At 39.7% G+C, this 144,179-nt stretch overlaps 5 protein-coding genes and 2 pseudogenes across 11 annotated transcripts; 2 read left to right on the top strand and 5 right to left on the bottom strand.

Moving 5' to 3' along the window:
* Positions 1–17,939: 17,939 nt before the first annotated feature.
* Positions 17,940–25,107, bottom strand: LOC147267776 (rac GTPase-activating protein 1-like). Of its 2 annotated transcripts, none has more exons than XM_086198825.1 (17): positions 24,879–25,107; positions 24,336–24,435; positions 23,428–23,630; positions 23,108–23,262; positions 22,804–22,873; positions 22,607–22,660; positions 22,376–22,453; positions 22,129–22,246; positions 21,818–21,963; positions 21,550–21,714; positions 21,010–21,105; positions 20,714–20,912; positions 20,536–20,641; positions 20,232–20,364; positions 19,961–20,057; positions 19,686–19,794; positions 17,940–19,553 (listed from the first exon to the last, which is right to left on the bottom strand). In XM_086198825.1, the coding sequence occupies exons 2-17, from the start codon at positions 24,418–24,420 to the stop codon at positions 19,478–19,480; spliced, it is 1,890 nt and encodes a 629-aa protein (XP_086054951.1). In that variant the 5' UTR covers positions 24,421–24,435; positions 24,879–25,107; the 3' UTR covers positions 17,940–19,477. The 2 variants fall into 2 exon arrangements, with proteins under 2 accessions (XP_086054951.1, XP_086054950.1); XM_086198824.1 differs by having other exon boundaries at positions 21,818–21,966; positions 24,879–25,101.
* Positions 25,108–32,888: 7,781 nt separating this feature from the next.
* LOC147267775 (TRAF3-interacting protein 1 pseudogene) lies at positions 32,889–38,532 on the bottom strand (annotated as a pseudogene).
* A 9,372-nt stretch (positions 38,533–47,904) lies between these two features.
* LOC147267774 (TRAF3-interacting protein 1 pseudogene) lies at positions 47,905–51,352 on the bottom strand (annotated as a pseudogene).
* A 3,397-nt stretch (positions 51,353–54,749) lies between these two features.
* Positions 54,750–60,485, bottom strand: LOC147267773 (major intrinsically disordered Notch2-binding receptor 1-like). The gene is made up of 4 exons (XM_086200660.1): positions 59,792–60,485; positions 56,918–58,940; positions 56,285–56,503; positions 54,750–56,056 (listed from the first exon to the last, which is right to left on the bottom strand). The coding sequence occupies exons 2-4, from the start codon at positions 58,928–58,930 to the stop codon at positions 55,859–55,861; spliced, it is 2,430 nt and encodes an 809-aa protein (XP_086056786.1). The 5' UTR covers positions 58,931–58,940; positions 59,792–60,485; the 3' UTR covers positions 54,750–55,858.
* A 182-nt stretch (positions 60,486–60,667) lies between these two features.
* evc (EvC ciliary complex subunit 1) lies at positions 60,668–71,299 on the bottom strand. Of its 4 annotated transcripts, none has more exons than XM_086198819.1 (20): positions 70,917–71,299; positions 70,697–70,810; positions 70,374–70,460; positions 68,831–69,054; positions 68,644–68,728; positions 67,229–67,327; positions 66,939–67,067; positions 66,701–66,859; positions 66,392–66,608; positions 65,548–65,696; positions 63,659–63,757; positions 63,358–63,570; positions 63,172–63,281; positions 62,863–63,064; positions 62,509–62,733; positions 62,288–62,423; positions 61,971–62,073; positions 61,286–61,412; positions 61,028–61,124; positions 60,668–60,962 (listed from the first exon to the last, which is right to left on the bottom strand). In XM_086198819.1, exons 1-20 carry the CDS (start codon positions 71,094–71,096, stop codon positions 60,814–60,816), a joined length of 2,904 nt encoding a protein of 967 aa, XP_086054945.1. In that variant the 5' UTR covers positions 71,097–71,299; the 3' UTR covers positions 60,668–60,813. The 4 variants fall into 4 exon arrangements, with proteins under 4 accessions (XP_086054945.1, XP_086054946.1, XP_086054947.1 ...); XM_086198820.1 differs by having other exon boundaries at positions 60,668–60,959; XM_086198821.1 differs by having other exon boundaries at positions 70,703–70,810.
* A 251-nt stretch (positions 71,300–71,550) lies between these two features.
* LOC147267771 (limbin-like) lies at positions 71,551–83,987 on the top strand. Of its 3 annotated transcripts, none has more exons than XM_086198816.1 (24): positions 71,551–71,808; positions 71,892–72,022; positions 72,118–72,190; positions 72,275–72,456; positions 72,754–72,810; positions 72,938–73,124; positions 73,253–73,353; positions 73,449–73,514; positions 73,660–73,794; positions 74,490–74,629; positions 75,233–75,557; positions 75,928–76,167; positions 76,694–76,869; positions 76,968–77,127; positions 77,236–77,412; positions 78,186–78,478; positions 79,011–79,185; positions 79,591–79,734; positions 79,821–80,048; positions 80,146–80,378; positions 80,471–80,558; positions 80,732–80,907; positions 82,729–82,830; positions 83,034–83,983. In XM_086198816.1, the coding sequence occupies exons 4-24, from the start codon at positions 72,301–72,303 to the stop codon at positions 83,452–83,454; spliced, it is 3,780 nt and encodes a 1,259-aa protein (XP_086054942.1). In that variant the 5' UTR covers positions 71,551–71,808; positions 71,892–72,022; positions 72,118–72,190; positions 72,275–72,300; the 3' UTR covers positions 83,455–83,983. The 3 variants fall into 3 exon arrangements, with proteins under 3 accessions (XP_086054942.1, XP_086054941.1, XP_086054943.1); XM_086198817.1 differs by having other exon boundaries at positions 71,601–71,668; XM_086198815.1 differs by having other exon boundaries at positions 71,551–72,022; positions 83,034–83,987.
* A 92-nt stretch (positions 83,988–84,079) lies between these two features.
* Positions 84,080–86,380, top strand: cytl1 (cytokine like 1). Its single transcript, XM_086198823.1, has 4 exons — positions 84,080–84,483; positions 84,582–84,626; positions 85,314–85,460; positions 85,594–86,380. The coding sequence occupies exons 1-4, from the start codon at positions 84,337–84,339 to the stop codon at positions 85,693–85,695; spliced, it is 441 nt and encodes a 146-aa protein (XP_086054949.1). The 5' UTR covers positions 84,080–84,336; the 3' UTR covers positions 85,696–86,380.
* The last annotated feature ends 57,799 nt before the right edge of the window (positions 86,381–144,179 follow it).

Below are 144,179 nucleotides of genomic sequence, written 5' to 3'. Positions count from 1 at the left end.
CTGCTATAGGCTTAGACTGCTGGGGGATCTCCCATGGTGCACTGGGCTTCTCTCTCCTCCTCTCTTCCCTCTCTGTCTTCCTATATGTGTCATACGTAAATCTGACTCATACGTGTTACTAACTCGTCTTCTTCTCTGTGGAGCCTTTGTGCTTCCCCACATCCCAGATCCCGGGTGCTGCTGGAGGAGGCTGCAGACCTGAAGAGGCTCACCCGTAGCTCCACCTGCTCACGTCCCCGTCTGTCCATCAGTCTCTTCCCTTTCTCTCTCTCTTTATCTCTGTCCTTCTCTTTCCTTCTCTATGTCTGTCTTCCTCCATTATCTGTCTTTGTCTCTGCCCCTCTCTCCTGCTCTCTTTCCCCCCAACCGGTCAAAGCAGACGTCCGTCCCCAATGAGCCTGGATCTGCTCCACGTTCCTGCCTGGTAAAGGAAGGTTTTCGTGGCCGCTGTTGCAGGAAGTGCTTGTTGATGGAGGATTGTTGGGTGTAGATTCACTGAAGGGGTGTGGTTCTGCTCTACTTGTTAAGTGTCATGAGAGAACTTTTGTTGTGATTTGGCGCTATACAAGTAAAACTGACTTGACTAGACTTTACTTGACTTATTTCCACAAACCTATGGATAAATGTTCTCCTTTGTCAATATCTAACCTGTTTTGGTAGTGAAAATCTTAAATCATATCTGAAAAATGCTTGTCAACATGTTTCACTTACAAAGTTCACAAAGCTTGTATGGCTGAGAATTGTCCTACTTGTTTTTAATGCCCCTCTATTGAAATGAGGAGACCGCCTACTTCATATGTAAATTAACCAGTTATCACAGTAACACAATAACTGACGTGTGATCTGAATTTTTAAGAACAACCTCGTTGTGAATAACGACACCAGATGGAGTAAAACTATAATTTTTTTCTCTTTTATTGCCCGACTGTACTCAGCAAGACCAGCATTCATTTTGTAATTTTGAGGATTTTAGCTAATTAGTACGGACAAAACAAAAAGGTATTTTCCCCTTGTTACTGAGACCTTGTTCTTGACGTGGTTCTCACACTGATGTGTAAACAAGACCAGCAGAACCCTGGGAAGTCAAAGTGTCACTTACGCCAATAATAGCAGATGGAATGATATTACAAATAAAAATGATATATAAAAAAAGAAAGTCACTGCAGTGCTAATTGGTCAGGCAGATGCTACATGTGCGAATCATGACATCAGCATCTCCAAACACCATCTTCCCATTGTTCACCTGGCAACACAAGCACGCAGCTTCCATAACAAAACAACCAAATGAATATATAGAAAAAGAAATACAATTCAGCATCATTTTCATTATTGAGAATATATATAAATATATGCATATTTATGTATTTGTATTTGAAAGGACCCTAAATGGTTAAGCCAGTCATCCCAGTAGTTATTCTGATTCAATAGGAGGATCAAAGTAAACAGGACAGATTTACGTGTTTTAAATCTGGCCTGTGGGACGGTGGTTGCACCAGGTATGTAAAATGTCCCATCAAGTCACATAAGGATGAGCTGCATTGCACAGAGGAAGTTTTTTACTCGACTAAAAGCAGCTGTCATGCGAACAGGTGGCACAACTAACAACCCTCAAACCACACTGAGTCTCCCCCACTTCAGTTCTTCTAGCAAGTACTCAGAAACACTTCAAGCACAATAGAAACTGTCACAATGAATCGCTTTTTCTTAACTTGCAGTTAGAAAATTATAGCAAGGCTTATAGAAGGTGACAAGGTTACAATGCCCATGTGGACTTAATTGGCTTTATTGTGTTTTCCTGGTGTTCAGAGAGCGTTGGTACAGGTGTGTTTTATTTCTTACCACACTGATTTAAGGTGTTTTCTTCTTGTGTTCAAACTCGTAAATGTTTCGCTTGAGCTGTTTGGAGGAAAGTTGAAAGCTTCCCAACTGAATTTATGCTGGTTGCACTGAAATTGAAACAATGAGGACAGTATTGTGAATACATAACGACGCACATGAGCCTGAGGGCTATATTATTCAATTTCTGTATGGTGAAGTCATTATGCTACCATTGGTGACACGGGCCAGCCGCGGTTCAGTATTTAGACAACTTTGGAGTGATTGACAGGCAACAGCTGGGAAGGAGGATAACAAGCCTAGAATGCGGTGTCAAAGAGACACAGGTGTGGAAAACAGCAGCTAATTAAAACAAAGGCAGCGGTGTTAATGAGAGTGATGAGAGAATGTGCTGCAGGCCTGATGTCTGTCTGTTTGCCTTTGACAAACATGTCAGCAGACGGACTCTATGATTTCAACAATGTTACTAGACAATTAATTGACTCAGAAAAGTTGCAGGCTTGTACCTGATGGTCACGGAGTAATGATATTTCACCGTTTTTATCGCTGCTGTCTTTACCTTTGTAACGTGACACTCTGATTTTAATGTAACCTCATTTAAGTGAGTGGCAAAATGAACGTGCAAATGTAAGTGGATTAAATCAGTAATCCCGCTCAGTAATAACCTTAATTCTGTTCTAGGCTTTTTTGGGGAAATGGTGGGTCACGTTCTACAGTGGTACTACCTCACTTCATTGAGAAGGGATCAGAGGACATCTCTACACTGTATGTAGTGCAGCTAACAAAGGGACGAGTAAGTCAGCTGCCAGCAGTATTGCATGTACACTACTGAAGAGGACGTGAGTCCAGTCAAACCACAAAAATGAGCAAAAAAAAAATTCTTTTTTTTTTCTTTGTTTCTGTTTCTGTTCCTTCGCTTGTGGCAAAACAAATGTCAGGACATCTGCAATTGAAGAGGGTACCATTTCAGAGAAATCCAGAGGGGACTTTTTAAATTTCCAAACATTCACACATTTATGTCTTTTTTTTCTTTTTAGAAATGAGTTATTAGGCTGCTTAGGAGTGCAATAAACTCTTAACAATGCATTCTCACATTTTTGGTGAATTACGATGTTTGGCAAATGAAACTCATGTGTTAATGGTTAAATTCTTCTGATGATCGTTTATAGAGAAACAAACAAACATAAGCAACCAATAATATCTTGACATGCATTCATCAATCAAATTACAACTTCTAGCGCAGTGGTCAGCAAAGTCCGGCCTGCGGGCCACAAGTGGCCCTCCAGCCAAAAAAATGGCCCATCAGATGGTTAGACTAGTCAGGAGAATCCAAAAAATAAACTTGACATGAGGAAGACTGTTGCTGCTGTAGTTCCCGTGAGAGGGCGGAGCACCGGGCTTCATAAACTTAGCAGTGGCGGCGGCAGCGCGTTGGTCGAAGCGGCAGCAGATGCAGAGTCGAGCGTGCCTTAGATCCGCTAAAACTGCTTGTCCAATTACAAGCAAAAAAGTGAAAATCCACACATGAAGGCTGGTTAACTAACTTCAGCAACACAACAACGGATGTGAGCGCCACCGCTGTTCATGATGCCAACCTCAGACGACAGTCCACCATCTGCAAACAAGTTCCCACTCAGTGTGGCCAGAGCAATGCTGCTGCCTGGGGCTTTTGAGCTGGAACAGTTGTGGTTCTGGCTCTTATAATGAGCATTAAGAAATCCCTCAAGAAGTTAGAAGTTGCTAACAGACTTGGAGGCAGTGGAGCTCCGGAGGAGTGTGTGTGTGTGTGTGTGTGTGTGTGTGTGTGTGTGTGTGTGTGTGTGTGTGTGTGTGTGTGTGTGTGTGTGTGTGTGTGTGTGTGTGTGTGTTCAATAGCCATTAATTTGGTCGTGACCTGCTATGTAATGGCTTGGAAAAAGTCTGGCCCTAGGCCAACCTTAATTGCCGACCCCTGTTCTAGCAGCATGTAAGTACAGTATGTCTGCATGCTAAGATACATTTGTTAGCTAACAAACAAAATGGTCTACATCTGTGTGTATTTGGCTGTTCACCTCTTGAAACTCAGTTTTTTTTCTGTGACTCAAATGTATTCCCGCTGAGGAAAGTGTGAGGCGTGATGGTTCCAGAAAACACACTTGACTTCTCAGTGTTTACCAGCAGGGCCACACATATTATGCTGTGGATACGCCCGCTTTTCAGCATCCCAATCAAATTCCTCTGAATGTTATTTCCTAACGTTCTATTCTGTTTCACTCAGAGATACGTATGTCAGCATGGGCCAGCTATTGCGGTGTTCACCTGGGCTCTAAAGTTCTGTAGTTGCAGCTTACAAACACAACATTCATTCAGATTGGGCCCCTCCTCGCAGACTCAAGTGTTCATCCCCATCACTGACATTACAAACACCCTCACCCAGCCCTGTAACCACCTATCACCAATTGCTAGCATACGCAAACCACCAGCTAGCGCAAGGTAACCACCAGCTACTGCACTCCAAATGCTGGCTGGGACAAAATAAACGCAGGTTAGCACAAGCTAAATGCCTGCTAGGTCATCAAACCACCAGTGTTTGTAACTCTCCTGACCAGCAGAAAGCAGGCCAAGTCTGCATTGCACAGCCTCTCTATCAGTGCTCAAAGCAGGTGAAGTCAAACTGAGATTCACTCTCGTTCTGGAAAGAGCTTTATGGGCTTGCTGTTTCACCTCTGTGAGAGCTGTATTTCCTTTTCTTAACTATGCATCTGCCATTTTCTCAGGCTTATCTGCTGCGTTCGATCCACGCCCAACCTCACCTGTGATAACGGGGATGGATGCGCCCACTACCCTCCCCGAAACATCCTGAAAAAAACAAAAACATTCAAATCAACAAACACAAACAAACATGTTTAGTGGCTCCATAAGTGATGATTAAGCAGATTAATTTGGTGTAAATCTGTGTTTAGTTTTTGACAGAAAATGATACAGATGATGCTGTGGTGTCAAAGACTTTCTTCCCTTCTCATCACTTGAATATGCGATGAGACAAAACAAGCCACATTTTTATTTTCCTTTTTTTCAATTTTTATTGTGTAATTAGACAAATGTTTAACTCGCCTTAAAATGAAAAAAAAAAGTCTTTTCATCATTCAGCATATATTTAGACAGATATAGGTTACATTTAAGAAATGAATTTGAAAGAAGAAACACAAGAAACAACCAATTTGAGTTAATCCTTTCACGCTCTGAGAGATTTTAAACAGACAATCAAACCAACATTTTGGCAGCTTGAAATCCTGACGCACGGTTCTGCCACAAAGGCCCGAGCTGACAGGAAATGTATTAAGATCCATCAAATGCAGTGAATTGATCGTCATCATGTGGGATCGATAAAGGGCCAAGTCTTTTCATCTGAATGCAGTTTCACTTGAACTGGTTGATTCATTGTTAATATGAAATTATTGATGATAGCAGCTTTAAAACAAGGGTCTTAAACCAGAGGTCATTTAATCCCTTCATGGTACTGACAGCAGGAGGGTGCTGTTTTGTCACTTCAGTAAACCCCAAACTCCTCTTAGCTGTTGCTGTTATTCTCTTTCATTCCCTCTTTTAGTTCAAGGACCAAGTCATGTAAGTGATCTCTCTCAGCCTCTGAGGCAGTACATTCTAGCTGTAGATATCTGAGCAGGCGGTAGCAGCAGGAACATTCCATGGTTGAATTCTGGTCAATCTGGCCCAACTACTCCATATTAAAGATGTTGATCCTTTTCTTCCGCTTGACCTGTTAAGGGTTCCGGGGGGTGGGGGGGGGGGGGGGCCTCTCTGCGCATCTTTCAGGTGAGAGGCGGGGTTCACCCTGGACAGGTCACCAGTCCATCACAGGACCAACACATAGAGACAGACAACCATTCACACTCACAGTCACACCTACAGTCAATTTAGAGTATCAATCAGCCTCGTCCTCTCTTGATGTCTTTGGACTGTGGGAGGAAGCTGGAGTACCAGAGAGAACCCACACAGGAACAGGGAGAACATGGAGACTCACACAGAAAGACCCTGTGCTGGCTTGAACCCAGAACCTTCTTGCTGTGAGACGACAGTGCGAACCCACTGCACCACCGTGCCACCCTCAATCAATATCTCCATTCGAGTTAATTACAAGACAACAAAGGTTCATGACTGCGCAAAGTTCAACTGTGAAGATATAATGATGAGACAAAATGTTGGGCACAATTTACAGATGGGGCGAAGGGTGATATTGAGAGTGACCTGTAAGATACACAACATGGCCAAAATTAGAGTCCCAATTCTTAGAAGTCTTGTGTTTGTGGATGGTGCACACACACACACACATTCACACGCATGACACACACACACACACACACATTCACACGCATGCACAACACACACACGTGCATGCACAACACACACACATACACAAACGCACAACACAGGATGTCATTGTGCAATTCAGGATAATAACTGTGCTGTTATACCACCTCCATGCTGAATTGAGGTTCTTCGAGAATGATGATCTGAGCAACATTTCCACTCAAAATATCAAGTGATTGTTCAATGTTCAATCAAATAAAATATGATATTGACGTATAATATTTCAGGGGCATGTTGTCAAAACAAAAAGAAAACTGTATGAATTTACAACTTTACCTAGGTTCCATTAAGTTTCCCAGAACTTTCTAAACTACGTTCATTTTGCATGTTCTGACTTAATCTTTCGTTATTCTTTAGACAGTTTCAGGAAGCAATCATGTGATCTCACCTGTCCGTTGTGTGTGTCCACAGTGAGTCTGATCGGCTCTACGTCTGCTGTGGTTGTTGAGCTAGTCAGAGAAGGTTTGGGGGTGAAGTCTGCTCACGACCTTCTACTCTGACAGCACCACGTGTCTTTTAGAGGGAGGGAGCTTCTGAGTCAGACACTGTCATGAGTCATTCTCTAAGTCTTTATGCATGGTTGTGCCTAACATCAAATCTTGTGAACTGGTTGCTATCATGGATGTTCGTATATTTTTGGTGCTATCATCAAGATTTGACCACTACAATATTCCACCAGACCCTCAGTGGTTTAGTTTGGTTTGTTTGTAGTACAGATACCCACAAGTACATTTGTTTATGTCATCGCAAGCATCAAAAACAAGAAATCTACGCTAGCAAAAATAATGCTGTGCATAAAATCAGGTCATATTTTCATCAAATATCAGATTTATTTTCCATATTTCCATTCATAAATGCAATGTTATTTTCTTGGCGTCAGTTCTTTGCAGTACTTGTTTCAGGGTGCTTTTCACCAAAGGGGGCAGATTATTGGGCATTGACATTATCAAGCACGTGTGTTTGTTCATCCTAGAGAAAATTAGTGGTGTTCTTGCAGAGGGGATCAGCCTAAAACCAGCCCTCATCTATCTTGTGGTGTTCCCTTAGGTTCTGTTCTTGGCTCTTTTGCTTGTATTTTATTTATTTACTTTTTAGAGAAATCAGTAGTCATTTCACTGGTGTTTTGTATCAACATCGTGGTGAAGAGGGACCTGAGCCAAAAGCCAAAGCTCTCAATTTACCGGTCGATCTACGTTCCTACCCTCACCTACGGTCATGAGCTTTGGGTAATGACCGTAAGGATGAGATCGCGGGCACAAGCGGATCCATTTTAAAATACTGGTGCTAATGTTCAGAGCCCTACATGGTCATTCGAGCTCTCGGTTCTGACAAATATTCTTTACTGGTTGTCCCCCATACGAGCACGCTTTTAAATGTGTCACCGCCAGACTCTGGAATGCTCTTCCTGTGTCATTGCATTCCTTGGATTCCTGTGGCACATTTCCACAAAAGGCAGCACAGGCTCGAGAGGCAGCACAGCAGGGGCAAGTGAGTGAGGATGCTGCAAGGGTCCTGAAGAACAAGCTGCAGGAGGAAGTGAAGCCAGGGCAGCAGAGGAAGTTGGCGTCAGCCACTCTAATATGTATCATCGCTATTTCACATTTCATATCTGCCTGTCAGCATTCAGATCCTGGTGAAGACAAAGTACAAGAGTAAAGCAGCTGGATCACACTGGCAAACACTGGGAGAGATCCTGGAGGCCCAGCTTCTTTAGATTTCAGGTCTTCAGACTTTTTGTGTTCGGAGTGTAGTCAGGAAACTGTGAGCCATTTTCATATTTTACTGTTGTGTTGTGGTCAGTCAGTGAATTAAAAGTAACATAGTTGAGAATGTATTGCTGTTGTAAGAGACCCACAGTAGCAGTGACATCATTACACTATAGAAAAACTCCCATGATGCATTATTTATTAATAACAGGCGAAAAGACAGATCGAGCTCAAGTTGTTTATTTAGTTAGCGCAAGTGTTAATAGTTATAGTTTTCTTTATCAATGAGAAATAAAGGGGTTGTTTTTATTGGGAAAAGCTGTTTTTAATTGTAATTCAGATTTCCAGTCAGACGGTTGAATGTTCCGCTGTTAAAAGGACAACGGTAAAACTTTATTGTGAAAAAAAAAAAAATAATAATAATAATGAAAAACGTGAACTTCTGGGCAAACCCACTTCTGGTTTACTACTACTAATAATAATAATCATTTCATTGGCTTGAACAGGAACACATAGAGAAACAAATAATGATGTCCCAGAACACTCCTAAAACATAAAACATCAAGGAAGAAGTGATTGATGAGTTATCTGGATCAAATTTCGGCTGCTGGCAGGATACATCTGTTGGCGGTTCTTTTCTTGACATGTCATGGATGAATTTCAATACATTTTCTATGTGAAATATTCAAAAGAAAAACACACTTTGGCTTCTGGAAATCACCATTGTGTCATATTCTAACATTTTGTGAAGTGGCACAGAAATTCTAAAGTGAACCACATGCGAACATTTTGGTTACGAGTTTGCTTGAAGTACATACAATTATGGGAGCCATGACAGTTCATCAATGTTTGGATTTATTGGCTCACATATTGTTTCTGAAGTTTGATGGTTCCCAAAACACAGAGATCTCTGTAAACAACATTCTTTTAAAATCTGCGTTTTGCTGTGACATCATTTCCTTCCCAACCACTGCCCACTGGGGACTCCTACAGGCATGACACTCACTGACAGTGGATTGACATCACTCATGTGCCACCTGGTGACTACGTCCTCCAGGTAAAACATTTAGCTCCTGTTGATACAGCAGACACGATGCTGGGAGGCTGATCTCCAGCCAGCGCAGTCTTATTATCCACATGTCTGTGTATGACTTGACACAGTCAGCTGCCAAACATTGATCTCAATATGTCTCTGGTAGGATTGAAATCGACTTATTAATAGAGTGCAAATGTGGTGACATTTCAAATGTACAAGTAATGTTGTGTGCTCTTCCAGATTGTGATTAATCCTAACTATGAGTTTGCAGAATCAGATTAGACAAATAACGCTTGAAGTGTCGGTGTCGTGTCACAAAGTGATTCTTTGTCAAATAGTGATTTCCGCCTGCTTGAGCATGTACAGCCTGGTGAAGCCGTATCGCCCAGTCTCCTGCTGTTAGTAACGAGATCAAAAAGTCACATCACGTGCAATTGAACACAACTCCATGTCCGTGGTTGAAATTTTGTCTCTGTGAAACTGCAGTGTCTAACAAAATTATCACAATTGTGGCCAAATAATTACGGTTTATGGCATCATCAGGCATTATGTCTAAGTGATACAGGCAATATGGCATGGACGTTAATGCTGATTTAGCACGGCTAATGTCCTTGTCTGTGCATACATTTGAGAAGTAAACTGTAATTAAAAGGAGCAGTTTATATCTCTAAAATAGAGAAATCACGGGTATAATTTTGCCCACCTGCATGCTCTGTGCCAATCAGACATCCCCTTCAGGTGATTATTGGAAATACTGCTGCATTCATGTCAAAAGATTTTATATGTGTGGCCTATCTAATCCTTGTTTAGGTCTTATTTGGAAATTAGACTGTAATTAAAGGGTACCGGTAGTTGGTAGCTTTAGGAGGCTGCACTCGCCAAATAATCCCTTTTTGGTTTCAGGATTTAGAAAGCAGAAACCTTGATATCACTTTGTTGGTTTTTCATCTGCTGAAAGGCAGCAATGTTGATAAAGAGAAATAGGACCTAAAATTGCTGGACTTAAAGAACATTAATTTAACCTTTCAAGTTACTGTCTGGGGCTGCACGGTGGTGCAGTGGTCAGCACTGTGGCCTCACAGCAAGAAGGTTCTGGGTTCGAGTCCCGGCTCGGATGCGGGATCTTTCTGTGTGGAGTCTCCATGTTCTCCCTGTTCCTGTGTGGGTTCTCTCTGGTACTCCAGCTTCCTCCCACAGTCCAAAGACATCAAGAGGGGACGAGGCTGATTGATACTCTAAATTGACTGTAGGTGTGACTGTGAGTGTGAATGGTTGTCTGTCTCTATGTGTTGGCCCTGATATGGACTGGCCACCTGTCCAGGGTGAACCCCGCCTCTCGCCCGTAGATGCTGGGATAGGCTCCAGCCCCCCCCGCGACCCTTACTAGTAGGAATAAGCGGAAGATGACGATGGATGGAAGTTACTGTCTGCATTGGATGTTTATTTTAAATCATTGTGTGTACATTCTTCAATAAATGTCCACAGGTAATTAAAAAATAAATGTAAAAAGTTTGGGTGAACGAAAAGGCATCTAATAATGAATTCTGCTTCTCCTTTTAAGGGTGTGTGTGTGTGAGAGAGAGTGACCAGAGAGAATCCGTACAGGAACAGGGAGAACATGCAGACTCACACAGAAAGATCCTGTGCCCGAGCCAGGAATCGAACCCTGAACCTTGTTGCTGTGAGGTAACAGTGCTGACCACTGCACCACCGTGCTGCCACATTTAAGCACAAATGCATAACTTCCTAGAATACTACTCACTAAAATAATGCCTGCATAGAAGGGCCTATAATGCTATTCTTATGTGCTGTCTGTATTTAAAAAAATAAGAGGATATGTTTTCAGTTTGTTTAGTTTATTTAACTTGAACATAAACTGTTTAGCAAGATATACATGAGAGAGACAAGAGAGTTTTTTTTTACTTGTACAGAAAGTGTAAGTACCCCAAAATCCCAAAACCTCAGGAAGTTACTGGTTTGCATGATGATGCAAGCGGCCTCCCATGTGGTGGAAAAATGTGTTTACACAGTTAAAACTGTGGATTCGAGATTCTGACTATTACCTGGTACACAAGTGCATCCTTTTTAATAAGGTGAAATAAGAAATAAGAACCACTGTCAGCAGGAGGAGCTCATTTTGACAGCGATAACTGACTTTCACCCACAACTACTTTCCTCTCTGCCTCCTCGCTTGCTCGGTTGACAGGAGGATGTTTCCAGTTGAACCTGCAGCTGGAGACAATGCGGCGCTGCAAAGAGCCGAGGCAGCTGAGTGGAATGGTTTTTATCACCGAGACAGAACTCAGACACATTTGGGCTGGCATAACTGTTGGAAATAGTAAAACCTAACTTTTTTTTCCCCCTACGCTGTGGACCGCCTCCCTAGATGCTCACTACAAAAATACAACATACGTTTTTAATTCTACATTAATTTGAGAGTTAAAATTTTAAAAGTATATAGAAATCGAAGGTGCAAGGTTCAGGTGTGTCAACAGTATTTGGCAAAAACTAGACTGATTTTCATCAAACTTGTTGGAGAAGTGTAGAACAGACCAAAGAATTTAATTTGTGTGCGGATTAGTCGTTGTGCCACCGGGGGGGAAAGAGGATTACAGTTTGATTTACTCCTTCCAGTGGATCCAGCAGATACCTCTCAGATGTCGAACTGTGAGTTTTAGTCTCCATGGCCAGGTGGACAATGTTGATATTTTGCCACAAAAATCTTTCTCACTGGACTCATCATGCTCGATCTTTTCCCAGCGTCCGACGTTTGATGAGTCCTGAAGATGTCCGCAAGCTGAATTCAGGCAGGAAATCTGATGTGATAATCATTTGATTTATGAAAATTACATTGTGTTGTTTTCAAATGATGTACTGCAGCAAAATAGAGAGCAAACTCTGGAAGATGGACAAAGGAAGTGATATTTGTAGCTGAGTGCTGCTCAGTCCATCCGTCCGTCCATTTTCTATACCGCTTAACCGTTAAGCTTAACCGTTAATCTTGCTCAAGGAACTTTTGTCATGGTGACCGGAGGAAGTGAGGATTGAACCAGCGACCCTTCAGTTCCTAGACGTCCACGCTTCCTCCAAGCAATGCCGTCCCTTATTACTTTGCTCCTTCCAGCAAAATCTAAATATTATCAGGTTTCACCCCCGTCTCTGAACAGCCACACACTCCAGCGTGTGTGAGGATGCAAGCGTCTCCTCATCATCTTTTGTAGGATTTAATTAGGAGCACAAAAATTTCAAGGTCGTGGAAGTTCACCTGATACACACTCTTTACTTTCTATTTTTTGCATGTTTTAGGGGAGTTCTTTATGTTTATATCTTATAATTATTTCAAAGGGTTGCTACCCTGGTGTTTTGGGTTTGCCCATCTGATAGAAAAAGGTATCATTCCATGAAACCTGATATGTACTGTAGGTCCAGGGTTCAGAACAACTGTCAAGGTGAAAATATGCCTATATACACGTAAGAAATATTGAAAATATAATAGGGTTATTATGTTATTGTATTTACTGAGCCTAATTCATGCTCCCTAGATGATGTTCCACTGAAACTCAGACTTATTATGGTGAGTTACAGTCATATTTAGGTGTGATTTAGTATCTAGAGAGAGAGAGAGAGAGAGAGAGAGAGAGAGAGAGGAAAACAGACAACGGTGTGGCAGACTCACACATGCAGGGTGTGATAAAGGATAATACATACGAATGCAAACAGCTGTCGAACTTCCAGCCAAGATGGAACTGTGAACATGTGAATTACATGTGTGACAAGGCTCATATACATCCTGGTGCCTGCTCAGTTTACATTTATGTATGAACTCTGATCCACTCATTTTAATATTTTTCCCTGGAGGGGAAATCCAGGGAAGGAAGATGTTGATATCTGTCACCTGTGCAGCCTGTCAAAGCATGATTTTATCGAATCAAATTAAAGCTTCAAGTGGGCAAACGATAAAAATGCTGACAATACCACCACTCCCATTCCTCAGCTACCACATGGGAACCATACATGATAGAGCTGTGGAAATGGGTGAAATTAATGGGTGTGTTTGGTGAGTGAGCGCAGCCAGGATGGGTTACAGGGTGCAACAGTGCCTCCTAGTGGCCAAAGGGTGAATCCCAGGAATATGGTGCGCTGGTCTCAGTGTTATGCAGGGCTTTACATTCCTCAGAAGAATGAGGTGAAGTATGAAACTGAATACATGCTGCACATGATTTTCATATTTAAAAAATGTGTAAGAGCAGCTGTTTACCTGCAATTTGAGAGATTACTAAACCAGATTATTTATTTATGTTACGTGTTAGGTGTGTGCGTTTTGTAGAAGATAACAGGACATTGAATACTACAGATGCGTCTGTGTATATATATATATATATATATATGTGTGTGTGTGTGTGTGTGTGTGTGTATGTATATATATATATGTGTGTATATATGTGTATATATATATATATATGTACACACATTTGTGGAAGTGTGTATATATATATATATATATATATATAAGTGTATATATATGTGTATATATATATATTTATATACACACACACACACATACACACATAATTTATAGCTGTGTTCATCCATGCAGAAAAACAATCCCAAACTCCGAGGCCAACACACACACACACACACACACACGCACACACACACACGCACACACACACATTCCCTGCACACATTCTCTTATTCACTTGCAAAGCCTCAGCTTCTCATGTACATAAATCCTAAAAGTACGGCAGCAGCCAGAGGTGTGCATGTATGTGGATTCACTCTGTATGGACTATATCTATGCAGCCAAACAGATCTGAGCCTTCATCAAAACATTTTTAAACACTAAATTTTAATTTTAGTCAGTTTTGTTTCCATGCAGGACATTCACAACCACCCTTGATCTTGGTTTCTGCGAAAAGCTGTGTGTGTGTGTGTGTGTGTGTGTGTGTGTGTGTGTGTGTGTGTGTGTGTGTGTGTGTGTGTGTGTGTTCTTGTTCTTGAACTTACTCTCTCCTCTTATTGAATATCAGTATGTGTATTTAACTAACAGAGAGAGAGCACATTTCTGGAAAGTATGGATATTTTGGCTGATCCTCACACCTTCAAAGGGCTGTTTGAAGGTCAAAACTTAGTTTTAGGAACAGGTATTCACTTGTGACGGTTATAGTTTGGGTAAATATAAGGGTGCCTGTGTGTGTGAAAGTTTGTCTATGAGGTTCATCTTTTGAGAACAAAATGAAGCAGAAGTTGCTTGGCATTCTCATCCAGCTCTCTCTCTCTCGTTAAATACTCTGCCTTGGTTGCATGCGTGCGTCTGTCGTCTGTGTGCGTGTGCGTGTGTGTGTCAGATTGAGATGAGAACTCAGTTAAGTGGAAGAAAATACAGAATATCAAAGCCCCTGCCATTGTTTCTGTGATGATTTGTCAAACTCTTGTCTAGTATGTCCAGGGAGCTATGAAACGAGGAGACAAGGATGTGTGATGAAGGGGGAACACAGAAAGTGAACGAGACAGAGAGAGAGTGTATGTGTGTTTGGACCAGCTGCACAGCAAATCTGTTTATTCTGCACAATTTGGCATCAAACACAACAGACTGCTGTATGCCTGCTACTGCTTGTGGTGCCCCATTAAAATAGAATTTATTGCTGCCTTAAGAGCAAGTTGGAGTCAGTCACACATTCTCTCTCTCTCTCCCATTTGCACTTTTTCTCCGGCTCTGGTGATGGTAGTGGTGTACTCTTTTCCACTTCTAGCAGCAGCTGTCAGACATGTCGTCAGACCACCTCATTAAAGACCCAAATAGACAGGTAAAGGACGCCGGCGTGCCATCCTTCCCATCAGCCATCCCTTGGCATCACTGCCATCTCCCCTGTCACCTGAGGAAGGGGCGCTCAGACATTAAATTCAAAAGCTTACTCTGCCCGTGAATGTGGGGGCATTTCATCTAACCGTCATCCAGCGTACAGCAACACACCCTAAAAGCACATGTTTGATTGTCCATTTCTATCTCAAAGGATGCTTATTTGCTTGAATGTTTTGTCATGTCAACAAGTAAGGAGACATTTTGTCACTTTGCATGTGGCGCAAACAGTGGTTGATAGTCGACTCCTATACTTGTCTAGAGGTTAGTGTGTTTTCTACATCTTGCACAAAAAAAAGACCAAGAGAAAGTTTTTTTTGGTCAGATATTACCTAAAATGTGAACAATGGTTATACAAAATGATCCATGAGGATCAACTTATAATTTTCAGTATGTTTTTGTTTTTTTAGTCACAGAATGTAAAGCACAACTCTGGTTCTACTACTGTTGGCAAAGACTCTTGGAGAAGTGTATTTTTTAACTTGCGGTATTGCTTTCTCTCCTGCCCCACTACTAACATTCATTGCGGCTAAGCTAACTAGCATTCAGACCTGAGGTGGGTGTCTGGAGCTCTTTAATGCAGAGAGAAGAGAGACGGGTATCTGCTTATCTGACACTAATAATGATAGAAAATTCCCCAGGCTGTGCATGTTCCTTTAAGATGACATTTGCATTTCTCGTCAGTTTTAGGGCCCTTATTGTAACCAACATGATAAGCTGTTTCCTACTTAGTTTACACTTGTGAAAAGATCTTCAACTTCCGCTGTAAAGAGGACATGAAGTGGCATCTTGCTCCATAAATCTCGTCAGCCAATGATAAATTCATATTTAATGACCATGGCCATCGTCTGGGAAGGAGGAGCATTCTTTCATTATTGCTCTTATGCCTGCTGCTTGGTCGAGATAATTGATTTCTCTGTGGTAACAAGGTATCGACCATGCATGGTAGCTGGCCAAGACGGCAGTTTGATTCAAAGGAAGAGGGGAGAGGAGGGAGAAGAAAAGATAGAGTGAGAGAGAAAACGCGCTGAAAGCCAACAAGCCTTACAATTATTTGTTGTTTAAAAAAAACTCAGGCTTTCGGTGGGTGTAAATTGGACAATGACTCTTGTCTTGTTTTTCAGGGCCTGCATAGGCCAAGTTTAGAGCACGGTTTTGTATTTCACCAGTGTTGTGTGTTTAATTCACCAAATGGAAAGCATATTGATCACACAATCTGGCACATAATTCACTGAAAACAGAAACAAATCTGGAGCACCACTTTTCAAGCACATGCTTAGCCTGCTAAGGAAGCAATATATATTCTGGTCCTCATGTTTACACATTTACAGCGTTACTGCTTTGTTCAGGACTAACTGGTGCTTCACACCAACCATTTCAAGTGATTTCAGAAGCAAATCTCCATGAGGCCTGGTGTCATTTATTGGTAAATATTCCAAACAAGTTTCACAGTAACAAAAGGAACACTGAAAAGCCCTCGAGCGATTGAAGAAATACAGTAAGTTAAACAGTATATTTTCGATATCAAATACAGGCTTCATATAGAAATCTTTACCAATATTCCTGATTTTAAGGTGCCTTTGAGGTGGGTTTTTAATGACCGTAGATCCACTGAAAGCCTGTTTCCAAATGAAAAACAAACAGAGAAATCTATCTCAAAATGTACAACTCAAATGGCAAAGGTGGTTTAACATTTTCCACAGTCGATCTCTAACATGCAGGTATTCCTGAAGCAAATTTCTATAACCTTTCCATTCCGCTTTGCCTGAATTAATTTTTTCCAGGGCTGGAGATTTACACATTCAATATTCGCAGGTTTTGATTTCTTAATGGACCCTGAATGTAAACCCAAATAATTGAAGAAAAGGTCCAGTGGTTAACATGGCTGTGTGCTCCAACAGACATGCATGATCAGATGGCTGAGTTTGACTGGCAGTTATTGAGTTGACATCTCTGACGTGATGACATTATTGGCCCGAAGCTCAAGCAGGCAGACACCCGCTTCACGCTACGAAGCTGCAGCTTGACACCTACAATGTCAATCTTAATCAATCAATATTGGCAATAGCTAAACTTCTTCAATCCAATATCGATTGTCACCAGCTTCCAGATATGTTAAAACTGTTGCTTCCTGTGGCATCGCTGCCTGCAGCTCTCTGTATAAACAGAGGAATTAAACAGTGCTGCTGTTGTTGCGTGTTTACTAGCTTATATTGTAATTTGTTTAAGAGCTCTTAATTGGACTCGTTACTCATTTGGCCCTTGTGGTCCCACAGCAGAGCGGAACTCTATCATTGCACGCTGGGGCATGCTGGAATATGGAGCTACAGAGAGACACTGTACACAGCCAGCTGTTTGATGTCTGCAGCCGCCGAGCGTATGCTGCACCGTGAACCATAAATAAACACACAATCCCCAGATGAGAGGACAGATCGAACACCAGAGACCTTATTTCAGGCTAATGAACTATTAATGCGGATTTGAAATTCAAATATTTTGGAGGTACTCATCTGCAGTCATTCATAGTGCTGTGTGCGTGATGAGAGAATACATTTGGAGGAACTCTGCTCACTATATTTTCATTCCTTTTCTCAAAACAGCTGGCGTTCGACCTCAAAAGGCTTGAAATTTCTTTACTGAATGAGGCCAACTAAAACGAGTGTCAATGGGTTCAACGTGGTTTAGCGCTGGACTCTTAATGGAATAACAGCAGGATGTATAAATGATCCCTTCTTTAATTCATAATAATGTCGACCTCATCGCCTGCCCACTCAGCCCGATAGATTATGGAAATAGCAGTAATGACTGTTGGAACAATGAGCCAAATTGCATGATCATTCATTGTCGAGTTGGCCTCGGAAGAACTGGCACTCTGCTTTCTACGGCGATGCTGAATCACAATGGTCAACACTCCATTTCCAGCAGGAAAATGAAAACATTGAATAAAGGTTGTTAGCTACTCCGAGGTAATAGCGCAACAATAATCATGTCCAGGTATGAGATGGGTTTTGAGAGGTTGAATCACAAGCAAACATCCTATACTTACGGCTGGCATGCGCTCATCTCTGCAGGGTTCCATCAGACCACAGCTCCCTTCTCATGCATGAACAAACCCCACACAGACAGAAGAACCAGCCCTTGGAGGTTTTATTTTTAGCTCAACCACAGACTTTTTGTATCATCTTATTCGAGTTCATTTTCAGTTCAAAAGATCTTTGGAGAAAGTAACCACATCGCGGCTGCTCTTCAGCTCTGGTCTGGTCCTGTGACCCGCTCAGTGTGACCAAGCGCGTTGGAGCATGTACACAAACACATGGAGGACCCCAGGTTGAGAAACACTGACATCACTTCATTAAAGAAAACAGAACTGAAACATGGAATAAAAGTACAGGAAGGTATAAAATACATATAAAAACTGCAGTAGTACAGGCGTATTAAAATAGAGCAACACTCATTAGTTTATGGCACACAAAACCTGGCTGGGTTCCAGTACTTGGAGGAAATACTGATGCTTAGAGGAACTTACATGCCAATACAACTAAACTTCACCATCAAGCAAAATTCTGGAGCTGATAGTGGCGACAGTGAGAGCAGCAGAGTGAGAGATGAGCTTCTTGTACACTAATGACTTAACAGTACCAAAAAAAACTAACTACCGTGGTTACAAATACTTCAAACAGTGAATGTGCACACAAATCAGTTTTCACATTTATAAGTTAGAAAGGCTCCAGATTTGATTTTGTGATGACCAGCTTTAGATCTTTGACTTGTAGAACTTACTGACTGTACTGCCCTCGGTTAGTAGAACCACTGGTATCAAGGTATTTCTGATAAAATCTTGATCTGTCAATAGAATGAGAGTCAGTAACACTGATGCATAAAAATACAATAGATCCACTTCATTGGTTGAGGCCTGCATATCAAACACAAGGCAATAGCAGCCTCTACTGGCAAGTGTTCCTGGGTCGGAATACTTTTACTCAGCTTGATGCAAAGATATGGTGCAAAACATAGCAGTATTCCCATTTAGTATGAATGCTAATTAGCAGTATTGCTGAAATATATATTTTGTCATGACTGGTATATGTGTTACTGCACGTCATGAATAGAAAACAAAGTGTTACTTCATCGAAACAAGACGTCAGTTTAAGGACGATGATCAAACCAACCACAGCTAAAACTGGCCGACAGTACAACTATTCCTTTTTTTTCCCCCACTTAAACCAGCGGTACAGCTGAACATGTGCTGATGCATCCCTGTTGCCGTGGTTACAACCACAGTTCCAAAGACAGACAAACACCAGTGATTGTTAAAGAAAAAAACAAAAAAAACAATGGAGGTCATGACACTGACTGACCGTGTGTGTGTGTGTGTGTGTTTGTGTGTTTTCTCTTGGTCATTAAAGCCTGAAAACATCTTACAATCACACCGTTTTGGTCAATAAGAATCATCAGTAATCAGAGATTAAAAAAAACATACACTGACCCAGTCTGGTTAGAAAAACACACTTAAAAACACCAAAAAAGAATCTGTTACTTGCTAAGATTGCACATGAGTTATCTCCACATGATTACGTGACAGTATATTCAGTTATTGCAGTAAGTAAGGCAGAAATATATCTTAAAGGTTAAGGCATTTTTTTGGGTTTGTTTTTTCTACCCCACATTGCATCACTTCAGCTGTGGAGAGGCGAAGAAGTTGCCCGGACGGTTCGCAGCAGCTGGTCCTTTGCTCTTGCTCCCGAATCTAAGCATGGCGGGAGGTCAGGGGAGAACATTTAAGCTCACTAATAGAAACTTTGACCAAAGTAATCTCATTAGCCCAGATAACACTAAGTAGTGTGTAAAATGTGTGGCCAGGGAGTGTGTGAGAGCTTACATGGTGGCGCTGGAGAGGGTTTGAATCATCCGCTTGGACAGAGAGCTGGAGGAGGGCGTTTTGCTCATCATCTGCTGCTCTGGAGTGGTCACTGGTCCCAATATGCTCACTGGAAATCCATGAGGTCAGTACTTAGTTTTCAGACACACGAATGCTTGGCGAAGAAATATTCAAATTGAAAGAATAATACTGATCTCATGCTCACGACCTACAAAGAGTCATTAAACACTGAGTAAACAGTTTTAATTTTGGAAGACCTTTTACATCTTTCTAACCTTTGTGATCAGTAGTGTCACTATCTGCCTCTAGATCATCTGGATGAGCATACTGGCGCCAGTAACTTGCAGGAATAGTCAGCATGCGCTCAATAACCTGGGAATATGGGTCGTTAAAAATGCATGATTACAGGAAAAGAAAAAAAAATCCCAGCTGTTGAAGTAAACACAATGTGTAGAGTTTATACAATGTACTTTTTAAAAAAATATTGTACCAAAACACTGAGCATATGGCATGGACAAAAAATAGAAACAAAGCCTTTCACCTTACCCGTGGCTGTCTGCTTGTGTCATGTAAGATGGTCATGGGGTCTGGGTCTGGAGCAGCGTGGCCCACTAGTGTGGGGCCAAACACCCTGGCCAGGTTGGTCACATCCATCTTGGTAGCCACACTCTCGGACACTCTGAGGAAAGATGGGAGTGGGACACTTGACAACTGAGCAGAGATGTAGCGGCCAACATGCTCGCTCACTATTAAACTACTTCCGGGTTCCCAACTAGTTCCCTTTACGCTCTAATAAGAGCAGAAGACAGTAACAATGGGACAAAACCAAAATGTCAGTCATGCCAGTTACCTCTTCAGGTGGATCATGAGGCAGGCCAGAGTGTCTCGGTTGGGCTGAGGCAGCTCACTGATGGTCTGGTACAACATGGCGAGACTGTTGCCATCGTCCTGGATTTCTACAAAACAATTTCATCAGTTATTACATCACCAGCAGCACAACAGACTGGAAGTTCATCGCAGAAACAAACCAGCTGCTTCCATGAAGGCTTTGTTGAGCTGGAAGGTGAGAAGCGGCTCTGGGAGGTTTCTGAGGAAGTCTTTAAGAACCCCAGTAATGACGTTGATGTCTTCTACTTTGTTAAGTGAGGGCTGTGTCTTTCCTCTAATCAGCTTCTCCTTCAGCTCCTTCACCTGACGCTCCTGGCCAGAGACTCTGTAGAGGCCAACCTGGAGCACAGGGAAACCAGCTCTGAGTGCTACCACGCGACAGAACAAGAATACTTGCTTGTGGGTTGTGGTGGTGGTGGGGCATCTTGTTCCTCACCTCATGGAGCCCCCTGTGTTCAATCTCCTTGATGCAGGAGATGATCAAAGCTGGGATCTTTGGGGAAGTGGCGGGAGCAAAGTCAGCAAGGGTGGTCTGCAGAGAGAGTGCATCAAGCTAAAGATAAAAGTGGAAGTAGTGCTGCATATTCAATTGAACCACTACTTTGATGTCAGCCAGTACACTTATATACAAATAGAGTAATAAGTATTTCAAGGAGTACTGCAAAAAAAAATTGGTAGAAATTTTATTTCTGTAAATGATATAATTAATCTTTTTTATTACGCAAAGCATTATTTTCAAAACAGGACAGTATTAAAGCTTTTTTATACTGGTTACAGTTGCATGGTTGAGTTGAGGAACACACGTTTAAAAATGATGGGGAATTTTTGTGCATTTTTCTTGCTAACCAAGCGAGTGCACTCATGATATCATTTGTTTATTATATTGCAAATCATAAGATTTTATGAAATAATCACAATATGACTTTCCACCAAATTATGCTGCGCTGAAAGTTAGCATGTAATGAGAAACCTGTACCTCTATGTTCCTCATAGGAGTGCTAATGGCCGACGGATCACACGGCAGAGGACAGCGATCCCGACACTCTGGATGGGTCACAACCCTGCAATCCTGACAGCGAAGGTAAATCTTGCCGAACTTTGTTCTTCTCCCACACGGTACACAGAACTCAGACTTGATGACCTTAGTGAGAGGGAGAAGAGACCAGGCTGTGACACTGAAGTGGTGATGCAGTGTTAAGTTGAATTGCTCCACTGTCTTGTCCTCAATAAGTATGGAGTCTCACCGTTTTGGGGATGAAATTGTGTTTCTTCCCTTGACCATTAGCTCTGGGGGTTCGGAGATGAGCTGGGAAATCTGAGACCGGTGTGCTGGGTGCCTCACTGGCCGTCTCAGATTGGTCAGTAGTGGTTGTATCACCCCAGGATGGAGCTACTGCAGACACAATCACATGCAGCTCAAACCCCCAAACCAGTGACATAGTGGGGAAAACGATTTATTTAAGATACTGTGCATTTTCTACGTCACTTCATGCCATAGTTTAATCTGCAATCCTATAAACCGAACCAAAAGTAGAAAAACCTCGAACATTCTCACCGCTCTTCTTTCTGCTGCGTGTCCAGTAGGGCACGGTCTCGATGGTGGAGATGGCCTCCACAGCTCCACCGTTCACAGGCACAGTGATGGTGGTTTTGGCCACTATAGACTCATTCAACTGATGACAGAAAGATGAACTTTTATGGAGGTTTTCTACTGCATATTTGAGGGGAGATCTTGGTTTCACAGACATGCACTGCTCATTAAGATGTCATTGAGCACAGTCAACTGCAGAGGTCAGCGTTACCCTATCTGATGAGCGCCCAGTGGAGCGAGGTTTCTTCATGGCCTGTGGAGGAATCTCGGAGAGCTTTCTGGAGGAACGCTGCCAATTATGACGTAAAGTTAAAGACACACGGAGTTAGCTTCTGAACGCAATGCAACATATAATAAAAGAAACTTGTGCTGATGTGTTAGAAACCATAAATACGATTTTTTTTACTCTTAACCTGAAAATGACATCATCAATGCAACTCACTCTTTTCTGACGTTTCCGCAGTCTCATAGTCTTAACTGCAGAGGAATCCCAGTCCTACAGGAAAAACAGACTATAGTCCTTAAAAGGTCGATTTAGTCCTCCTTACTGAAAACTGTTCTCCCACTCACTATTTGGCAAAAAATGAACGGATCTATTCCAACATAAACTGCAACGTTTGAGTAAATGGGTCAATATACCAGCGAGTCGTCTGTTTGATCATAGCTGATGTCTGACATCAAGGAGGCAGATTCATCGATGGTAGTTAGCCTGTAAGATAATCAGAGTCAGCATTTCATCTTCCTGTCTGGAGTACTTGGCGTCACTAGCTTGAAACAGTAAAGCAGCAGTACACAAGCTTTAATAGTGGAATGCATTTAAATTTCTGTGTGTGCTTATGGGAAAACAAAGGAGCGTTTAACTTCTCTGTGGTTTCTGTGCCAAAAGGTGAGCATTTTTTCAGAAGAACTGCAGCTAATGCCAACCCTAGCTGAGAGATCTGACCTTCGGCTGGAGTTGAGGTTGATTTTAACAGCCTGTGCTGCCTGGGAGTGGGCACTGAGGAAGGCCAAGGCGGAGCGTTGCTCATCACTCAAGTGGATGCTGCTACTGTTGTTCTCAGATATCAGCAGATCCCGGATCAGCTGAAGCTGCCGCTCCTTTCATATAAGCATAAATCAGCAGGTTTAGTCCACATGCAATAATTAAAATCACCTATACCATGAATGTGTGCAGGGGCCAAGAACACCAGATTAGCCTCCAGTTTCTTCCCCTTTTCTGGATTGCAATAATCAACCAAGTAAACATATGGGAATTGAACCAACCAGCTTCTCATAGATGGCTTCAGCCTTCTGCCGCCGGCGGATCTCCACATCCACCTGGTTGCGAGCGTGTTTCAGCTTGACCTCCAGAGCTCCCCTCTCGGCCTCAACTTTACCCAGCATCTCCTTATAAGAAACTGTCTCCTCAGTTGTACGAAGCCACTTCTTACGGCACTCCTCAAAGTTCAGAGCCATCTGGAGGAACTCTATGTAAGACAACAAAAGATGAGATTTTAGTTTTAGTGCCCTGCACAAACTACTATTTTTCTCATTGGTGATAACATCTTGCGTCATCAAAATTCCTGTTATTTTCATTGAATTAGCAATTGTGCACGATACCTGAAAATATGGAGGATAAAATCAAATCCATGTCAGATGAACAACTGAATGACAACAGTCTTGTTTGATAAAGTGAACTACTCTGCATTCTGCTACCAAACTTCAAGCCCTGGCCCAGTCAGCCTTGACATACAAGTCTGAGAAACAGTTATTTACCTTATCAATTAAATCTGCAGATTATTTTCTTTCATTTTGTCTAATCAGTGTGATAAAACTTGAGAAAAATTGTGCTTCAGTCATAAATCAAAGCTCTCATTTTGTCTAAGAGGCACTTGGACATTTTTGATTATAAAATGAAATTGATCAAAAATGGTGTCAGTTGATATTATTAAAATCATTGTAGCAGCTTTATATGAAAGAATGCTGTTTCCCCGTTCATATACTATGTTTATTTACTGCAACAACGAGTGCATCTTGGACAGAAAACCAAAGGAGCTGCAGAGTAGCACACCATCTTAACTAACGTTTCTCCACATTGACTGCACATGTACCTCAAATCTATTCTTTCTAATCTCTCTGGCATACTTCCTAGGAGGTGGGGAGTACCGAAACAAAGAGTGGAGATAACTTACCTGGTTCAATTCCCTCCTTCAGCCCATCCACCTGGGCCCGTAAACTGTGGAACTGGTTGTACAGGCTCACCACGGACGACTCCATCGTGTCTTAGTGCAGCTGGATTAGCAACAGTGATATCGGTTTGTTAGAAAAGTAGTTGACACGGAAGTCCGTTAAAATTTGTATTTAGCTGCGCCATGTTGTTGCAAGAGATGAATGAGCGGTAAGCCAACAGCACTTTATACCAAACCGTGGTTTTGTTGGTTTGGTAAAGTCCATACACTGCTAGTTACAGTAAATTACGTCAATAAACGTATTTGTCTTGTTAAATCGTTAAGTATCTTGCGATACGGCCTACACATAACATACAACTACTGTATTCAAACGAACGCGTATGCGTGTCTCGAACAGGCTTTGAGTGTCAGGCATACGAGCTAAAGCGTTTTTAAGCTAGGTTTACTGCACCAATGCCTCCGTCGGTATGTCTCCTGTACCAGTGTAAGCAAGTGTGTACAAGCTAACTAACTATCGTAGCGTCAATGAAAAGGCTACACACTTACCTGTGCAATATATCACCAGAAAAAGTGACATATAACGCATCTGTTAAAAGCAAATGTTTAATCCCACACCGGCGACCGCAGAGCCACACCTGCCTGATAAAGTTTTGCACATTCTTCCTCAAAGTTCAAAATCAGCGCCGTTTTTCTTCGTCGTGAGCTAAAGAGTCAGAAAACAAGTGCTCTCTATCGCCCCCACTGACCCAGCGCTGAAACTACAGGGGATCAAATTACGAGTTACAAGGAAGTGAGAGAAGTTTATGGCATTGCCATTCAATAAATGTCCTCGTAATTCCTTTGCTGCACTCTTCACTCACCAGTAATAGGAGTGTTAAACTGATGAGCAGCATATATCATTGAGTTACTTTAAAAAAACAAACAAACAAAGTATCTGTTAAAATGTTTTGTTTTGTAAATTGATAACCTGTTTCATGATACATTTTTATTTTGTAATTTGATAATTTAGAAATTAAAAGTTACATTTGTTGAAAGACAAATAGGTCTAACTGCTAGGTTCATAACCTTCAGGCTGAAATTAAAGAAAACATCTTTTTTGACAGGTTTGGTTGTTAATGATAACATTTGTGACTAAGTTTTATCTTTTTTAGATTTATTTATTCATTTAAATTCCCTTCATTTTTTGTTTAGCTTAATTTTGCTCAGGGGCCCTTCTTGGCCTGGGACAGTCCCATATATCACATTGAAAATATGACAAAATGTTGCTACTGGAATGAATTAAATATTGTTTAGTTGATAATATCTTTTGAAAGTGTGTGTGTGTGTGGGGGGGGGGGGGGGGGGCTGCCAGAAGGAAGTGACACACTAGCTGAGAGGAAACAGAACTTTGTTCATTGATTTTCAACCTCTTGTTTCTTCGTTTAGATACAAATATGATTTTTCATCATTTAAAAAACTGACAACCTGCCACAGTCTTGTAAAACTCATATTGATGCAATTTCCAGTCTGGATTACTAAAAGAAGGCTTATATCAATCTAGAAAACTTTGTTTGTAAAGCCAACTTAATGCAAGTTATTTCTGACTTTTTAGAACTTCTTTAGAAGCAACATAAGAATGGCCAGTTTGGGAATGGATATTTGATTCAAGAAAAGGTCACAAAATTATAAAACAGGATTGGGCTTGATGCCTGGTCAGAGACAAAATGTTGGCAGGACCCCCCTAAAGCCAGCTCTTCCTGTAGTCACTAAAGAGTGATGCAGGAAGGAATCAATGTTTTTGTGAGCTGAAGAGACCTATTAGTGAGTACTAAAGAGGCTCTATTATGATGCTGGTTTCAGGGGCTTTTAATACCGTGTTGGACCCCAGTGGGGCCCTATTGAAAGATTCAATCAATAAAAAAAACTCCGTAATTATCGCATATCACGGTCTGTGTCCTCCTCTATTCTGCACCTCTCCTACTTCCCTTTGAAATGCTCAGATTCAGCAGCACCCCCCCCACACACACACACACACACACACACACACACACCTTCTCCGCCCCTACCAACCCCAATCTGCTGAGATTGGTCATCGTATCGAGGGGCCTGTTTTCCCCGCTAACATGCTTCCTCTCACATGCTTGTCTCAACTTCAGCGATACAACCATACGTCTTCGACCCGGAATCTGACCCAGACAACGACAATACACAACCTGAACCTCCGCTAAATTCCACCACATCTCATATTATCCACTAACTATGCTACTCTGTTACTGTTTTTTAGTTGACATGGACTGACACAAAACTCAGCAAAGTCTCTAGCGCTGTACTGTGTGTACCCACTGCTTGTATTCATACTGAGAGCAATTCTTTCACGAAGCTAAAAACAGACAAGACACTGACAGAAGGGGACAGCCTGTGGCTCGGTGTCCTCCTCACGAACATGTAAAGATGGGACAGCAGTTGCCTTCAGGCTTAGCTTTTTCACAAATCCAGCACTGAATTAAGGTTTGTTTAGGAAACTCCTGTTCATGAAATGCCGAGAGCACAGGAGCGGCGAGGGCGAAAGAGTTACTTGCTCCCAGGACGCCGTCATCTATCCGCTCGACCGTGTGTATGCTCACCTGGACAAGCCTGCGAGCACTGAGAGGATCGTGTTTTTGGATTGCTCCAGTGCTTTCAACACCATCAGGCCGGCTCTACTGGGTGAGAAACTGACAGCGATGCAGATGGATACCACCCTCGTGTCCTGGATTATGGATTACCTGACAGGCAGACCACAGTATGAGCGCCTGCAGCACTGTAGGTCAGACAGGCTAATCTGCAACACTGGGACTCCCCAGGGGACCGTCCTCTCTCCCTAACTCTTCACCTTGCACACCATGGACTTCAGCTACTGCACCGACACCTGCCACCTTCAGAAATTTTCTGATGACTCTACAGTAGTTGGGTGTATCAACAAGGGTGGAGAGACTGAGTAAAGGGCTCTCGGTGGTGCAACGTGGGGGTATGAGTCTGGCTGAAAGTACTTTTACTGCTGGCCAGCATGTGATAGAGAGGGTGTGAAGTGTTGTCCAAAGCGATCCTAATCTTGGACAACATTCTCCTCTCTGTCAGTGCTGTCAGAGAGTCCAGCTCCCCTCCTACAGCATGGCTGACTTTGGCGATAAGTTTATTAAGTCTGTCAGTGTCCTTCAGTCTGCCGCCCCAGCATACAACAGCAGAGGATGGCGCTGGCCACCACAGACTCTACTTCAATAAATCTATTACTTTCTAAATAGGCGGTGCAGTGGTGCAGTGGTTAGCACTGTCGCTTCACAGTGGTTCCAGCACGGGATGTTTCTATGTGGAGTCTCCATGTTTTCCCTGTTCCTGTGTGGGCTCTCTCTGGTACTCCAGCTTCCTCTCACAGTCCAAAGACATCAAGAGAGGACGAGGCTGATTGATACTTTAAATTGACCGTAGGTGTGGCTGTGATAGTGAATAGTTGTCTGTCTCGATGTGTTGGCCCTGTGACGGACTGGTGACCTGTCCAGGGTGACGTCCTGTGCTTCTCCATGGCAGAAGATTAATGTTCAAGCTGGAGGTGGTGAAGAGAACCACTGTGGTCTAAAATCCTCATGTCTTCTTTGAAATCACTCAAGCTTGAGAGCTGGTTTGGTGTTGAGGTGCAGGGCTTTAGCAGGTGGGTTGAGCACCCTGATGGCCCCCTCTCTGAGGGTTTCGTGCACCTTCACCTCCAGGATAAACCTTTAGAGGGGTGTAATTCCGTTCTTCTTCCTCCTTTTCAAAGGCTTGCTGAAGACCTTGGCAAGGAAACTGAACAGCCTTGGGATCAAACCACCTTTGAAAGGTGGTGGTATCAGGTGCTCAATCATGGCGGTCAGAATGATCTGGTCTACCGCTGAGTCCTCCCAGGTCATGTGGACCAGCACAAGCTCAGGACAACCGAGCCTGTCTAGCAGGTGTCTGTAGACAGCCTTGGTGAGATCAGACAGAATTTCTGGTCTTATTGCATATCTGATCCCCTCAAACTCCTCCCACACACCCTCAAACAGGCGGTCAATGATGGACTGGACATTGCAAACAGAAGTCGACACGTTTGCCTTCTTGTATGCGAGGCTGACGAGCCTCAGAATAAAGGTTTCAATGACAACCTTCCTCCTGTCTGTTGTCTTTCTCACAGGAGTCTGGTTCATGTCTGGTGTGTTGTCCATGCAAACTCTCAGGTCTTGCAGTTGAACTGTTAGGTTAGTAAGTTGGTTAAATCTTGAGATGCACACAACACCTTATACACCAGAGGAGTCATTCCAGTCTGACACTGAGGAGTCAGTCAACCTCTGAGGTGATGACTGAATGCCGTCCATGACTGTAGGAGAGGAGATGAACCAGTCATGATGACTGAGTTGATATTCAGGATGACTGAGATTACCAAGAGGGAAGGTTTACACTTCCACAGAACCACAGAACACAGAACCAGCACTTCTCAGCTGAGGGACTGAGGGGGGAAATCATGTAGTCTAAACACTCATGTCCGCCGACAAATCTTATTGTGTGAACAGCAGCCCGATTGAGCGTCGGGTGGTGTGAACAGCAGGGCGTGTCACCGACAAAATTCCAAAAAGCGGTGTCAATCAAAAACATTTTTTCAAAGAAAAAAAATTCACTTTTAACTGGCCATTTTGATCACATATTAAACAATCTTACACAATTTAACTATATTATTATGAAATCAGCAGGAATGTTCATGGAGCCAAAACTAAAACTCAGGCGGGCGTGACCCTGGACACAAACGCAGCGGTGCCCCCACTCACGCTAGCCCAGCTAAACATGCTAGTACATTCGCTCTACAAATGTAATGTTTCATCAACCTCTTTCCATGTGTAACCAGCCTGTTTTCACCGTATCTACACCGTTATCTTGTAGTTGAGTGATTGTGTTTGTAGCCAGCAGGGGGCAGTGTGACACTTTCAGAGCCGTCTTTACAACAGTACGAATTGCTTTACGGCTCTCTTCCTCCCACAGAGTGAGACAACTGAAGATGAGAAGGATTTTGGTTTTTTTGTGGAAATGTCCAGATGTTTTTTTTGAAACTCTTTATTAACACAAACAACAACACATTAACAATGACAAACTCATGTCAAAAGGTACTAAACTTTCATATCAAAGTACATTCACACCTCCTTAGAGACTACAAACTGCAAGCTAACAGCTGACAATGCTGGTGTATATCACAGCACATTATCATAACATATCACAAGAGCAAACAGAGAATAATGAAATAAGAATGAGGGGATCATAAAGTGAATAATAAACCAGTTAAAAGAAAAATTGTGAGAAAAAAAAAATTAAATCCATGTTGAATTAAAATAAAAGAAAACAAGGGGTTAAGGATAGGTCAAATTCCACTAAGTATGTATGTAATTTATTTGCATGGGGGTTGTTTATTTGTTTTAAACATTTTGATAACAAGGCGATTTCATTCTTAAGATTAGGCCATGGGGGGGGGGGGTTTGGCATACCGACGCTTATGTATGAAAAAATTTGTAATAATAATAATATTTACAAGTAAGTCTGTTTTCTTATTTTTGAGGATAACTCCGATTTGAATATTTCTAAAAGAGCAAAAGTCAGTGTTACTGTAGCTGGATGATATTGAGTCGTGGAGAGATTTCCATATTTCTTGAACAGTCTCGCATTCATAAAACAGGTGCTGTGTCGTTTCCAGATTCGTTCTGCAAATACAGCTGAGTGATGTGTCTGCTTGCTTTATTCCACCGTGGGTTAATACTTTAAAATGAAACAGATTTTTCTAAAAATCTGATTAACAGATTATTATCTGAGTTACTGGTTGGATAATTAGTGTGATTTATGTTTTATGATTTTCACACTCATTCAGCCATTACAAAGGAAGGAGTAATGTGGAAGTGTTGAACATTTTGTTTGAACTTTGACATTAAGGAACTGGCTGAGCTCCGACGCTGTCTTTGTCTATTTCTCCTGAATCAGACCTAAACCAGGCTGAGTTTTCACTGATATAAACCAACATTACAATGTGAATGAAATGTTAGAACAGTACTTGTCACTTTCTACATCTCACAGCCGCCCAGTCCCTGCCATTCATTGTGCTAAGCTAACTAGCCATCAGGCAGTCTCTGCGGGTCTCAGGTTCCTGATGCAGCACAGAGGAGAGAAGGTTCTCGATCTGCTTGTCTGGTTATGGGGAGGACAGTAAATGAGTTTAATGGCATGAAGCAATGCACATCAATGAACTAAAAATTTTAAAAAGTTGAAGTGAGAAAAACAATAGCACAAACATGAGGCAACCGTTGGAACTGACCATAGGGATGATCTTGATCAAAGTGTCTGGGTGAAAAGTAGCTACTTTTGCCATGGGTAATTTACATACTTCTATTTATAGGAAGGACACGCACAAAAATCTTTACTCTTCTCGCATCTTTACTGAGGGACAGGTCGAGGACGTTCATTTCATTCTGATCATAATCAAGGGAGAGTTGCACATTATTTACACTATTCAAGTAGCGATGGAATAGCAACAGTTGGTCAAATTTTATTGTTTTAATTTATCATATATAAACCTACGCGCGCACGCACACACACACACACACTCAGAAATTGAATACTTTCTTTTAACAAGTACACACATTCCATTCCACATTGACACATTCCAGCTGGTGCCTTTTTTATATTATAAAAGTGATTTTTGGGGGGTCTCTCATACCCTGTCCTTGTTTCTTTATCCTGCAATTTGGATAAGAGCATTCGTTATGTTCAATGTTCAATCGTTGTATAGCGTAAAACAGGCACTGCCTTCATGGCCAGATGGAGATAATCCTGCAGCTTCTTGTTTTCTTCTGAAAAGGTTTTCTTTTTATTCTCTATCAGATCTGCGGGTCTCAGCTTCCTGATGCAGCACAGAGGAGAGAAGGTTCTCGATCTGCTTGTCTGGTTATGGGGAGGACAGTAAATGAGTTTAATGGCATGAAGCAATGCACATCAATGAACTAAAAATTTAAAAAAGTTGAAGTGAGAAAAACAATGGCACACACATGAGGCAACCGTTGGAACTGACCATCGGGATGATCTTGATCAAAGTGTCTGGGTGAAAAGTAGCTACTTTTGCCATGGGTAATTTACATACTTCTATTGAGGAACCTGAGAGGAACCTTCTCTCTGTGAGGTGACAGTGCTGACCACTGCACCACCGTGCAGCCTGTTTATGTCAAAATGATTCAGAGAAATAAACGAATTCAAAACTTTCTTCACTTAAAAAAAAAGGACATTTCCAATACAAAAAGTGTTGAAATGTTGTTTTTTAGGGGGCAATTTCATTTTTTGCATTTGAACAGATATTCTCTTTGATTGAAAATATGGTTTTTGATTAAAGCAGCTTTTTAGAATTGAATAATAAAGACACAAATGTCGTACCATAATCTGGCCAAAATACAAAAAAGGTTAATTCAATTAAAAGAAATATTTTCAATGACAAAATCTCCCTTCAATCAAAGACAAGATTTTCAATAAAAATGATTTCAAATGCAGTTTTTTGAGTCTCAAATTTTTTTTGTATTCAAACTCCGTTTTTCTTTGATTGAAGATTTTGTTTTGGATTAGAGTTTTTTTTGTTGAAAACATGTCTTTTCATTGAAGCAACCTTTTTTTTAACTGAATGATGAAGACACAAATCTACGTGACAGCCTGGCAGAAAATTTCCAAGTCCTTCCTTTAACAGTGAACACTCGAAAGGGGTGGATTGTTAATTCTATTTAAAACCAATTTGGGGGTACTTAGGGTGACGTATCTCCGTGTGCCGCGGGAGCACGAGCAACACAATGGAGTGCATGGGTGCGATGTACCACTCAGCCATAGTGAGCCCCCTAGTGGCTGGCTGTAGTAAGTACAGCATAAACAGTGTCCTGTGCCAAAGGAGAAGGGACATTGTAAACTCAGTGTCTTTCAAATGAAGTTTCTGCCAACACGTTTTTGTTATTTTAGTTAGTTATTATAGTGATAACGCCTCCCTAAGCCCCCCCACCCAAAAAATGGTTTTAATCCGTTTTTTTCGATCCTAGTATTAACAATCCAACCTTCTCGAGCTTTTATTTTGGTACTTCCGGTTTCCAGCAGTGTGAATTTGCATGTTAGCGAAATATTTAGATTCGCACAGAAGATTTAGATTTAACATTTAGATTTAGACTTAACATTTAGATTTAACATTTAAATTTATCACTGTAAGATTTTTCTAAGTTTACAAATGTTTTTGTAAATGTGGAAAAAACTGACTTCCAAAACTTCACATCACTTTTTAAAATGTTGTTGAGAGCTAAATGTGACCAAATCCTACTGTTGTTTTTTACAATGGGTTGCTTTACAAACAGCACTCCAATGATATATCAACCCAACTGAGATTTTTTTTTCTCATGGCCTCTTTTATTGTAAGATGCAGGTGACTGTGAAGAAACTTTTCTTAACATTTCGCGAACTTTAGGTTTTGTAAATTTGCGTCATTCGACTGGACAGTTCAGAACAAATATTAAAAAAAATGACAGTTACATATGTTTTATTCTTGTCATCAACAAATGATTTATTTTGTTTTATAACATGGCTTTCCAGGTGACAAATCTATAACGGCTCCACTCGAAGTTGGGTGCCAATCCACCATCGGTCTGTCCAACTTTCCTTGTCCTGTGCTTCTCCACAGCAGAAGATGAATGTTCAAGCTGGAGGTGGTGAAGAGAACCACTGTGGTCTAAATTCCTCATGTCTTCTTTGAAACCACTCAAGCTTGAGAGCTGGTTTGGTGTTGAGGTGCAGGGCTTTAGCAGGTGGGTTGAGCACACTGATGGCCCCCTCTCTGAGGGTTACGTGCACCTTCACCTCCAGGATAAACCTTTAGAGGGGTGAAACTCCGTTCTTCTTCCTCCTTTTCAAAGGCTTGCTGAAGACCTTGGCAAGGAAACTGAGCAGCCTTGTGATCAAACCACCTTTGAAAGGTGGTGGTTTCAGGTGCTCAATCATGGCGGTCAGGATGATCTGGTCTACCGCTGAGTCCTCCCAGGTCATGTGGATCAGCACAAGCTCAGGACAACCGAGCCTGTCTAGCAGGTGTCTGTAGACAGCCTTGGTGAGATCAGACAGAATTTCTGGTCTTATTGCATATCTGATCCCCTCAAACTCCTCCCACACGCCCTCAAACAGGCGGTCAATGATGGACTGGACATCGCAAACAGAAGTCGACACGTTTGCCTTCTTGTATGCGAGGCTGACGAGCCTCAGAATATCGGACGGTCAATGATGAACTGGACAGGGTTAGCTTAGCATGTACAGCAGATGGGTATTTCTAATCATTCGTCTATTTAGGTCAGTCACAGCTGCTGATACATCTAAATTCATCATCCGATTAAACCAGGATAGAACCAGACCTCCAAACCATCGTATGGAGTTATTTTATGTTCTGGTTTGGTTGTGTATGGATCAGTTAGGAATCCATCTCCTGTACAGACAAAACCCTTGAGAGAACCGCCTTGTTCCAGATATGTTGATGGTCTTCTTTCACTGACATCTTCAGTGCATTTCATCAGAGAAGTTTTTGTTTGCAGGGTTCATTTCTCACTTTCTCAGATTTCGATGGAGCAGTTCATTCCGGTCAGCATCTTATTGATCTTCTCGTCATTCTTCAATATGTTGCACTTTGTAACACAGATCTTGTCCTGCTGCTCTTTGATCAGCTGCTCCAGCTCAGCTAGTTCTGCCTGAAGAGGCTCCATTGCCTCATCAGTCACTCTTTGCTCCTGCTGAAGGGCCTCTGCATATTTCTTGTTCTCCCGCTGCCAGGTGTGCAGTTCTGCTTGCATGGCCTCCATATCCTCTTGGAGGTGGTCCATGATCTCGCGCAGAGGCAGGATGCTGCAGCACACCGTCTGGATGGATGAGAGGAGCTGCTCCATCTCCTGGATAAACAGGTCCTGCTCTTTCTTCTGGGCTTCCTCAGACACCAGGCTCTGGTCTTCAGATGTGGTGGAGGACTGTGATGACTGGTGGTCATTCTTGGTCTCAGGGACCTTCTTCTCAAAGCATCCATGTTTCTCTCCACTACTGAGCTTGTGAGCAGGTTCCAAGTGCTTCTCAGGAGCATCTGCAGGTGCTGGGTGAGCGCTACTGGGCCGAGGCATTCGCCTGGTGCTGGAGGCCCTGTCAGATGGCACTGTGGTCAACACAGGGTCTCCATTTTCCTGAGGAACAGGTCCCTTGGCCACCTGAGCCTCTCCGTCTCCCTTACTGTCAGGATCATCATGACCTGCAAACTTGGATCTCTTCTGTTGTCCTCTGGCCATTGAAGGCCGAGGTATACCAGCTGGAGTACCAGATGCTGGCACAGGTTTGGCTGGTTTCCTGGACATTTCAGGGTTGGCACTTTGCTGTGGCTTCTCTGATACTCTGGACTTTCGTCTGTCACTCTCCATTTGTCCGTTCCTTTCTTCTCCCTCCTTTGGGCGCTTGGACTCTTTTTCTCTTCTATCTTTGTCTCTCCTTTGGTCCTTTTCTGTCTCTCGATCCCTCTTTCTATCCTTCTCCCTGTCTCTGTCATTTACACGTCCCTTGTCTTTATCTTGCTCTTTCTCCCTGTCTCGACGTCGGCTTTCGAGCTTTTCAGGGTTGGCTTTTGGCTGTGGCTCCACTGACACTCTGGCCTTGCTTCTGCCACTCTCCATACGTCCATTCCTCCCTTCCCCCTCCTTTGGTCGCTTTGACTCTTCTTCTTTTGGCTTTTCCCTGTCTCTTTCACGGTCTTGTTGAGAATCTCTCTTTCTATTCTTTTCTCTGTCTTTGTCTCTCCTTTGGTCCTTTTCTGTCTCTCGATCCCTTTCTCGATCCTTCTCCCTGTCAGAGCACTTCCTTTCATGGCGGTTTTGCTTGTCAGTGCGCTCCCTTTCATGGCGGTGCTCTTTCTCCCTGTCTCTATGCCGGCTCTCGGGCTCTCTGGGCTGATGGAGGTCTTTGTGGTCTCCATTCCCAGTGCCCTCTGCCGACTTTTTCCTCTCCTGTCTATCCAGGTGACGTTCACGTCCTTCTCTGTTCTCCTTGTCCTTGGCCCTGGATGTGCTGGCCTTGGTCTTCATGTCCAACTTTTCCCCTGCAAGCACTTGCTTCACTGCCTCCTCGCTGGACAGCTTGTTGAGGCAGCACTTGGCAATAGCCTGCAGCATCTCATTTGTTCTCTCGGGCTGAAGGCCGGCCACGATGCGTGATGGCTTTGCAGTGAGGGGCTCCCCGCTAACCAGCATCACCACATCTATCGCTTTCTGAAGGAAGGCGATCTTTGTGTCTTTTTCCGTTACATTATCAGACTTCATTTCGTTCTCGTCATACAGTCCTTTCATGAAACCAGTGGTCTTGATGACCTCACTGAAGATATCATGTAGATATTGAAATGGAGGCCTGCTTAGTAATTTTTCCGTGAGAGGCGGTTTCTTAATCACTTCACCCAGCGTGTCCTGTGTCGTTTTAATTACTGCCTCATTCATGGTAACGGTTTAGGTAACATTCGGGTGTTGAAACATCCGTCTGAGTCTTCGCACCTACTAAAATACTAAACTAACGGTTCCCCAGTATCCATCCTTCATCTCAAGACTCAGCTGGCAACCAGGGTTCTTGATAACTTTGATGTTGTTTGACATCATCACGTAACCGTACGTATGTTGCCTTCCGTCACATAGATACTGTGCCGTGAAACGTATCAAATAGAAGGAATCAGTGTATTGTCTCGCGGTGGGTATCGAACTTCGGTACTTTAATAGCAACACGTCAAATTTGATGAAGCACCTAAATGTGCATGAGATAAAGATGAGAGCAGAACGTTGTACGGTGTTGGATGTTATGAGGGGCAGACCGCAGCCTTCCTCATCCCAGCCTTCAAGTCCGCCTGTCGTGGATATGTTTCTTTCAAAATCTTTACCACCAAAGAAATCCTCCTTAGCTGAGAAAACAGACGACTGGAACTGGCACCGAAATCAAGGTACCTGTACTGGCACCGACAATTTTTGAAAGGTACCCAGTCCCAGTATTGTCCCACTCTGCCAGTGAGTCTCACCCTCTGGCTGAGTGCTGGTCACAGTGGCTTCAGGTGATGAACCTCACCTGGTCGATACCTCAGTTGATACTTGACATGCCACCATTTAGTCTTGTCATTATTATTTACAAATTGCAAGCAGTATCATTGTTATTTAGTGATTAAATTATTCTTTATTTAATTAGTTATTTGTGTAAACATTCAGTATGTAATGACAGTATATGTCTATGGTCAAAACGAGGGCCTGACCAATTCATTCTAGGAAAAAACATTTCTGGTCAAAGTTATAACTTCATGGAGTGAAGAAAATGTGAAAGCAGGTTGAGAGGACATCTGAGAATCATGTTTTACCAGAGACTTTTATGATGCTTCTTATCCATCTGCCTCTTACCGACAGATATTAACTTACTGAGCTCTTAATTAAACACTGAGCAATGTAATGCACTCCAGCAACAGCCCTACCATAAATTCTATTTTTTAAATCTATTACTTTGTAAATAGGCAGCATGGTGGTGCACTGGTTAGCACTGTCGTTTCACAGTGGCTCAAACATGGGGTCTTTCTGTGTGGAGTCTCCATGTTCTCCCTGTTCCTGTGTGGGTTCTCTCTGGTACTCCAGCTTCCTCCCACAGTCCAAAGACATCAAGAGAGGACGAGGCTGATTGATACTCTAAATTGACCGTAGGTGTGACTGTGAGTGTGAATGGTTGTCTGTCTCTATGTGTTGGCCCTGAGATGGACTGGTGACCTGTCCAGGGTGAACCATGCCTTTCGCCTGTAGCTGCTGGGATAGGCTCCAGCCCCTTCCCACCCCACCCCCCTGCGACTCTCAACAGGAACAAGGATGACCGGCAGGAATGATTTCCTGTGGCACTCGGTGGTGCAACGTGGGGGTATGAGACTGGCTGAAAGTACTTTTAATGCTGGCCAGTATGTGATAGAGAGGGTGTGAAGTGTTGTCCAAAACGATCCTAATCTTGGACAACATTCTCCTCTCTGTCAGTGCTGTCAGAGAGTCCAGCTCCCCTCCTACAGCATGGCTGACTTTGGGGATAAGTTTATTAAGTCTGTCAGTGTCCTTCAGTCTGCCGCCCCAGCATACAACAGCAGAGGATGGCGCTGGCCACCACAGACTCTACTTCAATAAATCTATTACTTTCTAAATAGGCAGTGCAGTGGTGCAGTGGTTAGCACTGTCGCTTCACAGTGGTTCCAGCACAGGATCTTTCTGTGTGAGTCTCCATGATCTCCCTGTTCTTGCGTGGGTTCTCTCTGGTACTCCAGCTTCCTCCCTCAGTCCAAAGACATCAAGAGGGGACGAGGCTGATTGATACTCTAAATTGACTGTAGGTGGGGCTGTGATAGTGAATAGTTGTCTGTCTCGATGTGTTGGCCCTGTGATGGACTGGTGACCTGTCCAGGGTGACGTCCCGTGCTTCTCCACAGCAGAAGATGAATGTTCAAGCTGGAGGTGGTGAAGAGAACCACTGTGGTCTAAAATCCTCATGTCTTCTTTGAAACCACTCAAGCTCGAGAGCTGGTTTGGTGTTGAGGTGCAGGGCTTTAGCAGGTGGGTTGAGCACCCTGATGGCCCCCTCTCTGAGGGTTACATGCACCTACACCTCAAGGATAAACCTTTAGAGGGGTGTAATTCCGTTCTTCTTCCTCCTTTTCAAAGGCTTGCTGAAGACCTTGGCAAGGAAACTGAACAGCCTTGGGATCAAACCACCTTTGAAAGGTGGTGGTATCAGGTGCTCAATCATGGCGGTCAGGATGATCTGGTCTACCGCTGAGTCCTCCCAGGTCATGTGGATCAGCACAAGCTCAGGACAACCGAGCCTGTCTAGCAGGTGTCTGTAGACAGCCTTGGTGAGATCAGACAGAATTTCTGGTCTTATTGCATATCTGATCCCCTCAAACTCCTCCCACACGCCCTCAAACAGGCGGTCAATGATGGACTGGACATTGCAAACAGAAGTCGACACGTTTGCCTTCTTGTATGCGAGGCTGACGAGCCTCAGAATAAAGGTTTCAATGACAACCTTCCTCCTGTCTGTTGTCTTTCTCACAGGAGTCTGGTTCATGTCTGGTGTGTTGTCCATGCAAACTCTCAGGTGTTGCAGTTGAACTGTTAGGTTAGTAAGTTGGTTAAATCTTGAGATGCACACAACACCTTATACACCAGAGGAGTCATTCCAGTCTGACACTGAGGAGTCAGTCAACCTCTGAGGTGATGACTGAATGCCGTCCATGACTGTAGGAGAGGAGATGAACCAGTCATGATGACTGAGTTGATATTCAGGATGACTGAGATTACCAAGAGGGAAGGTTTACACTTCCACAGAACCACAGAACACAGAACCAGCACTTCTCAGCTGAGGGACTGAGGGGGGAAATCATGTAGTCTAAACACTCATGTCCGCCGACAAATCTTGTTGTGTGAACAGCAGCCCGATTGAGCGTCGGGTGGTGTGAACAGCAGGGCGTGTCACCGACAAAATTCCAAAAAGCGGTGTCAATCAAAAACATTTTTTCAAAGAAAAAAAATTCACTTTTAACTGGCCATTTTGATCACATATTAAACAATCTTACACAATTTAACCATATTATTATGAAATCAACAGGAATGTTGATGGAGCCTAAACTAAAACTCAGGCGGGCGTGACCCACTTTATTCATAAAGTGAATAATAAACCAGTTAAAAGAAAAATTGTGAGAAAAAAAAATTAAATCCATGTTGAATAAAATAAAAGAAAACAAGGGGTTAAGGATAGGTCAAATTCCACTAAGTATGTATGTAATTTATTTGCATGGGGGTTGTTTATTTGTTTTAAACATTTTGATAACAAGGAGATTTCATTCTTAAGATTAGGCCATGGGGGGGGGGGGATTTGGCATACCGACGCTTATGTATGAAAAAATTTGTAATAATAATAATATTTACAAGTAAGTCTGTTTTCTTATTTTTGAGGATAACTCCGATTTGAATATTTCTAAAAGAGCAAAAGTCAGTGTTACTGTAGCTGGATGATATTGAGTCGTGGAGAGATTTCCATATTTCTTGAACAGTCTCGCATTCATAAAACAGGTGCTGTGTCGTTTCCAGATTCGTTCTGCAAATACAGCTGAGTGATGTGTCTGCTTGCTTTATTCCACCGTGGGTTAATACTTTAAAACGAAACAGATTTTTCTAAAAATCTGATTAACAGATTATTATCTGAGTTACTGGTTGGATAATTAGTGTGATTTATGTTTTATGATTTTCACACTCATTCAGCCATTACAAAGGAAGGAGTAATGTGGAAGTGTTGAACATTTTGTTTGAACTTTGACATTAAGGAACTGGCTGAGCTCCGACGCTGTCTTTGTCTATTTCTCCTGAATCAGACCTAAACCAGGCTGAGTTTTCACTGATATAAACCAACATTACAATGTGAATGTAATGTTAGAACAGTACTTGTCACTTTCTACATCTCACAGCCGCCCAGTCCCTGCCATTCATTGTGCTAAGCTAACTAGCCATCAGGCAGTCTCTGCGGGTCTCAGCTTCCTGATGCAACACAGAGGAGAGAAGGTTCTCGATCTGCTTGTCTGGTTATGGGGAGGACAGTAAATGAGTTTAATGGCATGAAGCAATGCACATCAATGAACTAAAAATTTTAAAAAGTTGAAGTGAGAAAAACAATAGCACAAACATGAGGCAACCGTTGGAACTGACCATAGGGATGATCTTGATCAAAGTGTCTGGGTGAAAAGTAGCTACTTTTGCCATGGGTAATTTACATACTTCTATTTATAGGAAGGACACGCACAAAAATCTTTACTCTTCTCGCATCTTTACTGAGGGACAGGTCGAGGACGTTCATTTCATTATCAAGGGAGAGTTGCACATTATTTACACTATTCAAGTAGCGATGGAATAGCAACAGTTGGTCAAATTTTATTGTTTTAATTTATCATATATAAACCTACGCGCGCACGCACACACACACACACACTCAGAAATTGAATACTTTCTTTTAACAAGTACACACATTCCATTCCACATTGACACATTCCAGCTGGTGCCTTTTTTATATTATAAAAGTGATTTTTGGGGGGTCTCTCATACCCTGTCCTTGTTCCTTTATCCTGCAATTTGGATAAGAGCATTCGTTATGTTCAATGTTCAATCGTTGTGTAGCGTAAAACAGGCACTGCCTTCATGGCCAGATGGAGATAATCCTGCAGCTTCTTGTTTTCTTCTGAAAAGGTTTTCTTTTTATTCTCTATCAGATCCACAAGTGCAGTATTTTGTGTTTCCAGCTGATTGGCTACAGCTAATAAATACATCCACCAGAAACTTCTCCAGTTTCTGCTCTTCCTCATCTGCATCGATCCATGTGAGTGAAAGACAAATTTACATGTATATTTCAAATGTGTTGACAAATAGGTATACGTTAAAATACACTTGAATTTCAAAGTTATGTCTTTGCTCTTGTGAACTCTGAGTTTAAACACACATAACTTCTCTCATCAAGAAGGTGGTTTGAGCCCCGGCTCGAGCACAGGGCAAAAGGAAAAGTTGCTCATGGGGCCCCTTTTCAGCCACTGGCAGCCCTGTTTATCAAAGCAATATTGACCAATTGTAAGCAGTATCATTGTTATTTAGTGATTAAATTTTTTTTTAATTTAATTAGTTATTTGTGTAAACATTCAGTATGTAATGACAGTATATGTCTATGGTCAAAACGAGGGCCTGACCAATTCATTCTAGGAAAAAACATTTCTGGTCAAAGTTATAACTTCATGGAGTGAAGAAAATGTGAAAGCAGGTTGAGAGGACATCTGAGAATCATGTTTTACCAGAGACTTTTATGATGCTGCTTATCCATCTGCCTCTTACCGACAGATATTAACTTACTGAGCTCTTAATTCAACACTGAGCAATGTAATGCACTCCAGCAACAGCCCTACCATAAATTCTACTTGAATAAATCTATTACTTTGTAAATAGGCAGCACGGTGGTGCAGTGGTCAGCACTGTCGTTTCACAGCAAGAAGGTTCCTGGTTCCAGTCCCGGCTCCATCACAGGATCTTTCTGTGTGAGTCTCCATGTTCTCCCTGTTCCTGTGTGGGTTCTCTCTGGTACTCCAGCTTCCTCCCACAGCCCAAAGACATCAAGAGGGGACGAGGCTGATTGATACTCTAAATTGACCGTAGGTGTGACTGTGAGTGTGAATGGTTGTCTGTCTCTATGTGTTGGCCCTGAGATGGACTGGTGACCTGTCCAGGGTGAACCATGCCTTTCGCCTGTAGCTGTTGGGATAGACTCCAACCCCTTCCCACCCCACCCCCCTGCGACTCTCAACAGGAACAAGGATGACCGGCAGGAATGATTTCCTGTGGCACTCGGTGGTGCAACGTGGGGGTATGAGACTGGCTGAAAGTACTTTTAATGCTGGCCAGTATGTGATAGAGAGGGTGTGAAGTGTTGTCCAAAACGATCCTAATCTTGGACAACATTCTCCTCTCTGTCAGTGCTGTCAGAGAGTCCAGCTCCCCTCCTACAGCATGGCTGACTTTGGGGATAAGTTTATTAAGTCTGTCAGTGTCCTTCAGTCTGCCGCCCCAGCATACAACAGCAGAGGATGGCGCTGGCCACCACAGACTCTACTTCAATAAATCTATTACTTTCTAAATAGGCAGTGCAGTGGTGCAGTGGTTAGCACTGTCGCTTCACAGTGGTTCCAGCACGGGATCTTTCTGTGTGGAGTCTGCATGTTCTCCCTGTTCCTGTGTGGGTTCTCTCTGGTACTCCAGCTTCCTCCCACAGTCCAAAGACATCAAGAGAGGACGAGGCTGATTGATACTCTAAATTGACTGTAGGTGTGGCTCTGATAGTGAATAGTTGTCTGTCTCGATGTGTTGGCCCTGTGACGGACTGGTGACCTGTCCAGGGTGACGTCCTGTGCTTCTCCATGGCAGAAGATGAATGTTCAAGCTGGAGGTGGTGAAGAGAACCACTGTGGTCTAAAATCCTCATGTCTTCTTTGAAATCACTCAAGCTCGAGAGCTGGTTTGGTGTTGAGGTGCAGGGCTTTAGCAGGTGGGTTGAGCACCCTGATGGCCCCCTCTCTGAGGGTTACGTGCACCTTCACCTCCAGGATAAACCTTTAGAGGGGTGTAATTCCGTTCTTCTTCCTCCTTTTCAAAGGCTTGCTGAAGACCTTGGCAAGGAAACTGAACAGCCTTGGGATCAAACCACCTTTGAAAGGTGGTGGTATCAGGTGCTCAATCATGGCGGTCAGAATGATCTGGTCTACCGCTGAGTCCTCCCAGGTCATGTGGACCAGCACAAGCTCAGGACAACCGAGCCTGTCTAGCAGGTGTCTGTAGACAGCCTTGGTGAGATCAGACAGAATTTCTGGTCTTATTGCATATCTGATCCCCTCAAACTCCTCCCACACGCCCTCAAACAGGCGGTCAATGATGGACTGGACATTGCAAACAGAAGTCGACACGTTTGCCTTCTTGTATGCGAGGCTGACGAGCCTCAGAATAAAGGTTTCAATGACAACCTTCCTCCTGTCTGTTGTCTTTCTCACAGGAGTCTGGTTCATGTCTGGTGTGTTGTCCATGCAAACTCTCAGGTGTTGCAGTTGAACTGTTAGGTTAGTAAGTTGGTTAAATCTTGAGATGCACACAACACCTTATACACCAGAGGAGTCATTCCAGTCTGACACTGAGGAGTCAGTCAACCTCTGAGGTGATGACTGAATGCCGTCCATGACTGTAGGAGAGGAGATGAACCAGTCATGATGACTGAGTTGATATTCAGGATGACTGAGATTACCAAGAGGGAAGGTTTACACTTCCACAGAACCACAGAACACAGAACCAGCACTTCTCAGCTGAGGGACTGAGGGGGGAAATCATGTAGTCTAAACACTCATGTCCGCCGACAAATCTTATTGTGTGAACAGCAGCCCGATTGAGCGTCGGGTGGTGTGAACAGCAGGGCGTGTCACCGACAAAATTCCAAAAAGCGGTTTCAATCTCAAAACATTTTTCAAAGAAAAAAAATTCACTTTTAACTGGCCATTTTGATCACATATGAAACAATCTTACACAGTTTCACCATATTATTATGAAATCAACAGGAATGTTCATGGAGCCAAAACTAAAACTCAGGCGGGCGTGACCCTGGACACAAACGCAGCGGCGCCCCCACTCACGCTAGCCCAGCTAAACATGCTAGTACATTCGCTCTACAAATGCAATGTTTCATCAACCTCTTTCCATGTGTAACCAGCCTGTTTTCGCCGTATCTACACCGTTATCTTTTAGTTTCCATGTTAGGAGTGATTAATGTGTTTGTAGCCAGCAGGGGGCAGTGTGACACTTTCAGAGCCGTCTTTACAACAGTACGAATTGCTTTACGGCTTCTCTGTCCTTGTTTCCTTGTCTGATTTATTTCCCTGATTTCAGGTTGGAGAAACAGTAAACTAAACAAACTAATATTAAATATTAAATAACAACTTCACCAAAGCATCACAAATGTGATCAGACTTTAGTGGGCATCACACAATCATTTTAATACTGTTTTATCACAGACTGGTACTTAATTCCATGGACGTATACACGTATATGTCAATATGTCTGTCTCAGCCAGGGGTCGGCAACCTTTAACACTCAAAGAGCCATTTCGACCCGGTTCCAACGGAAAAGACAACACTGGAAGCCGCAAACACTTTTTATATTTAAAATAATACAATATATTAGTAATTTCTGGACTATAAGGTACACCTGACCATAGCCACACCAGCAAAATTTCGGTAAAAAAACAAATGTGTATATATACAAGCCGCACTGGACTGTAAGCCGCAGGTGTTTTAATGTTTAATTACAATATGCAAGGGTTCGTGCACAGAGGGGATGGTTAGGAAAGAAATGGCTGTTTGGGGAAGCTTCCCATTTGTTAACATTTCCTACAAACAACTAGTTGCATGCATGCATAACTCATAATAATAGTACGGAACATGTACCGTGCTGTGTAAACTGTACTGTGTCACATGACACATGGCGTTTCAGACACACAAACTTTCACAGCATTCAAAACGTCTTTACTGTGTAGAAATAAAGGGTGAGCTCTCAGCGCAGGACCATAAACGAAGCTCACAGCGCTCGGTGAGGCTATGCCTAATTAATAGGGCTGCAACTAACCACTATTTTAATAGTCGACTAGTCACCGACTATTGAAACGATTAGTCGAGTAATCGGATAATTATTAATTTTTTCTTAAATATAGCATGAAGTTGATTTTATTTTGTGGCAAATGATGATAAACACAAGAAAGATGGGTACAATGAAAAATACATCTTTTATTGAACATACTGCGGATTCGTACAAAAATTAAATAAAAATGACCTGTCCAAAACCAATTAGGCCCAGTGCTCGGTCAGTAGAGACATAAATCCATAAATAACTAAACCTCTGTCCATTTTTTAGGGACAGGCAAATTATGGCGTCATATAGCTGTCAAAATCATGAGGGCGCAAATACAAACTAAACAAGCACAGGATCAGGAATTGAGGGCCTAAGAAACATAAAATTGAAAGGTCAAAAATAATCTTGTGGCAATTAAAGTTTTTCTCCTGCGTGTAAATTGTGACAGAGAGCAGTTGTGGAGCGGTGGCGCTGCTCACTCTCTCTTCGAACTTCCACGTTCGCTCGCTTTGGATGTTTCCTGTCTATGGTTTCCTCGCTCTCGATATTTTTTCCCACCTGAAATACCACACGGGTGTAAGATCCATTTTTCTTAGGCGGTAGGTGGCGGTCATGCTCCGAACGTGCCATTAAACCACATAGAAGAAGAAGGTGTAGAAGAAGAAGTTCGCCGAAGTACATCTGTTCATGGGCAGCGGCGCCAAAACTAGCCAGCGCCATGATTGTATTCTATTAGTCGTATTAAATATTCTTGTGTGAAGTCCTATTTAGATCAGCAGTTGGTAGCAAACAGTCTTAAAACAGCAACTATCTTCGGAAGGTATGGAGTCACATAAGAAAATGGATCTAAACGGCTGACCATTAACAGGTGTATTCCGCAGACGAACTTCGATCGGCAATCGTCTTGTCGAGCCTTACCCCCGTGACGTATTTCAGGTAGGAAAATATGGAGAGCGAGGAAACATCCAAAGCGAGCGAGCGTGTCAAACGTCGAAAGCTGATCACCGAAATTGCACAGGGTCTGAAGAGAGAAGTTAAAAACTTTGACTTAATAAGAAGACATGATACACGTTTTTGAGACTAATAAAATACACTTCAATCGGACACTTATTTATTTTCCCAAGCCACGCAGAGCTGCAACACAAGGATGAAAGAGCCGCGGGTTGCCGACCCCTGGTCGAAGCTTAACTCCACCACCTGACTGCTCCCTGGTTTGCACTCGACATTCTTGTTATACAAAGATGTCATTGGTGTAGACACTTGTGACTGAAACGTGTCTGGCCAATGATGAAGCATCCGCCCACCTCGGTACGTTTGTGTCAAAATTTATTCATTGTCTTCCGCTTATTCCTTTCTGTTAAGAGGGGGGGGGGGGGGGGGGGGCTGGAGACTATCCCAGCATCTACGGGCGAGAGGCAGGGTTCACCCTGGACAGGTCACCAGTCCATCACAGGGCCAACACATAGAGACAGACAACCATTCACACTCACAGTCACACCTACAGTCAATTTAGAGTATCAATCAGCCTCGTCCTCTCTTGATGTCTTTGGACTGTGGGAGGAAGCTGGAGTACCAGAGAGAACCCACACAGGAACAGGGAGAACATGGAGACTCACACAGAAAGATCCCATACTGGAACCACTGTGAAGCGACAGTGCTAACCACTGCACCACTGCACCGCCTATTTAGAAAGTAGAAGATTTATTGAAGTAGAGTCTGTGGTGGCCAGCGCCATCCTCTGCTGTTGTATGCTGGGGCGGCAGACTGAAGGACACTGACAGACTTAATAAACTTATCCCCAAAGTCAGCCATGCTGTAGGAACCTGAGAGGAACCTTCTCTCTGTGAGGCGACAGTGCTGACCACTGCACCACCGTGCAGCCTGTTTATGTCAAAATGATTCAGAGAAATAAACAAATTCAAAACTTTCTTCACTTAAAAAAAAGGACATTTCCAATACAAAAAGTGTTGAAATGTTGTTTTTTAGGGGGCAATTTCATTTTTTGCATTTGAACAGATATTCTCTTTGATTGAAAATATGGTTTTTGATTAAAGCAGCTTTTTAGAATTGAATAATAAAGACACAAATGTCGTACCATAATCTGGCCAAAATACAAAAAAGGTTAATTCAATTAAAAGAAATATTTTCAATGACAAAATCTCCCTTCAATCAAAGACAAGATTTTCAATAAAAATGATTTCAAATGCAGTTTTTTGAGTCTCAAATTTTTTTTGTATTCAAACTCCGTTTTTGTTGGATTGAAGATGTTTTGGATTTGTTTAGTTTTTTTTTTGTTTAAAACATGTCTTTTCATTGAAGCAACCTTTTTTTTAACTGAATGATGAAGACACAAATCTACGTGACAACCTGGCAGAAAATTTCCAAGTCCTTCCTTTAACAGTGAACACTCGAAAGGGGTGGATTGTTAATTCTATTTAAAACCAATTTGGGGGTACTTAGGGTGACGTATCTCCGTGTGCCGCGGGAGCACGAGCAACACAATGGAGTGCATGGGTGCGATGTACCACTCAGCCATAGTGAGCCCCCTAGTGGCTGGCTGTAGTAAGTACAGCATAAACAGTGTCCTGTGCCACAGGAGAAGGGACATTGCAAACTCAGAGTCTTTCAAATGAAGTTTCTGCCAACACGTTTTTGTTATTTTAGTTAGTTATTATAGTGATAACGCCTCCCTAAGCCCCCCCACCCAAAAAATGGTTTTAATCGGTTTTTTTCGATCCTAGTATTAACAATCCAACCTTCTCGAGCTTTTATTCTGGTACTTCCGGTTTCCAGCAGTGTGAATTTGCATGTTAGCGAAATATTTAGATTCGCACAGAAGATTTAGATTTAACATTTAGATTTAGACTTAACATTTAGATTTAACATTTAGATTTAGACTTAACATTTAGATTTAACATTTAGATTTAGACTTAACATTTAGATTTAACATTTAGATTTAGACTTAACATTTAGATTGAACATTTAGATTTATCAATGTAAGATTTTTCTAAGTTTACAAATGTTTTTGTAAATGTGGAAAAAATGACTTCCAAAACTTCACATCACTTTTTAAAATGTTGTTGAGAGCTAAATGTAACCAAATCCTACTGTTGTTTTTTACAATGGGTAGCTTTACAAACAGCACTCCAATGATATATCAACCCAACTGAGATTTTTTTTTCTCATGGCCTCTTTTATTGTAAGATGCAGGTGACTGGGAAGAAACTTTTCTTAACATTTTGCGAACTTTAGGTTTTGTAAATTTGCGTTATTCCACTGGACAGTTCAGAACAAATATCAAAAAATTGACAGGTACATATGTTTTATTCTTGTCATCAACAAATGATTTATTTTGTTTTATAACATGGCTTTCCAGGTGACAAATCTATAACGGCTCCACTCGAAGTTGGGTGCCAATCCACCATCGGTCTGTCCAACTTTCCTTGTCCTGTGCTTCTCCACAGCAGAAGATGAATGTTCAAGCTGGAGGTGGTGAAGAGAACCACTGTGGTCTAAAATCCTCATGTCTTCTTTGAAACCACTCAAGCTTGAGAGCTGGTTTGGTGTTGAGGTGCAGGGCTTTAGCAGGTGGGTTGAGCACCCTGATGGCCCCCTCTCTGAGGGTTTCGTGCACCTTCACCTCCAGGATAAACCTTTAGAGGGGTGTAATTCTGTTCTTCTTCCTCCTTTTCAAAGGCTTGCTGAAGACCTTGGCAAGGAAACTGAACAGCCTTGGGATCAAACCACCTTTGAAAGGTGGTGGTATCAGGTGCTCAATCATGGCGGTCAGGATGATCTGGTCTACCGCTGAGTCCTCCCAGGTCATGTGGACCAGCACAAGCTCAGGACAACCGAGCCTGTCTAGCAGGTGTCTGTAGACAGCCTTGGTGAGATCAGACAGAATTTCTGGTCTTATTGCATATCTGATCCCCTCAAACTCCTCCCACACGCCCTCAAACAGGCGGTCAATGATGGACTGGACATTGCAAACAGAAGTCGACACGTTTGCCTTCTTGTATGCGAGGCTGACGAGCCTCAGAATATCGGACGGTCAATGATGAACTGGACAGGGTTAGCTTAGCATGTACAGCAGATGGGTATTTCTAATCATTCGTCTATTTAGGTCAGTCACAGCTGCTGATACATCTAACTTCATCATCCTATTAAACCAGGATAGAACCAGACCTCCAAACCATCGTATGGAGTTATTTTATGTTCTGGTTTGGTTGTGTATGGATCAGTTAGGAGTCCATCTCCTGTACAGACAAAACCCTTGAGAGAACCGCCTTGTTCCAGATATGTTGATGGTCTTCTTTCACTGACATCTTCAGTGCATTTCATCAGAGAAGTTTTTGTTTGCAGGGTTCATTTCTCACTTTCTCAGATTTCGATGGAGCAGTTCATTCCGGTCAGCATCTTATTGATCTTCTCGTCATTCTTCAATATGTTGCACTTTGTAACACAGATCTTGTCCTGCTGGTCTTTGATCAGCTGCTCCAGCTCAGCTAGTTCTGCCTGAAGAGGCTCCATTGCCTCATCAGTCACTCTTTGCTCCTGCTGAAGGGCCTCTGTATATTTCTTGTTCTCCCGCTGCCAGGTGTGCAGTTCTGCTTGCATGGCCTCCATATCCTCTTGGAGGTGGTCCATGATCTCGCGCAGAGGCAGGATGCTGCAGCACACCGTCTGGATGGATGAGAGGAGCTGCTCCATCTCCTGGATAAACAGGTCCTGCTCTTTCTTCTGGGCTTCCTCAGACACCAGGCTCTGGTCTTCAGATGTGGTGGAGGATTGTGATGACTGGTGGTCATTCTTGGTCTCAGGGACCTTCTTCTCAAAGCCACCATGTTTCTCTCCAATACTGAGCCTGTGAGCAGGTTCCAAGTGCTTCTCAGGAGCATCTGCAGGTGCTGGGTGAGCGCTACTGGGCCGAGGCATTCGCCTGGTGCTGGAGGCCCTGTCAGATGGCACTGTGGTCAACACAGTGTCTCCATTTTCCTGAGGAACAGGTCCCTTGGCCACCTGAGCCTCTCCGTCTCCCTTACTGTCAGGATCATCATGACCTGCAAACTTGGATCTCTTCTGTTGTCCTCTGGCCGATGAAGGCCGAGGTATACCAGCTGGAGTACCAGATGCTGGCACAGGTTTGGCTGGTTTCCTGGACATTTCAGGGTTGGCACTTTGCTGTGGCTTCTCTGATACTCTGGACTTTCGTCTGTCACTCTCCATTTGTCCGTTCCTTTCTTCTCCCTCCTTTGGGCGCTTGGACTCTTTTTCTCTTCTATCTTTGTCTCTCCTTTGGTCCTTTTCTGTCTCTCGATCCCTCTTTCTATCCTTCTCCCTGTCTCTGTCATTTACACGTCCCTTGTCTTTATCTTGCTCTTTCTCCCTGTCTCGACGTCGGCTTTCGAGCTTTTCAGGGTTGGCTTTTGGCTGTGGCTCCACTGACACTCTGGCCTTGCTTCTGCCACTCTCCATACGTCCATTCCTCCCTTCCCCCTCCTTTGGTCGCTTTGACTCTTCTTCTTTTGGCTTTTCCCTGTCTCTTTCACGGTCTTGTTGAGAATCTCTCTTTCTTGTCTTTTCTCTGTCTTTGTCTCTCCTTTGGTCCTTTTCTGTCTCTCGATCCCTTTCTCTATCCTTCTCCCTGTCAGAGCGCTCCCTTTCATGGCGGTTGTGCTTCTCAGAGCGCTCCCTTTCATGGCGGTGCTCTTTCTCCCTGTCTCTATGCCGGCTCTCGAGCTCTCTGGGCTGATGGAGGTCTTTGTGGTCTCCATTCCCAGTGCCCTCTGCCGACTTTTTCCTCTCCCGTCTATCCAGGTGACGTTCACGTCCTTCTCTGTTCTCCTTGTCCTTGGCCCTGGATGTGCTGGCCTTGGTCTTCATGTCCAACTTTTCCCCTGCAAGCACTCGCTTCACTGCCTCCTCGCTGGACAGCTTGTTGAGGCAGCACTTGGCAATAGCCTGCAGCATCTCATTTGTTCTCTCGGGCTGAAGGCCGGCCACGATGCGTGATGGTTTTGCAGTGAGGGGCTCCCCGCTAACCAGCATCACCACATCTATCGCTTTCTGAAGGAAGGCGATCTTTGTGTCTTTTTCCGTTACATTATCAGACTTCATTTCGTTCTCGTCATACAGTCCTTTCATGAAACCAGTGGTCTTGATGACCTCACTGAAGATATCATGTAGATATCGAAATGGAGGCCTGCTTAGTAATTTTTCCGTGAGAGGCGGTTTCTTAATCACTTCACCGAGCGTGTCCTGTGTCGTTTTAATTACTGTCTCATTCATGGTAACGGTTTAGGTAACGCTCAGTTGATAAAAGACAAAACTGGTGCAGACCAACAATAACTTGATGGACCTGTCAGCAGGTTGTTATGGAGATCTGTTGGTTAAATCTTGAGATGCACACAACACCTTATACACCAGAGGAGTCATTCCAGTCTGACACTGAGGAGTCAGTCAACCTCTGAGGTGATGACAGAATGCCGTCAGTGACTGTAGGAGAGGAGATGAACCAGTCATGATGACTGAGTTGATATTCAGGATGACTGAGATTACCAAGAGGGAAGGTTTACACTTCCACAGAACCACAGAACACAGAACCAGCGCTTCTCAGCTGAGGGACTGAGGGAACTTGAAATGAGGGATGAATTCCTGAGTTCACAGTGATTGTAGCTATTAAATTGGTGCAGTCCGGAGACATTCGGGTGTTGAAACATCCGTCTGAGTCTTCGCACCTACTAAAATACTAAACTAACGGTGCCCCAGTATCCATCCTTCATCTCAAGACTCAGCTGGCAACTAACTTTGATGTTGTTTGACATCATCACGTAACCGTACGTATGTTGCCTTCCGTCACATAGATACTGTGCCGTGAAACATATCAAATAGAAGGAACCATTGTATTGTCTAGGGGTGGGTACTGAATTTCGGTACTTTAATAGCACAGACCAAAATACCTTGGTTCTACCGGGTACCGAAAATGTCTGTGTTTTTTGGTGCCAATTTTTGGTACTTGTGAGGTAAAAAGCGAAGCTCTGCTAATTCTGCCAGTGGCGACTCTGAGGACGAGTGGTCTAGGATGGAAGAGGAAGGTGCCACCTTACTCTGTCTCTGATTGGCTTACCCTGATATCCTAACTGCTAATGAGAGGCAGAGTAGGGTGGTTCATGACTTCACCATCCAATGAACAGTACCTACCTGCATGTGTGTGAGAGAGACACAAGAGGAATCCTCCTTAGCTGAGAAAACAGACGACTGGAACCGGCACCGAAATCAAGGTACCTGTACTGGTACCGAAAATTTTTGAAAGGTACCCAGTCCTAGTATTGTCCCACTCTGCCAGTGAGTCTCACCCTCTGGCTGAGTGCTGGTCACAGTGGCTTGATATGCACTGAGATGTGAGCTCACATTCAGGTGATGAACCTCACCTGGTCGATACCTCAGTTTATACTTGACATGCCACCATTTAGTCTTGTCATTATTATTAACATAATTTTTGGACATTTTTTTCTTATATTAATGTTTTAAAGTACGTACTTCAAAAAAGGTATACAGTACTAACCACTGAGAAATGACACTTAATTGTAACTGTATTGTGAACTGCTTATAAACCATGTTTATGACCCAGTGCATCTCTCTGTATGGCAGATGGATGGAAAGATGACAAAAAAATTGAAAATGAGACCAGTGTCTCAAAATTCATGACAAAAAAGTCTGAGCCTTAACATTCTCACACCTGCTGTTCTTTGTGTGGATGACTGTATGAAGTATATTGCATACGGTAAAATCATGTGAAAAATCATGAAATCCTTTGAAACATCATGTGACTGTGCCCTGTTGTCATGGACACATGCAATGCACACAAGAGCCTCATTAATCAACCGGGGATGGCGTATCTGGGTGCAGCAGTAGCTTTGTTGTTCAGGGACGTGATTTTGTTACAAAAAAGGAGACCAGTCACCAAAATGAGTGCAAACAGCTTTATGGTTTAAACTCATGTATTCCAACTGCTCTCTACATGTGGTTTTGTTGTAGACCTAGCATGACCCATGGATATTGTGTTTATGCATGTGTCTTCTGAGCACAGGTCCATTAGAGGTGATTGGAGATAATCGGACCTGTCAGTCAATGTGTGCCCTTTGTCATGATCAATTATTCATCCCTGTAAGTTCATTTCCTCCAGTCATAGATCATTTACCTGACAGACTTTTCCTTTACACCAATCACTGTCTGCTCCTTTATGAGCAGACTCTCATCGTAATTGTAGAGGAGAAAAATTAACAGTGTCGTATCTGCTTTATAGGGATCCACTGTTATATTTAAAGTTACGACACAAGGCGAATAAATTAGATTAATTCTTTGTCATATCCCAAAAACGTGCTGTTAAGTGTCGATTCGCACAACAACAATTCAGTCAATATTCTAGTATCCGGACATCGTTTCTTTCATTTACCAAAAGTGTGTGTTTTACCTGAATAATCAGTTTGTAGCTCTCTCTGAAAGTGGCACATACCAATATTGCAACGACGTTATCCAAATTTCATAAGTGCATCTCGGGGTTGAAAAGGTATTAAGAGGCTTTAATGCACAAAACTTTGAGAGAAAGCACCTGCAGATTGTGCTGACTGCAGGGTTGGGCCTCCTCAGTGGCACTGTTGTTAATGGATCCACAAACAGCCTCACGGGAAACACTTGGCAGATATACATCTACTTAAAAGGATCCATTGAAGCAAAACACATCCTCTGTAAGCCCTTTGAATATCTATGTACACAAAGTGAAGTTTTATTGCCCGGGTACAGAAAAATAAAGCCTTTGGATTTTGCATGTCCGAGGTTTCCGTTCATGTGCACCAAGTGCTAACTTTTCGACAGTCATTCATACCTGGAAATGTAGAGGAAGTAGGTGCAATAACATTAACACCATTTTAATGTAATTTAATGTGATATACTAGGAGGCCCCTCTGTGGAGCACATATCTAGGCCAAGATCAGTATTAAGAACCAGTTTCAACTTTACAAAACCATTCTACCTCCAGACTCCTTCCTTGTTTCCTTCTACACCATTCGCTCAAGTTTCATGAACATTTGCCTCAAAAAGTTTTTTTTTTTCCATTGTCAATCTGGCGAACGAACATTACACAATTAAAAACATGTCCATCTGCAATAAGGTTCAAAGTCATTTTCATCATGCTGGTTTTCATTCATCATAAAGATGTCATAGAGCAATTTGGGGGTTTCCATTCTTGGATCGTGAGGATTTAAAGTGCAAACTTTTGTTAAAAAAAAATGAATCACACTCCACATAATGACAGCATCTCAGTTATAAGGCGACTTTCCAAGAGAAAATAATTGCAACTATATTGACGGATATTACAAATGTTATATGATTTGCCATATTATAGATAATTTCCCTAACGCCATTTTCGTCGAAAAGCCCATTCAATGTTTATGGTGTAATTTTGGTGGAGCTCTGTATGAAACAAAGATGTGTCCTTTGTTCAGTAGATTATGATGTTTAAGAAGGACATTTATAACCGCAATGTTGCTTTTGAGATGATATTCTGACACGCAATTAGCCTTTCACAATATTGTGCCCTCCTACGATTTGAAAATTGCAGTAGGTCATACATGGATTCATTTGCAGCCCTTCGTATAATTCAATACATCCAGGCGGATTCTCCACAAAAGCTCAACATGATGGTGCATGTTCCCCAAGGAAGCATTTATTGTGAAGGTACAGTAATTCACTCTGATAGATTGTACAGGTGTAGACCTATAGCATTTCTGTCCTGGCACCAGAAGTCACTTAAATGGTAAATGGATTTTATTTACATAGCACCCTTCTACTTTAGCGCTACTCAGAGCACGTTATAATGTATAAATCATGCCAACCTACTCATCAGGCGCAACTGGCGGTTCCGTATCTTCCTCAAGGACACTTCAGAGGGGTCATGGGGGAAGACAGGATCAAGCCAGTGACCCTTTGGTTGCCATTCTATCTCTGAACCGTTCCGCCCTCATTCATGGAATTATCTCACAGACAAATACATGCTTCTCCGTATGACCAGTTTTGTTAAACCCTCACTTTAGTCTTACAGGCAGGAAACAAACCCTTTTGATATTTGTATCTCCTCACTCCTGACGCCTACTGTGCACCTCCCCTGACTGGCAATCACCCAGGCTTGCAAAGACATACACAAATAGGTATGAGGTGTAAAGAGTTAAAAAATAGCCATCAGGCTTTGCTTCCTGTCTATAAGACTAAATCCAGGTTCTTAAGAACAAACGTGTGTGAAAGAAAATTTCATGAATGAGGCTCTGTGTTACCAGGAACATTCTGTAAAATGGAATACCCCACCCTGTCAAAAGTACTTCCATCATGTGTGAAGTGAAACAGATGAATCTGCTGAGTGAGTGTGCAGGTATGAGAAGAAAGCCCAGGCCAAGTGAGTACAGCGCGAAGATAATGCGCTAAGGTGCACTCCAAACCTCCATCAATTGAATTACAAGTGGCATCTCCCACTCAGAGAGTGTTTACTGGAAAACGTTTCCTCTTTACTGCTCAACAGCCAACAACGACTAGACTTTTATCGTCCATTTCTTGAAACCTGACACTTGGTAAACACTCCACACAAATTCATGAATAGGTTGAACATTTGGCATAGCTCAGGCTGAAGAATCAGAGGGGAACTCTATAAAAATATTATTTTTATTGATTTAAGCTTGAGCAGTGTATCTTGTTGCTTAAACAAAGTACAAGAATGTTCAAACTGAAAGAAAAATGCTCCAGTGGTCAGAAGATATTCGTATTTATAAATTTTTGATGTAAAACCCATACATACTGATAAAACAATTATCTTACATTTAAGAGAAGTAAGCCCTGTAGAGTTGTTATGGCAGGGAAACAGCAGATATTACAGAGAGTTTGTGCTAATGCATCTGTAATTTTGTTCTCAGGCAAAGTGGGAAAACACTGACACACTAGAATTGGCTCAGTATTTTTACTGTCAACAAATACTTGCAGTGTTACTCTTGTAGCTGACATGATAAGAAACATAAAGGACGATAAACGACCGTTTAAATCCTCTGAAGTCATACATGATGCTGCGTGCATACAAGTGTGAGGAGCTATTGAATCATTCCGGGTCACAGTTTCTCAACCAACAAAGTCCATGGGAATGGCGTGCAAGTAAATAGCGTCAGAAAATATGTGCCTTAAAATTTAACAAGCTCTGAGTGAGTGGCTTCATGAGCCCATGGTGCAGAGAGGAATGACAATGATCAGAATGATAGCCACCGCAGTGGCGATGAGTGCAAGCAACTTGCAGGCCTTGACCCGGCGGAGGTTGGCCTCCTTCCGCCTGAGTAGAGCATCATAGCCTGGAGTGTAGATATCGTCCATCCAGAACTCCATGTTGTTGGGGTTCAAAGACTCCTGGCCTTGCTGAAAAACATCACATTAAAAGTTATACCTTCACTAAATCTCCTACAGTGCTTGTCAGAAATGTGGTATTGTAGCCATACCACTTAGCTATAACACAGATGAACATAGTCATACAGTCATTTGGACATGAATCAGACCAAGATCCCAGAGTTACTGTCTGAGACATGAATTCCTTGATGCAGCTGAACACGAATTAACCAATACGCATCATTATTCGCCTGACCTTACCTGTAAATCAAAAGCTGAGATTCGTGCGTCTCTGTCATCTACAGTCCAGATAGGACGTCCTCTCCCCTCAGCCAGTCTGGGCTCAATAATCTTCCCGGAGGTTAGGCCCCCGGTCAGACTGCTGTCTTTGTGGCGGAACAGAGACGAGTTAAACACTTGTTCCACCAGGTTAGAGGACTTGTGGGAGAGCAGGTTTGTTGTACTGCTGGACTGATCTGCCTAGAGAGTGAATCAGGCAAACGTGATCAGAGGTCCAGAAGTATGCACCTGACTTTGGGATGAAATCACAAGTTAGAATGAACACCAATCACGCATCTCAGTTTGACTGGATACGTTTTTTTCTTTGAAAACTGTTTCATGTGAGAAGTTAAAATTAATATGTCAAAAAGAGGCTCCACAGCTTAAGTATTTCCACAGAAGAACATGAGGTTCTCACTGTTACCTCAGAGCAAGGACACACACACACAGTCCAAATACTATTGCCTTACTTACTAAACTCCCCTAAATTACTTTCTTAAGCAGTTAAAGAAAATTTACCAATTTGTTGATGCAAAAATGAACTTTCTTCCACACATAGACTTTTAAAGGATATATTATTCATTATACAATAAAGGTAGAAGAAATACTCTGTACCTGTCCACTTTTTCCTTGTGAAGATTTTCCACTTTTACTTTTTGAGAAAGACACCGACCAGTCTCTTGCACTTGCTGACACATTTGGTTGTTTGGAATCAGAGACTATTTTCTCTTCAGGTTCATTTTTTGAGGCATGAAGGGATGACATATCCTTCTTCCCCTCCCTCTCACCTTTAGAATCCGCCTGACCTTTGCTGCTTTCAGTTTGCTCCACAGGATTATTCCACCTGCTCCAGTCCAGACTACTAGAGCTGGTCGCTGGAAACAGATGTCCAGATACAGACAAAGGTTGAGGCTCTGACAGTTCAGAAGGGGTTACAGGGTGGCTCATGAAGGAGGAGACACCACTGAGAGGCTCCAGCCATCGGCCTCCAGTGTTTTGTCCACCACCACCACCAACAATAGGCTGCTGGATCTTCTCATCCAGCCGCTGCAGAGCAGAAAGCACCTGGGAAATCTCTGACTTTACGTCATTCAGCGACTCCAGTTGTCGTTCTATCTGGCTCATACGGAGCAGCAGCTTACAGACACTAGCCTTCAGCCCGTCATCGCTACTTTCCAGAGAGTGGAAAAGCCTTTGAAGTTGACCGAGGCGGCCACGTCTGGCCTCAGGTGTGTCCTGGTTAAGACCCGCTGAACCATCACTAGGGTGCAGGACTCCTGTGGAACCGCACATGCTTATGTCGTCTAAAAAGCGAAAGATGGCACTGATGTCATCCTCTCCAAATTCGGGGTCATCTAATGAGGTCATGAAGGACAGACGGTCTGCATGGACCAGACTACGGAGACGCCTAGGGTCCGGAGGATCAGTCTGGGTTCCCTGAGCCTTCATTCCGTCACCTCCACTTGGGAAGCCGCTGTCCCCACTCTCCCCTCCTGAAGACCCCCCAAGATTGCTTATTGCAGGGGTTGATCGTCTTGGGAGTTGTCCTGCTTGTGATTCCATTCCCATCCCGGTGGTGCTCTGCCCTATCCGATCCTCCAGACTGTGACTCTTATTGCTCCAGATGGGCCTCTGGCTTCTGGGAGGCTGGAGGTGCCGAGGGGACCTTTCTGGGATTGACCCTGGTCCGAAGTAAGTCGAGTCCTGTAGGTCGTCAAGACTTTCGTGTTTAGTCCGCTGCTCGGGCGATTGGTGGATCGTTGTGGGTGAAGGGTAAGGATTGGGAATCATTTCAAAGCTGTGATTGTCGAAGCCCTTCTGTCCTGCACTGGGACTGGGAGACTCGCTGTTGACCGTCACCTGGGGTATGAGTGGTGGCTGGTTGTGGAAGTCCTTCCTAAAGATGTTTCTCCTCTGGTCCACAGTTGATTCCTGTTCAGTTTCAAAGACCTCCATGGGAGCAGAATCTCCGCTTGACTCACTGTCTGTCTCCAAAGGAAGATAAAGATTCTTCATTACCTCGTTGGGGATTTGACCACTTGAATACAAAAGTGTGGTGTGAGGCAAGTCGAAGGACACCGCCCTCGCTCTAATTGGAGGGGAGGACACAAGAGAGATGGGATCAGGGGGAAGACTCGCTCGCTTACGGGCTGAGTAGTTCGATTTTGGAAACAGCAAGTGCTGGTCGATAAGCTTGCCACTGGAGTCGGAGTGGGCACGTGCTCGTTCCCTACCAGACACATTCAGCTGGTGGATTCCAGGCAGACTAGGGCCTGGAGACTGGTCGACGGGTAAGACTGTCTGGGCTCTCATTGGTTGGCTGTCATCAGGGGCCCCGCCTGTCATCTGGATAAGATTGAAGATAGTTACAATGTCTGCAGCAACGCCTATTGGTGATAGCCCCTGCCCTCTGGTGGAAACACGATCTCTGAAGAGAGTGGCTGGAAAACAGGGGTCCCGGCTAGCGGCAGCAAACAGCAGACTCCTGAGCTCCACCAGGTGCTCTAAGTCAAATCGGGTGCTGACCATACGACAAAGGTCCTGGAAGGTCAGCCACTGGCGCATATTGGCCAGCTCCTCAAGGATCCCCAACAGGACCCCAGGGTATTCCTGCTGCAGGTTAGCCATGGCTGCGCACCTGACAGGGAAAGAAAGGCAGATAATTTACAACAAAGAAAAGCAAATGACACAAAAAATATGTCCATATATAAAAAGCAACAAAATACACATTGCAGGGGCTTGTTAATCAATTCCAGGCTTGTAGAATATATTCATTCTATGAAGGATGTTGCCTTCTCTTTTATATAGTGATAAGGATAAGGGACCTTATAACCATCATGGGATAGTTATCTGAACAATAATATAGATCATTAAAATTATACACGTGAACACCAGTAATAATAGTATAGTTGTGGTAGCATTGTACATGAAGTATTTCAATATAATTCAAAGCAGCAGCTCCCTTCAGCACACAAAGTTTTACTGAAAAGTTTCTCAGATTTTACTTAAGTAGTCAGCATATAGGCTAACTGGTGCAAAATGAATTAACTGGAGTAGACTTCCTCAGCTCTGGTGGAAAAAGCCCTCCGAGTGAGAATTTGGATGGCGACCTTATTTTGGACCCTAAAATAACTGATCATCTGATGTGATGATGCCGTCACACTGCGCACATCGCTACCTCATTCACATCACATTAATGTCTTGCCATTTCTAGTAAAAGCTTCAGGCTATGTCCTAAAATATGTTAAACAAATGCAGGTACACCAATAATTAATCATAAGTCTATATTGACTCTATTCCTGTGAGTGCAGCAGTCTATTCAAACATGGTGATAGGATAGGAAATATCTCAATAATAGGCGTGCGTTGATCATGTGGCGTTTGGTGTCATCTGAGACAAAAAGGATATGCCAATATTGCAGTGAAGGTTGTAAACATCCTCTGAGGAGAAGCATTCAGTAAAGGGCAGTCAAGGATAACGTCCACTTACCTGAATTTATTGAAAAAGAAGGTCAGGCACTATTGCGTCCATCAAGAACGTTGAAGAATGAATAAAATCCATTTTATTGAGGCCAAGTAACAAATGTATCCCGGCCAGTTCATTCTCCTTTCATGTGCTTCTGTGCTGGTAGCAGCGACTAGTCCACAGCTCAGGCAGGAGAGAAAATTAGAAATCAGGTCATCTTCCCACAAGTCCCTGCAGTCCCCTACGGGACCTGAACATACATCCAGATGGTTTACCCACCACCACCACAGACCAGTGACATGACTTGTACACTCACATTTCTAATTGACCGATTAGAGGAGACACACACCAGCCCAGACAGGACACACCGGTGTGAAGGAGTGATCCTGGAGCGTATTTTCTCAGAGTGCCACAGAAAAAAATTGGTCATGTGTGCAAGCTGAGAATATAAATTAAAAATTGATGCAGGCTAATTGACACTCCTTAAACTCCATAAGGTCTGGGCTAAATTGCAGCCCACATGCACAATTGTCTGCCAGAATTCAGCCCTCCCAGACTTTACACCATTATTCTACATTATCATCCATAAAGGGCTGCGCTTAAAACTCCATTAGACAAGGGAGAAGCAAGGCTTTCATCAGAGTGGTAGCACTCTGCTACAATCAGAATGGACATCTCTAATTCACCTGACAACTCAAAGAGCAGCGCATCCATCATCTAATGTACTCAACCCAGGGAATCAATGCAGTGGATGAACTGCGGTATGAAGAGCAACGTGGTTGTGTCATAACAATCAGGCCTGCAGCACGGCAGCTCTATCAACCAGCTGAAAGAGGGAACAAACATTAATAATGTGGTCAAAAGATATTCTGCTGTGCTCAGTTTTCATTACATGACTTTATTTGAAGAGACGTGGCATAAAAAATAGGTCACTCTTCATTCAACATTGCTAGAAAAAGTCTTTAAAAGCAAAAAGTTCAAAACAAGAGTTTTCTTTCTCGTAAAAGACAACACTCTGCATGACTAAACACGACCGTGTGAACGTTTTAACTCAGATGAGAATCTCTCTTCTTTTTCTTCTTTGTTGGTTTTACAGTGGGAGTTACAACAGTCGGAGTAAGTGATGGATTCAAGGCTGGATCCAATGCCGGATTCCGGGCTATTAGGTCCAGAATGGTAGCACTGACATCACCTGCTGAATGGGACATGATGAAGGAGAGTGGACACTTGAGACACATACACGTAATTTCATACTCTTACCAGAATTTTCCTCCTCATCGCTGGGTTCTGCATCTGGACTGTGGAGAGAAACCCGGGCCAAGGCTGCCAGCTCAGTTATGAAGCTTTCTTCTGCCTCCTATTGGACATCACAACACAGTGCTAACAGAAAATGCATGTAAAAGCTCACAGGTGTTTACATTTGTACCGCTATTAAATAGTGCAGGCGGTTGGAATGACATGAATTAATAGGATGAGTAACAATATTATCTAAAGTCCAAATGGCTCAAGCATACTAACCAGCAGCTCTCCATTGACCCTTTCTATGGTTTTATCCTGTGCTACTTTCCTCTTCCTCAGGTCCTCACACATCATCTCCTGTTCTAGTTCACACTGCTCCAGCACCCTCCTTTTGTGGAGTTCCACCCTGAGGGACACAGAAACACAACACGAGCTTTTAACTCTATTTATCTAGTGTGTTTTACAGGGAACAAATGGAATCGGACTTATTCCAGAATCAGAAATGTCTTTGATACTGGCTGAACATGTGAGATGGGTGAGAGTGCAAGTCTATGCATCGGTCTGAAACCAGATCATCAGTTAGCCCCAGGATCCTGCCGCCCCCCCAGGTAGCTCTGGCTAATTACTCACATACATGAGACCGTTTCTTCACTGCACCAACAAATGAAGTTGTGTTAGAATCTATGATTCACTGCACAGTGAATTAGCCAATTTGTGCTGCTCTTGGAGTGTATGGTGAGTTATTCCACCCTATATTGTTAACTTACCCATAATGCCATGGGAAAGTGGAGTACAGCCCATAGTCACTAACGAAGCAATATATCCAATCATAAATTATGGTGGCCAACAGAAAAAAAGGCCAAGTGGACAGTTCCATGACTTCATTCTTTCGATGTATTTGTTCATGTTTTACACCAATTGTGATGTTATATTCACTGATACTCAAGTTCAGGTATCCGTGTACCTTTGCTGAAACTCAGCAGAAGTGGGTTTCCTTCCCCAGTTCACCAGCTCTCTCAGCAAGGCTTTGTTCAGCTGGCTGCAACTTTCTTGCTTGTCATTCGCATCTGCAGGGAAGGTTGTCAAGACTTAAGTGAACACATCCTTCTAATATAGATTAATAAAGGATACAAGTAATGGAATTACAAATCTTCAATGATGACTCATGACTAATACATGAAGCCTTCTATGAACACAAGCAGTTGCTTAGCGGGTTTTCCAACACACGAGTTTATAAAATATGTATGTGTGTTATAGTTAAGTGTGCTATGGTCATCTCACCAGCGTTCATATTTGACTGATTTTGCTGTAGTTTTTTGACAATGTCCTGTTGTTGGGAATAATAGCTCTGGACCAGCGCAGTGAGAGAATCTTTGGTCACATACACACTCTCAGATGCGGCCTCTGTCAGGTGGTGCTAGTGAGGAAACAAACATTTTAGTGCTGAAATACTTTGGAGTTTGGAAGACAACCACAATCCAGACACTGGATTCACTCCATACCTTCAAGCCATCATCCTGCTTTGAGCAGGTTTGTGACTCAGTGGATTGTACCTCCATCATCTGCTGGATGGCGTGGCTGAGGGCGTTACCTAGCACCAGCTGAGCATGACCCTGCAGAAGCTCTGTCCCTGTTTCCAGCTCCGACAGGAACTCCTGGTGGAAGCTGTGACCCACCAGCTGACTCTCAGGACCCAGATGCCTCTCTGCCAGACTGGTGCTGCTATTCTGTTATCATTATGACACAAGAACATCTTCAACGGTGCAGTATCCTCATCTTAATTAATGAGAAGGTGAATCACCAGAAGGAAAAACTCTGAATGGATTCTCAGATTCATCACTGTGCAGTCTGACCACCTTAAGAGTTGAGTCCACACTAGACTGGATGGTTGAGGGGTCCCTCAGTAGCAGGGCTCTGAAGTCAGTCTGAGACAGAACCTTCAGCTTGGACAGCCTCATCTCTTTCAGCATGTGCAGGCAGAAGTGTCTGACGATGAAGTGCCGCTGCACTGCCACCAACAGGCGCTCGTGTTTCCTCTCCATCAGCCTCACCACTTGGCTGAGAACAAAGACCAGTATGGAAGGAATGAGAATAGATCCTTCACTTTTGGACTTTTTAAACATGCCAAATGACTAATGTCATTAGAGTTGTAGGTGTTGTCGCACCTGTCGAGTGTGTAGCTCTGCCTGACCACCATGGCGTGAAGGATCTTCATCTGTTGTTCCCTCAGATGTCTGAGGCAGGTGTGGACCAGAGCCATCTCCTCACTACACACCTACACAGAAAATGATGAGACACAGCTGAATAATACAACCTGCAATAAGAGGCAGGAAACTAGAAACTATGTCTACCTGTCGATCTTTATCCAGCTCAGCTCTCATTTCCTCCAGCTGCAGTTTGGTTGTGTTCTCCACCTGCTGCAGCTGTGCCACAATCTCTTGCTCTAGATTGGACCACAACCTCTCACAGTGCTCAGCAGAGATTGAAGACTGGGCAGGAGCCGAGGTGAAAAAGATGTCCTTGGCTAGCTCTCCTAGCTTCTTCGACCAGGTGGTGCGGAGTTTCTGAGGATGAACATTTTTCATATGAATAATAATGGACATGCACACATAATTATGTACAAATTACCTGATACAATATTTGATCTCCTACCATCCAAAGGTTACAGACAGTCTCAGCCACCCTGTTGTCCTGCTGCAGGTCCAAGTCAGAGAGGTGCTGTCTGTGTTTCATCAGCAGCTCCTGGTAGACCTGCAGGAAATGTCCCCTCAGTTCAGGAGTTACAAAAAAACCCACTTTCACTTTTAAGATTTAGAATTTCGAAAATCAATTTTCTATATGTTAGTTAAATGTATCAGTTACATAACTCTGCAACCAGTCATTTGCAATTTGCAGTCATGTTTGTCCAGACTCATAAAATATAATGTATGAGGTCCAAACTTACTTAAAGTATTGAATAAAGAGTGTACTTTCTGGTGAGCTGGGGGGGGGGGGGGGGGCTTTAATATTGACACGTATGATTACAGTAAATGGGGGGCAGTGAACTTCTCTGATATCTGCTGTTTTCCACAGTTTTGGAGTGAGTAACAAACACAGCATCATCCGTCGTCCTCCTGCTGTTGCTGGAAACCTCCCGTAGTCCAGCAGCAGATGATCCTGATCGCACGTAGCAAACTAGGGAGCTAGCAATGTAGCTTGATCCTTGCTCTTGAAGAGCTTTGAATGTGAGGAACAGAGGAAATAATTGTTCTCCAAGTTGTGAAAACTGAGTTTAATATATTTAGCTACTTAAAAAAAAAATACATTAATTCTTCACAGAGAATAAAAAGATGTGTGCACCAGCTTTAGTCCACAGCTAATTTCCATCGGTAATCATTGGGCACACCACACCACAAACACACCACATCACAAACACAAATACAAAAAACTATAAGGTAATTGGACAGTGTTTTATCCCAGTGACAGTAATCAGAGGGGTTAACATAGTCAGAGCATATGTAGCATACTGAACCACACGATCACTTATATGCACCACCTCAGGCTCACTGACTGGCAATGCTGGTTACTCAGGAGGCCTTGTTTAACATCATGGTTGAAACTAAGATAATTTGTTATTTTCTTATACTGACTAGGGAGCCTCTTCCATTCTCTCATAGCTTTGAATGAAAAGGCAGTTTGAGTGAATGCAGATCTGGACTACTGCAGTCCCCTCTTGATGCAGACCTTAGAGCTCTGGTACTCAGGTCAGAGCAGGGCTCACAGCGGGACATCCTGTCTGCGCTCCAGGAATTGGGGAACATTGTCCATGATAGAAGAGACCTGAGCTGAGTCAGCATGTTCCTTAAAACTGCAGAGTTATCAATTACTTGAATTTCTGCACGCACAATTAAAGATGAAGGTACTTTGACAAAGACTTTTCTGACAGTTGTATTTCATCATGGTGAATGTCATGATGCAATTGTTAGTGGTACAAAGCGAATGTTATGCTAAAAGAACTATATCAACCACTTTGCATTTCTTCTGTTTACGTCTAATAAACACTGCCAAATCTCTCACACATAAATGCTTCGACAAGAAAAAGCGCAGTATCTAACCTTGTTTTCTATGCCATAGATAAGAAATTAAAATATCTTGTGCTAGTGTGAACCACTGACTTTACAGTAGCAGCTTAGTAGTAGTAGTAGTAGTAGTACCAGTTTTAATATTACTATATTACAATGTTGTAATCTGATTTGTCAGAGCACTTTATGCAGAAACAGCTTCTTTTAGTTAATGATGAAGTAGCTAAATACAATACAGAAAAGTGTAGAACACGACATAATGACATGCATCGAGAATGGAGTTACTGACCGATGAAAGGAACTATGAAGCCGATGAAGATTGACGCCTCTAATATGAAACCAGCCGTAGCAGAGAAGTGAGTTTCAAAGCAGAAACCGCAAGGTCTCATGACTGCATTATCACACCTCAAAATGAATTAACAGCCAGTTGCTTCACCTACTTATTACGCAACAGTCATCAGCGCTCCTAAGTATTCTGACCTGTGTGAGCTGCTGAAGGTCACTGTGAGTCTGTCTGGTTTCCAGGACGCGGCTCTTCTCCTTGGCCTGGCTCCTCTGAAGCTTCTTTTGCTTGGACTCCAGTTTGCTGCACTTTTCAGTCAGCAGCTCTCTGGTTTTCCTCGCAAAATCTGGAATGTGATCGTTGAACTTTAAGATGAGCCTGACAAGTTGAGGATGAACACAAATAAAGCAGTGCCTAAAGCCGTTGTTAATTGATGTAAGTCGATAAATCACTCCTTTTTTCTTTTTTTTTTCAAATGATTGTTCTTCATCGTCCTGTTCTTCATAGGTGTTTAGCATAAATACAACAGGTAAGTACACACACAAAACGCCTAGCTAGTAATTCCACAGTGGGGGTCAGTGAAATTTAAGTGTTACATTGAAAGATGCTGCTGAACAATTAGAGGTGCAGACATGATATTCAGTGCTGTCCTGAAGGAACCTGGCCTTAATAAAGAAGTTGAACAGGATTCCTATAAATGAGTCTATTTAGAGACAGCAAGTCATTTGAAGTTTGGAAAGTAGGCTGGATATTGTCCACTGCTACCTGCCACCAGTCAACGTATGACAGGATGCTGTACTTTCATGTCCGGTCATTAAGTGAATACACTGACTTGATGAGAACGATACGGGAGATTTAACACATATTTGGATTTTTTTTTAACACACATCATTTCATGTACATTATCACCTTTCTTAAACCAAACTTTGCTTATTTTTTTCTCATGTCTGTGTTGAGTGAAGAGTCCCTGTTAAAGAATGCCACACAGGGGGAAGAATTTTTACCATTTCCTGTTACGTAACTTAACTTAATGCATCATACCCTCGATGCACTGCTGCAGGCCCTCTGTCAGAGTCCCCTGAATGTCTGAAAGGATCTCCTCCATGTGGCTAAAGGTCAAAACATCATCGCTTGTCAGTTGCTCCATTGCCGTCGCCATCAAGCTCTGCCTCAGTGACACCTCTTGCCTTACCAAGGCTGGCTGGGATTGGAGAAGACCCGTCAGCTCCTCCCACCACAACAGCCTCTGGTGGATCCGCTAAGATGTGGAAAAGAGGAACAGTCATAAAGACAACAGCAACATTTTTGTTAACCCACTGATTTCCTCAGATTGTAAGTTGTGCTGCTCACCTTTAAATCTGCTTCTTGTGTTTTCATGAGGTGATTCTCCACTGACAGGAGAGCCTGGATAAGAGAGGCAGTAACACTCTGAGCTTCCTCGGGAGGGAGGATGCTGCTCCTCAGCAGGTGCTGGCACAGTTCCTCCACCTGCCTGCTGAAACTTTTGGACTATAAAGAGGAAGAGACAGACATTGTGAAAACCTGATTTGACTTTCTTTTTTTTTCTGGGCTTTCACCTCACTCTCACCATTTGCAGGTTGCATTCCAAAAGATCCTTCTGAGCTCTTTCAATTTCTTCTAAAGTACAGGGAGCATCGATACTCTTCTCGCTGGCAACATGGCCTTTTGGGAACTGTTTCTTCAGCTCATCCAGTTCCTAAAATGACCAGCATATACTTTCAAATAGATTCAACAATTTCTAGCAAGCAGTCACTTAAACTGCCATAACTGTAGGAAGAAGTTGAGCAAATATGTGCAACAAAGGATAATATAGTTTCCAACAACAAACGTGAAACACATGAAAATATTTGTCTGCACCTTCTGCTGGCTGTGAAGAATGTTCTTGGCCAAATCAGCATCGTTTTTGTCTTTTGGAAAACGACTGCTAAATATCGTTTTCACTATTTGCAGGAAAATCTGAGAAAGAGGGAGAAAAAAATGGGAGTTCATGAGTGAACTTACTTATAATTTTTCACCTTTAGAAACACAGACATGTACGCTCACTGACCACTTCATTACCTACACCTCTAGGATGTCTTATGATCTAAAACGATGCTGTGTTTACATAATCTTGGCGCGGCGATGTGTAACCTCTGGGCAGAAAGTTTCAGGGCATTGAATGTAGCCAGCAGATGTCAAACCCTCCCTTCCTATTTGCCATTTATAGTTTACGGTTCAATTTAACAACTAGAGATAAGAGAAGGGAGCCTCTACGAGAGACTATGAGGGACGATGATGTAACCTACCACATATGAATGCAGACACAATGAAAAGCTAAGCTGTCATCAGCTGTCATGTCCCTTTTTTTTTCTATTGTTTTTTAATGTCATGCTGCTCAGTTGTACCGTACTTTAATTGCCCCTCGGGGATAAATAAAGTCATCTGAATCTGAATCTGAATCAGATACGACGCAAAGGGATCGCAATATTGCACATCACCCAATGGGTCGGTCTCCTACGTGCTCCACATGGACTGTTCGCTTACATGAAATCAGAACTCACTCAAATACTGAACAATAAGGTAAGTCAACTAATCCTGATTAAAAACTCATAATAATATATTTATAATAATAATTCTTTATACAGCACCTCTGATACAGAGATTGCAGCTCAAAGTCAAAATCCTAATAAAACTCAGATAAACTAACCGCTTAGAAATAAGGGGCTGACAGGCCAGAAATATAAAACAAAATCGAATATAAAAGAATATTAAACAACAATAGTAAAAATAAATACAAGGTGGGGAAAAGTAGTAACAATTAGTTAAAAGCAAGAGCACAGAAATAAGTCTCGAGCTTCTTCTTAAAATTATCTGGGACTAGAATGTTTCCGATCACAAAATCTTTACCTTACCTTCAGATTCTGAATTCGTGAGCAGAATCTGTTTGTAGAGATTGGGTTCTATGAAAATACATTTGCAGTTTTCTTGATGTGGTCACAGGGTAATAATTCTACTTTGTAACTGAAGTAATAGTGGGGGGTTGTAGTGGAGTACATTTTAGTGATGTGTTTCTGATTTTCTGCTCCTCTCATTTTGCAAAAATATCAGAACCACCTCTCAATATAACTCAGGCCAGCTGAACACCAAACTACAACCTCGTCATATGGATATGGATAAAATGAAACCTCTCCTACAGTTTTCAGGGAGAAAGGAAGAACTGATGGCAGAGCTGTTGCACACCATTAGACTGTACCATTTACTTCATGTGTGAGAGAAGAACAACAGAAACTCACCTGATATTTTTCCTCCTGCAGTTGAGAGCAAAGCTGTTGCGTGTCCTGCAGAGCCAGACAGTAAAGGCTGATCCTACCTTTAAACCTGCACAGTACCAAACATTTTGAATTATCTATAGGACGGCTATGGTGCATTGTTGCGGTTTTCCGTTCAGAGTTGCCCCTCAGACTGCCCCGGGGCTCCTACCCTGTTTGAGTCAAGGTGTGAGGGTAGTGCGAGACCCTGATGAAACTCTGGTTCTGCAGGCTCTTGGGTACCAGAGAGGAACAGATAAACTGGCTGCTGTCATCGATGTCCTGCTCTTGGCTCAGAGAATCTCCGTCTGTGGAGGAGGACGAGTCCTCATTTGGAGTTACTGGCAACTTGGAGTACTCGTGTAGTGAGGGGTTGGAGGCTCCATCTGCTAAAGGCTGCCAAACACATGGAGGAAATATTTTAATGGCACTTCAGTGGCTGACCTGTCAATTTTTAGAGCAACTTAACCTTTAAAAATTATATATTCACTAGCTTTACATCCATTATCATCAATATCAAGTAATATGTAGAATTCACGCAGCTATTTTTTTGATTCAATCAATGAAACCAGCTGTGAAAAACATTTTAAAGAACTGATTGATACAGGGTCAGGATTAATTTAATGCTTTCTACTTTGAAGCCAGAACACAACAAACAAATATGGTGACAGGAACATTACATTTCATAATATACTTTTTTAGTTCACGTCTTTGTACATAAGATTTCAAGCTTATTCCCGACGTCAATCACATAATGGCTACAACCACGCATTTACATAAACTTACAAAAACTCTGAGTTTACAGCAGCAGCTTCATCATCATCATCATCACCACCATCTTCATCATCACACTCCATCTGACAGCCATAAACTCTGCTGTACATTCCTTTGCGTTAGACCCAACATTTGCATTGTGAAATCATTGATTGAGTCAAACGTTCTACGACGTCTGTTAGTTTATCTACCATGATACACTAAAAACAGAAAACCGTTCCAGTTGAGGCGAATACTTCACACTTCAGATCTGCTGTAATAATTTGGTGCCGTTGGGGGAGACCCTTTCCTGGCAGGTGACCGTAAACAGGTGTGTGTTGGTTACTTTTGTCAGGAGAGGTAGGGAGGGTGGAACAGCTGTGTGGTAAATGTTCTGTTTAATCTGCTGCACCTCTGTTTTGTGTCTGCAAATTTAACAGAACATTTACATCCCTAAACGAAATTCACAGCACTCGAAGACGTGCACCGGATATAACAAGCACTCATTGTGACTGAGAGCGGTAAGAGAAAAACTCTGCAGTATATTAATGATGTGTTTTACAAGCTTTGTCTCGGTCTCACTCACCCTGAGGTAACCTCGGCAGACGGCAGGTTCCAGTGAGCAGAGACACTAAATGGTCACGGTTTTACAAGCGGTGAGAGAGTAACTTTCTGTGAGAACTTCCTCCACCTTCATTTGAACCAGCAAATCTCATTTAATGCCGTTTCATTAACAGTTCTGGATAAAACATGGCCTGTTTTTTACGATTCTTATTTCGAGTTTCACAAAGCCAAAATCTGCCATCTCCGTTGGACACTTGCATCAAATTTTTTCTTTAGGTACTCTGCTATTGCCATGTGTCAACTACAGTCTAGTCTACTCAATACTGGCTAGGATACTGCTGTTATTGTATACAGACATAAAAAGCTTTGATTTTTTCAAATACTTCTAACAGACTTACTCTGTATTTCTGGTTGATGGGGTACACCACCTTTGCTCTGGATGCAAATGCTGCCACATCACTATTCATGGGAGGCTGCTTCTTCTCCTGGTCAATGAGTAAACACATGGTTAATGATACTAGTTAGTTAACATTAAAAATGGGACATTGAAGTACACATAATGCCATTTGGACAGTCAAAATGTTCCAACCAGCACCATGGAAACGACAGTTGATAGCCATTGTCATTTATTTGACACCAATTTAGCAGTATAGGCTTACCTTACAACCCGACTCAATACACTACGACTGTAATCTCGTTTTGTATATGTTAGATTTATTACACTGACATTGGTTGTGCCACTCGGAGCCTCCTTCCTGCTGTTGCTGACACAGTCACTTTGGTTGTTTTCCAGTTCCCCATCATCAGGTTCCAGTAGCCTCCTGGCATTGTAACCCTGGTGGGGGAAAAAAAAGAAAGAGAAAGAAAGAAAGAATATCTTCAGATATTTAATAAGTAGACATGGAAGATGTGGAGAGGAGTTGCACGGTGTGGGTCCTTACTTGTCTCGTCAGAAGTAAAGGCTTGAGACAGAAGACGTACAGAAGAGCAGCGGCTAATATCCCCGACAGCCCTCCACACACCGTAGCCACCGTCAGCAGCCCGGTGTAAATGTGTAACGACTCGGCGAAAGTGACCAACACATCGGTGTCGCATCCCGCTATCAGTTCTGGCTCTGCCATTCGTCCCTGAACGCGTCACACGACCTCGGTAAAACTCCGCATTTTAGCGTGTTATTGGTGCATAATTTAGCAAAATTCATGAGAAAATTCGGTGTGAAGTTCCTGACTTCTGAATGTTTCCTTCTTTTTCTTTTCGTCAGGGTTACTCCCGTGGATAGTTTTCGACTTGCAGCAAAAACTTTTTTTTTAACAAAACTAAGAGCTAGTTGGATGTTTTCATGAGTTGGTAAGCCGTGAAGGCAATAGTTTCAATCTAAAAGTACACGAACTGCTGACGTAAAAATGTGACAATATCGTGCAGGAAAATATTGGAGGAGATACAGAAAAAACTAGGAAACCACAGCTGTGTAATTTAATTGTTATTTGGCATATTTATAAATCATCACGGTTATATCATGAAATAAAGGCGCTTCTGGTATTTTAATCTGGAAAGAAATAGCCGGAAGCACAAAGTGTTCTGATGCGCTTAACAAACGGGGGCGGAGGAGGTACTCGTCACTCCCCGAATCCCAACTTTTGGAAATGATTAATAGTGTCTTTGATGTCCGGTCTTGCCACTGAAAAATAACTAAGTAAGTTGTCATTGCGCGACGAAACCGCGGTCCTACTTGGTATTGCTCATGGAAAAGTTCTGGAAATGTCTGAGTCGCGGATTCCAACTGGACTGCCTCCGAAACAATGCATCGGTTAAGTTAGCTAGCGGCTCTCCTCGGTGAGAGTGGAGCACAAAGTAAAAACGAATGCTTCAAGCATATTTTATCGCGCAGAGAGTCACGATAATATGGTCTTTTTTAGTCAATATTCAAGTGTCGTGTTGGTGTTACGATGTTACCCGCCGTGAAACGCCTGTGGGACCCTGCTGCCACGGCACATTCCGGGATGCGTCCTTGTACCCAACATCACATCATTTCTCGGGGAACCATGGCGTGAGTACAGGCACTGTTACAAGTGACCGGCAGTGTAAGGTGATCTTGAGTTTGTAGATGTGCAATGAATATGCGGCTCTAATATTTCTAACCAGGTTCAGAGGCTTTCTAGGCTCCGTGAACCCCAACATGACAGTGGCGGAACATCCTCAGGCCTGCAGGGACGCGGTATGTCTGCTCGTTTGTGCTTATTTATTCCCAGTTTCAGTCTTTATAACTTTGCTGCTCGATCACTTCTATATAACCTGCCAGGCACATTGGACATATGCGGGCGGACCATGTTTTCAGCAGAAAGGCCCCTCTCTTCATCCTCCTCCTCCGGACCCTGGGGACACTCCTTTTACTCCTCATTCAGCGTCATGTCAGACATATTTCACCTTCGAGGCCGCCGGAGCACACTCACCAGATACAACCCCGGACTCACTCTTCCTCAGGTGTGGCTTTGATTTATTAGGACATGAAATGCAACTAAGCACAATACAATACATGCATGACGGTATATGCAGTTCAATGCAGCGGGTTTTTTTTCAGTCTCATGTGCTTAATAACATTTTACTACCCCGTGTCCACAGTGTGGTTTTGACATAAAAAAAGACATTCTTCCTGGGGTAAAGTGGACATTAAATTTCGTGAAATTACCTCAATAGCTTTTTTTTTTTTATTGCATATCTTTTCTTTAAATTGCACCAAATACCCCTGAAAGTAACTTAACATGCTGCATGCTTCTGCAGGTCCAGAGTTTGGCGCCTCCATCGTCATTCGGGGTCAAATTTCACAAGTGTGCTAAGGTACATCAGCACCATCATTTTATTCCACTCATGCTACTTATATTAGGCCTAATAGATATTGTAGCACAATGAGGGATGATCATGTCAGGATTGACACTTCTGCTCAATCATGTCCCCCCTCCCCCAGGTGAAGCTTGGTGCTGATCCCCCCCAGCTGATATTTTTCCTGCAGATTCACAACATGAGCCCAGTTGGAGGCACTAACCTGTCTCAGGTGGCGATTAGGGACTCCATTTTTGGAATAGTACCTCTAAGAACCGAAGGGAGAGTTGTGGAAAAGGGATACCAAACGTTTGCCATCGATTCGCTATCCGGTAGGTCTGGCGAAGATGTAGAGGAGTTTTAATCCAAACAGCTCTGGTTTTAACTTCTGTTGAGTGAAATGATTTTGTGCCCGTGTTATATTCAAAAGGTGAACATGATGTTGTCTTTGGTTTTTCAGCTGGATCTCAAATTACTGTCAACTACACTGCTCAAATAAAAAGTCATAAGAGTGAAGTCCTGGACCTGCCAGCTTTTCTCACCTTCTCCAACTTATCACAGGTATTTATTTTCGCCTCACATTGTTGAACCAAATAGGGATATTCTTAGAGTATTTAGGACATTCCTAACATGTAAATGGTTGTTTGACCCTGCAGAATGATGTCAGCATGTTCGGTCCATTAAGAACCAATCTAACATTGAGGGTGAATTCCACTGACAGGGTAAGTTGTGTCCACTTGAACATACGCTTGCAAGAATCACACATTTATTGTGTCTGTTGAAATGTGTTGCAGGGAGGGAGGTTGAATAATTTCACTTATTTCTTTTCATGGTTTCAGTTTTGTCAACTATCATTAACTCTTCTAGATTTATCCCAACCATGGTGTGCATTTTGCTGGATTTGTTGGTGGGTTCTTGGTAACTTTGGTGCTGCTGTTGTTGGGGTTTCTGGCCACGAACCTGATTGGTCTCAGGACCAGACTGAGCCTCCTTCAGCAGAGGGTAGGAAGCTGCTTTCAGTCCTTGCAAATGTGTGTGTGTGTGTGTGTGTGTGTGTGTGTGTGTGTGTGTGTGTGTGTGTGTGTTTATGTATGTATATATGTATGTATATACAGTATATAATATACCTCCAGAAAGTGTTGTCCATCATTAACAACACGCCCCGACCCTTGCATGAGACTGGAGTCCCTCAGCAGCTCCTTCAGTAGCAGACTGCTGCACCCTCAGTGCAAGAAGGAGCGGATCCTTCCTCCCATCAGCTGTCAGGCTTTTCAACAGGAAAACACCTCCTCTGTCCATTTCCCCTCCGTCAGGATGCTACTGTTCACTGCAAATTATATATTGACTCTATTAGTCCTTTTATCTGAGCACTGAGCTTTGTTTTGCAATATTTCATCTGTACTGTCATCCATATAAATGTGATGCAAAATTGCCAGTTGTGCATATACTTATCCTGTTTAATTTTCTACTCTTTGTATATTTGTTCAACTTGTGTGTTTATCTTATTTAAGTCCTTGGACTACTTCCTGTCTTTTTCCCTCCATGTTGCTGTAACAAGAGAATTTCCCGATTACAGGATGAATAACGTTTATCTTATCTTATCTTAACTTAACTTGTAGAACTAGTCTAAATGGATTGGATATGCCCCAGTTTAACTGCACATGGTTTTAATAGGGCGCTGTATTTTCTTACCTCAGAGAAACCGGGGGGATTCAGACCCAGAGTACGCAGACTGTGACATGAGTGAGACAGTGAAAGAGGAGGCAGCATTTGAAGATAAGATTGTCGACATCATGGTGCTGGAAGATCCCCAGAACATGAACCAGGCTTTGGAGAAGTAAGTAGATCTGTCAGTTTCATTCCTTATGTGTTCAGTATCCAAATGGAATAATAATTTAAAAATCTCTACCAAGACCTCAGTTTATGTCAGAGCGAGTGGGTGTTAGAGAAACGACTACCATTAAGGGGTGTCCTACGTTGCCAAATCCACCTCAGACAATCTATGTTTATTTCCGTCCATTCATTTTGACCTCTTATCCTGTTAAGGGTCGGGGGGGGGGGGGGGGCTGGAGCCTATCCCAGCAGCCTTTGAGCGAGAGGCGGGGTTCACCCTGGACAGGTCTCCAGTCCATCACAGGACCAACACATAGAGACAGACAACCATTCACACTCACAGTCACACCTACGGTCAATTTAGAGTATCAATCAGCCTCGTCCTCTCTTGATGTCTTTGGACTGTGGGAGGAAGCTGGAGTACCAGAGAGAACCCACACAGGAACAGGGAGAACATGGAGACTCCACACAGAAAGATCCTGTGATGGAGCCGAGGCTAACGACTGCACCAACGTGCCGCCCCCGCTATGTTTATTTATCTCTGAAAAATACATGCAAAATCCCAAGTTTTTTCTTGATACATAACTCAACATATTGTCCCTGTTAGCCTGGAAATGTCCACACTGCTGCATGCCACCAACAACCTAGAGGCCACCCGGATTCAGATCTACAAGGACATGATATCTATCATGTTGGCTGGCCTTCAGTCCCACAGCAACACCAGCGCCCAGGCCCAGCAGAGGCTGCTTAGCGTGCTCCACGGACAGCTGCTGGGCATGGAGGGTCGGCTGAAAGAGGAGCGAGGGGCCCGCATGTCTGCCCTTGCAGGTCAGTGTAACCTGGAGACCCGTGAAGAGATGGAAGCGGAGCACTGCAGGCAAGCCGCAGAGAAGACCCAGGCAGAGCTCCTGTGTCAGCATGCAGATCAACAGGTAATGATGGTGCAGACATTTGCTTTTTTTATTATTATTTATTTATAGCATCCGACAGAGGAGTTGAGCTCCGTTACTGAGCCTAAGTTTAGGACCAGAGACCAGCTAGTACGGCTGTAGATGCTTCTCTTTTTTGTGTTTCTCATACAACCAAAGATTGTTCTAGAACGTTGTAGACAATCAAAGATTTACATTTCTTTCTATTGTATGTTGAAACATTCTCATCTTCGAGTGAAAAACAAACCAAAGCTGCATCACACCCCTTTTCTATCACACAGTCTCCTGACAGTTCTAGTGGGCGGACTTCTGTTGGTTTTGTGGTCCTTGATACATGTGGCCACAGAGTAACTCCACATTTCCATATCACTAGGAGCTCCTCCAGTGCAGTGTCCTCCTGGAGAAGCTGCACAAGCTGAGCCAGAGTCAGCTCCAGCGCATCCTGTTGGTCCGACATGAAGTGGCCTCAGCGAAGGTCCAGAGGCATATCATCGAGTGGCGTCGGGTGGAGCTCCACAAGATTTTCTCTGAGGAACTGGAGGAGGCCACAAAGATGGGCGAGTTGGAGAAGAGCTCAGCCAAGTGTTTACAGCACAGATACTTTGAGTGTCAGGTGAGCAAAACATGCAGATGTTTCGATTCGTAGCTTGGTGGGATGGGCCACTTGAGTTCGCTGTACGTGAAATAGATGCAGGGTCCTATGAGATCAACGTTTTTAATTTTAATTTGTTCTGCTTTTTATTATTTAAGTATTTTTGTCATTAACAGGAGTGTCATGGATGATTATTTTATGAATTATATTTTTTTCCCAAGTGAATATAATTTGAAAAAAACAAAAACACACACCATCCCTGCTCTGACATATAAATGCATTATGATTTGTTTTTTTTGTTTTTTTCCCTCCGTACCTCTGCTACCTTCTACACCACAGGTTGCTAAGGAACTGTCATAACTGCATAACATACTTTTTAAGTAGGTGTTTTTCTAGTTGCTCTTGGAATGAACTTAACATCGTTGACATATTACGATAACATTTTGATTGTTTCTCTTTTCAGCAATATGTATTTGTGGTGATTGGCCTGCATAGGAGGGCGATATTGTACTGAAACAAATCTTGTGGCACTCCTCTGTCTATCCAGGATCAACTGGAGGAAGTACTGGATGTTGTCTTGGCCAATCAGCGCTACATGCTTGCTGAACGCCACGCCCAGAGGAAGTTCCTGGTGCACAGTCTCCACAGCCTCAACAGTCTCATCTCTGACACCTTCACCAGCACCTCCAGCAATTTAGACAGCTGGTTTGCTCACGTCAGAAGGTTCAAAGCATTGTGTTATGATATTTTTCAGTTAGTTTCACTGTTACTTTACACTGCTGTAAGGAAAATAACTGACAAGCTGTTGTCTTGTCCACTAGAGGGAGCACAGTGTCTGCTGAACAGATAGAGCAGCTCCAGGAGAAGGCCCAGACAGAACTGGTGATGGTGAGGCAGAGACTGGATGAGGCTCTAAACCAAGAGAGGAGAGCTATGCGATGTGGGCTGATTAAGAAGAGGAGGGAGCTCATCTCAGACTTGGTGAGGGGTGTATTTAAGTTTGGACCATATAACACCTGCAGTACAGTGTAAATTCTGCTCCCAATCAGTACGGCAACATAAGCAAACACAACTTCCTACTCTGTCCAGCTCAGGGTCCACAAGCAGAGACAGAAGGATCTGTCTGGTCTGTCCAAGGACCGGGAAGGAATGACGGACGTGGTCCAACACCTACACTGCTGGCAGAACTTACTGACAGCTCACAGCTTGGAGCTGGCAGAACTCATTAACAACCTGGATGAGGAAGCTGCTGCTGACATCCGCAAGGTACTGCACTCACAGGACATTAAAGAGCAAATAGGACTCTTGAAGTCACAAAGGTATTTCTTTAACCTCTTTATTACTTCTGTGTGACTCCAGATCACAGAAAGAGCCATTTAATTGGATGCTTCTGGTGACCCTGGCCACCAACTACCAACAACAGTAAAACTGTCCAGAAATGTACATTTAAAAAGACTCAAGCACATCGTCCAGTTGAATCCTCATCTCCTCCATCCAGTCTTATGCTCAGTAACCAAAAAACACTTTGATTTGAGCTGAAAACAAACAAACTATAACCCCTCTTGTTTTGGTCGTGAACGAGAGCAGACCAGCACAAATGAGCTAGTCCAGTGAATTCTGTGCTACTGTGAATGAGTGTGGAAGAGGAGGGGTTACGTTTTTTTGTTTGTACTTCAAATCAAAGTGCGACTGGATTACTGAGCATATGACTGGATAAAAAAGACATTGATTATACAGGAGGATGTGTTTGAGAGTTTTTAAACAGACCGTTAAGCTGTTGTTAGGAGTCGGTGAGGCACCATTAGCTTCAAGCTAAATGTAAGTGACTGGCTCTTTCTGCACTCTTAGACAACGAGGAAGTGATGCAGTAGTGAAAAAAAAAATAATTTTTGTGAGTTGAAGTCATCCGGTGGTGAGCATATTTTGGATGAAATGTCACTTTAAGATTTGTGGTCCAGTCACCTTGATGAAAACTTAAAACCCACATAAGGGTTGAGTTTTATTTCACTCGCTGTCTTCTTCCTCTGACACTTGTAAAGGTGACCATGCGTGTGATCCAAAGTGCCATCGCAGAGGTCAAAGCCATCCAGCCCTCAGCAGCACAGACCCTGCTCACACTCCTGCCTCCAGGGCTGCAGCGTTCCCTGCTACAAGGGGAACCAGAGGCAGGACCTGGACAGAGCTCTCTCCTGCAGGGCCAAGAGAGGCTGCACCAGGAAGGCAAGGCAGCCCTTCGCACCCTCAGCTGCACCAGGGAAACCCTGCAGGATGCCATGCAGAGAGAGCTGCAGGAGCAGAGGGAGCTGAGGGCTCACTGTCGGACTTTCTTCAGGTCAGTGATACTGTCTTGTAACTCTGGTGACTCCCTGCCTGTGTGTGTGTGTGTGTGTGTGTGTGTGTGTGTGTGTGTGTGTGTGTGTGTGTGTGTGAGAGACAGAGCTGCTTGCTGCCACCACACACCAGCCCTGTCTTTTTCCATTGAGTTTGCCTTGATAATGGCCATCAATAAAATCATTTTTTTTTCCATTTCATTATAAATTGCGGTCTGAAAGGGAAATTTTGTAACCAGAGAAGAGTCATGTGGTTTTTATTTACTGTCACTAAAAGAGGACGAGAGAGAGAGAGAGAGAGAGCACGCGCGAGCAGTGGCACATACTGCCCTTCAACTGATGTTCAGATGGATGTAGACATGGAGGGTTTAGTGGTGCTGGTTTCATGCTCAACTAACCACATGCATTTTCACCATGCATTTTTGATGAGAACCGGCGTCCTCTTACAGTGAGACTGAAGAGGCTTCAGCAATACACACACTCTCCTCACACAGGCTGTTATCCGTCAGTCTTATTTGTCTGTTTTGCGCTCAGGTGTCTGTGCTCGTCCCAGCTGACGCTGTCTGAAGACGAGAGGCTGAGGATGAAGCTGGAGTTCCAGAAGTGTCTGTCTGTGATGGATCACTGCCTGGTGCTGCCCCACGCAATCTCACGAGCTAAACTCCACACTGCCTTGGCCGCTTGGAGAAAGGACAGCGAGCAACAGATGGTGAACACATCGCACTTTTATTGAAATGAGCTTTTATGTACTCTCGGTAACTGCTCATGAAAGTTCGAAGTATTCCTTTCCCTGGTTTTCGTATGAGTTTTCCAACGTTCTATATTTGATGTCAAGACATTCTGTTTTAAATTTCCTCGCCGTATAGTTCTGAATGTAATTTAAAAGGAAGAGCCCACATGAATTAAACTACAGCAGGAGATAATGGCACATTTAATGTTTTCTCAAATGAGAGACGGTGAATGGTGACCACAAGTGCAAACCACACTGCAATCAGCCTCAATTGTCTGGCAGCTGGATGAGTGTGCGCACAGAGTGGTTTCATTTCTAATCACATCACAACAGCATGCCTGAAGTCATTTCGAAACCACCCGATGGACATTATGTTTTTTGCAGATGAATCCGCAATCCAAGGGGAAATCCAGCGAGGCCAGTCAGAAAACAGACGCATGTGACCTGGGTGTTTTCCAGAAAAAGCTCAAAGACAGGATTCAACTGTTTGAGAAGGAGAAGGAGATTGAGAGCAGCATTCTAAACAAGGTAAAGGAGGAAGAAGTTCAGTTGATCACGACATGTTGTAGATGACTTTCTCTGCAACTGAGGTGCATGCGTTCCTAATTTCTCAGGTGCTGGAGGAGATGGGGAGGGAGCGAGAGGATGATTTGCGCTCTCAGGCAGACAGCCTGGCGATGCAGATGGCTGCCATTCACTACCAGAAGGCTGAGAGGAGGACCAAGGTCTTGCAGACCTCCAGAGCCATGCTCACTTTGCACAACCTGTTGATTTATCACCTCAGGGAGAAGAAGAGCCTGCAGAGACAAGACATGGCCCAAAGTATACAGAGTTACTGCTCGGTAGGAGCTGCTGAGCTTCAAGTGTTGCTCTGTTGAGACACATAATTCGCTTCAAACTGTCTTGTTATTCAAGCGTGAGTACGACTCTCTGCTGCAGGGCCTCGAGGAAGCTGAAAACCAGCTTCAGGCGGAGATGGGAGAGCTGGACGGCGTGGAAAACATGGCTCAGCCCCGACTCAAGTCCACCCTCACACACAGAGAAGACTCTGAGGGAGAGGAGGTCAGTGAGGAGGAGAGAATGTTCCAGCTGCAGCAGGATGGCCGAATGTCGTCCATCCTCCACGAGGCTCTTTACAAGTGTGATCATGTCTTCACACTGGTGGCTGAGAGGTGGGCCTTTGTGTCAGTTCTGTCTCCAGAGCAGGAATGAATGGAGGTTCACACTGGCCTTTTAAATGTTACCATGTTGAAACTGCTTTTAGGTCTCAAGAGCTGACTGCCAACAATCAGGCCATGGAAGACTTGAAAGAACAAATGGAGCTGAAGAGATTTTATGCCAACTGTGACCAGGTCTAATCGAGAATTTTCCAGTTATACTTCCTATAATCGCATTAATGTCATGGAAAGTGCAGTGTCATCCTATCTGTAGTTCTGTGTGCACGCAAGCACAAGTATATTAGTCCTTGACGTACATTACGCTGATTTCCTGCTTCATTCTGTATGGTGTCTCCTCCTCATCTCAGGACCTGGGGTTTGCGTCTCAGCTGGTTAAACAGAGTCGGGTATCGGTTGAGGTTCTCCTGGAGGCCCTGCGTCTTCTCCTCCCAACAATGCCCGAAAGTGAACTTCTCTCCATCACGGATGCCCTCTGCCCCAAACAGCAGCCCGTTTCATCGACTGCTGAGCAGGAGCATGTGGGGTAAGCGCCGCAGTCACTGTCTGACTACCACGTACAGAGAAGGGTTGGATTATTCAGTTTCATTTAATTCAAATAACTTTAGTTTTCCCCAAGGGGCAATTGAAAAAGGGATAAAGTAGCTTCAAGATAGACAAATTCTCCATCTATAGACACAAAATCAGCACACACAAACATACAACATTCCAAAATGAAACACGTGAATAATTTAACGTGAAAATGTTTGAATCATCATACTTTTAGTGTTATTACAAATGCACGTTTCCTCTGAATTCATTTTCTATTTATAGCCACATCCGAGCCCTGAACTGAAGACAGAAACACACAAATCCTCTGAGAGAAACATGAACACTTTAGATTCTTGATTGCGGTTACCTGCGTGCCAGGGACCGTGTCACAGTGGACGGCCGTTCATCTCTGTCGGGTTTAGAAGAGGATTTACTTGGATGTAAATGACAACAGGGTTTTGTTTAATACTTTACAATCGTGGTCGTAGTTGTAGTTTTACTTGGCATTAGGTCGTATTCGTGCCATTTGACCTTTAAAATTGCATGTACTGTTGCAAACTCCAAAAACTGTGAGAAAACTGTAAAAAAAAAAAAAGATAAATCTCTTAAAAAAAAAAAAAAAAACGAAGGGGAAAAAAAGGAAATTCCCAAGCAAGCAGCCAAAGGAAAGCAATTCAAGGTCTGTGGTTGAAGAGAGCAGTTTAGTGAAGTCATCGAGAAAATAAAGCTGGCAGAAACGGCCAAGCATTGTCTGAAACTTCAATAAAGAACCGTCAGAGCACGGGTGTGCTTCCCCAGCCAAGATGAAGATGGTTTCACTTGTCATTTAATCACATCTGGCCCCTGCTGAGTTTGGCTCCCAGTACTGGTGAATTATGTCTCATGCATGAGGTCTCCTTAGATTGGAGCTGAACGAGAGGTGAAAGAAGGAAAGATGCGTTTCTCTTCTCTTGCTCGTGTGCTTCTGCTCAGCCATTCCTGTAGAGGGCCGTTCTCTTAGCACTTCAGATGATTGCAGACACAAATGAACTAGTTTTCTAGTCGATGTTGAATGGACTGACTGGGCTGGATCTAATGGCCAACAAATACAGCGCCCGTTTGTTTTATCTCTTAAGGTGGACACGCACTAAACAACCGAGTTGTTCAATTCAAATCCCACTACAAAAGCAGATCACTTGCGATGTAACACCAAAAAAAAAAATGGCTCAAGCTGCACAGCCTCTGGATTAAAGCTCTGGGGAAGATGTTTACACCTTGAAGAAGACGTTGAACGAGCTGTTGAGGTCTTGATGGGGAGAGAAGGACACGTCAATCGGGCCTCCATGTCTGCTCTGATGTGGCGTTTTTCACTAACACGAATTGACAGAGGCCAACCAGTCTATCTGACGTCCATACAGATGGTGGTCAGGAGCAGCTGGGAGGAAATAAACGCCCGATACAGCTGAAATTCGGGCTGACGGCAAATCGCACAGCTCAAAAATTGGATCTGACACCCGCTCAAATCCTTAAGTGTACGCGCAGCATTACCTGCCCACATCAGTCAGCTGCATATTTGAACAAGGTAGTGATTACATTTAACTGAAGCACGAGGGGCTGTTTTTTTTTTTTTTTTTGCAGCTTTATGTTTCTGGGCCTTTCTTAAAATTAGAAGTCAAGGTTTTCAGTCTGTCTATGGATTTGCAGGTTTGTCATACAAAACATGGAAAAGGGAACAAACCTCTTTGTGTGGAAACTGGAAATAAAAAATCGAGGCCACCGTCTCCTACAGAGGTTCGAGTCGCAGGCTTCATAATCTTGATAAAATGTCGTTGAGCAGGTGCTCCGTGGGGTCCGATCGAGGCCTCCCCGTCAAACTGCGGGAAGACGTGGTGCACCAAAGCATCCTAAATACACCGAGCTGCTCTACGGAAGGAGAGAGGTGAGTTCAGCACATTCCTTTGTTTCACTACCAGATGCCACATCACGACTTCATGTCTCACCATCATGGAGACGAAGTCGTATCAATGTCACAGCCAAGTCTGTTACTGAAGTGAAATATGCCTTTCATCGTGAAACTGACCACATGCACACAAATACTGCCGCCTCACTAACAACAGCTCCTTTGTCCTCCAAATCGCCCAGACTCCAGGAGAAGAGGCAAAGCCTGATGGAAAAACTGCTTCCCAGATCCCGTCTCCCTGTTCCAAGAGATGTTGCACCACAGCTGGTTGAAGAGAAAGCAAAGGAGGAGAGTTTTACCAAAGCCCGACAGCCTGTTTATCTATCAGCCGTGACTGAAAACACTGTTAGACAGCAGCACAGCCACACTACCCCTGGAGGGGTGATGGAGGCAGTGAATGAAACATTACACCCCTCAGCGGTGGAAGCCGTGATGTCAGCCTCTGCCAGCATGGACTTGGTCAGCCAGGCGACCGGAGAAAGGCTGTTTGTGTTTCGGGATCCACCTGAATCACTGAACAGTGTTTGTTCAACCAAGACAAGAAGGAAGAGGAATTTCCTCAACCTGAAGAAATGTTCAGTGGCTCCAACACATTTACCTTGAGATGTACAAACATTTACGTTTTCCTGCCTCCACGACGACCGTCAACACCCCAAATAAAAAGAAGAAACACAGCTATGCTGTAAAGAAAATCCTGTGCTTTTATGTAGCATTCAGCTTTGTTTTTAAGTAAAGGCAGCTGACTTTAACTGTTTCCAGAATGATTTCTTTGCACTCGAGCTTCAACTGGTCGTAAACAGTATGATTTACAACATCGCACAGATGGTCCGGGTGCTGTTTTTATGAAATGGGGCAGTAGTCCACTGAGATACCGACATGTTTTGAAATCCTGATTAATGAATTGTAGTTTTGTTTTTTGTTTTTTTAAATATCTGGGTGATAGAGCAAAAGATGAAGCACAGCAAATGTTCTGCTGAGTTCATTTTATTGCACGTTGGGGCCCCATCGGAGGGTTTGTGGTTTGGTGCAGCCCTCGCCTCTCTTCACTCCACATGTGCAAATATACTCCTGTTCAAATTCAAAATACACACGAACCTCACACTTTCCCTTCAAGTTCGACTTTCTTGTGTGTGACTCATAGAAGTTCCATTTCCACAGATAATAATGGAGGCTGATTCTTAATTCTCACTTTACAAATCATCCCAACCAACAAAACAAGACGTGCTGGCGGGGCTCTCAGCAGGAGGGGATTCATCGTGCACACGCAGGAGCACAACATCTACTTGCGCTCCAAAACACAACACCGGACCCCAAATGTTTTCCTCAGCCTTGCTGCGCTTCCACGTCATCCTCCATCGTTTTTTTTTTTTCTACCGCTCCATCCTTTTAACTGCGGTGAGTCCTCCTCGTTACTATTCGAGACGCGGTAGATTGTAGCAGCAGCTCGAAACAGTCAAGTGAAGTCAAAGCAGACTATCACCCGCCATGAGGCTCGGACTCGCTTCTCTGCTGTGTGTCCTCAACTTGTTGCGGCTGTGCGAGTGCGCGCCTCCGACCTGCTACTCCAGAGCGCTCGGCCTCAGCAAAGAAGTGATGGTTCTGCTGGACAAGATCCACACATACCACCGCATGGTACGCGCCTTCACCTCTGTTGCATTGTCGCTTCCAGCGGTCAAAGACGAGCCCTCGACTGTTTTGTGTGTTCTAACGAGTGTTGGTTGCATTGGCAGAAACCCTGCGCTGAGATCCTCCCCACCATCTTCCTCGATGTGCATGTAAGTTTAACACAGAGCAGTGCCGAGTCTGTGGGGGGGTAGAAAACTTGCACTCATCCTTTCTACTTATATTTTCCGCCAATCATCTGTGTCATTATTTGAAATATGTGTGATGCCGAAATGAACAAATGAGCTCGATGAATGCAAAATTGCGAATCTATTTGTGAAATTTATGTGACAAATTGGATGTACTGCACTCTACAGAGTCCTGGAGCGGCCATGGAGAGGAGAACAAAGAGGAAAACAGGATTTTGAGGCCACAGGACAAACTGAATCATTTCTTCTCAAGTCCATTTAGTTAATTGGTGGCCTTAAGAGAACACTTTTTCCATGGATTTGGCGTATTTGTAGCCACAAAATATAACTTGTTCTCACAATTTGGGGAAACAAAGTAGTTCCCGCAAAATAACAAATTTGAGGCAACATTTGTCTATTATATGTTGAAACTGCTGAAAATGTTAAACTGAGGGAACAAGGTTTATGTTGTGGACATGAATTAATTACCTTTAGCCACAGTGTTTTGTTTTTTTTTCCTCTCTGCATGAACTTTGCAGGTTATTATCATCTGCATGTTTAGGCAAAAGAAAAAAGCACCTTAAATCATGAGCATATACCTGAGCTCGCCTCTGTAGTGTCAGAGAAGAGTTCCCTAGAGGGTGAATACTTTAAAAAGTTGTGTCTCTCCAGAACTCGTGCGTCACAACTAAGCTGCGTGACTTCCTGTACGTGGTGCTGAACCATCCCAACCAGTACTGCAGAGAACGTCCCAGAATGGTCCTGCTGAAGCGTAAAATCCAGAACTTGTACACCATCATCACAAGAATTTGCTACAGAGTAAGCGCATCTCAAACATCTGCAATGTGTGTGTGTGTGTGTGTGTGTGTGTGTGTGTGTGTGTGTGTAGCTTAAGGACTTGTTTTCAAGCTTCATGGTGGCGTGACCGCATGTCCTTTTGTTGCTTTGGCAGGACCTAGTGTTTTTCACAGACGACTGCGAGGCCATTGATACTGGACACAGCAGCCCCCACTATGCAGAGGACAGACTCCAACTGCTGCAAGAGGAGAGATAAGCGACACGCTAGATGACACATGTTCATGTAACATGCGTAACAACACACACAAGAAGGAAAATCCTGTATGCACCATAAACACCAGGCTTCGCAACCAAATAGATGCATCGTATGGTTTCAGCGACACACTCAGCGCCGCCTCACGTCCTATGTAGTTGGTCTGTGTTAGCTGCAGTCTCATGTTAGTGGACATGTGTGGTTACATTCCAGCAAGTAGTGCAGAACTTTCCACAGGAAATTTGCTGAATGCCAACCATGCCGATGAAAACCTTGTAATAATAAACCAATAAGAAATGCTTGTGAGTCGGGCTTAACGGCTGCTTGCTTACCAGGGCTGATCAAAGGTTTGTGTGTCATTAAGAGAAACCGGTGTGTTGCCATAACCTTTGCTCTGACTAATATGTCTTGAAGGAGCACTATACAACATTCTGTAAAACGTAGAACATGCTGTTATATAAGAAATGTCACTGCTGGCACTGTGTTTTGTTTTGGACCAAAGAAGTGCTGCTGCTTGTACTGAAGCCAACACTTTAATGTTTCCATGGCTTATAAATAGTTGCACGGTCATCACCGTTTTAAAAACATCCCTGTTTTCTCAAGTATCATCTTCTGCCTGTTTTTAGATTTACTTCCTGACAATATGTGTTTTTTGTTTTTTTGTAATAAACCTTCCCTCTGTGTACCTTTTTAATGTTTCTCTTGATTTATTTTCCAAATGGAAACCAAACACGACCGTTGCTTCTGGGAAACACACACACGCCAGGGAGGCAAAACTAGTCATTTGTATGCCCTTTTATTTACTTCAGTGATGCAGTTTCACTGCTGTTGATCCATAATCATGTTTGACACTCCTTGATAGAAGAAAATACAGCTTTATTTTGAGTAACCGTTGTTTGAATCATATCCATTTTCACTGTAAAGCAAACTAAACATGGCTGTGTCCTCATTGTGTGACTGATCAGCTGTGAGTGAGCAGCATGGAAGCTTCACTCCTAAGTCCCCCTGATGGTCTGGATGAAAACACGAGCTGGAATATGAACTCACGTGGTAACGCAGCTTCCTGGACTAATCTTCCCACTATTGAGCATCCAGTGTTTGGTTTTATGAGCCATCAGCTAACAGGAAACAATCTTTCTCTGGGATTTAATTTATGGCTTCTGCTGCCGTCTGCTGGCAGGACTGTGTTTACTACATGTGAGAAAGTGGTTATGTCGAACACGCCTTGTGGCTTGAGTTGAAAAATCTGTGTTCATTTATTTGTTGTTGTTTTTCTGAACCAATGAGGAACAATTTCCAGATATCAGGTTGGGACATTTTTATGGGACATGCGTTGCGTCTCCTCATCATGAAATCTGATTTGAAATAAATGGGTCTTAATTATAAAAGGCTTCTTCACACTAGGAGACATTTCTTTTAGTCTTCTGTCTGAGTAACGTCTTGCTCCTGGAATCTATTTTTGAATCTTTTGAAGGGCAAATCCATCTTATTTGATAAAATAAACAGACGTGTGGAGACCATCCTGGGCACAGGGCCCATCAGTGTGTGTGTGTGTTGACTTAAGCTTGGTTTAATGCTTCAATGTTGCGGCGACGGCGTAGACCCTACGCTGTCACTGAGCATTTGAAGTTCTGCGTCGAGGGAATGCGTTGCTCTGCAATTCACCACCAAGCCACTAGGGGGGTGTGGCTGTGTCTTTGTATAGTTTCGGGGGCTCTTGTCGAATTCCAAAACAAAACTATTTACAAGAGAAAGTCCAGTGCTTCCATGAATCAAACTGTAAACTTTGAACATGACAAACATGACTTCTTGTGGCCATTTTCTTCTGGAGACGCATTCGTGACATCATATTTGTCACTGAGGTTTTTCCACCTCTTCATGCATTTGGCAACCTTCTCTTGAGTGGACCAATCACAGTCCTTGACCTTCACGTCACGACGCGATGCGTAGTCAGGATTTTTTGGAGGTGCACGTCAGGTGTAGGGTCTGTGTAGGGGTCTGCATCGACGGCGTAGGTACGGCGTGGCCGGCTTAATACTGAACACTTGTCCTAAAATATGGAATTTTAGACAACCTTTTAACTATCAGCTGTCGAGGCTGACAATGGTATAAAAGATGTTAACACTTGAATTCATGAGGCGTACCTGAACGCAACATTATCACTTTTCTTGAAATGGTTCCTACAGTTTGAGATGGAAGGTTTGTTGGCGGGATTTTGCGCTTTAGCCACAAATTAAAGAGCTTCTGTGTTACTCTGAGACCATGGAGATGCAGGTAATCAATGGGGAACATACAAAACCATCTTAACTACCCTAGCTAAAGGACATTTATCGCACAATGAACATGCATTATATGCCTTAGTTTGCTTGATGAAAACTTAAGCTAGAACATCACAACTAAAAGGAGAAATCACTTTATATTATTTGCCATCATGAATTATGTTACCAGCGATTACATTCATAAAGTCTCTGACAAATTTTTGGAGGTACTCAAGACTTTTGGGTTTGTTGAAACCACAAAAATACCATCAACACATACAGACTTAGTGCAATCACAAGTTAGACATCCAGGCATGGGCCAAAATCTCAGTTGAGAGCTTTTGAATGAAAGGACAAACCATCCATATTGAACTCTAATATAAGTGTTGGAATAAAACCCCTCCAGCAGCGGACACCATGCACGGAGCGGGGGACTCAATCAGAGGGCTTTCAGCACGGCATTCCACAACACATTTTTCTGTGTACAAGATTCTGCCTGTGGTCTCAGAATTTTGGGATCTAAGAATTGTGTGATCTCAGAATTGTGGGATCTAAGAAGTCTATGATCTCCAAATGACACATCAAGAGAAACCAAGTTCACTGGCTACTGTGTGTACATATATGAGAACACTCAGCGTGAACATGATGGGTTTTTGGACTGAGCCACAACGGACATGAGGTATGACTGCTGATAGTTTGGCTGTGATTATGGTTTGATCGTTGACTGCGGTGTTGGATTGTCTGCTGTTATAGGTTGCCTTGAGTCAAATTGGTCTTGGTTTATGTGTTGTCTTGGTTGAGCTGCAGTCATGATCTCATGGCGGTCTTGGTTTCAGTGTGGTCTTGGTTTGACAGCAGTCATGATCTGATGGTGGTCTTGGTTTCAGTGTGGTCTTGGTTTGGCTGCAGTCATGATCTGATGATGGTCTTGGTTTCAGTGTGGTCTTGGTTTGGCTGCAGTCATGATCTGTTGTTGGTCTTGGTTTCAGTGTGGTCTTAATTTGTTTACAGTCATGATCTGTTGGTGGTCTTGGTTGTTGTGTGGTCTTGGTTTGGCTGCAGTCATCATCTGATGGTGGTCTTGGTTTTTGTGTGGTCTTGGTTGGACTGCAGTCATGATCTCATGGCGGTCTTGGTTTCAGTGTGGTCTTGGTTTGACAGCAGTCATGATCTGATGGTGGTCTTGGTTTCAGTGTGGTCTTGGTTTGGCTGCAGTCATGATCTGATGATGGTCTTGGTTTCAGTGTGGTCTTGGTTTGGCTGCAGTCATGATCTGTTGTTGGTCTTGGTTTCAGTGTGGTCTTAATTTGTTTACAGTCATGATCTGTTGGTGGTCTTGGTTGTTGTGTGGTCTTGGTTTGGCTGCAGTCATCATCTGATGGTGGTCTTGGTTTTTGTGTGGTCTTGGTTGGACTGCAGTCATGATCTCATGGCGGTCTTGGTTTTAGTGTAGTCTTGGTTTGACAGCAGTCATGATCTGATGGTGGTCTTGGTTTCAGTGTGGTCTTGGTTTGGCTGCAGTCATGATCTGATGGTGGTCTTGGTTTGAGTGTGGTCTTGGTTTGGCTGCAGTCATGATCTGATGGTGGTCTTGGTTTCAGTGTGGTCTTAATTTGTTTACAGTCATGATCTGTTGGTGGTCTTGGTTTGGCTGCAGTCATCATCTGATGGTGGTCTTGGTTTTTGTGTGGTCTTGGTTTGGCTGCATTGATGATCAGATACATACATACACAAAAATAATATAAAGTAGAAGAAGGCGGCACACTGGTGCAGTGGTTAGCACTGTCGCCCAACAAGAGGAAGGTTCCAGGTTGGAATCCAGGCTCCAGCACAGGATCTTTCTGTATGAGTCTCCATGTTCTCCCTGTTCCTGTGTGGGTTCTCTCCAGGCACTCCGGCTTCCTCCCACAGTCCAAAGACATCAAGAGGGAACGAGGCTGATTGACACTCTACATTGACCCTAGGTGTGGCTGTGAGAATCAATCAGCCTCGTCCCCTCTTGATGTCTTTGGACTGTGGGAGGAAGCCAGAGAACCTGGAGAGAACCCACGCAGGGACAGGGAGAACATGGAGACTCCACACAGAAAGATCCTGTGCTGGAGCCGGGACTCAAACCTGGATCCTTCTTGCTGTGAGGCAACAGTGACAACCACTGCACCACTGTGCTGCCATCAATAAACATGTTAAAACTAAATCTAAATGTTTAAAAACTAAATGTTCAAAAATAAAATAAATCTAAAATTAATATAAATAAAAATAGGATGAAATAAAAGAATATAAATTTGTAAAATATCATGTTAAATAAACACTTGTCAGTTGACATGGTCAATCTAAATCTAAATGTCCACTAAAAAGTTAAAAATTAAAATAAAACTAATATTAAAATAAATATTAATTGGATAAAGTAAAACAATAGAAATTTTTAAAAATATGACGTTAAAAACTAAACTAAAATAAAAAATTATAAAATTAAACATAGGATAATTTTATAAAAAACAAAAATATAATCAAATAATTAAAACAATATAAAATAGAATTAAAAGTAAACAATGAATCTAAAATCTAAAAATCAATTTAAATGGTAAATTTAAATCCAAATAAAATGCATGCTAACACACAAACATAATAATCGAATAATACGGAATAAATAAAAAGATTAAAATAACATTTACAAAATTTAAAATCCAAAAAAATAAATTTTAACAGGGAAAACAACATATAAACAAACAATTTAAATAATATGAAAACAGGTTAAAACTTCTATTTTAAACCTTAATAGATAATTTAAATCTAAAAGTTACTTTAAATGCTAAATCTAAACAATAACAACATGCATGTCAATCAGCATGTTAGATATCAACTTAATGTTCAAAAATGAAATAACACTTAATACTTGAATAAATAAAAAAGAATAAAATAAAAATGTTAACTTGTAAAATGTAATTTAAAACCCTAACATAATAATGATGGAAAAAAAATCACCTTAATAACAGATTGCAATAACATAAATATAAATATAATAAAACTTAACCTTGAAATTTATGTCGAGATATAAAGTTAGAGGTAAAACCAAATGTAATAATGAAATTAAATATACGATTAACTCAAAGAAAATAAAACATATAATCCAATAATTAAAGTAATATAGAAAAGAAAAACTTACATATTTTATCCAAAGAGTAAATCTAAATCATAGTTAATTTAAATGCTTAATCTAAATGCTAAAAACATGCCTGTCAATAGACAATTTCAATCTAAATCTAAATGTGTGTCCATGTAATGACAAAAAATATTATCATACCAATATTTAAAAAAGGAAAAAAATATAAATATTTAATTATATAATACATATTTAAAAAAAATATGACATAAAACTTAATTTAACATCTGAATATCAAATCTAATTCTATTGTGGACTTGGGTTTAGTGTGGTCTTGGTTTTTGTGTGGTCTTGGTTTGGCTGAAGTCATGATCTGATGGTGGTCTTGGTTTAAGTGGTGTCTTGGTTTTTGTGTGGTCTTGGTTTGGCTGCATTGATGATCAGATAGTGGTCTTGGTTTCAGTGTGGTCTTGGTTTAAGCGTGGTCTTGGACTTTGTGTGGTCTTGGTTGGACTGCAGTCATGATCCGATGGTGGTCTTGGTTTGAAAGTGGTCTTGGTTTTTGTGTGGTCTTGGTTTGGCTGCATTGATGATCAGATACTGGTCTTGGTTTCAGTGCGGTCTTGGTTTAAGCGTGGTCTTGGTTTTTGTGTGGTCTTGGTTGGACTGCAGTCATGATCTGATGGTGGTCTTGGTTTCAAAGTGGTCTTGGTTTTAAGTGGTCTTGGTGTGGTTGCACTCATGATTAGATGGTGGTCTTGGTTGTGTGGTCTTGGCGTGGCTGCAGTTATGATCCGACGGTGGTCCTGGTTTCAGTGTGGTCTTGGTTTGGCTGCAGTCATGATCTGATGGTACTCTTTGTTTTTGTGTGGTCTTGGTTTGGCTGCAGTCATGATCTGATGGTGGTCTTGGCTTCAGTGTGGTCTTGGTTTGGCTGCAGTCATGATCTGATGGTGGTCTTGGTTTCACTGGGGTCTTGGTTTGGCTGCAGTCATGAGCTGATGGTGGTCTTGGTTTCAGTGTGGTCTTGGTTTGGCTGCAGTCATGATCTGATGGTGGTCCTGGTTTCAGTGTGGTCTTGGTTTGGCTGCAGTCATGATCTGTTGGTGGTCTTGGTTTCAGTGCGGTCTTGGTTTTTGTGTGGTCTTGGTTTGGCTGCATTGATGATCAGGTAGGGGTCTTGGTTTTTGTGTGGTCTTGGTCTGGCTGCAGTCATGATCTGATGGCGGTCTTGGTTTCATTGTGGTCTTGTTTTAGTGTGGCCATGATTTGACTTCCTTGGTAGTTTGATTTTGTTTATGGTTTGTATTTTGGAGACAGAAGGAACTTTAATGGCTAAATGTGAGATCTAAATCTAAAAGCTGAATGTAAAAAGTTGATCAAATTAGATGTTAATTTACACGTAAATGTAATCTTAAAAATCTTTTTACAATAATGAAATAAACAGAGAATAAAAAAAAACATAATAAGATACAATAGAATGACTAAAATAAGATAAAAATGGATAAAAAAAACAACATAAACATAGGCATATTTAACAGAAAACATAACATATAATAAAATAATTAAAATAATATAAAGTAGAAGAAGGCGGCACACTGGTGCAGTGGTTAGCACTGTCGCCCAACAAGAGGAAGGTTCCAGGTTGGAATCCAGGCTCCAGCACAGGATCTTTCTGTATCAGTCTCCATGTTCTCCCTGCTCCTGTGTGGGTTCTCTCCAGGCACTCCGGCTTCCTCCCACAGTCCAAAGACATCAAGAGGGGACGAGGCTGATTGATTCTCACAGCCACACCTAGGGTCAATGTAGAGTGTCAATCAGCCTCGTTCCCTCTTGATGTCTTTGGACTGTGGGAGGAAGCCAGAGAACCTGGAGAGAACCCACGCAGGGACAGGGAGAACATGGAGACTCCACACAGAAAGATCCTGTGCTGGAGCCGGGACTCAAACCTGGATCCTTCTTGCTGTGAGGCAACAGTGACAACCACTGCACCACTGTGCTGCCATCAATAAACATGTTAAAACTAAATCTAAATGTTTAAAAACTAAATGTTCAAAAATAAAACAAATCTAAAATTAATATAAATAAAAATAGGATGAAAAAAAAGAATATAAATTTGTAAAATATCATGTTAAATAAACACTTGTCAGTTGACATGGTCAATCTAAATCTAAATGTCCACTAAAAAGTTAAAAATTAAAATAAAACTAATATTAAAATAAATATTAATTGGATAAAGTAAAACAATAGAAATTTTTAAAAATATGACGTTAAAAACTAAACTAAAATAAAAAATTATAAAATTAAACATAGGATAATTTTATAAAAAACAAAAATATAATCAAATAATTAAAACAATATAAAATAGAATTAAAAGTAAACAATGAATCTAAAATCTAAAAATCAATTTAAATGGTAAATTTAAATCCAAATAAAATGCATGCTAACACACAAACATAATAATCGAATAATACGGAATAAATAAAAAGATTAAAATAACATTTACAAAATTTAAAATCCAAAAAAAAACATTTTAACAGGGAAAACAACATATAAACAAACAATTTAAATAATATGAAAACAGGTTAAAACTTCTATTTTAAACCTTAATAGATAATTTAAATCTAAAAGTTACTTTAAATGCTAAATCTAAACAATAACAACATGCATGTCAATCAGCATGTTAGATATCAACTTAATGTTCAAAAATGAAATAACACTTAATACTTGAATAAATAAAAAAGAATAAAATAAAAATGTTAACTTGTAAAATGTAATTTAAAACCCTAACATAATAATGATGGAAAAAAAATCACCTTAATAACAGATTGCAATAACATAAATATAAATATAATAAAACTTAACCTTGAAATTTATGTCGAGATATAAAGTTAGAGGTAAAACCAAATGTAATAATGAAATTAAATATACGATTAACTCAAAGAAAATAAAACATATAATCCAATAATTAAAGTAATATAGAAAAGAAAAACTTACATATTTTATCCAAAGAGTAAATCTAAATCATAGTTAATTTAAATGCTTAATCTAAATGCTAAAAACATGCCTGTCAATAGACAATTTCAATCTAAATCTAAATGTGTGTCCATGTAATGACAAAAAATATTATCATACCAATATTTAAAAAAGGAAAAAAATATAAATATTTAATTATATAATACATATTTAAAAAAAATATGACATAAAACTTAATTTAACATCTGAATATCAAATCTAATTCTATTGTGGACTTGGGTTTAGTGTGGTCTTGGTTTTTGTGTGGTCTTGGTTTGGCTGAAGTCATGATCTGATGGTGGTCTTGGTTTAAGTGGTGTCTTGGTTTTTGTGTGGTCTTGGTTTGGCTGCATTGATGATCAGATAGTGGTCTTGGTTTCAGTGTGGTCTTGGTTTAAGCGTGGTCTTGGACTTTGTGTGGTCTTGGTTGGACTGCAGTCATGATCCGATGGTGGTCTTGGTTTGAAAGTGGTCTTGGTTTTTGTGTGGTCTTGGTTTGGCTGCATTGATGATCAGATACTGGTCTTGGTTTCAGTGCGGTCTTGGTTTAAGCGTGGTCTTGGTTTTTGTGTGGTCTTGGTTGGACTGCAGTCATGATCTGATGGTGGTCTTGGTTTCAAAGTGGTCTTGGTTTTAAGTGGTCTTGGTGTGGTTGCACTCATGATTAGATGGTGGTCTTGGTTGTGTGGTCTTGGCGTGGCTGCAGTTATGATCCGACGGTGGTCCTGGTTTCAGTGTGGTCTTGGTTTGGCTGCAGTCATGATCTGATGGTACTCTTTGTTTTTGTGTGGTCTTGGTTTGGCTGCAGTCATGATCTGATGGTGGTCTTGGCTTCAGTGTGGTCTTGGTTTGGCTGCAGTCATGATCTGATGGTGGTCTTGGTTTCACTGGGGTCTTGGTTTGGCTGCAGTCATGAGCTGATGGTGGTCTTGGTTTCAGTGTGGTCTTGGTTTGGCTGCAGTCATGATCTGATGGTGGTCCTGGTTTCAGTGTGGTCTTGGTTTGGCTGCAGTCATGATCTGTTGGTGGTCTTGGTTTCAGTGCGGTCTTGGTTTTTGTGTGGTCTTGGTTTGGCTGCATTGATGATCAGGTAGGGGTCTTGGTTTTTGTGTGGTCTTGGTCTGGCTGCAGTCATGATCTGATGGCGGTCTTGGTTTCATTGTGGTCTTGTTTTAGTGTGGCCATGATTTGACTTCCTTGGTAGTTTGATTTTGTTTATGGTTTGTATTTTGGAGACAGAAGGAACTTTAATGGCTAAATGTGAGATCTAAATCTAAAAGCTGAATGTAAAAAGTTGATCAAATTAGATGTTAATTTACACGTAAATGTAATCTTAAAAATCTTTTTACAATAATGAAATAAACAGAGAATAAAAAAAAACATAATAAGATACAATAGAATGACTAAAATAAGATAAAAATGGATAAAAAAAACAACATAAACATAGGCATATTTAACAGAAAACATAACATATAATAAAATAATTAAAATAATATAAAGTAGAAGAAGGCGGCACACTGGTGCAGTGGTTAGCACTGTCGCCCAACAAGAGGAAGGTTCCAGGTTGGAATCCAGGCTCCAGCACAGGATCTTTCTGTATCAGTCTCCATGTTCTCCCTGCTCCTGTGTGGGTTCTCTCCAGGCACTCCGGCTTCCTCCCACAGTCCAAAGACATCAAGAGGGGACGAGGCTGATTGATTCTCACAGCCACACCTAGGGTCAATGTAGAGTGTCAATCAGCCTCGTTCCCTCTTGATGTCTTTGGACTGTGGGAGGAAGCCAGAGAACCTGGAGAGAACCCACGCAGGGACAGGGAGAACATGGAGACTCCACACAGAAAGATCCTGTGCTGGAGCCGGGACTCAAACCTGGATCCTTCTTGCTGTGAGGCAACAGTGACAACCACTGCACCACTGTGCTGCCATCAATAAACATGTTAAAACTAAATCTAAATGTTTAAAAACTAAATGTTCAAAAATAAAACAAATCTAAAATTAATATAAATAAAAATAGGATGAAAAAAAAGAATATAAATTTGTAAAATATCATGTTAAATAAACACTTGTCAGTTGACATGGTCAATCTAAATCTAAATGTCCACTAAAAAGTTAAAAATTAAAATAAAACTAATATTAAAATAAATATTAATTGGATAAAGTAAAACAATAGAAATTTTTAAAAATATGACGTTAAAAACTAAACTAAAATAAAAAATTATAAAATTAAACATAGGATAATTTTATAAAAAACAAAAATATAATCAAATAATTAAAACAATATAAAATAGAATTAAAAGTAAACAATGAATCTAAAATCTAAAAATCAATTTAAATGGTAAATTTAAATCCAAATAAAATGCATGCTAACACACAAACATAATAATCGAATAATACGGAATAAATAAAAAGATTAAAATAACATTTACAAAATTTAAAATCCAAAAAAAAACATTTTAACAGGGAAAACAACATATAAACAAACAATTTAAATAATATGAAAACAGGTTAAAACTTCTATTTTAAACCTTAATAGATAATTTAAATCTAAAAGTTACTTTAAATGCTAAATCTAAACAATAACAACATGCATGTCAATCAGCATGTTAGATATCAACTTAATGTTCAAAAATGAAATAACACTTAATACTTGAATAAATAAAAAAGAATAAAATAAAAATGTTAACTTGTAAAATGTAATTTAAAACCCTAACATAATAATGATGGAAAAAAAATCACCTTAATAACAGATTGCAATAACATAAATATAAATATAATAAAACTTAACCTTGAAATTTATGTCGAGATATAAAGTTAGAGGTAAAACCAAATGTAATAATGAAATTAAATATACGATTAACTCAAAGAAAATAAAACATATAATCCAATAATTAAAGTAATATAGAAAAGAAAAACTTACATATTTTATCCAAAGAGTAAATCTAAATCATAGTTAATTTAAATGCTTAATCTAAATGCTAAAAACATGCCTGTCAATAGACAATTTCAATCTAAATCTAAATGTGTGTCCATGTAATGACAAAAAATATTATCATACCAATATTTAAAAAAGGAAAAAAATATAAATATTTAATTATATAATACATATTTAAAAAAAATATGACATAAAACTTAATTTAACATCTGAATATCAAATCTAATTCTATTGTGGACTTGGGTTTAGTGTGGTCTTGGTTTTTGTGTGGTCTTGGTTTGGCTGAAGTCATGATCTGATGGTGGTCTTGGTTTAAGTGGTGTCTTGGTTTTTGTGTGGTCTTGGTTTGGCTGCATTGATGATCAGATAGTGGTCTTGGTTTCAGTGTGGTCTTGGTTTAAGCGTGGTCTTGGACTTTGTGTGGTCTTGGTTGGACTGCAGTCATGATCCGATGGTGGTCTTGGTTTGAAAGTGGTCTTGGTTTTTGTGTGGTCTTGGTTTGGCTGCATTGATGATCAGATACTGGTCTTGGTTTCAGTGCGGTCTTGGTTTAAGCGTGGTCTTGGTTTTTGTGTGGTCTTGGTTGGACTGCAGTCATGATCTGATGGTGGTCTTGGTTTCAAAGTGGTCTTGGTTTTAAGTGGTCTTGGTGTGGTTGCACTCATGATTAGATGGTGGTCTTGGTTGTGTGGTCTTGGCGTGGCTGCAGTTATGATCCGACGGTGGTCCTGGTTTCAGTGTGGTCTTGGTTTGGCTGCAGTCATGATCTGATGGTACTCTTTGTTTTTGTGTGGTCTTGGTTTGGCTGCAGTCATGATCTGATGGTGGTCTTGGCTTCAGTGTGGTCTTGGTTTGGCTGCAGTCATGATCTGATGGTGGTCTTGGTTTCACTGGGGTCTTGGTTTGGCTGCAGTCATGAGCTGATGGTGGTCTTGGTTTCAGTGTGGTCTTGGTTTGGCTGCAGTCATGATCTGATGGTGGTCCTGGTTTCAGTGTGGTCTTGGTTTGGCTGCAGTCATGATCTGTTGGTGGTCTTGGTTTCAGTGCGGTCTTGGTTTTTGTGTGGTCTTGGTTTGGCTGCATTGATGATCAGGTAGGGGTCTTGGTTTTTGTGTGGTCTTGGTCTGGCTGCAGTCATGATCTGATGGCGGTCTTGGTTTCATTGTGGTCTTGTTTTAGTGTGGCCATGATTTGACTTCCTTGGTAGTTTGATTTTGTTTATGGTTTGTATTTTGGAGACAGAAGGAACTTTAATGGCTAAATGTGAGATCTAAATCTAAAAGCTGAATGTAAAAAGTTGATCAAATTAGATGTTAATTTACACGTAAATGTAATCTTAAAAATCTTTTTACAATAATGAAATAAACAGAGAATAAAAAAAAACATAATAAGATACAATAGAATGACTAAAATAAGATAAAAATGGATAAAAAAAACAACATAAACATAGGCATATTTAACAGAAAACATAACATATAATAAAATAATTAAAATAATATAAAGTAGAAGAAGGCGGCACACTGGTGCAGTGGTTAGCACTGTCGCCCAACAAGAGGAAGGTTCCAGGTTGGAATCCAGGCTCCAGCACAGGATCTTTCTGTATCAGTCTCCATGTTCTCCCTGCTCCTGTGTGGGTTCTCTCCAGGCACTCCGGCTTCCTCCCACAGTCCAAAGACATCAAGAGGGGACGAGGCTGATTGATTCTCACAGCCACACCTAGGGTCAATGTAGAGTGTCAATCAGCCTCGTTCCCTCTTGATGTCTTTGGACTGTGGGAGGAAGCCAGAGAACCTGGAGAGAACCCACGCAGGGACAGGGAGAACATGGAGACTCCACACAGAAAGATCCTGTGCTGGAGCCGGGACTCAAACCTGGATCCTTCTTGCTGTGAGGCAACAGTGACAACCACTGCACCACTGTGCTGCCATCAATAAACATGTTAAAACTAAATCTAAATGTTTAAAAACTAAATGTTCAAAAATAAAACAAATCTAAAATTAATATAAATAAAAATAGGATGAAAAAAAAGAATATAAATTTGTAAAATATCATGTTAAATAAACACTTGTCAGTTGACATGGTCAATCTAAATCTAAATGTCCACTAAAAAGTTAAAAATTAAAATAAAACTAATATTAAAATAAATATTAATTGGATAAAGTAAAACAATAGAAATTTTTAAAAATATGACGTTAAAAACTAAACTAAAATAAAAAATTATAAAATTAAACATAGGATAATTTTATAAAAAACAAAAATATAATCAAATAATTAAAACAATATAAAATAGAATTAAAAGTAAACAATGAATCTAAAATCTAAAAATCAATTTAAATGGTAAATTTAAATCCAAATAAAATGCATGCTAACACACAAACATAATAATCGAATAATACGGAATAAATAAAAAGATTAAAATAACATTTACAAAATTTAAAATCCAAAAAAAAACATTTTAACAGGGAAAACAACATATAAACAAACAATTTAAATAATATGAAAACAGGTTAAAACTTCTATTTTAAACCTTAATAGTTAATTTAAATCTAAAAGTTACTTTAAATGCTAAATCTAAACAATAAAAACATGCATGTCAATCAGCATGTTAGATATCAACTTAATGTTCAAAAATGAAATAACACTTAATACTTGAATAAATAAAAAAGAATAAAATAAAAATGTTAACTTGTAAAATGTAATTTAAAACCCTAACATAATAATGATGGAAAAAATCACCTTAATAACAGATTGCAATAACATAAATATAAATATAATAAAACTTAACCTTGAAATTTACGTCGAGATATAAAGTTAGCGGTAAAACCAAATGTAATAATGAAATTAAACATACGATTAACTCAAAAAAATTAAAACATATAATCCAATAATTAAAGTAATATAGAAAAGAAAAACTTACATATTTTATCCAAAGAGTAAATCTAAACCATAGTTAATTTAAATGCTCAATTTAAATGCTAAAAACATGCCTGTCAATAGACAATTTCAATCTAAATCTAAATGTGTGTCCATGTAATGACAAAAAATATTATCATACCAATATTAAAAAAAGGAAAAAAATATAAATATTTAATTATATAATACATATTTAAAAAAATATGACATAAAACTTAATTTAACATCTGAATATCAAATCTAATTCTATTGTGGACTTGGGTTTAGTGTGGTCTTGGTTTTTGTGTGGTCTTGGTTTGGCTGAAGTCATGATCTGATGGTGGTCTTGGTTTAAGTGGTGTCTTGGTTTTTGTGTGGTCTTGGTTTGGCTGCATTGATGATCAGATAGTGGTCTTGGTTTCAGTGTGGTCTTGGTTTAAGCGTGGTCTTGGACTTTGTGTGGTCTTGGTTGGACTGCAGTCATGATCTGATGGTGGTCTTGGTTTCAAAGTGGTCTTGGTGTGGTTGCACTCATGATTAGATGGTGGTCTTGGTTGTGTGGTCTTGGCTTGGCTGCAGTTATGATCCGATGGTGGTCCTGGTTTCAGTGTGGTCTTGGTTTGGCTGCAATCATGATCTGATGGTACTCTTTATTTTTGTGTGGTCTTGGTTTGGCTGCAGTCATGATCTGATGGTGGTCTTGGCTTCAGTGTGGTCTTGGTTTGGCTGCAGTCATGATCTGATGGTGGTCTTGGTTTCACTGGGGTCTTGGTTTGGCTGCAGTCATGAGCTGATGGTGGTCTTGGTTTCAGTGTGGTCTTGGTTTGGCTGCAGTCATGATCTGATGGTGGTCCTGGTTTCAGTGTGGTCTTGGTTTGGCTGCAGTCATGATCTGTTGGTGGTCTTGGTTTCAGTGCGGTCTTGGTTTTTGTGTGGTCTTGGTTTGGCTGCATTGATGATCAGACAGTGGTCTTGGTTTTTGTGTGGTCTTGGTTTGGCTGCCGTCATGATCTGATGGTGGTCTTGGTTTCATTGTGGTCTTGTTTTAGTGTGGCCATGATTTGACTTCATTGGTAGTTTGATTTTGTTTATGGTTTGTATTTTGGAGACAGAAGGAACTTTAATGGCTAAATGTGAGATCTAAATCTAAAAGCTGAATGTAAAAAGTTGATCAAATTAGATGTTAATTTACACGTAAATGTAATCTTAAAAATCTTTTTACAATAATGAAATAAACAGAGAATAAAAAAAAACCATAATAAGATATAATAGAATGACTAAAATAAGATAAAAATGTATAAAAAAAACAACATAAACATAGGCATATTTAACAGAAAACATAACATATAATAAAATAATTAAAATAATATAAAGTAGAAGAAGGCGGCACACTGGTGCAGTGGTTAGCACTGTCGCCCAACAAGAGGAAGGTTCCAGGTTGGAATCCAGGCTCCAGCACAGGATCTTTCTGTATCAGTCTCCATGTTCTCCCTGCTCCTGTGTGGGTTCTCTCCAGGCACTCCGGCTTCCTCCCACAGTCCAAAGACATCAAGAGGGGACGAGGCTGATTGATTCTCACAGCCACACCTAGGGTCAATGTAGAGTGTCAATCAGCCTCGTTCCCTCTTGATGTCTTTGGACTGTGGGAGGAAGCCAGAGAACCTGGAGAGAACCCACGCAGGGACAGGGAGAACATGGAGACTCCACACAGAAAGATCCTGTGCTGGAGCCGGGACTCAAACCTGGATCCTTCTTGCTGTGAGGCAACAGTGACAACCACTGCACCACTGTGCTGCCATCAATAAACATGTTAAAACTAAATCTAAATGTTTAAAAACTAAATGTTCAAAAATAAAACAAATCTAAAATTAATATAAATAAAAATAGGATGAAAAAAAAGAATATAAATTTGTAAAATATCATGTTAAATAAACACTTGTCAGTTGACATGGTCAATCTAAATCTAAATGTCCACTAAAAAGTTAAAAATTAAAATAAAACTAATATTAAAATAAATATTAATTGGATAAAGTAAAACAATAGAAATTTTTAAAAATATGACGTTAAAAACTAAACTAAAATAAAAAATTATAAAATTAAACATAGGATAATTTTATAAAAAACAAAAATATAATCAAATAATTAAAACAATATAAAATAGAATTAAAAGTAAACAATGAATCTAAAATCTAAAAATCAATTTAAATGGTAAATTTAAATCCAAATAAAATGCATGCTAACACACAAACATAATAATCGAATAATACGGAATAAATAAAAAGATTAAAATAACATTTACAAAATTTAAAATCCAAAAAAAAACATTTTAACAGGGAAAACAACATATAAACAAACAATTTAAATAATATGAAAACAGGTTAAAACTTCTATTTTAAACCTTAATAGTTAATTTAAATCTAAAAGTTACTTTAAATGCTAAATCTAAACAATAAAAACATGCATGTCAATCAGCATGTTAGATATCAACTTAATGTTCAAAAATGAAATAACACTTAATACTTGAATAAATAAAAAAGAATAAAATAAAAATGTTAACTTGTAAAATGTAATTTAAAACCCTAACATAATAATGATGGAAAAAATCACCTTAATAACAGATTGCAATAACATAAATATAAATATAATAAAACTTAACCTTGAAATTTACGTCGAGATATAAAGTTAGCGGTAAAACCAAATGTAATAATGAAATTAAACATACGATTAACTCAAAAAAATTAAAACATATAATCCAATAATTAAAGTAATATAGAAAAGAAAAACTTACATATTTTATCCAAAGAGTAAATCTAAACCATAGTTAATTTAAATGCTCAATTTAAATGCTAAAAACATGCCTGTCAATAGACAATTTCAATCTAAATCTAAATGTGTGTCCATGTAATGACAAAAAATATTATCATACCAATATTAAAAAAAGGAAAAAAATATAAATATTTAATTATATAATACATATTTAAAAAAATATGACATAAAACTTAATTTAACATCTGAATATCAAATCTAATTCTATTGTGGACTTGGGTTTAGTGTGGTCTTGGTTTTTGTGTGGTCTTGGTTTGGCTGAAGTCATGATCTGATGGTGGTCTTGGTTTAAGTGGTGTCTTGGTTTTTGTGTGGTCTTGGTTTGGCTGCATTGATGATCAGATAGTGGTCTTGGTTTCAGTGTGGTCTTGGTTTAAGCGTGGTCTTGGACTTTGTGTGGTCTTGGTTGGACTGCAGTCATGATCTGATGGTGGTCTTGGTTTCAAAGTGGTCTTGGTGTGGTTGCACTCATGATTAGATGGTGGTCTTGGTTGTGTGGTCTTGGCTTGGCTGCAGTTATGATCCGATGGTGGTCCTGGTTTCAGTGTGGTCTTGGTTTGGCTGCAATCATGATCTGATGGTACTCTTTATTTTTGTGTGGTCTTGGTTTGGCTGCAGTCATGATCTGATGGTGGTCTTGGCTTCAGTGTGGTCTTGGTTTGGCTGCAGTCATGATCTGATGGTGGTCTTGGTTTCACTGGGGTCTTGGTTTGGCTGCAGTCATGAGCTGATGGTGGTCTTGGTTTCAGTGTGGTCTTGGTTTGGCTGCAGTCATGATCTGATGGTGGTCCTGGTTTCAGTGTGGTCTTGGTTTGGCTGCAGTCATGATCTGTTGGTGGTCTTGGTTTCAGTGCGGTCTTGGTTTTTGTGTGGTCTTGGTTTGGCTGCATTGATGATCAGACAGTGGTCTTGGTTTTTGTGTGGTCTTGGTTTGGCTGCCGTCATGATCTGATGGTGGTCTTGGTTTCATTGTGGTCTTGTTTTAGTGTGGCCATGATTTGACTTCATTGGTAGTTTGATTTTGTTTATGGTTTGTATTTTGGAGACAGAAGGAACTTTAATGGCTAAATGTGAGATCTAAATCTAAAAGCTGAATGTAAAAAGTTGATCAAATTAGATGTTAATTTACACGTAAATGTAATCTTAAAAATCTTTTTACAATAATGAAATAAACAGAGAATAAAAAAAAACCATAATAAGATATAATAGAATGACTAAAATAAGATAAAAATGTATAAAAAAAACAACATAAACATAGGCATATTTAACAGAAAACATAACATATAATAAAATAATTAAAATAATATAAAGTAGAAGAAGGCGGCACACTGGTGCAGTGGTTAGCACTGTCGCCCAACAAGAGGAAGGTTCCAGGTTGGAATCCAGGCTCCAGCACAGGATCTTTCTGTATCAGTCTCCATGTTCTCCCTGCTCCTGTGTGGGTTCTCTCCAGGCACTCCGGCTTCCTCCCACAGTCCAAAGACATCAAGAGGGGACGAGGCTGATTGATTCTCACAGCCACACCTAGGGTCAATGTAGAGTGTCAATCAGCCTCGTTCCCTCTTGATGTCTTTGGACTGTGGGAGGAAGCCAGAGAACCTGGAGAGAACCCACGCAGGGACAGGGAGAACATGGAGACTCCACACAGAAAGATCCTGTGCTGGAGCCGAGACTCAAACCTGGATCCTTCTTGCTGTGAGGCAACAGTGACAACCACTGCACCACTGTGCTGCCATCAATAAACATGTTAAAACTAAATCTAAATGTTTAAAAACTAAATGTTCAAAAATAAAACAAATCTAAAATTAATATAAATAAAAATAGGATGAAAAAAAAGAATATAAATTTGTAAAATATCATGTTAAATAAACACTTGTCAGTTGACATGGTCAATCTAAATCTAAATGTCCACTAAAAAGTTAAAAATTAAAATAAAACTAATATTAAAATAAATATTAATTGGATAAAGTAAAACAATAGAAATTTTTAAAAATATGACGTTAAAAACTAAACTAAAATAAAAAATTATAAAATTAAACATAGGATAATTTTATAAAAAACAAAAATATAATCAAATAATTAAAACAATATAAAATAGAATTAAAAGTAAACAATGAATCTAAAATCTAAAAATCAATTTAAATGGTAAATTTAAATCCAAATAAAATGCATGCTAACACACAAACATAATAATCGAATAATACGGAATAAATAAAAAGATTAAAATAACATTTACAAAATTTAAAATCCAAAAAAAAACATTTTAACAGGGAAAACAACATATAAACAAACAATTTAAATAATATGAAAACAGGTTAAAACTTCTATTTTAAACCTTAATAGTTAATTTAAATCTAAAAGTTACTTTAAATGCTAAATCTAAACAATAAAAACATGCATGTCAATCAGCATGTTAGATATCAACTTAATGTTCAAAAATGAAATAACACTTAATACTTGAATAAATAAAAAAGAATAAAATAAAAATGTTAACTTGTAAAATGTAATTTAAAACCCTAACATAATAATGATGGAAAAAATCACCTTAATAACAGATTGCAATAACATAAATATAAATATAATAAAACTTAACCTTGAAATTTACGTCGAGATATAAAGTTAGCGGTAAAACCAAATGTAATAATGAAATTAAACATACGATTAACTCAAAAAAATTAAAACATATAATCCAATAATTAAAGTAATATAGGAAAGAAAAACTTACATATTTTATCCAAAGAGTAAATCTAAACCATAGTTAATTTAAATGCTCAATTTAAATGCTAAAAACATGCCTGTCAATAGACAATTTCAATCTAAATCTAAATGTGTGTCCATGTAATGACAAAAAATATTATCATACCAATATTAAAAAAAGGAAAAAAATATAAATATTTAATTATATAATACATATTTAAAAAAATATGACATAAAACTTAATTTAACATCTGAATATCAAATCTAATTCTATTGTGGACTTGGGTTTAGTGTGGTCTTGGTTTTTGTGTGGTCTTGGTTTGGCTGAAGTCATGATCTGATGGTGGTCTTGGTTTAAGTGGTGTCTTGGTTTTTGTGTGGTCTTGGTTTGGCTGCATTGATGATCAGATAGTGGTCTTGGTTTCAGTGTGGTCTTGGTTTAAGCGTGGTCTTGGACTTTGTGTGGTCTTGGTTGGACTGCAGTCATGATCTGATGGTGGTCTTGGTTTCAAAGTGGTCTTGGTGTGGTTGCACTCATGATTAGATGGTGGTCTTGGTTGTGTGGTCTTGGCTTGGCTGCAGTTATGATCCGATGGTGGTCCTGGTTTCAGTGTGGTCTTGGTTTGGCTGCAATCATGATCTGATGGTACTCTTTATTTTTGTGTGGTCTTGGTTTGGCTGCAGTCATGATCTGATGGTGGTCTTGGCTTCAGTGTGGTCTTGGTTTGGCTGCAGTCATGATCTGTTGGTGGTCTTGGTTTCAGTGCGGTCTTGGTTTTTGTGTGGTCTTGGTTTGGCTGCATTGATGATCAGGTAGGGGTCTTGGTTTTTGTGTGGTCTTGGTCTGGCTGCAGTCATGATCTGATGGCGGTCTTGGTTTCATTGTGGTCTTGTTTTAGTGTGGCCATGATTTGACTTCCTTGGTAGTTTGATTTTGTTTATGGTTTGTATTTTGGAGACAGAAGGAACTTTAATGGCTAAATGTGAGATCTAAATCTAAAAGCTGAATGTAAAAAGTTGATCAAATTAGATGTTAATTTACACGTAAATGTAATCTTAAAAATCTTTTTACAATAATGAAATAAACAGAGAATAAAAAAAAAACATAATAAGATACAATAGAATGACTAAAATAAGATAAAAATGGATAAAAAAAACAACATAAACATAGGCATATTTAACAGAAAACATAACATATAATAAAATAATTAAAATAATATAAAGTAGAAGAAGGCGGCACACTGGTGCAGTGGTTAGCACTGTCGCCCAACAAGAGGAAGGTTCCAGGTTGGAATCCAGGCTCCAGCACAGGATCTTTCTGTATCAGTCTCCATGTTCTCCCTGCTCCTGTGTGGGTTCTCTCCAGGCACTCCGGCTTCCTCCCACAGTCCAAAGACATCAAGAGGGGACGAGGCTGATTGATTCTCACAGCCACACCTAGGGTCAATGTAGAGTGTCAATCAGCCTCGTTCCCTCTTGATGTCTTTGGACTGTGGGAGGAAGCCAGAGAACCTGGAGAGAACCCACGCAGGGACAGGGAGAACATGGAGACTCCACACAGAAAGATCCTGTGCTGGAGCCGGGACTCAAACCTGGATCCTTCTTGCTGTGAGGCAACAGTGACAACCACTGCACCACTGTGCTGCCATCAATAAACATGTTAAAACTAAATCTAAATGTTTAAAAACTAAATGTTCAAAAATAAAACAAATCTAAAATTAATATAAATAAAAATAGGATGAAAAAAAAGAATATAAATTTGTAAAATATCATGTTAAATAAACACTTGTCAGTTGACATGGTCAATCTAAATCTAAATGTCCACTAAAAAGTTAAAAATTAAAATAAAACTAATATTAAAATAAATATTAATTGGATAAAGTAAAACAATAGAAATTTTTAAAAATATGACGTTAAAAACTAAACTAAAATAAAAAATTATAAAATTAAACATAGGATAATTTTATAAAAAACAAAAATATAATCAAATAATTAAAACAATATAAAATAGAATTAAAAGTAAACAATGAATCTAAAATCTAAAAATCAATTTAAATGGTAAATTTAAATCCAAATAAAATGCATGCTAACACACAAACATAATAATCGAATAATACGGAATAAATAAAAAGATTAAAATAACATTTACAAAATTTAAAATCCAAAAAAAAACATTTTAACAGGGAAAACAACATATAAACAAACAATTTAAATAATATGAAAACAGGTTAAAACTTCTATTTTAAACCTTAATAGTTAATTTAAATCTAAAAGTTACTTTAAATGCTAAATCTAAACAATAAAAACATGCATGTCAATCAGCATGTTAGATATCAACTTAATGTTCAAAAATGAAATAACACTTAATACTTGAATAAATAAAAAAGAATAAAATAAAAATGTTAACTTGTAAAATGTAATTTAAAACCCTAACATAATAATGATGGAAAAAATCACCTTAATAACAGATTGCAATAACATAAAAATAAATATAATAAAACTTAACCTTGAAATTTACGTCGAGATATAAAGTTAGCGGTAAAACCAAATGTAATAATGAAATTAAACATACGATTAACTCAAAAAAATTAAAACATATAATCCAATAATTAAAGTAATATAGAAAAGAAAAACTTACATATTTTATCCAAAGAGTAAATCTAAACCATAGTTAATTTAAATGCTCAATTTAAATGCTAAAAACATGCCTGTCAATAGACAATTTCAATCTAAATCTAAATGTGTGTCCATGTAATGACAAAAAATATTATCATACCAATATTAAAAAAAGGAAAAAAATATAAATATTTAATTATATAATACATATTTAAAAAAATATGACATAAAACTTAATTTAACATCTGAATATCAAATCTAATTCTATTGTGGACTTGGGTTTAGTGTGGTCTTGGTTTTTGTGTGGTCTTGGTTTGGCTGAAGTCATGATCTGATGGTGGTCTTGGTTTAAGTGGTGTCTTGGTTTTTGTGTGGTCTTGGTTTGGCTGCATTGATGATCAGATAGTGGTCTTGGTTTCAGTGTGGTCTTGGTTTAAGCGTGGTCTTGGACTTTGTGTGGTCTTGGTTGGACTGCAGTCATGATCCGATGGTGGTCTTGGTTTCAAAGTGGTCTTGGTGTGGTTGCACTCATGATTAGATGGTGGTCTTGGTTGTGTGGTCTTGGCTTGGCTGCAGTTATGATCCGATGGTGGTCCTGGTTTCAGTGTGGTCTTGGTTTGGCTGCAATCATGATCTGATGGTACTCTTTATTTTTGTGTGGTCTTGGTTTGGCTGCAGTCATGATCTGATGGTGGTCTTGGCTTCAGTGTGGTCTTGGTTTGGCTGCAGTCATGATCTGATGGTGGTCTTGGTTTCACTGGGGTCTTGGTTTGGCTGCAGTCATGAGCTGATGGTGGTCTTGGTTTCAGTGTGGTCTTGGTTTGGCTGCAGTCATGATCTGATGGTGGTCCTGGTTTCAGTGTGGTCTTGGTTTGGCTGCAGTCATGATCTGTTGGTGGTCTTGGTTTCAGTGCGGTCTTGGTTTTTGTGTGGTCTTGGTTTGGCTGCATTGATGATCAGACAGTGGTCTTGGTTTTTGTGTGGTCTTGGTTTGGCTGCCGTCATGATCTGATGGTGGTCTTGGTTTCATTGTGGTCTTGTTTTAGTGTGGCCATGATTTGACTTCATTGGTAGTTTGATTTTGTTTATGGTTTGTATTTTGGAGACAGAAGGAACTTTAATGGCTAAATGTGAGATCTAAATCTAAAAGCTGAATGTAAAAAGTTGATCAAATTAGATGTTAATTTACACGTAAATGTAATCTTAAAAATCTTTTTACAATAATGAAATAAACAGAGAATAAAAAAAAACCATAATAAGATATAATAGAATGACTAAAATAAGATAAAAATGTATAAAAAAAACAACATAAACATAGGCATATTTAACAGAAAACATAACATATAATAAAATAATTAAAATAATATAAAGTAGAAGAAGGCGGCACACTGGTGCAGTGGTTAGCACTGTCGCCCAACAAGAGGAAGGTTCCAGGTTGGAATCCAGGCTCCAGCACAGGATCTTTCTGTATCAGTCTCCATGTTCTCCCTGCTCCTGTGTGGGTTCTCTCCAGGCACTCCGGCTTCCTCCCACAGTCCAAAGACATCAAGAGGGGACGAGGCTGATTGATTCTCACAGCCACACCTAGGGTCAATGTAGAGTGTCAATCAGCCTCGTTCCCTCTTGATGTCTTTGGACTGTGGGAGGAAGCCAGAGAACCTGGAGAGAACCCACGCAGGGACAGGGAGAACATGGAGACTCCACACAGAAAGATCCTGTGCTGGAGCCGGGACTCAAACCTGGATCCTTCTTGCTGTGAGGCAACAGTGACAACCACTGCACCACTGTGCTGCCATCAATAAACATGTTAAAACTAAATCTAAATGTTTAAAAACTAAATGTTCAAAAATAAAACAAATCTAAAATTAATATAAATAAAAATAGGATGAAAAAAAAGAATATAAATTTGTAAAATATCATGTTAAATAAACACTTGTCAGTTGACATGGTCAATCTAAATCTAAATGTCCACTAAAAAGTTAAAAATTAAAATAAAACTAATATTAAAATAAATATTAATTGGATAAAGTAAAACAATAGAAATTTTTAAAAATATGACGTTAAAAACTAAACTAAAATAAAAAATTATAAAATTAAACATAGGATAATTTTATAAAAAACAAAAATATAATCAAATAATTAAAACAATATAAAATAGAATTAAAAGTAAACAATGAATCTAAAATCTAAAAATCAATTTAAATGGTAAATTTAAATCCAAATAAAATGCATGCTAACACACAAACATAATAATCGAATAATACGGAATAAATAAAAAGATTAAAATAACATTTACAAAATTTAAAATCCAAAAAAAAACATTTTAACAGGGAAAACAACATATAAACAAACAATTTAAATAATATGAAAACAGGTTAAAACTTCTATTTTAAACCTTAATAGTTAATTTAAATCTAAAAGTTACTTTAAATGCTAAATCTAAACAATAAAAACATGCATGTCAATCAGCATGTTAGATATCAACTTAATGTTCAAAAATGAAATAACACTTAATACTTGAATAAATAAAAAAGAATAAAATAAAAATGTTAACTTGTAAAATGTAATTTAAAACCCTAACATAATAATGATGGAAAAAATCACCTTAATAACAGATTGCAATAACATAAATATAAATATAATAAAACTTAACCTTGAAATTTACGTCGAGATATAAAGTTAGCGGTAAAACCAAATGTAATAATGAAATTAAACATACGATTAACTCAAAAAAATTAAAACATATAATCCAATAATTAAAGTAATATAGAAAAGAAAAACTTACATATTTTATCCAAAGAGTAAATCTAAACCATAGTTAATTTAAATGCTCAATTTAAATGCTAAAAACATGCCTGTCAATAGACAATTTCAATCTAAATCTAAATGTGTGTCCATGTAATGACAAAAAATATTATCATACCAATATTAAAAAAAGGAAAAAAATATAAATATTTAATTATATAATACATATTTAAAAAAATATGACATAAAACTTAATTTAACATCTGAATATCAAATCTAATTCTATTGTGGACTTGGGTTTAGTGTGGTCTTGGTTTTTGTGTGGTCTTGGTTTGGCTGAAGTCATGATCTGATGGTGGTCTTGGTTTAAGTGGTGTCTTGGTTTTTGTGTGGTCTTGGTTTGGCTGCATTGATGATCAGATAGTGGTCTTGGTTTCAGTGTGGTCTTGGTTTAAGCGTGGTCTTGGACTTTGTGTGGTCTTGGTTGGACTGCAGTCATGATCTGATGGTGGTCTTGGTTTCAAAGTGGTCTTGGTGTGGTTGCACTCATGATTAGATGGTGGTCTTGGTTGTGTGGTCTTGGCTTGGCTGCAGTTATGATCCGATGGTGGTCCTGGTTTCAGTGTGGTCTTGGTTTGGCTGCAATCATGATCTGATGGTACTCTTTATTTTTGTGTGGTCTTGGTTTGGCTGCAGTCATGATCTGATGGTGGTCTTGGCTTCAGTGTGGTCTTGGTTTGGCTGCAGTCATGATCTGATGGTGGTCTTGGTTTCACTGGGGTCTTGGTTTGGCTGCAGTCATGAGCTGATGGTGGTCTTGGTTTCAGTGTGGTCTTGGTTTGGCTGCAGTCATGATCTGATGGTGGTCCTGGTTTCAGTGTGGTCTTGGTTTGGCTGCAGTCATGATCTGTTGGTGGTCTTGGTTTCAGTGCGGTCTTGGTTTTTGTGTGGTCTTGGTTTGGCTGCATTGATGATCAGACAGTGGTCTTGGTTTTTGTGTGGTCTTGGTTTGGCTGCCGTCATGATCTGATGGTGGTCTTGGTTTCATTGTGGTCTTGTTTTAGTGTGGCCATGATTTGACTTCATTGGTAGTTTGATTTTGTTTATGGTTTGTATTTTGGAGACAGAAGGAACTTTAATGGCTAAATGTGAGATCTAAATCTAAAAGCTGAATGTAAAAAGTTGATCAAATTAGATGTTAATTTACACGTAAATGTAATCTTAAAAATCTTTTTACAATAATGAAATAAACAGAGAATAAAAAAAACCATAATAAGATATAATAGAATGACTAAAATAAGATAAAAATGTATAAAAAAACAACATAAACATAGGCATATTTAACAGAAAACATAACATATAATAAAATAATTAAAATAATATAAAGTAGAAGAAGGCGGCACACTGGTGCAGTGGTTAGCACTGTCGCCCAACAAGAGGAAGGTTCCAGGTTGGAATCCAGGCTCCAGCACAGGATCTTTCTGTATGAGTCTCCATGTTCTCCCTGTTCCTGTGTGGGTTCTCTCCAGGCACTCCGGCTTCCTCCCACAGTCCAAAGACATCAAGAGGGAACGAGGCTGATTGACACTCTACATTGACCCTAGGTGTGGCTGTGAGAATCAATCAGCCTCGTCCCCTCTTGATGTCTTTGGACTGTGGGAGGAAGCCAGAGAACCTGGAGAGAACCCACGCAGGGACAGGGAGAACATGGAGACTCCACACAGAAAGATCCTGTGCTGGAGCCGGGACTCAAACCTGGATCCTTCTTGCTGTGAGGCAACAGTGACAACCACTGCACCACTGTGCTGCCATCAATAAACATGTTAAAACTAAATCTAAATGTTTAAAAACTAAATGTTCAAAAGTAAAATAAATCTAAAATTAATATAAATAAAAATAGGATGAAATAAAAGAATATAAATTTGTAAAATATCATGTTAAATAAACACTTGTCAGTTGACATGGTCAATCTAAATCTAAATGTCCACTAAAAAGTTAAAAATTAAAATAAAACTAATATTAAAATAAATATTAATTGGATAAAGTAAAACAATAGAAATTTTTAAAAATATGACGTTAAAAACTAAACTAAAATAAAAAATTATAAAATTAAACATAGGATAATTTTATAAAAAACATAAATATAATCAAATAATTAAAACAATATAAAATAGAATTAAAAGTAAACAATGAATCTAAAATCTAAAAATCAATTTAAATGGTAAATTTAAATCCAAATAAAATGCATGCTAACACACAAACATAATAATGGAATAATACGGAATAAATAAAAAGATTAAAATAACATTTACAAAATTTAAAATCCAAAAAAATAAATTTTAACAGGGAAAACAACATATAAACAAACAATTTAAATAATATGAAAACAGGTTAAAACTTCTATTTTAAACCCTAATAGTTAATTTAAATCTAAAAGTTACTTTAAATGCTAAATCTAAACAATAACAACATGCATGTCAATCAGCATGTTAGATATCAACTTAATGTTCAAAAATGAAATAACACTTAATACTTGAATAAATAAAAAGGATAAAATAAAAATGTTTACTTGTAAAATGTAATTTAAAACCCTAACATAATAATGATGGAAAAAATCACCTTATTAACAGATTGCAATAACATAAATATAAATATAATAAAACTTAACCTTGAAATTTACGTGGAGATATAAAGTTAGCGGTAAAACCAAATGTAATAATGAAATTAAACATACGATTAACTCAAAAAAAATAAAACATATAATCCAATAATTAAAGTAATATAGAAAAGAAAAACTTACATATTTTATCCAAAGAGTAAATCTAAACCATAGTTAATTTAAATGCTCAATTTAAATGCTAAAAACATGCCTGTCAATAGACAATTTCAATCTAAATCTAAATGTGTGTCCATGTAATGACAAAAAATATTATCATACCAATATTAAAAAAAGGAAAAAAATATAAATATTTAATTATATAATACATATTAAAAAAAATGACATAAAACTTAATTTAACATCTGAATATCAAATCTAATTCTATTGTGGACTTGGGTTTAGTGTGGTCTTGGTTTTTGTGTGGTCTTGGTTTGGCTGCAGTCATGATCTGATGGTGGTCTTGGTTTAAGTTGTGTCTTGGTTTTTGTGTGGTCTTGGTTTGGCTGCATTGATGATAAGATAGAGGTCTTGGTTTCAGTGTGGTCTTGGTTTAAGCGTGGTCTTGGACTTTGTGTGGTCTTGGTTGGACTGCAATCATGATCTGATGGTGGTCTTGGTTTGAAAGTGGTCTTGGTTTTAAGTGGTCTTGGTGTGGTTGCACTCATGATTAGATGGTGGTCTTGGTTGTGTGGTCTTGGCTTGGCTGCAGTTATGATCCGACGGTGGTCCTGGTTTCAGTGTGGTCTTGGTTTGGCTGCAATCATGATCTGATGGTACTCTTTGTTTTTGTGTGGTCTTGGTTTGGCTGCAGTCATGATCTGATGGTGGTCTTGGCTTCAGTGTGGTCTTGGTTTGGCTGCAGTCATGATCTGATGGTGGTCTTGGTTTCACTGGGGTCTTGGTTTGGCTGCAGTCATGAGCTGATGGTGGTCTTGGTTTCAGTGTGGTCTTGGTTTGGCTGCAGTCATTATCTGATGGTGGTCCTGGTTTCAGTGTGGTCTTGGTTTGGCTGCAGTCATGATCTGTTGGTGGTCTTGGTTTCAGTGCGGTCTTGGTTTTTGTGTGGTCTTGGTTTGGCTGCATTGATGATCAGACAGTGGTCTTGGTTTTTGTGTGGTCTTGGTTTGGCTGCCGTCATGATCTGATGGTGGTCTTGGTTTCATTGTGGTCTTGTCCTAGTGTGGCCATGATTTGACTTCCTTGGTAGTTTGATTTTGTTTATGGTTTGTATTTTGGAGACAGAAGGAACTTTAATGGCTAAATGTGAGATCTAAATCTAAAAGCTGAATGTAAAAAGTTGATCAAATTAGATGTTAATTTACACGTAAATGTAATCTTAAAAATCTTTTTACAATAATGAAATAAACAGAGAATAAAAAAAAACCATAATAAGATATAATAGAATGACTAAAATAAGATAAAAATGGATAAAAAAAACAACGTAAACATAGGCATATTTAACAGAAAACATAACATATAATAAAATAATTAAAATAATATAAAGTAGAAGAAGGCGGCACACTGGTGCAGTGGTTAGCACTGTCGCCCAACAAGAGGAAGGTTCCAGGTTGGAATCCAGGCTCCAGCACAGGATCTTTCTGTATGAGTCTCCATGTTCTCCCTGTTCCTGTGTGGGTTCTCTCCAGGCACTCCGGCTTCCTCCCACAGTCCAAAGACATCAAGAGGGAACGAGGCTGATTGACACTCTACATTGACCCTAGGTGTGGCTGTGAGAATCAATCAGCCTCGTCCCCTCTTGATGTCTTTGGACTGTGGGAGGAAGCCAGAGAACCTGGAGAGAACCCACGCAGGGACAGGGAGAACATGGAGACTCCACACAGAAAGATCCTGTGCTGGAGCCGGGACTCAAACCTGGATCCTTCTTGCTGTGAGGCAACAGTGACAACCACTGCACCACTGTGCTGCCATCAATAAACATGTTAAAACTAAATCTAAATGTTTAAAAACTAAATGTTCAAAAATAAAATAAATCTAAAATTAATATAAATAAAAATAGGATGAAAAAAAAGAATATAAATTTGTAAAATATCATGTTAAATAAACACTTGTCAGTTGACATGGTCAATCTAAATCTAAATGTCCACTAAAAAGTTAAAAATTAAAATAAAACTAATCTTAAAATAAATATTAATTGGATAAAGTAAAACAATAGAAATTTTTAAAAATATGACGTTAAAAACTAAACTAAAATAAAAAATTATAAAATTAAACATAGGATAATTTTATAAAAAACATAAATATAATCAAATAATTAAAACAATATAAAATAGAATTAAAAGTAAACAATGAATCTAAAATCTAAAAATCAATTTAAATGGTAAATTTAAATCCAAATAAAATGCATGCTAACACACAAACATAATAATCGAATAATACGGAATAAATAAAAAGATTAAAATAACATTTACAAAATTTAAAATCCAAAAAAATAAATTTTAACAGGGAAAACAACATATAAACAATTTAAATGATATGAAAACAGGTTAAAACTTCTATTTTAAACCTTAATAGATAATTTAAATCTAAAAGTTACTTTAAATGCTAAATCTAAACAATAACAACATGCATGTCAATCAGCATGTTAGATATCAACTTAATGTTCAAAAATGAAATAACACTTAATACTTGAATAAATAAAAAAGAATAAAATAAAAATGTTAACTTGTAAAATGTAATTTAAAACCCTAACATAATAATGATGGAAAAAAATCACCTTAATAACAGATTGCAATAACATAAATATAAATATAATAAAACTTAACCTTGAAATTTACGTCGAGATATAAAGTTAGAGGTAAAACCAAATGTAATAATGAAATTAAATATACGATTAACTCAAAGAAAATAAAACATATAATCCAATAATTAAAGTAATATAGAAAAGAAAAACTTACATATTTTATCCAAAGAGTAAATCTAAATCATAGTTAATTTAAATGCTGAATCTAAATGCTAAAAACATGCCTGTCAATAGACAATTTCAATCTAAATCTAAATGTGTGTCCATGTAATGACAAAAAATATTATCATACCAATATTAAAAAAAGGAAAAAAATATAAATATTTAATTATATAATACATATTAAAAAAAATATGACATAAAACTTAATTTAACATCTGAATATCAAATCTAATTCTATTGTGGACTTGGGTTTAGTGTGGTCTTGGTTTCAGTGTGGTCTTGGTTTGGCTGCAGTCATGATCTGATGGTGGTCTTGGCTGCAGTGTGGTCTTGGTTTTTGTGTGGTCTTGGTTTGGCTGCATTGATGATCAGATAGAGGTCTTGGTTTCAGTGTGGTCTTGGTTTAAGCGTGGTCTTGGACTTTGTGTGGTCTTGGTTGGACTGCAATCATGATCTGATGGTGGTCTTGGTTTGAAAGTGGTCTTGGTTTTAAGTGGTCTTGGTGTGGTTGCACTCATGATTAGATGGTGGTCTTGGTTGTGTGGTCTTGGCTTGGCTGCAGTTATGATCCGACGGTGGTCCTGGTTTCAGTGTGGTCTTGGTTTGGCTGCAATCATGATCTGATGGTACTCTTTGTTTTTGTGTGGTCTTGGTTTGGCTGCAGTCATGATCTGATGGTGGTCTTGGCTTCAGTGTGGTCTTGGTTTGGCTGCAGTCATGATCTGATGGTGGTCTTGGTTTCACTGGGGTCTTGGTTTGGCTGCAGTCATGAGCTGATGGTGGTCTTGGTTTCAGTGTGGTCTTGGTTTGGCTGCAGTCATGATCTGATGGTGGTCCTGGTTTCAGTGTCGTCTTGGTTTGGCTGCAGTCATGATCTGTTGGTGGTCTTGGTTTCAGTGTCGTCTTGGTTTTTGTGTGGTCTTGGTTTGGCTGCATTGATGATCAGGTAGGGGTCTTGGTTTTTGTGTGGTCTTGGTCTGGCTGCAGTCATGATCTGATGGCGGTCTTGGTTTCATTGTGGTCTTGTTTTAGTGTGGCCATGATTTGACTTCCTTGGTAGTTTGATTTTGTTTATGGTTTGTATTTTGGAGACAGAAGGAACTTTAATGGCTAAATGTGAGATCTAAATCTAAAAGCTGAATGTAAAAAGTTGATCAAATTAGATGTTAATTTACACGTAAATGTAATCTTAAAAATCTTTTTACTATAATGAAATAAACAGAATAAAAAAAAAACATAATAAGATACAATAGAATGACTAAAATAAGATAAAAATGGATAAAAAAACAACATAAACATAGGCATATTTAACAGAAAACATAACATATAATAAAATAATTAAAATAATATAAAGTAGAAGAAGGCAGCACACTGGTGCAGTGGTTAGCACTGTCGCCCAACAAGAGGAAGGTTCCAGGTTGGAATCCAGGCTCCAGCACAGGATCTTTCTGTATGAGTCTCCATGTTCTCCCTGTTCCTGTGTGGGTTCTCTCCAGGCACTCCGGCTTCCTCCCACAGTCCAAAGACATCAAGAGGGGACGAGGCTGATTGATTCTCACAGCCACACCTAGGGTCAATGTAGAGTGTCAATCAGCCTCGTTCCCTCTTGATGTCTTTGGACTGTGGGAGGAAGCCAGAGAACCTGGAGAGAACCCACGCAGGGACAGGGAGAACATGGAGACTCCACACAGAAAGATCCTGTGCTGGAGCCGGGACTCAAACCTGGATCCTTCTTGCTGTGAGGCAACAGTGACAACCACTGCACCACTGTGCTGCCATCAATAAACATGTTAAAACTAAATCTAAATGTTTAAAAACTAAATGTTCAAAAATAAAACAAATCTAAAATTAATATAAATAAAAATAGGATGAAAAAAAAAGAATATAAATTTGTAAAATATCATGTTAAATAAACACTTGTCAGTTGACATGGTCAATCTAAATCTAAATGTCCACTAAAAAGTTAAAAATTAAAATAAAACTAATATTAAAATAAATATTAATTGGATAAAGTAAAACAATAGAAATTTTTAAAAATATGACGTTAAAAACTAAACTAAAATAAAAAATTATAAAATTAAACATAGGATAATTTTATAAAAAACAAAAATATAATCAAATAATTAAAACAATATAAAATAGAATTAAAAGTAAACAATGAATCTAAAATCTAAAAATCAATTTAAATGGTAAATTTAAATCCAAATAAAATGCATGCTAACACACAAACATAATAATCGAATAATACGGAATAAATAAAAAGATTAAAATAACATTTACAAAATTTAAAATCCAAAAAAAAACATTTTAACAGGGAAAACAACATATAAACAAACAATTTAAATAATATGAAAACAGGTTAAAACTTCTATTTTAAACCCTAATAGTTAATTTAAATCTAAAAGTTACTTTAAATGCTAAATCTAAACAATAACAACATGCATGTCAATCAGCATGTTAGATATCAACTTAATGTTCAAAAATGAAATTACACTTAATACTTGAATAAATAAAAAAGAATAAAATAAAAATGTTAACTTGTAAAATGTAATTTAAAACCCTAACATAATCATGATGGAAAAAATCACCTTAATAACAGATTGCAATAACATAAATATAAATATAATAAAACTTAACCTTGAAATTTACGTCGAGATATAAAGTTAGCGGTAAAACCAAATGTAATAATGAAATTAAACATACGATTAACTCAAAAAAAATAAAACATATAATCCAATAATTAAAGTAATATAGAAAAGAAAAACTTACATATTTTATCCAAAGAGTAAATCTAAACCATAGTTAATTTAAATGCTCAATTTAAATGCTAAAAACATGCCTGTCAATAGACAATTTCAATCTAAATCTAAATGTGTGTCCATGTAATGACAAAAAATATTATCATACCAATATTAAAAAAAGGAAAAAAATATAAATATTTAATTATATAATACATATTAAAAAAAATGACATAAAACTTAATTTAACATCTGAATATCAAATCTAATTCTATTGTGGACTTGGGTTTAGTGTGGTCTTGGTTTTTGTGTGGTCTTGGTTTGGCTGCAGTCATGATCTGATGGTGGTCTTGGTTTAAGTTGTGTCTTGGTTTTTGTGTGGTCTTGGTTTGGCTGCATTGATGATAAGATAGAGGTCTTGGTTTCAGTGTGGTCTTGGTTTAAGCGTGGTCTTGGACTTTGTGTGGTCTTGGTTGGACTGCAATCATGATCTGATGGTGGTCTTGGTTTGAAAGTGGTCTTGGTTTTAAGTGGTCTTGGTGTGGTTGCACTCATGATTAGATGGTGGTCTTGGTTGTGTGGTCTTGGCTTGGCTGCAGTTATGATCCGACGGTGGTCCTGGTTTCAGTGTGGTCTTGGTTTGGCTGCAATCATGATCTGATGGTACTCTTTGTTTTTGTGTGGTCTTGGTTTGGCTGCAGTCATGATCTGATGGTGGTCTTGGCTTCAGTGTGGTCTTGGTTTGGCTGCAGTCATGATCTGATGGTGGTCTTGGTTTCACTGGGGTCTTGGTTTGGCTGCAGTCATGAGCTGATGGTGGTCTTGGTTTCAGTGTGGTCTTGGTTTGGCTGCAGTCATTATCTGATGGTGGTCCTGGTTTCAGTGTGGTCTTGGTTTGGCTGCAGTCATGATCTGTTGGTGGTCTTGGTTTCAGTGCGGTCTTGGTTTTTGTGTGGTCTTGGTTTGGCTGCATTGATGATCAGACAGTGGTCTTGGTTTTTGTGTGGTCTTGGTTTGGCTGCCGTCATGATCTGATGGTGGTCTTGGTTTCATTGTGGTCTTGTCCTAGTGTGGCCATGATTTGACTTCCTTGGTAGTTTGATTTTGTTTATGGTTTGTATTTTGGAGACAGAAGGAACTTTAATGGCTAAATGTGAGATCTAAATCTAAAAGCTGAATGTAAAAAGTTGATCAAATTAGATGTTAATTTACACGTAAATGTAATCTTAAAAATCTTTTTACAATAATGAAATAAACAGAGAATAAAAAAAAACCATAATAAGATATAATAGAATGACTAAAATAAGATAAAAATGGATAAAAAAACAACGTAAACATAGGCATATTTAACAGAAAACATAACATATAATAAAATAATTAAAATAATATAAAGTAGAAGAAGGCGGCACACTGGTGCAGTGGTTAGCACTGTCGCCCAACAAGAGGAAGGTTCCAGGTTGGAATCCAGGCTCCAGCACAGGATCTTTCTGTATGAGTCTCCATGTTCTCCCTGTTCCTGTGTGGGTTCTCTCCAGGCACTCCGGCTTCCTCCCACAGTCCAAAGACATCAAGAGGGAACGAGGCTGATTGACACTCTACATTGACCCTAGGTGTGGCTGTGAGAATCAATCAGCCTCGTCCCCTCTTGATGTCTTTGGACTGTGGGAGGAAGCCAGAGAACCTGGAGAGAACCCACGCAGGGACAGGGAGAACATGGAGACTCCACACAGAAAGATCCTGTGCTGGAGCCGGGACTCAAACCTGGATCCTTCTTGCTGTGAGGCAACAGTGACAACCACTGCACCACTGTGCTGCCATCAATAAACATGTTAAAACTAAATCTAAATGTTTAAAAACTAAATGTTCAAAAATAAAATAAATCTAAAATTAATATAAATAAAAATAGGATGAAAAAAAAGAATATAAATTTGTAAAATATCATGTTAAATAAACACTTGTCAGTTGACATGGTCAATCTAAATCTAAATGTCCACTAAAAAGTTAAAAATTAAAATAAAACTAATCTTAAAATAAATATTAATTGGATAAAGTAAAACAATAGAAATTTTTAAAAATATGACGTTAAAAACTAAACTAAAATAAAAAATTATAAAATTAAACATAGGATAATTTTATAAAAAACATAAATATAATCAAATAATTAAAACAATATAAAATAGAATTAAAAGTAAACAATGAATCTAAAATCTAAAAATCAATTTAAATGGTAAATTTAAATCCAAATAAAATGCATGCTAACACACAAACATAATAATCGAATAATACGGAATAAATAAAAAGATTAAAATAACATTTACAAAATTTAAAATCCAAAAAAATAAATTTTAACAGGGAAAACAACATATAAACAATTTAAATGATATGAAAACAGGTTAAAACTTCTATTTTAAACCTTAATAGATAATTTAAATCTAAAAGTTACTTTAAATGCTAAATCTAAACAATAACAACATGCATGTCAATCAGCATGTTAGATATCAACTTAATGTTCAAAAATGAAATAACACTTAATACTTGAATAAATAAAAAAGAATAAAATAAAAATGTTAACTTGTAAAATGTAATTTAAAACCCTAACATAATAATGATGGAAAAAAATCACCTTAATAACAGATTGCAATAACATAAATATAAATATAATAAAACTTAACCTTGAAATTTACGTCGAGATATAAAGTTAGAGGTAAAACCAAATGTAATAATGAAATTAAATATACGATTAACTCAAAGAAAATAAAACATATAATCCAATAATTAAAGTAATATAGAAAAGAAAAACTTACATATTTTATCCAAAGAGTAAATCTAAATCATAGTTAATTTAAATGCTGAATCTAAATGCTAAAAACATGCCTGTCAATAGACAATTTCAATCTAAATCTAAATGTGTGTCCATGTAATGACAAAAAATATTATCATACCAATATTAAAAAAAGGAAAAAAATATAAATATTTAATTATATAATACATATTAAAAAAAATATGACATAAAACTTAATTTAACATCTGAATATCAAATCTAATTCTATTGTGGACTTGGGTTTAGTGTGGTCTTGGTTTTTGTGTGGTCTTGGTTTGGCTGCAGTCATGATCTGATGGTGGTCTTGGCTGCAGTGTGGTCTTGGTTTTTGTGTGGTCTTGGTTTGGCTGCATTGATGATCAGATAGAGGTCTTGGTTTCAGTGTGGTCTTGGTTTAAGCGTGGTCTTGGACTTTGTGTGGTCTTGGTTGGACTGCAATCATGATCTGATGGTGGTCTTGGTTTGAAAGTGGTCTTGGTTTTAAGTGGTCTTGGTGTGGTTGCACTCATGATTAGATGGTGGTCTTGGTTGTGTGGTCTTGGCTTGGCTGCAGTTATGATCCGACGGTGGTCCTGGTTTCAGTGTGGTCTTGGTTTGGCTGCAATCATGATCTGATGGTACTCTTTGTTTTTGTGTGGTCTTGGTTTGGCTGCAGTCATGATCTGATGGTGGTCTTGGCTTCAGTGTGGTCTTGGTTTGGCTGCAGTCATGATCTGATGGTGGTCTTGGTTTCACTGGGGTCTTGGTTTGGCTGCAGTCATGAGCTGATGGTGGTCTTGGTTTCAGTGTGGTCTTGGTTTGGCTGCAGTCATGATCTGATGGTGGTCCTGGTTTCAGTGTCGTCTTGGTTTGGCTGCAGTCATGATCTGTTGGTGGTCTTGGTTTCAGTGTCGTCTTGGTTTTTGTGTGGTCTTGGTTTGGCTGCATTGATGATCAGACAGTGGTCTTGGTTTTTCTGTGGTCTTGGTTTGGCTGCCGTCATGATCTGATGGTGGTCTTGGTTTCAAAGTGGTCTTGGTTTTTCTGTGGTCTTGGTTTTGCTGCATTGATGATCAGGTAGGGGTCTTGGTTTTTGTGTGGTCTTGGTCTGGCTGCAGTCATGATCTGATGGCGGTCTTGGATTCATTGTGGTCTTGTTTTAGTGTGGCCATGATTTGACTTCCTTGGTAGTTTGATTTTGTTTATGGTTTGTATTTTGGAGACAGAAGGAACTTTAATGGCTAAATGTGAGATCTAAATCTAAAAGCTGAATGTAAAAAGTTGATCAAATTAGATGTTAATTTACACGTAAATGTAATCTTAAAAATCTTTTTACAATAATGAAATAAACAGAGAATAAAAAAAAAACATAATAAGATATAATAGAATGACTAAAATAAGATAAAAATGGATAAAAAAAACCAACATAAACATAGGCATATTTAACAGAAAACATAACATATAATAAAATAATTAAAATAATATAAAGTAGAAGAAGGTGGCACACTGGTGCAGTGGTTAGCACTGTCGCCCAACAAGAGGAAGGTTCCAGGTTGGAATCCAGGCTCCAGCACAGGATCTTTCTGTATGAGTCTCCATGTTCTCCCTGTTCCTGTGTGGGTTCTCTCCAGGCACTCCGGCTTCCTCCCACAGTCCAAAGACATCAAGAGGGGACGAGGCTGATTGATTCTCACAGCCACACCTAGGGTCAATGTAGAGTGTCAATCAGCCTCGTTCCCTCTTGATGCCTTTGGACTGTGGGAGGAAGCCAGAGAACCTGGAGAGAACCCACGCAGGGACAGGGAGAACATGGAGACTCCACACAGAAAGATCCTGTGCTGGAGCCGGGACTCAAACCTGGATCCTTCTTGCTGTGAGGCAACAGTGACAACCACTGCACCACTGTGCTGCCATCAATAAACATGTTAAAACTAAATCTAAATGTTTAAAAACTAAATGTTCAAAAATAAAACAAATCTAAAATTAATATAAATAAAAATAGGATGAAAAAAAAGAATATAAATTTGTAAAATATCATGTTAAATAAACACTTGTCAGTTGACATGGTCAATCTAAATCTAAATGTCCACTAAAAAGTTAAAAATTAAAATAAAACTAATATTAAAATAAATATTAATTGGATAAAGTAAAACAATAGAAATTTTTAAAAATATGACGTTAAAAACTAAACTAAAATAAAAAATTATAAAATTAAACATAGGATAATTTTATAAATAACAAAAATATAATCAAATAATTAAAACAATATAAAATAGAATTAAAAGTAAACAATGAATCTAAAATCTAAAAATCAATTTAAATGGTAAATTTAAATCCAAATAAAATGCATGCTAACACACAAACATAATAATCGAATAATACAGAATAACTAAAAAGATTAAAATAACATTTACAAAATTTAAAATCCAAAAAAATAAATTTTAACAGGGAAAACAACATATAAACAAACAATTTAAATAATATGAAAACAGGTTAAAACTTCTATTTTAAACCTTAATAGTTAATTTAAATCTAAAAGTTACTTTAAATGTTAAATCTAAACAATAAAAACATGCATGTCAATCAGCATGTTAGATATCAACTTAATGTTCAAAAATGAAATAACACTTAATACTTGAATAAATAAAAAAGAATAAAATAAAAATGTTAACTTGTAAAATGTAATTTAAAACCCTAACATAATAATGATGGAAAAAATCACCTTAATAACAGATTGCAATAACATAAATATAAATATAATAAAACTTAACCTTGAAATTTACGTCGAGATATAAAGTTAGCGGTAAAACCAAATGTAATAATGAAATTAAACATACGATTAACTCAAAAAAAATAAAACATATAATCCAATAATTAAAGTAATATAGAAAAGAAAAACTTACATATTTTATCCAAAGAGTAAATCTAAATCATAGTTAATTTAAATGCTCAATTTAAATGCTAAAAACATGCCTGTCAATAGACAATTTCAATCTAAATCTAAATGTGTGTCCATGTAATGACAAAAAATATTATCATACCAATATTAAAAAAAGGAAAAAAATATAAATATTTAATTATATAATACATATTTAAAAAAAAATGACATAAAAATTAATTTAACATCTGAATATCAAATCTAATTCTATTGTGGACTTGGGTTTAGTGTGGTCTTGGTTTTTGTGTGGTCTTGGTTTGGCTGCAGTCATGATCTGATGGTGGTCTTGGCTGCAGTGTGGTCTTGGTTTGGCTGCAGTCATGATCTGATGGTGGTCTTGGTTTAAGTGGTGTCTTGGTTTGGCTGCAGTCATGAACTGATGGTGGTCTTGGTTTCAGTGTGGTCTTGGTTTGGCTGCAGTCATGATCTGATGGTGGTCTTGGTTTCAGTGTGGTCTTGGTTTGGCTGCAGTCATGATCTGATGGTGGTCTTGGTTTCAGTGTGGTCTTGGTTTGGCTGCAGTCATGATCTGATGGTGGTCTTGGTTTCAGTGGTGTCTTGGTTTTTGTGTGGTCTTGGTTTGGCTGCATTGATGATCAGATAGTGGTCTTGGTTTCAGTGTGGTCTTGGTTTAAGCGTGGTCTTGGATTTTGTGTGGTCTTGGTTGGACTGCAGTCATGATCCGATGGTGGTCTTGGTTTCAAAGTGGTCTTGGTTTTTGTGTGGTCTTGGTTTAGCTGCATTGATGATCAGATAGTGGTCTTGGTTTCAGTGTGATCATGGTTTATGCGTGGTCTTTGATTTTGTGTGGTCTTGGTTTGGCTGCAATCATGATCTGATGGTGGTCTTTGTTTTTGTGTGGTCTTGGTTTTGCTGCACTAATGATTAGATGGTGGTCTTGGTTTCATTGTGGTCTTGGTTTTTGTGTGGTCTTGGTTTGGCTGCAGTCATGATCTGATGGTGGTCTTGGTTTCAGTGTGGTCTTGGTTTGGCTGCAGTCATGATCTGATGGTGGTTTTGGCTTCAGTGTGGTCTTGGTTTGGCTGCAGTCATGATCTGTTGGTGGTCTTGGTTTCAGTGTGCCCTTGGTTTGGCTGCAGTCATGATCTGATGGTGGTCTTGGTTTTAAGTGCTCTTGGTGTGGTTGCACTCATGATTAGATGGTGGTCTTGGTTGTGTGGTCTTGGCTTGGCTGCAGTTATGATCCAACGGTGGTCCTGGTTTCAGTGTGGTCTTGGTTTGGCTGCAATCATGATCTGATGGTACTCTTTGTTTTTGTGTGGTCTTGGTTTGGCTGCAGTCATGATCTGTTGGTGGTCTTGGTTTCAGTGGGGTCTTGGTTTGGCTGCAGTCATGAGCTGATGGTGGTCTTGGTTTCAGTGGGGTCTTGGTTTGGCTGCAGTCATGAGCTGATGGTGGTCTTGGTTTCAGTGTGGTCTTGGTTTGGCTGCAGTCATGATCTGATGGTGGTCCTGGTTTCAGTGTGGTCTTGGTTTGGCTGCAGTCATGATCTGTTGGTGGTCTTGGTTTCAGTGTGGTCTTGGTCTGGCTGCACTCATGATCAGATGATGGTCTTGGTCTTTGTGTGGTCTTGTTTTCGTGAGGCCATGATTTGACTGCGTTGGGAGTTTCATTTTGTTCATGGTTTGTACTTTGGAGACAGAAGGAACTTTGACTTCAATGTGAGATCTAAATCTAAATGCTAAATGTAAAAAGTTGATCAAATTAGATGTTAATTTACACGTAAATGTAATCTTAAAAATCTTTACACAATAATGAAATAAACAGAGAATAAAATAACAATATAATAAGATATAATAGAATGACTAAAATAAGATAAAAATGGATAAAAAAACAACATTGAAGAAAATAAAAATGGGATAAAGTAAAAGAATATAAATGTGTAAGATAACATGTTAAAAAACCTAATATATCAATTAAATAAAACATAGGAATATTTAACAGAAATTATAATATATAATACAATAATCATAATAATATAAAGTAGAATAAGGTGGCACACTGTTGCAGTGGTTAGCACTGTCGCCCAACAAGAGGAAGGTTCCAGGCACAACTCGGGCACTGGATCTTTCCGTGTTGAGTCTCCATGTTCTCCCTGTGCCTGTGTGGGTTCTCTCCAAGTACTCCAGCTTCGTCCCACAGTCCACAGACATCAAGAGGGGACGAGGCAGATTGATACTCACAGCCACACCTAGGGTCAATGTAGAGTGTCAATCAGCCTCGTCCCCTCTTGATGTCTTTGGACTGTGGGAGGAAGCCAGAGAACCTGGAGAGAACCCACGCAGAAACAGAAAGAACACATAAACTCCACACAGAAAGATCCCGTGCCCGAGCCAGGACTTGGGCCTGGAACCTTCTTGCTGTGAGGCAAAAAAACCAAACACTGCACCACTGTGGTGCCATCAATAAACATGTTAAAACTAAATCTAAATGTTTGTCCACTTAAAAGTTAAAAAATAAATAAAACTTATATTAAAATAAATATTAACAGGACAAAGTAAAATCATAGAAATTTGAAAAATATAACGTTAAAAACTAAAAATTTATATGATTAAACAGGTTAATTTAACAGAAAACATAAAATATAATCACATAATTAAAATAATATAAAATAGATAAAAAGTTAACAATGAATCTAAAATTTAAAAATCAATTAAATGGTAAATTTAAATCCAAATAAAATACATGCTAACAAGCAAACACAATAATCAAATAATACAGGATGAATTAAAAGATTAAAATAACATTCACAAAAATTTAAAATACAAAACAAATAAATTTTAACAGGGAAAACAACATATAAACAAACAAATTAAATCACATGAAAAAAGGTTAAAACTTCTATTTTAAACCTCAATAGTTAATTTAGATCTAAAAGTTACTTCAAATGCTAAATCTAAACAATAACAACATGCATGTCAATCGATATGTTAGATATTAACTTAATGTTCAAAAATGAAATAACACTTAATACTTAAATAAATAAAAAACTTACATTTTTAATCCAAAGAGTAAATCTAAATCATAAAGTTAATCTCTTGGTTATAGCGTGGTCTGGGTTTGACTGCAGTCAATATCTGATGGTGGTCTTGGTTTGAGTGTGGTCTTAGTTTTAGTGTTGTCTTGGTTTGAGTGCGGTCTTTGTTTGGCTGCACTCATAATTATATGTTGGTCTTGGTTTCAGTGTGGTCTTAGTTTTAGTGTTGTCTTGGTTTGAGTGCGGTCTTTGTTTGGTTGCACTCATAATTATATGTTGGTCTTGGTTTGGCTGCAGTTATGATCTGATAGTAGTCCTGGTTTTTGTGTGGTCTTGGTTTCAGCGTGGTCTTGGTTTGGCTGCAGTGATGATCAGATAGTGGTCTTGGTTCTTGTGTGGTCCTCATTTGACTGCAGTCATGATCTGATGGTGGTGTTAGTTTTTGTGTGGTCTTGGTTTGGCTGCAGTCACGATCTGAAGGTAGTCTTGCTTTCAGTGTCTTCTTGGTTGGGCTGCAGTCATGATCTGATCGTGGTCTTGGTTTTTGTGTGGTCTTGGTTTGGTTGCAGTCATGACCTGATGGTGGTCTTGGTTTTTGTGTGGTCTTGGTTTGGCTGCATTCATGATCTGATAGCGTTCTTGGTTTGGCTGCAGTCATGATCTGATGGCGGTCTTGGTTTCAGAGTGGTCTTGATTGGGCTGCAGTCATCATCTGATGGTGGTCTTGGTTTCAGTGTGGTCTTGGTTTGGCTGCATTCATGATCTGATGGTGGTCTTGGTTTCAGTGTGGTCTCGGTTTGGCTGCATTCATGATCTGATGGTGGTGTTGGTTTCAGTGTGGTCTCGGTTTGGCTGCAGTCATGACCTGATGTTGGTCTTGGTTTTTGTGTGATCTTGGTCTGGCTGCAGTCATGATCTGATGGCGGTCTTGGATTTTGTATGGTCTTGGTTTGACAGCAGTCATGACCTGATGGTGGTCTTGGTTTCAGTGTGGTCTTGGTTTGGCTGAAGTCATGATCTGATGGTGGTCTTGGTTTAGTGTGGCCATGATTTGACTGCGTTGGTAGTCTGATTTTGTTCATGGTTTGTATTTTGGAGACAGAAGGAACTTTGATGCCTAAATGTGAGATCTAAATCTAAATGCTAAATGTAAAATGTTAGATCAAATTAGATGTTCATTTACATGTAAATATAATCTTAAAAATCTTTATACAATAATGAAATAAACAGAGAATAAAAAAAACATAATAAGATATAATAGAATGACTAAAATAAGATAAAAATAGATAAAAAACAATATTGAAACAAATAAAAATGGGATAAAGTCAAAGAATATAAATGTGTAAAATAACATGTTAAAAAATCCTAATATATCAATTAAATAAAACATAGGAATATTTAACAGAAATTATAATATATAATACAATAATTATAATAATATAAAGTAGAATAAGGCGGCACACTGTTGCAGTGGTTAGCACTGTCGCCCAACAAGAGAAAGGGTTCCAGACACAAGTCCCGGCTCGGGCACTGGATCTTTCCGTGTTGAGTCTCCATGTTCTCCCTGTGCCTGTGTGGGTTCTCTGGCTTCCTCCCCCAGTCCAAAACACCAAGACGGGACAAGGCTGATTAATACTCACAGCCACACCTAGGGTCAATGTAGAGTGTCAATCAGCCTCGTCCCGTCTTGATGTCTTTGGACTGTGGGAGGAAGCCAGAGAACCTGGAGAGAACCCACACAGGAACAGGAAGAACACATAAACTCCACAAAGAAAGATCCCTTGCACGACCCAGGACTCGAACCTGGATCCTTCTTGCTGTGAGGCAACAGTGACAACCACTGCACCACTGTGCTACGATCAATAAACATGTTAAAACAACTTTTTAATGTTTAAAAACTTAATGTTCAGAAATGAAATCAACCTAAAATTAATATAAATAAAAATAGGATGAAATAGCAGAATATCAATTTGTAAAATATCATGTTAAATAAAATTAAAAAGAATGAATTGAAAGGTTTTAATCATAATTCAAAAACAAAAGTAATAAAGCTTACATTTTAAATCTAAATGGTAACTCTAAATCTGCATATTACTTTAAATGCTAAATCTAAACACTAACAACATGCATGTCAATTGACATGTTAAATCTTAATCTAATGTTTGTCCACTAAAAAGTTAAAAATTTAAATAAAACTAATATTAAAATAAATATGAATAGGATAAAGTAAAATAATAGATATTTAAAAAATATAGCATTAAAAACTAAAAATCTATAACATTAAAACATAGGATAATTTAACAGAAAACATAAAATATAATCAAATAATTAAAATAATATAAAAAAAGATAAAAAGTAAACAATGAATCTAAAATCTAAAAATCCAATTAAATGGATAATTTAAATCCAAATCAAATGCATGCTAACAAACAAACATTATAATCAAATAATACAGGATAAATTAAAAGATTATAATAACATACACAAAAATTTAAAATACAAAAAAATAAATTTCAACAGAATATAACACATAAACAAACAATTTAAATAATATGAAAACAGATTAAAACTTCAATTTTAAACTTTAATAGTAAATTTAAATCCAAAAGTTACTTTAAATGCTAAATCTAAACAATAACAACATGCATGTCAATCAACATGTTAGATATCAACTTAATGTTCAAAAATGAAATAACACTTAATACTTAAATAAATAAAAAAGAATAAAATAAAAATGTTAAGTTTTAAAATATGATTTAAAACCCTAACATAATAATGATGGGGAAAAAAATCACCTAAATAACAGATTGCAATAACGTCAATATAAATATAATAAAACTTAACCTTTAAATTTACGTCTAGATATAAACTTCGAGGTAAAAACAAATATCTTAACGAAATTAAACATACTACTATCTAAAAGAAAATAAAACATATAATCCAATAATTAAAGTAATATAGAAAAGAAAAACTTACATTTTTAATCCAAAGCGTAAATCTAAATCATAAAATGAATTTAAATGATCAATGTAAATGCAAAAACACATGCCTGTCAATAGACAATGTAAATCTACATCTAAATGTTTGTCCATGTAATGACAAAAAATAATATAATACCAATATAAAAATAATAAAAAAGGAAAAAATAAAAATATTTAATTGTATAATAAATATTTTAAGAAGTAGATACAATTAAACTTAATTAATATCTGAATAGTAAATCTAATTCTATGGTGGACTTGGTTTTTGTGTGGTCTTAGTTTAAGTGTGGTGTCGGTTTTTGTGTGGTCTTGTTTTTTTAGCTTGGTCTTGGTTTTGCTACAGTGATGATCAGATAGTGGTCTTGGTTTTTATGTGGTCGAGGTTTGACTGCAGTCAACATCCGATGGTGGTCTTGGTTTCAGTATGGTCTTGGTTGGGCTGCAGTCATGATCTGATGGTGGTCTTGGTTTCAGTGTGGTCTTGGTTTTAACGTGGTCTTGGTTTGGCTGCACTCATGATCAGATGATGGTTTTGGTTTTTGTGTGGTCTTAGTTTGGCTGTAGTCATGATCTGATGGTGATCTTGGTTTTGGTGTAGTCTTGGTTTGGCTGCACTCATGATTAGATGGTGGTCTTGGTTTCAGTGTGGTCTTGGTTTGGCTACACTCATGATTAGATGGTGGTCTTGGTTTCATTGTGGTCTTGGTTTTTGTGTGGTCTTGGTTGGGCTGCAGTCATGATGTGAAGGTGTTCTAGGTTTTTGTGTGGTCTTGGTTTGACTACAGTCATGATCTGATGGTGGTCATGGAACTTTGTCGCCTTAAAGTGAGATCTAAATCTAAATGCTAAATGTAAAATTTTAGATCTAATTAGATGTTAATCTACATGTAAAATATTTACCTAAAAACCCCATAATGAAAAAACAGAATATAAAAAGATAAAATCAATAAAAGAAGAAAAAAATAGAATAAAACTTAACTGTGGAATCTAAATAGTAAATCTAAATCTCAACGTTAATTTAAATGCTAACTCTAAATGCTAACAACATGATCTCAATCGACAAGCTAGATCTAAATCTATATGTTTACTCATGTAATTATCAACAACAGAAAACTAATATTAAAATAAATAAAAATAGGATAAAATAATGGAAAACTAATTGGTGAAATAAAATTTTTAAAAAAAACTTAATATGATGTTAAAATAAAACGTGATAATTTAACATTATAATAACTTAACAACAACAATAACAATAATTAATCATTTTAAGTCTAAATAGTAAATCTAAATCTAAAGGTTAATGTGCATGTAAAATATTAACTTAAATTTAAAAAGATATGTAATACTGAAATACAACATGGGATAAAGTAACAGGAAACATAATACATAATCAAAAAACTTAAAATAATATGATGTAGAATAAAAATTTAATTATAAATCTAAAAGTTAATTTAAATGCTAAATCTAAATCCTAATAGAATACATGTTAAATCTGAATGGTACTTTATGTATAAAATGTTAACTGAATGTTAAAAATGCCTAATATAATAATTAAGAAATACAGGATAAAATAACAAATTCGATGTTAATCTACATGTAAATAAAAACTTAATAATCTTAATATCATAATGAAATAAAACAGAGAATAAAATAACAATATAATAAGATATAATAAAATGACTGAATAAGAAAAAAATTGATGAAAATCTAAGATGAAAATGGATTAAAAAAACATTGAATTAAATAAAAACAGGATAAAGTATAAAAATATAAATGTGTATAATAAAATGTTAAAAACCCTAATAAAACATGGGAATATTTAACAGAAAGCATAGCATATAATCAAATATTTAAGACAATATAAAGTAGAATAAAAATTTAAACTAAAAATAAATCTAAAATTTAAAATCTATTTAAATACTTAATCTAAATCCTAATAGATTGCATGCAAACAAACAAAATAATGAAAAAAACAGGATAAATGAAAAGGTTATCATAAAATCATTCAAAATTTAAAATGGAAAAATTCAAATTTTAAGAGAAAATATAAACAAACAATTAAAATATATTAGCAGAATAAAGCATACATTTAATAAATTACTTGTAAATCTAAATCTAAAAGTTAATTTAAATGCTATATCTAATGTAGCGACATGCATTCCAATCGAAATGTTAAATGTATAAATAAATAAATCAACTTAATTTTCAAAAAAACAACACTAATATTTAAACAAAATAAGAATAAAATAGCAGTATGACATTGATAGACATGATTAAATAAACATACTAATGAAAGAAAAAAATCACTAAAATTAACAAATTGCAATAAAATAATAAAACTTAATAAAATTTAAACTTAAAATATATAATATATATACTTAAATTTTAAATATTAATATTAAATGTATACCTAAATGTAAATAAAATAAATAAAAAAGCATAGTAGCAACTTAAATTTAAAATCTGAATAATAAATTCAAATCAAAAATTCAACCTACATGTTAACGTTAATCATGTTAAAAAACAAAAATCATGAAAAAACAGGATAAATTAACAGAATATAAAATAATTTTAATAATAAAATACAACTTAAATTTTAAATCTAAATATTAAATGTACATCTGAATGTTAATTTAAAAGGCTAAAGTTAACTTCATGTTAAACAAATAAGCTGAGGAGGGTGCTCACAACACTCTGGCCAAGCCCCAAAAATAATCTAAATGTAAATCCTAACAAAACGCATTTTAAATCTAAATGGTAAATCCAAATCTAAATGTTAATTGTCAAGTTAAAACTAACTATTAAAACTAAATCATCGTTTTAAATTTAACATTAAATCATAATGTTAATAACAAGCTTTTTAACCTAATGTAAAAAAAAAAACCTTCAATACAAACACACAGTCATGAAATAAAACATGGAATAAAATAACAGAATATACTAAAATATATTAAAATGATATACAATAAAATAAAACAATATAGAATATGATAAAAAATAATGGAAATGTTCAAATCGTTATAAGTAATAGTATTAAAGTAAATGTTTTCAAAAATAAAATAACACTTAAATTTTAAAGTAAAAAAATTAAAAAAAAATACATAATATCGAATACAGCTTACATTATAAATCTAAATATTAAATCTAAATCCTAATAGAATGCATGTTACATAAAATGTATATGTTAAAACTAACACTGAATGAGACAGGCCTCAACACTTGGCTGGCTTGATCTTCAACGTTGATGTATGTATGTTTAATGTATGTTAAATACAAATGTTAAATACTATTAAATCTACATGTCAACTCTTAATCTACATGCTTTTGCTACACCAAAATGCTAAATCCAAATGTTAACTGTTCAAGTTTAAATTTACATGTTAAATTATGAATCTAAATTTTCAATGTTCAACCTGAATGTTAAGATTTAAATTTAAATGGTAAAATTTATATCTAAATGCCTTCATAATACTACTCCTTATGCAATGGTTTGATTGTAATCAAATTTAAGTGGGTTAGTTGGCTTCCTGTCAGATGGTGGACTTCAGGTGTCTAATTTCTGAAATAGAAGGGTGATTTTTTTTTCTTATCATGTTTCTAACTTATTTTATCATCACTGTTTTTTACTACTGCATTTCCATCAACAAACAATCTGCTTCAGGAACGCTGAAACGTTTAAGCCTCTTTAGTATATCTTTTAAGGGAAAAAAAATGGTACAAGAGCTTTTGACCCCAATAGAAAACAGACCGGACCAGTCAATATATTTGTTCCCACAGGCAAAACAATACGTGATTTACGATTCCAATATAAAGCTGTTTTTCACCGATTGGCCACCTGAATAAACTCCATTATAAACAGGACAATGATGACAAATATTGGTAAAAGGGACGTGGCAAGAACCACATCCCTACGCCTACATTAAATAGTATAAATGAGATTCATTGTCAATAGATTTTCAGTAGCTTCTTCTGAACTGCTCAGGCTTTGTACACCATAACGACAATAAAGCTCTTTGGACTCAACTTTGTTGGACTCCAGTGCTTATTTGAACTCTATATCCTCCACTGATAGAACCTAGTTGCATCTCGAATTTTGAAACTTTGACAGAGAAAGAAAATGTCAAGGCTCAGGAAGGGAGGGGCTCGGTCTCCAATTGGCCCCTGAAACCAGACTTTGCAGCCTTGCCTGAAAATCTATATGTTACATCTTAATCTCAATGTTAAATGTAAAGTAAATGTGAGCACTGAATGCTGCCACGATGTTTGTGCCGTATTTGTGTTCAGGTCTCCTGCACTATGGGTCGGCGTTCTCTGACTGCAGTCGTCCCCATGTATCACCACTGCTGTTTAAATGTAAACAACCAGAGTGTCACTGATAGGAGAAGCAGAGAGGGAAACTAGTTATTTAAAATCTCACCAGAAACACATTTTACAAGTTTGAGTGAAAAATATATAGGCTACAATGTGTTAAAACATCAAGTGAGGGACTTGATTCTCGTTTCTGCTTTCGATGCTGTGTTTCTACTATTAGTTCTCTCCTGAACAAGAGAAAATAATGAACGTGACAGTGAACCACTAATGGGGACTGCAATAGCAGAAACAGTGTGTGTGTGTGTGTGTGTGTGTGTGTGTGTGTGTGTGTGTGTGAGTAATTTCTGAACATTTTCACATTAATGATTTCTTATTGAACCAACCCCTATGTGTCATAATATTAATTTCTATAACCCAATTTGGTTTGAAAAGTAAATCTAAAGCAAAGTATCTGTCCCTCCGATAAATAATTTGATCTGTGGCTCATAACCCTGATCCTAGCCAAACTGTAAATTTTGCAATCTGTTGCACAGGTTAGTGTTGAGTGACAATTGATCTTCCTTATTTTGTGAAAGGGAAAAAGAAATCCGTAGCTCTTATAATTCCAAATAGCAGTTCAACCAAAATCAAAGCACTTTTCACATCTTGAAAATGCTACATTAAAATTCAAACATTTCCAAGGATTTCTAGCATCTGTGAACCCGTGCTGATGTCTGAAGGCATGCCCCCAACTAAAGACAAGTGAGCCATATACAGAGACGAGTCAGAAAAGTTTAGCGTCATGATTGCCCACACTAATTTCATTTCTGAGGCCACTGCTTGTTGTTTTAGGCTTCCTCTATGCACGTTTGCACCACCTCGCTCAGACAGTTGAATTTGCACTATCCACTCATATACATACTAACTTACTATTTACATGTTGTACATAGTTTGACTTGCATACATTGTTCTGACATCTTTATTTTTATTTTTATCTTATTCTATTATCTTTATTCTGTATAAAAACCACTACATAACTTTGTTTTCAAGAGAGCTTAGTATACCAGAGTCAAATTGTTTGTGCTACAAACTTGGCCAATACAGCAGATTCTTAAATCGTGCTCTGGGATATTACGCTACACTGTGCTGTCAACACAGAGATCAAATTCTGTTTCTAGAAATTCGTGTGTTCCCGTCCAGTGGCGGTGGTCGGTCAAGTTCTATTAGTTGTAAGTTTGGCAGGCAGTGACCGTGTTTTTGAGCTTTATGAAGCATCTCTTTTTTTTCGAGAAATTTCTACTAAAAGGGCTGCTTAAATCTAGCCAAAATTATTTTAACATTTAGATTACACTGAGGGTGGGAGAAATAATTGTTTCATCAACGCATCACACGTGTCAAGCAAGATGGGGGCTTAATGCACGTTTCCACTGGCTCACTTCGGCTCGGGTCGGTACAGCTTGGTACGGGTGCGTTTCCGCTATCACTTGGTACCACGTCAGCGTGGGTGGACTCACTGGCCAAGTGTTCCCCAGCATCATTTGTGTGCAACACAACAACAACAATGGACGACATGGAGGCAGCGTGATGCCTGATGCTCCATCAGTGGTTTTTAAACTTAAGGTGAGGGACAAGAGAGGCAAGGCTTCAACACGTAAAAAACAGAACATCTAAGAAAAGTATAAAAGACTTTACCAAGCGATCCACCAGTATTCCACCGAGGCTAAGATGATAGGAAGTAGACGACGTAAGCGGGTAAGTTACCCAATCAGCGCCCCACTATGTGTTTATGTCACATTTTAGTCCCCGCTCGGCTCGCTTGGAACCCCAGCAGAACAGGGACCAAAATGGTAATGGTTAGTACCGTGTTGGGGCCAGTGGAAACGGGGCCAAACTGACCCGACTCCATCAGACCTGAGCCGAAGTGAGCCAGTGGAAACGTGCCCTTAGTGACTCAAGTGACATGCGAATTCAAATTGGTAAAAAGAATTGTATTTTTCATTATAAAATGGTAATTTAAAAAGTAGCAAAAAGCTTTAATGAGAATTTTTCATTCCAATTTTTCAATTTTCCCAATCTTCCAACATTGGATTTGATCACAAAATCACTTTCCATACAAATTTCATAGTTTAGATCCCCACAAAAGAAGTTTAAAAGTAGGAAAAACCAATGCTGTAACATTTACACAGAAAACAGGACTGGTGTCATTTGTTATCTCACATTCATTCAATAAATAGCAGTTTTTAGAGAATTGGGCATATCATCTAGTGCATGTTGAAGGTAACTAAAGGATGTGCATTGCCCTGAACTGGATTCTGCTCTGTGTTGAAACTAAAAATAAAACTGTAATTATATCTAAACTTAAGCACTAACACAAAACAGGGTTAAGATTGGTATCATTTGGAGAGTAGTTTCATCACAGTGAATCCTTGCTGTTGGACCTGTAGCTGACAGTACTGCCTGGAGCTCCTGGTACCGCCGCTGAAATACGTAGTCAGAAATGTACAACTACAAGACACTACACAGGACAGAGCCCTGATTTATTTTATATGCTATGACATGTCAGTATGTCAGCTGATGGAGCCTAAACAGAAAATGAAGTAAGCATTGTTGAACGTGCCGTTCCCTCATCCCATAGTCAATGGAGTTTTCTGAATGTGGTTTTGGTTAGATGTCTCAAATACAGTAAACTGCAGTCGGTGCTACGTCAGCAGAAGTCAGCCTCTGAGTGACAGCATAGAAAGTTCATAATAAAGTCATGTTCTTCGAACATCTCATACTTTAACATGGACTGAAGGATGAACTTAATATAGTTTGCTACAGTTTGCTGGTCAAAGGTCATTGTCTCTGTGACTGTACAAAATATGCTTTTGTCCATAACTCCTAGCAGATGGGTGGCGTTGGAATGTGGTTCTATTGATGCTTAAAAATGTCCTCTCCAAATGTCCCTTTCTTCAGATTAGAAGCGTTCACTTCTCCCCAGTCAAATGTGTGTGCCACTGAACCCCCCCCCCCCACACACACACACACAGTCCTGGTGCAACCTGGACTTTAAAGGTAACAAATGATTGGAGACACCTCTGAGTGGTTTGGTTGGCGTTAAGCCAGAAACACACCTGTGAATGGTTAGGTGTCTAAAGGGTTTGTAGTCTGATGACATGTAAATACTAAACTGAGGCTGAACACATCCTGAATTCACACAGCACCTACATCCGCCAACCGCCTGGCGCCATAGAACGCTACCTAAGGCCCACTGAGTCACACACTAATTATAACATTATAACATTTCTCCATGAACAAGCACATCTTGTGACAGTGGCAATGAAAACCTTCCTTTTAACAGGCAGGAACGTTGCGCAGGTTCAGGCTCAGTGGGACATCTGCCTTGACCGGTTGGGGGGAAAGAGAGCAGGGGAGCGGGGCAAACAAAGACAGATAAGGGAAAAAGAGAGAAGGAAAGAGACGGACAGAGATAAAGAGAGCAAGAAAGACAGGGAGAGAGAACGATAGAAAGACGGCGGATGTGAACATGACGGAAAGAGAAAGATGAGCACAGAGAGCGAAAGAGGAATGGTGGGGGTTAAGACACACAACAAACAGTAACAACATGAGTAAACTAGCCACCAATAATAACATCAACCAGCTACTTGAGCAACCAGTTTCAGTGAAATATGAGCATTAAAGTTCCACATTTCCGGACAGAAGGCGGGACGTCCTGCTGGCCACCTCCACCTGAGGGCCTTTAGCTGCTGTGTTGCCCAGCCCAGCTACTTAATAATATTTATAGAAGTATTTTAACTCCAGTTCTTCTGGATCTGGAGGGGAAGGGTGATAGCAGCTGGAGCTGGAGTTGGAGTTAGGGCTGAGGAGGCAAGAGCAACCCCCCCCTCGCTTTGAGTCTCTTTGGTGCTCTGACGGGCTGAGAGAGGAAAGAGGGGCTGGATTCTGTCTGACTTCTGATTTGACATCTGAAGAAGCAGTTATTGCTTCTGCTACTTCACCACTTTCTGACCAATGATTGTTAGTCACTTTCTCCTGCACAGCCATGTTCGCTGCACAGGCATGAAAGACCTTCTTTCTGGCCGTTTGTTGTGCTGCGGCGTCTCTTTGCAGTGCTTCACACTCCCAGTAGCTCTGCGTTGACCTCCACAGTTACAACATTTTGGCTTTGTGAATCATTCACACCTCCCATCCTCATGGTCACCACCTCATTTCACACGTCTCCTCTCACGATTGCACATCGTAGCTCTGTGCCCAAACCCCTGGCCCTTGAAGAACCTCAACAGCTTTGGGAAGAATGCCCTTACTTCATACGTGATACTTTCCAAAATAAACTTCTTTTGGAAGTTTGTCAGCATGAAGCTCAATAAGCGCTGTTTCTGTCTCCCTTCCTCCACCTGTCATTTTTCTAGCATTTTCTAATTGTGACATCACTGTTACACGAGGGGAACTTGTGTTATTACCCACTTACACATATTGGGTCTCCTCGCTCCAGCTGACACTGTTTTTGTGGCTTTCTGGTCATTTCTGCTTTTCTCTCTGCATTGCATACAACTGCATCCAATCAGCATAACCTGCTAGTAATTTGATGTACTTAACCTATTTACTCAACACAGATTCCAACTCACCTCACAGTTCTGTCATGCAAACAGCTATTAGATGATAATATAAGAAGAAATCTCAGCTGCCATTTTTTCCTCTGGTGGTGGGAGGTCTGGGCAATAGGTCAAAAATGTCGCAACTCACAGCTGCTTTACAAAATAAGAGTATGCTGCATTGTAACCTAAAAAACACCACCAAAATATAAAACTTTATTTTTCAAACTTATAATATATTTATATTGCGATAATTATTGCTATTGTTTTAGCACCCAGGCCTAGTGGGTGGGGCCGTAGGAATACTGGGTGTCTCTGTGAGAAGCGGCTCCAGCGGAACACCATTCAGGTGATATTTCGTTATTTTACTCATGATTTTATCTAAATCTTCACTTATTAATTTAGTTAATGGGGGACAATGAAAATGTGAATGAGGGAGGTCCACTTACCTGAAATGGTCCTCCAGCATGGAGTTGAACGATGCAAATGTCATCGCACCGGAACAGAGGGTGCAGAACCTGCTGGGTAGTGGCAAACCATGGACCCGGACCCTGGGCCTTCAATAGGACCACATGTAGCAAATAAAGATTAAACATTCCATCCATCCATCCATCCATCATCTTCTGCTTATCCTGTTAAGGGTCGCGGGGGGGCTGGAGTCTATCCCAGCAGCTTTCGGGCATGAGGTGGGGTTCACCCTGGACAGGTCACCAGTCCATCACAGGACCAACACATAGAGACAGACAACCATTCACACTCACAGTCACACCTACGGTCAATTTAGAGTATCAATCAGCCTCGTCCTCTCTGGATGTCTTTGGACTGTGGGAGGAAGCTGGAGTACCAGAGAGAACCCACACAGGAACAGGGAGAACATGGAGACTCCACACAGAAAGATCCTGTGATGGAGCCGGGACTCAAACCCTGAACCTTCTTGCTGTGAGGCGACAGTGCGAACCACTGCACCACCGTGCTGCCCTACAATATAACATGTAATATATAGACTTAGTATAGTATAAATAACAGTAAATAAATGATTAACTAGCTTCTTATGTTGTAATTTATATGTAATCACATATAATATCATAGCATGCACAATATGTTTATGTATCTTTGTTCTAATGATATTAGTAATAAGCAGATGTCCACTGTCCTAGCTCATGACGCCCTCCTCATCTTCTCTCCTCCTACTACTCCAACCTCGGCCCTCTCTGATACACCCCATGATGGCTGTGTCATCAGCAAACTTCTTCATGTGACACAGCTCCGAGTGGTAACAGAAGTCTGAGGTGTATAGGGTGCAAGCGAGAGGGGCCAGTGGTCCCCTGCGGTGCTCCTGTACAACTGACCACAGTGTCAGACTTGACATTCTTCAACCTGACGTACTGTGGTCTGTTTGACAGGTAGCTGTGGATCAGGGACACCAGGCAGGGGTCCACTCGCATCCTAAGGAGTTTGTCCTGGAGCATAAGGGGCTGGATTGTGTTGAAGGCACTTGTGAAATCCAGAAGAAGGACTCTTACTGTGCCACTTCCCTTATCCAGTTGCCAGTGGGCTTGACTCAGGAGGTACAGAATGGCATTCTCCACGCCACCATCTACCCCATAGGCAAACTGAAGAGGGTAATGTAGATTTAATATTTCTGCCAAAAGTATAAAACAAATGCCTCCAGAGGCGAAATAGGAAAAGGCACAAGCTCTTTGTAAGTTATGCTCAGCCATTTTTCACTGGCCTCACTGGCTGTAAAACTGGATGCAATTTGTAGGTTTAGGCCTACAGTAAACTTCATCTTACAAATTCAGTTCTGTGCTGCTGCTGTGGCTCTGGGTCTGTGCTGCTGCGTAATATATAAAATACAGAAAACCAGACAATCATTGAAAAAAGTTGTGTCCTCACTAAATGAATATCACTTCATTACAAATTCACCTCTGCTGCTGTGGCTCTGGGTCCGTGCTGCCACTCTCGGTGGAGCTGCATTAGCAGATGACTTCAACAAACACATCATGTACATATCAGCTGTCTGATTAATAACAATCTAAAAGGAATGACATTACTAATGCAAGCTTTACATTTCTTCCAGTAATAATTTCATCAAAAGTTGCATAATTTCGAGAGAAAAAAATTGAATCTGAATAGCAGAATTTGAAATTGAATGTATTGGTTGGAAGCTGAATTCCAATAAATTTGAAATTGAATGTATTGGTTGGAAGCTGAATTCCAATAAATTTGAAATTGAATGTTATATCATGAAACTGAACCAATTCGCTCTGAAACTGCATTTGATCCTCACTGGAGATTCAACTCTCTATGTACTCAGGGTTTCCGCCAGTGTATTGCAAGCATCAGGGAACGTTTTTTTTAAATGCATTTTAGACTGTTTTTATAACTACAGTTACAGTGTGGTGGCTGGGCTGGAACATGCTAAGTACAGAAAGACGAAAGATTTGAGAATATGACTACGAAATTATCACAAGAAAGTAATTTATTCAACATCCATTTTAACAACAAAATAGATCAAAATAAATCAGACTAAAGTTCCTATCAGTACTGATTGAAAAGCTCTGTGACACCATTACTGCTCCATGGAATAAACGGCAGCTCATCATCATGTCACTACAATCTGCAAAAAATGTGTCCACACAAAATTCAGGAACTCTGCTTTGCTCAAAGGATGCATAATTTATTTTTTTTAATCGCAAAATATGGCATAAAATACAAGTAACATTCCAAAGGCGTTCTGTTTATACTGCTCAGCCTGTTCTGTCCCATCATCAGCAGAACCTCCGTCAGCCCTGACAGTGAACACTACAGCTGCTGCTCCCTCCCTCACTCTGCAAGCTCACTGTGATGGGGTAAACCCTATGTTAGCCGTTAGCTTGCACACTGCAGCTAAAGCACTGCTGGTGTGTCAAGACTGCTCTTCAACAAAAATGCTACGGCTTTCTAACAATTACATCCATGTTCCCAACTGGGCTGCCCCATGTTTAAACTCTAGTTTAAAAAACAAACACATCTTAAAAACATTTTTAAAATCTCCAATGCTCAAGCCTAGGGCTTGCAATCAGGTACACTGGCAGAAACCCTGGAGTTGAATCTCCAGTGAGGATTAAATACAGTTTCAGAGCTAATCGATTCATTGCTAATTGTCAGAGCAACTGAATTTAATTTCATATGATTCAAATACATTACATACATATACAAATAAATTACATTTAAAATTATGCTATTCAGATGAATTTCAATGCAGTGATTCAAGTTGAGCAATTCAAATTCAAATATAAATGATTCAAATTCAGTCTCTAGTGCCACATATTTCTGTCCCAGCCCAAACTCACCATCTGGTTTTACACATCTGTCTCTCTCAGCTATTGCCCACTCAACGGCAGGTCTATGTGTCCCCAAATGTTTTCACGGAGATGGTGGCAGGCAGTTGTCCAGGGGTAGATTGGTGCTTCATTGCTGCTTTGGTTAGCCAACTTACATTGTTAAATAGGGCGCTGGACCAGGGCCCCTCGTCTGGATTTGAAAGTTTACAGTCCCAGCAGTACAGCTTGCTGGTGCGTGGGTTGCCCGTTAGCCGCGAATAGCGACTGTAGCTGCTAACTTGAAAACGTGCAGGTAGCTCTTGCTAGCTTGCACCAATCCTGGCAAGTCAGGTGATGGTCGACAGGGTCACAGGGTCTTCCTCTTCTTCCCTCGCTCCCACTCTGTTGCTGCTGTATAAAGCGTCCTGTGTCTTTGTCTTCTGTCTGTCTTCCGTCTACTCATTCACTGTTATGTTACTTTATGTTGTCCTTGGTATTCACAAATACCCAGCAGATGTCATGATTCAACTCCATGAATATGTTTTTACATCTATATCTATATAGATATAGATATAGATGTGTGTGTGTGTATATATATATATATATATATATATATATATATATATATATATATAAAACCCTAAAACCCTAACCCTTTGTACTATTAATTTTATACATACATACATACACACACACACAGCACATATATATATAAAATTAATAGTACAAAAATTCTTTCAATTCTTTCAGTACTTTTTTTTTGGCTTTCACTGAATACCTTGAAGGCCCAGAGGGTTCCCTTCTGCTGCTGGGAAGCTCAAAGGCACCTGCTGTCCCTAAAATCACTGGTTTCAAGCTACATTGCTAGCTCCCTAGTTTGCTACTAGGTTGTCTGCTGCTGGATTTGAGGATAAACAAAAATGATGGACAATGAGCATCCATTGTTGTATGTTTTACTGGACATGATGTATAAACATACCACAATCGACTTGTCTTGGTCATTGTCCATGTTGTATAAACACTTGTGTTGTTGCCACAAATCCAAACGTTGGTCATATCTGAGGTTCGTCTCACTTCGTATTTTTAATCTCAGCCATGTCTATGGTTGTTGTGCTTCTGTCTTCGGTCTAGTTTAATGTTAAAAGTGTATGATGCTAATAGTAGCATGCCGCTACATGCATGG

The sequence above is a fragment of the Aulostomus chinensis genome, chromosome 3 (assembly GCF_037954235.1).
Source record: "Aulostomus chinensis isolate RoL2024-O1b breed Wild chromosome 3, RoL_Achi_v1.0, whole genome shotgun sequence".
Classification (NCBI taxonomy): domain Eukaryota; kingdom Metazoa; phylum Chordata; class Actinopteri; order Syngnathiformes; family Aulostomidae; genus Aulostomus; species Aulostomus chinensis.
The sequence above is the reverse complement of the archived record's forward strand: the minus strand, read 5'-3'. Positions and strand labels throughout refer to the sequence as shown.

Coding starts and splice junctions, on each gene's coding strand:
- LOC147267776 (XM_086198824.1), bottom strand. CDS start 24,420: ATGGAGTCGTCCGTGGTGAGCCTGTACAACCAGTTCCACAGTTTACGG. Junction 21,106..21,549: donor CTCCTATGAGGAACATAGAG/GTACAGGTTTCT, acceptor CTCTCTCTGCAG/ACCACCCTTGCTGACTTTGC. Junction 20,058..20,231: donor ACACAAGCAGACAGCCACGG/GTAAGGTGAAAG, acceptor CCATATTCCCAG/GTTATTGAGCGCATGCTGAC.
- LOC147267773 (XM_086200660.1), bottom strand. CDS start 58,930: ATGGCTAACCTGCAGCAGGAATACCCTGGGGTCCTGTTGGGGATCCTT. Junction 56,504..56,917: donor CACAAGGAAAAAGTGGACAG/GTACAGAGTATT, acceptor TTCACTCTCTAG/GCAGATCAGTCCAGCAGTAC. Junction 56,057..56,284: donor TCTCAGCTTTTGATTTACAG/GTAAGGTCAGGC, acceptor GATGTTTTTCAG/CAAGGCCAGGAGTCTTTGAA.
- evc (XM_086198819.1), bottom strand. CDS start 71,096: ATGGCAGAGCCAGAACTGATAGCGGGATGCGACACCGATGTGTTGGTC. Junction 70,461..70,696: donor GTGGCACAACCAATGTCAGT/GTAATAAATCTA, acceptor CTCATTGACCAG/GAGAAGAAGCAGCCTCCCAT. Junction 63,282..63,357: donor AGCTGGATAAAGATCGACAG/GTAGACATAGTT, acceptor TTTTCTGTGTAG/GTGTGTAGTGAGGAGATGGC.
- LOC147267771 (XM_086198815.1), top strand. CDS start 71,837: ATGCTTCAAGCATATTTTATCGCGCAGAGAGTCACGATAATATGGTCT. Junction 79,186..79,590: donor AGGACAGCGAGCAACAGATG/GTGAACACATCG, acceptor TGTTTTTTGCAG/ATGAATCCGCAATCCAAGGG. Junction 80,908..82,728: donor GCTGAGCAGGAGCATGTGGG/GTAAGCGCCGCA, acceptor GTCGTTGAGCAG/GTGCTCCGTGGGGTCCGATC.
- cytl1 (XM_086198823.1), top strand. CDS start 84,337: ATGAGGCTCGGACTCGCTTCTCTGCTGTGTGTCCTCAACTTGTTGCGG. Junction 84,627..85,313: donor CCATCTTCCTCGATGTGCAT/GTAAGTTTAACA, acceptor GTGTCTCTCCAG/AACTCGTGCGTCACAACTAA. Junction 85,461..85,593: donor TCACAAGAATTTGCTACAGA/GTAAGCGCATCT, acceptor TTGCTTTGGCAG/GACCTAGTGTTTTTCACAGA.